The sequence below is a fragment of the Ostrinia furnacalis genome, unplaced genomic scaffold, assembly GCF_004193835.3.
Source record: "Ostrinia furnacalis isolate ACB-3 unplaced genomic scaffold, ASM419383v2 OfSCF1008, whole genome shotgun sequence".
NCBI classification, from domain to species: domain Eukaryota; kingdom Metazoa; phylum Arthropoda; class Insecta; order Lepidoptera; family Crambidae; genus Ostrinia; species Ostrinia furnacalis.
Window position 1 is genome coordinate 1 of NW_021131247.1, and position 144,179 is coordinate 144,179.

Consider the following 144,179-nt stretch of genomic DNA (forward strand, 5'->3'; position numbering starts at 1 on the left):
AATCTGTGATAATGGCTGCCAGCCAATTGCTGCCAATGGCCGTGAGTTTGGCGGAAAATAGCGCTCTTTAGAAATTGCTAGCAAAATGGCGATCGCCATGGCAACCGCCGAAACTTTAGAATGTTTTTGGCTAGGACACGTTTGCTAAACTTCAAAAGTAACGTTTTCCCATAAATTTTTTCAACAGTGACTGCACTTACCGCTAAATAGGACGCCATTTTACTTATAACTATTTTCCGCCAAACGCTTTGCCTTTTCTCTAGAAAGTTCTTACTCTTTTACACTCGTAGAAACTTATATCGCCACATCTCTTTTTCGCCCAGTCAGTGTCAAAATATGCACGTGGTTCGCTTTGTGTCACTAATGTCAAATTTGTCACTATCTCCTGCTCGTATTTCTCAGCAGCAGAATCGCATGTTTTTTTGCTAGTATTTTAGATTTTATTTATAAGTGAATTACATAAAAATGGAAGAAAACACACCTACAGTTAGCTTAGTATCATGTATGCATTTTGTTAGGCGAGGTGTGGCTAAAGCGGTTCCCGAAAAGGCAAGTTTTAACTAAAAGATTTACCATTTACAAAAATTTTATAAAAATGCCATGTATTCATCGTTTGTTACAGATTGAACTAACGGAAAAAGAATTAGAGAAAATAATCAAACAGACCGCAAATGATTTAAGGTACTAATAATTGTGATCGCTTTGCATGAGAGTTATGTTATAAAATTTGGTATAACCTGTAAACAAAACAAAGATGGGAAGTAGGTAGAATCAACAACTTTAGAGAATTGCCAGGGCTATGGTACAATTTTAATTCGGAACACTTGTCTCGTAGTATGTATTCTTTGAAGTCTTGAATTTCATATAAGTTAATTTCTAATTTACTTTAGAAGATAATACCCTTAATTTATATTCAAATCTAGAAAGCCAGCACTACAGGGTGACGTTTTAATATGTTCTTTTCTAAAGGTACTCTACTATCATCTTACGTTTTAATTAATATTTTCAGATTAACGGAAGCCGGAGACGATGTCAGCGACGAAGAAGGCGAAAGTTCTCGCGGGCCACCAGACCCGCCCGCTAATCCAAATGATGAATTTGACTTTGAGCACTATGACCAGGACGACACAAGTAAATTACTTAAGCCGAGTTGCACACCTAACTTCAACTGTAACTATAACTGGTGGTTTGTGTTTGGAGTTTGACAGACTTGATGTTTGTTAAAGTTAAAGTAAGATAGTGCAACTTACGGCCGAATACTGAAACGCCATTTAAATATTTGACGGCTTCTCAAATAGTTAAGCAGCTCCTAAACTTACATTTCGCATACTCAAAACAATATCTGAGCAGTTCTCAATTTTTAAGCACCTCTCAAATTAAGTTGCACTCAAACGCCACTTAAATGAATTTTCGCATACTGAAACGCCATTCAACGCTAAGCATTACTCAAACAACTGTCAAATCGTCTTAAGCAGCTGTTAAATTTGAGAGTGCTTGCGCGGTATCTTAAATCCTATTCTTACACCTAAATCGTCCTAAATAGTGGTAAATAATGTGTGTCATCGTTATCATTTCTGTCCAGCCTCGAGAAAATACCTAGATCTAATCGCTGGAACGCAATAAGGCTGAACGCTATTGTAAATATTATTACCTATAATGACATGCAATTCCGAGCGAGATTCCGCGTCTCTAAAGAAACGGTGTTGTTTCTGGATTCATAATTTGGAAGCTCTTTGAAACCCCTCACCAAACGCCATACAACCAGTGGACCAAATACTTATTATAACCCTACTGTTCTACGCAACGGGAAGTTATGAACGTGTACTAGGTGATATCTTCCACATTGAACAGCCAACTGTGCATCGTATAGTGCACAAAGTAACAACCAAAATAGCTGCTAAGAAATCGCTTTACATAAACATGCTTATTTCTGAGGAATATGGCTAAGAATTTGAGGACATCGCATAGTAGCATTTCCAAGAGTTGTTGATTTGTCAACTTGATGCTCTGTCAACAATGATAAATGTCAATTGAGGTTACGTTTCGGTCCACGATCGCCACTTAATAGATTTCAACAATAAAAAGTATCATATTTAAAATTATTTTTTTAATTAAATAAAAATGCAAGCATTATTATATTTATATGATAAAACGAAATTTATATACAATAGAAACTAAAAATAAACTGTTCTATGTTAAGTTGATTGAGTATATTTCCATAAAAGACAATACTTATCCAAACGATGCTGCGTGTAATGGATAAAAGACGTAAAGTTATCATTTGTGTAAATGAAAACATACTTTTTTTGGTAAATGTTGCCATTAAGTAAACATTTGAGAGCTGCTTAGCTGATCACGGCTTCAAATCCGTTGAGTAGCGTTTGAGAATACCATTTAAAATTGAAGGATACTTAAATTTAGGAGCCCGTCAGCTGAGTGACAGATTTGAGTAGTGTTTCAGTATTCGGCCGTTAGCCTTAGCAATTTTAGCCAGAATAGCACAAAGAAAATAAACTAAAGTCCGATTTTTAATTCGACGGAATTCTGACAGCTGTCATATTTTGACAATTCAGATGTAATCAGCCTTTTTTGCTTTGAATTATTAATAAATAATATGAAATGAAATTTCATCAAGTACAACTTACAAGAATGAACTATTGTTTGTTTTGTGAATTCAATGTACACTAATCATTATGTACATTTTAGAGATTAAATAGAAAAAAACGTGTTTTTAACACAGTAAAACAACATATATATAAGCAAAAATATGTATTGATCATCAATCATCATTATCGTCATCATAATCAACTTGGAGTATAAAATTGGCATCTTGTTAAATTGGTTATTTTATGAAGCTAAGATTTTATTAATAAAAGGATTTTCATAAAAAAAGTTTGTAACCCATGGATTATTGACCAGGGAGTCCAGTAATACAAAAATAATTTCCCAATTTTTTTTGTAACTTCAAAAATATGATAATAAAAATTCAAATAACCATTTTGAAATGATCAGTACATTTTTAAGCCCTAGTTTTTCAAGTGAAACCTTAAATTCAAGAAAGGATTATTTTTTAATTTGTGAAAATGCTCTCCATTCATAATGGGAATGTTTCAATGTTGGCAACACTTCTGAAATGTCAAAATTCCGTCGAATTAAAAATCAGAGTATACATACTTATTTTAATTATACATTCATGATATTTAGAGTGAATCTTTTGTACTAATTCAAATTACATTTTATTTTTCTAGGTAATCCAGTTGGTATTGGCTCAGTGGCAACATTACCCAATTTAGGTGACTTAAGTGAAAATGTTCAAATTAGGGTAAGTTTTTTAACATTCTTAAATATTATCTTGTTTGTAGACATACATTATTGTTATTTGTTATGTCCTAAACTCAGTGAATTTTATTTATTATAAAGAAAAATATTATAAAAATTACTCCTTATTTAATTAATTTATTTATTTTAATTCCTCAACAAACTATTCATCACAAAAGACGGTAGTAAACAAATTTCCATTTTTCATACAGACAGAAGGACCAGACAGTGATGAGGAGGATGACATCATCAAAGCCGACGATAACCTGCTTCTAGTTGGTCACGTTGAAAGCGATGCCAGCGTACTGGAAGTATACAGTAAGTACCTATTACTATTTATTTTATTTATTAGGCCCAGAACACACGGTGAAACACAATTGCAACGTTTGAAACCAATTTGAAATGGTCGAATCATGTACGGTCTCTCAACGGAATCTATGGCAGAAACTTAGATGCAACTCAAAAGTAACTAGAAGTTGCAGTGTCGTCAACTCAAAAGTAACTAGAAGTTGCAGTTTCGTTGCAATTGAGTTTCACCGTGTGTTCTGGGCCTTAGAGTTATAACTGCTTACAACTGATTAACTGACATTTCAATCCGGACGGATGCGCGAGCATGCGTCGGAAGACGGTCGGCTCCGAGCGTATTCCAGCGGATACACGCGCAGACGCTCGCTTTCCACCGCAATTTTGGCCGAACGGACACTGCTGCGCGCCGACTCGCGCCGTTCAATGTGAATCCTGCCTTATTCTGTACTTTTATCCATTGGACATAATATCTGATAATGTAATGTTTTATTTCAGTTTTCAACAAAGAGGAAGACTCGTTTTATGTCCACCACGACATCATTCTTCCATGGTTCCCGCTGTGCATCGAGTGGCTGAGCCATGACCCTTCAGACCCTAACCCAGGTGAGTAGGTACGACGAAGTTGTTGCATTTGAACGTAACTAGCACCCTCTAAGGATGTAGAGGCCGCGTACCGGAAAACGCAGCATGAGACGTCCACCTACAAGGTGGACCGACGACATTATAAAGGTAGCAGGAAGGCGCTGGACGCAGGCCGCTACCAACCGGGCAACATGGAAAGCATTAAGGGAGGCCTATGTTCAGCAGTGGACATCCTATGGCTGAAATGATGACAAGGACCACCATTTAAAAGAATGTGCTTCTGTTACACCTTGTATAACTTTTTTTAAATTATCTTTTGAAAGCCACAGCACACGTGCTACTTTTAGCATCGGCGATCGGCGATTTAGCCGTTTTTAGAAGCTGAATGCAGCGACCACACATTCCACACCATACATTTAAAAACGCCATCGCTTTGCGTGTCAACGTATGAAGTCGCGATATTGCGATACTGATTCGATGCAGTCGCAAAATCGTCGATGCTAAAAGTAGCATGTGTGCTGTGGCCATTAAAAGGGACATTCATTTGCCACTATTGAAGTATGGGCATGGGGCCACTCATTTATTATGTAAGACGTTTTTTCAAGTTATTTACAATTTTCAAATCATCATCATCATCATTTCACCTATATGACGTCCACTGCTGAACATAGGCCTCCCCCAATACTTTCCACGTCGATCGATTGGTAGCGGCCTGCGTCCATCGCTTCCCTGCTACCTTTACGATGTCGTCTCGTAATTTTCAAATACGTAAGACGATTTAGGGAAACCCTCCCCCCCGACACCCTGTTGGCCTGTTCTTATTTTTTCTTACAATAGGGGAGAGGGAAGGGGTTAAAAAGTAGCGAAAAACGTCTCACGTAATAAATGGCCCCTATGTAATCACTCCAATCTTTTTTTTTGTTTTACCAAAAAAGTTTTTATGTCGCAGGCAACCTCTGTGCCCTCGGGGGCATGGACCCAGTGATCCAGGTGTGGGACCTCGACATCGAGAACTGTTTGGAGCCGGCCTTCAAGCTCGGCAAGAAGCCCAACAAGAAGAAAAAGACTAAGCGCGTGGGACACAAGGACGCTGTGCTTGACCTGTCTTGGAATAGGAATTTTTCGTGAGTCACTCAAATATTTTAAAGAAGATGACGTCACATTGTTGTGTACAGTCGGTGGTACGTCAATCTGAAGTAAAATGACACTGTAAAGAAATTAAGTTCAAAATTATTTTTTTCTTTTTTGTATCAGACTACATTTTTGATGTAAAATAGGCCTATTGGCTACTACAATGGGACATAAGATTCCACTGTAGTTAATTAATGTGTTGTTGTTTGTACTCCTCAACAAGACAAAACAAAACCTCGACAAGTAACTCTAAACTATGCAGGCCGTTGTCAATAATGTGATATTAAATCTACTGTATAATAAATGGAACAAAATGTGTTGTTATTTATCTAGACATGTGCTGGCAAGCGGGTCTGCAGACAACACAGTGCTCCTCTGGGACCTGGACCAAGGGTCGCCGCACACAAAACTAAACTACTTCGAAGATAAGGTAAGTGTTTTTAACATTACATACAATATTAGCGTCGCTTATTGATCGACTGTACACGTCCCAATGAGATTAAGTGGGAGTAAGAAGAGAAAGTACCTAGATGCAAAGAGTGCAGTATTTATTTATAGCTGTGCAAATCCTAAGAGGAGGCTTTTATCCAGCAGTAGACGACTTGCAGCAAGGCTCTGGATTAGAGGCTACCTACCGAAAAGCAAACCTGCAAGGTGGAACGATGACCTCATAAAGGTAGCAGGAAGGCGCTACCGGTCAATATGAAAATCATTGGAGGAGGCCTATGCTCAGCAGTCGACGTCCTTCGGCTGAAATGATGATAGTGATGGGACGTTCTTTGGATAAAAGAGAACAGACATTTATTTCAAACTAGCTTTCCGCCCGTGGCTTAACCCGGGGTTTTCCCGGAAATTATTCGAATTTTTGTCGCCGTAAAAACCATCATTGTACTTAAACGAACACTTTTGGTCCTGGCGTTGTTGAGTTATGTGTTTACCAACACATTTTGCGATTCATTTTTATATTAAAGATTTTTTTTTTTTTGCTTCACCAGGTGCAATCGGTGTCGTTCCACCCTCTAGAAGCGCAGACGTTGTTGACGGGCGCGTGCGACGGGCGCGCGCGCGTCAGCGACTGCCGGACGCCGGACGCGCGCCGCGCCTGGCAGCTGCCGCCCGAGATCGAGCGCGCCGTGTGGGACACGCAGAACCCATTCTGCTTCGCCGTGAGTGCAGATTGAGTGTTTTTTGTTTGGTTCTTTCCATGGGGACAGTTGAAGGAACTAAGTGAAAAAATCTGACTTGCCCCTCTATTACACCGCGCGCGTCACCGACTGCCGGACCCCGGTCAAACGTCAAATCCTTCAGATTTTTATGATCTGTCATGTCATAATATGTCAATATCACCTCTCCTGTGTCGCTCCCATAACTTCAGACATTGACTCCAATTAAGCGGTAGACCTAGTATAGCTTTGCTTTTCTCCGACTTTATAATATCAACCTATAGTCAACTACTGGTGACGCGCGCGCTCTGGGACACGCGGAACACCGTTTGCCTCGCCGTGAGTACAGATTGTTTTTTTTTTTTTGGTTCTTTCCTTTTTGAAAAAGACAAAGCATAAACCAAGGTATATCAACGAATCACGGGTTCAACGTTCGACAGTATATTGACCACTGGGCGGTCGCGACGCGTCACATAAGTACACAGGTGCAATCGGTGTCGTTCCACCCTCTATAGTCTGGTCCGTGAGCACGTAGAATATTGTCAAATGACCCCAAGCTACCCATCCTTATCGCTCTCGCGTAATTATGTTGCTGTCGCGCTCGCACACTCACTGCGAGCGCCCGTCGCACAGTCGCGACGCAAAATTCTACGTGCTCACAGACCAGGCTTTAGAAGCGAAGACGTTGTTGACGGGCGCGTGCGACGGGCGCGCGCGCGTCAGCGACTGCCGGACGCCGGACGCGCGCCGCGCCTGGCAGCTGCCGCCCGAGATCGAGCGCGCCGTGTGGGACACGCAGAACCCATTCTGCTTCGCCGTGAGTGCAGATTGGGTGTTTTTTGTTTGGTTCTTTTCATGGGGACAGCTGAAGGAACTAAGTAAAAAAATCTGACTTGCCCCGCTATTACACCGCGCGCGTCACCGACTGCCGGACCCTGGTCAAACGTCAAATCCTTCAGATTTTTATGCTCTGTCATGTCATAATATGTCAATATCACCTCTCCTGTGTCGCTTCCATAACCTCAGGCATTGACTCCAATTAAGCGGTAGACCTAGTATAGCTTTGCTTTTCTCCGACTTTATAAAATCAACCTATAGCCAACTATCCCCGGAGAGAGACGATCTGGACGCGCAGAAACCTTTTGCCTCGCCGTAAGTACAGACTGTTTTTTTTGTTTGGTTTTTTCCTTTTTGAAAAAGGCAAAGGCATAAACTAAGGTATATCAACGAAACTCGGGTTCAACGTTCGACAGTATATTGACAACTGCGCGGTCGCAGCGCGTCACATAAGTACACAGGTGCGATCGGTGTCGTTCCACCCTCTATAGTCTGGTCTGTGAGCACGTAGAATTTTGTCCAATGACCCCAAGCTACCCATCCTTATCGCTCGCGCGTAATTATGTTGCTGTCGCGCTCGCACACTCACTGCGAGCGCCCGTCGCACAGTCGCGACACAAAATTCTACGTGCTCACAGACCAGGCTTTAGAAGCGCAGACGTTGTTGACGGGCGCGTGCGACGGGCGCGCGCGCGTCAGCGACTGCCGGACGCCGGACGCGCGCCGCGCCTGGCAGCTGCCGCCCGAGATCGAGCGCGCCGTGTGGGACACGCAGAACCCATTCTGCTTCGCCGTGAGTACATTTTGTTTGGTTCTTTCCATGGGGACAGCTGAAGGAACTAAGTGAAAAAAACTGACTTGCCCCCCTATTACACCGCGCGTCACAGACTGCCAGAGATTGAGCGCGCGGTGTGAGACACGTAAAACCCTTTCTGCTTCGCCGTAAGTTTATTATAGTCAAACGAGTCTGCATGCGCGTATATACCAGGATACCCCAGGATATTAGGCCACCGATTCGAAGATGATAGTTGATAGAGTAGTCTCGCTCCCCCCTAAAAACTAAAGGTACGCCAATGTGAGTCTGAAACGTCAAATGGCAAAAATTGGAACTAATAATCCAGTATTGATAATAGCGCCGTCTTTTCGATGACATATCTGGGACACTTCAATGTTGGACAACTGTACTTCAAAAGCGATTGAAAATAAAGCGCTTGGTTTGGGACACAGAACCTATTCTGCTTCGCCGTGAGTGCAGATTGAGTGTTTTTTGTTTGGTTCTTTCCATGGGGACAGCTGAAGGAACTAAGTGAAAAAATCTGACCTGCCCCCCTATTACACCGCGCGTCACCGACTGCCAGAGATTAAGCGCGCGGTGTGAGACACGCAGAACCCCTTCTGCTTCGCCGTGAGTATAGACTGTTTTTTTGTTTGGTGTTTTCCTTTTTGAAAAGGGCAAAGGCATTCGCCATACTGAACCCCTTCTGCTTCGCCGTGAGTATATTGTAGTCAGACGGGGGGTGGTCACGTATGAGCGATTGAAGATAAAGCGCATGGTTTGGGACACAGAACCTATTCTGCTTCGTCGTGAGTATAGAAACTAGCTTTAATTTTAATATCAACTACGCCTTCGCCGTGAGTACAGACTGTTTTTTTGTTTGGTTTTTTCCTTTTTGAAAATAGCAAAGGCATAAACTAAGGAATATCAACGAAACACTGGTTCAACGTTTGACAGTATATTGACAACTGGGCGGTCGCGGCGCGTCACATAAGTACACAGGTGCGATCGGTGTCGTTCCACCCTCTATAGTCTGGTCTGTGAGCACGTAGAATTTTGTCCAATGACCCCAAGCTACCCATCCTTATCGCTCGCGCGTAATTATGTTGCTGTCGCGCTCGCACACTCACTGCGAGCGCCCGTCGCACAGTCACGACGCAAAATTCTACGTGCTCACAGACCAGGCTTTAGAAGCGCAGACGTTGTTGACGGGCGCGCGCGCGTCTAGCGATGGGCGTTATTCGTTATCACTGGTTATTAAACGAGTGATTAGCCTGACCAGTGATCACTCGTTATCCAAAAACGCCTAAACTAGTTTTTTACTTAACGTCATACAACGTTAGAATCTCTTCGTTATTCAACACGATTGCTTCCACAACGCTCTAAAGGTAAGCTGAATTCACTCTTAAGCAAACAACATAAGGTAGATGTTTGGTTGACACAAAAAATAACGTGTTTCCCGCTTCGTTATGACAGTTTTGAGGACAACGTCGTACATTGACGATTCTTAAACATATTTTTTGTAACCTAAAGGAGTAAAGCGAGTAATGTATGGTGTCCAAATAATAAGGATCGCAACGAATCGAGTGCGTGTGCGAGTGAGAAAGCCATAGGACGTTAACATAAGTGTGGATGAAATAGGTATAATCTTCGTCGTACGTTAGATATTCAATGGAATTTGAGTCTTATTTTGAAGGTCATAAGTTCCTAAAGGCCTTGCAGCTAACCAAATACCTAACGTTATTATTATCACTCTTGCTTGAGCGTTGTGGAAATAACTTCGTTTAAAAAAAACTAGTTTTGAAAACGTTATTCGTGATTCGAAAGCCGTCGCGTTTCGTTATTTCAAAAACCCATAACGACACATCTTTACGCGCGTCACCGACTGCCGGACGCCGGACGCGCGCCGCGGCTGGCAGCTGCCGCCCGAGATCGAGCGCGCCGTGTGGGACACGCAGAACCCATTCTGCTTCGCCGTGAGTTTATTATAGTCAAACGATTCTGAAACGTCGAGTCAATGAGGGTTTGCGCGATTGAAAAATCCGCCAGATGGCGGGACGTGGATGTAGGGTCTGACTGCTGCGTGATTGGTGGATTTTGACATATCTGTCAATGTCATGACAAAAATAACCAATCATGCAGTATTTGGACCTCGCGTCCACGTATTGCCACCTGGCGGATTTTTCAATCGCGAAAACCCTCATTGGAACTAATAACCCAGTATAGTTGTCTAACATTGAACCATCCCAGCTATGACTGACAGGAGGATCCAAGAACCCCTTCTGCTTCGTCGTATGTTTAAACTGGTTTTAATTCTTCTTTTATTTTTTTGGGAACCACAGTTTCGCCAATGTCACGTGGGCAGCTTTGACAAAGTTACAGTATAAAATTTCGTCCGTTTGGGGCAGAAAAGTTCTCGAGTGGTCATTACAGACCCGAATCGGCAATGTGGGCATGCCTCACTCGGTGGACCAACTATCTAATAGAGATCATGGAAAGCACCGGGATACGGGCAACGCAGGACCAATCGTTGTAGGAATCCTTGGCCTTTGTTCAGAATTGAACGTACTTTGGCTGAAACAACAACGGTAATCTAACCATTGGTTTTTGTATTTCAGATGAGCAACAACCAAGGAAAAGTAGCGTACGTGGATTGTAGACAGGATGAGCCGCTATGGACCATAGATGCACACGAAAAAGAAATCACAGGTTCGTATCTTATCTAATCGATGTAATTCGAACATGTCTTTGTCCAAACTGTGGCGACACCGACGATACGCCACTACAAACTGTGTACTACACTCCGTCGCTCATACAAACCTGCATCGCGGTGACGGAGTTTTATATCCTGCCAAGTATATTTTATATAGACAAACCAAGACGGTGTAAACTGGACCTTGGTCCCCGAGCATAACACCCGCTCAGAAGGAAGCACTAACATCTAGCTTCCTTATTGTGGTTGAGCATCATATCCCACAAAACCGAAGACACAAATACCTACTTAAATTCTTTTACATTATGTGTTCCACCCAGGAATCAAACCTCTGATTACTCAAAATGGACCGTAAATAATAGTATTTTCATTCCCGTATTTTTTTTATTCTAGGTCTAATACTAAGCGACAAAGTTCCCGGCTTGATGGTCACTGTCAGCACAGATGGAAAAATGAAATCGTGGGACATAACTAGGTAAGCTTTCACTACGAATTTAATCCACCAGGCAGTTCATCGCATGACGTGCACGTGCCAAGATAGGGAAAGGAATCACTCTCATACATTGTCTTGTACCTCATTCATTTACTAGCTGTGCCCCGCGGTGTTACCCGCGGTAAAACGTAGCCTAAGTGTTAATCCAGGGTGTCAGCTAACTCCGTACCAAATTTTATTAAAATCGCTCAAGCCGTTTAGACGTGAAGAAATAATAAACATACACAGTCACAAACTTTCGCCTTTATAATATTAGTGTGAAGTGTGATTATGTCTAAAATGACAATCTTCAACATGTGCTCGTATTGTATTGCAGCGGCGCATGCGTGCAAGTGAGCGAGCGTTCGGGCCGCGTGGGGCAGGCGCTTTGTGCGGCCGCGTGTCCCGACGCGCCATTCTCTCTGGCAGTGGGCGGGGACAATAAGGAGTGCTTCATAGAGGTCGTCGACTTGTTGGCCAGCGACACAGGTACATACACTATCATAGTAACTATACTTACGTCACTTACGGGAAACAAATGCCCAGGCGCAGATCGACGCTATCTCTCAGCGACGCCTGCGTGCAAGCGTCCCGACGTGCCCTCTCTCTCGCGCTTCCTAGGCTGGTTTTAGTGTCACGCGGACCGTCCGGTGCGGACCCGCTCCGCACGGCCAATCTGTATGAACTTCTAGGGAGCGTTTTAGAGTAATGCGGTCCGGAGGAACCGCTCGCTCCCTAGCAGTTCATACAGATCGGCTGTGCGGAGCGATCCGCACTGACAGTCCGCGTGACACTAAAACAAGCCATAGAGGTGGTGGATCTGCTGGCCAGCGACACAGGTACTACCATAGCCGACGCTAAGAGACAGGTACACACTACCACAGAATAACTACACGGTCGCGGATCGACGCTATATGGCAACGGCGCGTGCGTACAAGTGCCCTACGTTGACGCGCCCTTCTCTAGCTGTGGGCGGGGACAATAAGGAGTACTTCATAGAGGTCGTCGACTTGTTGGCCAGCGACACAGGTACACACACTACCACAGTAACTATACTTACGGGAAACAAATGCCCAGGCGCAGATCGACGCTATATCGCAACGGCGCCTGCGTGCAAGCGTCCCGACGTGCCATACTACCATAGAATAAACTACACAATCGCGAATCGACGCTATGGCTGGTTTTAGTGTCACGAGGACTGTCAGTGCGGATCGCTCCGCACAGCCGATTTGTATGAACTGCTAGGTAGCGGAGCGGTTCCTCCGGACCGCATTACTCTAAAACGCTCCCTAGTAGTTCATACAGACTGGCCGTGCGGAGCGGGTCCGCACCGGACGGTCCGCGTGACACTAAAACCAGCCTATATCGCAACGGCGCGTGCGTACAAGTGCCCTACGTTGACGCGCCCTTCTCTAGCAGTGGGCGGGGACAATAAGGAGTGCTTCATAGAGGTCGTCGACTTGTTGGCCAGCGACACAGGTACACACCACAGAATAACTAATAACTGGGTTTACACCAGACGATCTACTGTGTTCCGATCTGGGATCAGGAAAAAGAGTCTCCCTCGATGTCCCATTAATGGAACACAATAATCTATGGGACCGCGAGAAAAAGGGGTCTAATCGTACAAGGCATTCAGACGTACGATAGCCAATATCAATATGGCGGCCTAGCCATGCGCGATTGAAAATCGTACCAAGACGAACCAAATCATTGAAGACATCTATAAATAAATAATCAAATCATACAATGTGATATGATCTCTTGATAGATAGATACAAGAATGACCTCATTAATAAGTCTAACGATAATTAAATATATCAATAATTATACTTACATTTCAATTAGATAAGTAATGATTAATTTTCTTTTACAGTTTCAAATCGCTTCGGGTCGCGGCCGCTGGTGTCTATAACGGTGGAATCAAACGATAACGCTATGGAAGCATAGAATATAATTTTACATTTATAAAATATATTACCCTGTTTACAAAATACTTGTTTTGATTTTTATTCAACACATTTTCTGAGGAAACAAATTCGATATTTTACTATACATTTTCCATATTAATTAGGTACTTTCATTATTATTTGACATGCATCCCATCACCAAAAAAAATACTACATCGTACCAATGGTGATATTCCTGGGCCATCCAAAGACCAATCTGGTCAGAAATAGCTTATCTATGGCTGATCCTCTATAATTTGGCTCGACTGTCGCTGAAAAAGAACAATAAACTGCTTCAGAGAACACTCTAAACTTTCATCTCAATACCAACTCAGTCAAGCCTTCACCAAAAATTTTGGCTTGTTTCACACGTACCACATTTTGCCGTCACTGTAGACCACATGTGTGATATGACCGAATATGTGTGACGGTGCAGTCGTGATAAAAAGTGGTCAAGCTGTGGTTACGCGTGAATAGGTGTCGCTGTGGCTTCACGTTCGGTCATGTCACTATCTATGTGGTACGTGTGAAACAAGCCTTATTCTTGTAAACATAAAAAAGGAACGTTTTTATCACTTTCCGGCAAATTATAATTTCGCTTTGAAGAAAGAGACAAAACTGTGTTGTAGTTAAAACTATATGTGTCGTTTTAGACTTTATTATATTTTTATTTTAACCGACTTCAACGGATTGAGGAATTCTTTTCTTCCTAAAATAAGACTTGAGACATTAGTGTCTACTTATTCGTTTGATATCTAATTCTACAATAAAACAACTTCGTAACAGTGAGATTGTATGTATTTGAAACATAACTTACATGTCTACATGTAACAAAATGAACAAAGCTGTAGTTAACATTAACCGACAACGAGCAGTGACACTAAAAGCGTTTAATACTGTTTTGTTCTGGCTATGTGAGAAGTAAAAGCAAACTGCTACGTAGCTATAAACATTAAAATTATCAGGGCAACACTGGTTAAAAGTGAACCCACCAATGATAAATGGGTTAAGATTATTTACCCACATTCTTTGGAAAGTGTGCGGTTAAAATGGAATAAATTCCCACACGGAAGTGGGTACCCAGTGTAAGCCCTTATCAAATGCTAGACACGTTAAACGAGCGTATTATAAAATAAATAAACTATATGATCGGATAACAATTTAAAACAAAGTATATTGCAAAATATTTGTGATATTCAAAACAAACTTCACAGCCTAATTCAAATAAAGTATAAAATATAATTCTATTTACATAACCTGATTCTCATTACTGTGCTATAAAACATTTAAAACTCTAGACCATGATTTTATTATCATTAATGAGCAATAACAATATAATTTTGATTAATGAATTTTAGTACGATTTTGAGTATATTTTTGACGTAATTATTAGTATATTTTTAAAATAATACATGATGATAATCTCAATTTTGATTCAATACTTCAACATATTAGTAAAGATTCTTAAATTTTACTTTATAGCTATTCAAAATGACATATATTTTCCACGTGTGCATGGGGCCTACCAGCTAATAATTAACCGAGTGCTTACGTAATGTAATTTACGTAAAACAATGGATTTTTATTATACATACGAGTAAATTGAGCTATATTATTGTATAACCTCGCAATAATTTACGTACTATACAAATTTAAGCTCTTTGCAAGCTGGTGTTCTATTCCATGGGTTTTTCTTTGCCATTAAAGTATTGTCTGCTACAATAAAAAACGTATCGAGCAAGCTTCTATAGAAGACTAATTTCAAGAAGTTGTTCATAAAATAATCACAAATTAATGTATAAATCATAGCGCGGAATACATAGATATTGAAAAGCGTTGAACGTATATAAGAAAATTAAAACGATATTAATAATGGTACGCGGCGAAATGTGTACGAAGTCTGCAAATCAATACAGACAAACCCGCATTCCACACCATGTCATCATCTGGTAACGAAACACACTTATCTGGTCCGGGTGACAGCTAAACTTATAAGCAAATGTAAATGCTACAGAGATAGTCAATTCTCTGATCAACGAGTTAAAATCTATTTTCATACGGGCATAAATCATTACTCTCACGAGCATGATGTTACAAAATCTCAAGAGATTTACGTTGTCTTAACTGTACGGAATTTGAACAATGTCATGCCAGTTATAACAAGGTGTAAAATGTAAAATGACCGTAAATTTTATAGGTTGCGTAACGAAAGTTGAGGCGAACACGTACTCACAGTGAATACACTGATGTAATATCTATTTGGATTCAGAACAGTACACAAGACGTCACCGCGACAAGCGTATACAGCCCCCCTAGACAAAACGCACTTTTTGATCGAATCGAAAATCGAATCCGTCAAAACTCCATACAAAAAAGGGGCTTTTCGACCACTTTTCGACTGCTTTGCGATTATAATTTGCACTTTGTCTAGACCCACAGATATAGTTCCAAAATACTGGACTGTCGATGACATTGACAGTGGGGCGCCACCGTCAATACCGGATCGCTGGTTCAGATTTTTGTCATGTTGGAAACCATATAGTTGAACGATGGTAGCGCCCCCCTGTCATTGAGTTTGGCGGGACAGTTCAGCGTGGATCATCTATACTAATCTTTGCTTGTGTTGATAATTGATCGTCTCAACTCTTGCTGCGCACCCTATAATTGTAAATACAATAAATATTAAATCATTGGTCCATCATTCCATCGCCCGAGCCAGATAAGCCACACCACCAACTCTGCTGGCAGAGTTCATAACCAAAAATAACTTTACTGTTCAGCCGGGAACTTGGTGACGGCGTCGTGGATCGCCTTGGCCATATAGACCACGTTGCCCGGATTCAGGCCACAGATGTTGATGCGGCCTGAGCGGAGCAGGTAGATGTGGTACTCCTGGATTAGGTGCTCGACTTGACGAGGGGTCAGGCCGGTGTAGGAGAATAGGCCGATCTGCTTTACTATGTGGTCCCAGTTGCCGGGCGTGCCTAGTCTGTGAAAGGAGTTGAGTGTGAAACGAATGGATAAGCGAATTTAATCCTTAATCCATAAAACACTGGGATCTATTTAGTCAGAGAGATGAATCTGGCGATAAAAATAGATGGATGAATGAGTAAATCTAATTTAGGATTATTTAGAACAGATCGAAAACTAAATTGATTGTTTGAAAACTTACTTGATAAGCTCCGCTCTCAAAGCTTCTCTCATCTGGATGACTCTTGAAGACATCACCTTAATGTGGTCCCTCCTGTAAATAAAAAAATGTATCATATATCTTTCGATTCAGCTAAATGACGTTCACTGCTGGAAAAAGAACTTGAAGGATTTTTATAACGACAATAATAAGAATCATAATATTTATTTATAAATATCAAAAAATTCGAAAAAAGAATACGCTTTAATCTAGCTAGTCTATGGCACTGCCCACTCGTCGACGTGCTGCTTGATGGCCAGCACGTTTTCGACACCAATCCCGCGCTTTTTATAATTTTTACGACCTTAATTTTGAAAAAAGAACTAACCATTCATCGAACAGCTGCTTGTTGGCCAGCACGTTGGCGACGACGGGCGCGTCGTGCGCCGGCGGGTTGGAGGACATTAGCCGGCGATTCAAATTGAAGTTTTAAAAAAGAACGTCGAAAGTTGCTAGATGGCCAGCACGTTTTCGACACGAAGCTCGCAACGTGCGCGTGCGCAGGCGGGTTAGAACGCGCCTTTTTTAATTCATGTGACCTATACCGAATTTAAAATTCAAATTTGAAAAAAGAATACAAGTCTATGAACTGACCACTCGTCGAACAGCTGCTTGTTGGCCAGCACGTTGGCGACGACGCGCGCGCCGTGCGCCGGCGGGTTGGAGTACATGCCGCGCACCACCCACGTCAGCTGCGACTTGATGGCGGGCGCCAGCGACGCGTCCGCACGAGCTCGTACCAACGTTAGTCGGTTAATTACGTGGAGCATCCACGAGTTGGCTATTAAACCAGTCTTGTCAACGTGAAGGTATCCCAACATTGGTGCCAATACTATTTTCTAGACGAGTGGCGTTGGAACAACGTTGGAGCCAACGTGTGGAGCCACCTAAGAATAGCGGGGTTACTCCGGAAAACGTTACCCCAAGTTTCGAATATTACCATCCCTGTCACGCAAAGCGAGATGCCAGCGTGAGTGACAGTGACTGATAGACCTAAAACTACGTAAACAACATTTCGGAGTAGCCCTCCAGTTTAGAACGCGATTCAAATTCAAATTTGAAAAAAGAACTAACCACTCGAACAGTTGCTTTATGGCCAGCACGTTTTCGACACCAATCCCGCGTTTTTTTTTTATTCTTAAGACCTAGAACGAAATTGAAATTTGAAAAAAGAACATGAACTGACCATTCATCGAACAGCTGCTTGTTGGCCAGCACGTTGGCGACGACGCGCGCGCCGTGCGCCGGCGGGTTGGAGTACATGCCGCGCACCACCCACGTCAGCTGCGACTTGATGGCGGGAACCAGCGACGCGTCCGACACCACCAGCGTCAGGTTGCCCACTCGCTCGTCTGCGGGAAGAGTGATCAATGAGAACAATGTTTATTAACGTTCATTCGTTACAGCCAAATGACGTCTACTGCTGGACAAAGGCCACCCCCAAGGATTTGGATTTGGATTTCGGGCCTGCGCTGCCCCCATCCAGGTACTTCCCGCGACCTTCACCAGATCGTCGGTCCACCAAGTGGGAGGCCTGCCCACGCTACGTCTTTCAGCCCGTGGTCGCCACTCGAGAACTTTCCTGCCCCAACGGCCATCGTCTCTACGAGCTATGTGCCCCGCCGGATGAGTGACTTATATGAATCAAACCAGAAAAATGTATTCAGAAAGCTAAGGTCCTATGCCAAAACTTCCGTGGAAACACAAAGCGGGTCGATATAGACACGCGGGCGCATGCACGAATTAACGGGGTTCCTAAATAAAAATCGAGAGAGTAACAGTTTAGTAATAACAAAACTTAATACAAATGTTTTCCTGTACAGTAAAAATGACAAGTTTAACTTTCCCCGGGACAAACTTGACCTTCACTGGTTTTTGTTGGCGGTCAAGCTGTAGGTCCCGGCTACACAGGAGTTGCAGCGGTGGGAATAGTACCGTTGCACAGTAAAAAACATGTTGCGTTAATTTATCTATCAAAAAAGGGTCTTAATTATGGTCTACTTTGACGCCCAGTACAAACTTAGGTAGTGCGGGAGATGGGGCGTTTAGGTGGATGTAGAGAAAGATAGCTGCCACGTAAGGCGCAACACATTGCTTTTAGAAGGTGGGTAATATGCTGGTAAATCTAATTCGAAGTAGAGGCATACATCCAAAGGGAAAAATAGACTCTATCCACTCACTGTAGAGCCCGAAGTTCTTCGCGTAAGACTGCGCGCAGATGAGCTCGAAGCCTCGCTTGACGAAGTAACGTACTGCCCAGGCGTCCTTGTCGAGGTCGCCTGATGCGAAGCCCTGGTACGCGCTGTCGAAGAACGGAAACAACTTGCGCTCCTGGGGATAGAATAGGTCAAATTAAGGTACCTATAAGATTTTATATGCAATTTTGGGTCTTCATCGGATATGTGCCCGGGATGATAGGAACCGGTTGGTGGTTCCGGTTGATCTCGAAAACCCGGGCCACGCGATGCAGGGAATATGTTTAAAACACCCACAAACCCGTGAAAGCACGTGGAAGCTGGCGGGGCGTTAGCCATTCTTTGGTTGGATGGCCACTCTCGGTACTCTGCTGATCAGCGAAACTAACTGAGCAGCAGCGAAGAGCAGACCGTAACGTAACCCACTATGTCGGGCCGGAGGTCCCATTCTACTAGAGCCATGAGAAGAAAACCTCTTTATAAACAACTAAAGGAACGAATTGGGGATCAGTATTATGTCAATTGACTAATGGTTTCGAACTTCAAACTCTCCCTATGTTCTTCTGATTAATTTTCTTGCTGGTCTAATGACTGTTTAGCTTTCCCCCGGGACAAACTTGACCTTCACTGATAGGGTTTTTATTGGCGGTCAAGCTGTAGATCCTGGCTACACAGGAGTTGCAGCGGTGGGAACGAGAGGTGGGAATAGTCCCGTTAATGGTTTCTAACCTCCATGACGTCAGCGATCTTCTCCCACTGCTCCTGCGTGGGGTCCATGCCAGTGGGATTGTGTGCGCACGCGTGTAGTATAATGACGCTGTTCTCTGGCGCATTCTTCAGGTCCTCAATCAGACCGTCAAAGTCCAACGAGCGGGTCTTGTCGTCCCAGTAACGGTAGGTACGAGGCTGCGTGAAGCCGGAGTTGATGAATACGAGGTGGTGGTTCTCTGGGGAGAAAAATGGCTTTTAGAAGTAGAAAAGTATGTAACATACTTAGGTTGGGTCTGTATAACCACTTGCTGATAGAGAAGGAACTTCAGACGACACTATAGGAACATCTTTTTGGATTGACATCTCGCCTGGCTGGAATTTCCTAGACGAAAGACGTTAAAACTTCCAAGTCTACTAGTTCATAAGGCATAGATATTTTTTAAGGTGCGCCGGTGGGGACGCACGATTACATAGTTTTGTATCTCAGATAACTAACAGAAACTTTATCTTTATTTAGTTGGAATTCTTTTTGTACATACCCCACGTAGGACTTGAGTAGTAGAAGGTGGTATACTTGAGGTGCTTGTTCAACAGTTCGGCGCCGACGCGCAAACTGCCCGTGCCGGATAGTGTTTGAACGCCAAACGCCTGCAAAAAATCCACATAATAGTACAAGTGAAGTAAAATAATGTGCACTTTAGAGAAGAACGTGGGAAACTTTTTTATTGGAATGAAAAGGGTAAAACGTCTGTAACATGTGATCTGATAAATGTTTACAATACGAGTCATTATGATGTCATCTTGGCATCATTTTACATCATTTTTGGTGGAATATTATTTAGGTGATAAAGAACTTACGCGACCGGCGGCGATGGCCGGGCTGTCTTCTCCTAGCAGCATGGACACTGATGACGCTGAGAACTGTTCCAATCCTGTAACAACGAAAGAAAATATTAACATAAGTATTTTGACCTTTCGTCGTTCAGTCAGCGCAAATATAGTGGCGGGATTTACCAGCAGGCTGAGTAGGCTGAAGACTAGGGCGGCAAATTTTAAGGGGTGGCAGATTTAGTTCATAAAGTTTTTTTTTCGACAGTGATCGTTTCAGCCAATTCCAGACCACTGCTGGACGTAACTTCGGTGTAATATCGTGACCTTGTCTCTATTATTAAAAAAAATAGACACTTCTAACGGTAGCTTCTGTAACAAAACATTGAAAAGCTATAATATTTTGTTGATTTTCCATTAGGTGTAGTATCAGATTTTCTTGATTCATTGATACGTATCCCTGATGCTAAGCTATTACGATTACGAAATATTGCTCTTACAGTGGTCATACATAATTATAATTTGTTATGAGCATGTGTTATCATCTGTTTTTGTTAGTGTTCTTTCTCATTGCTGTGTCTACTTCAATCATTACGTAGGTAATTAAAATTAAAATCAATACATAAATAGGTTATCACTTGCGGCTAGATATTTACGCAAGTAAAGGCCTACGTCACTTTTTTAACTCAGATAAACAAAACCACTTGCTCCCTGCGAAGTTTAATTATTATTTATTGTTTTATCAGTGGTAAGTAAACCACAGTGATAAAACAATAAATTAAAATTGTGCCTATAACATTCAAATTCAAATTGTATAATAAAATTGGGCGAAGTTTCTAAATTTAATAGAAACCATTATAAAATTTCATATAAGGGGACCAGTGGTGGTATTAATTCCTCAGTAAGATGACAATTGTAATGACAATGGATAAATCTAAACCTAAACACTGTGGCATCTCATGTAGGTAGTTATCTTAGCGATTCCCAAACAATAGAATGTTCTACCTATTATGTCTCGTTTTCAGCAGGTAAAGACATAATTATAATTACGTATGTAGGTAGAATAATTTGTACAGCATTATAAATCCATTTATCATTTGGCTGAAACGAACGAACGAACGAACAATTCTCATAACAATAAAAATACGAAGAAGCCGCAGTCATCATAATATTTGCGTTGTGTCGTGTGCTTTGAAGGATGGACTTTAAAAAATCTATGGTACAATCTAATAACCAATATAATCATGCATACGCAAGCACATCATACTCAATTTTATTCAAAAATCGCACCGATTACAATCAAGTAACATGCCAGTAAACTTGATGTGCCGATTACTGTATGCGTTATCATTCTTATAATTCACTATCATCAAAATTTACGTCGGACAAACAATAATTATCTTTGAACAAGGCTTAAGCCTTATCATTTTGTTGCTATAATATATTAATGCACTATAGTCCAGTCATTTCGTCCGAAAAAAAGGCAAATAAAAGAAAATGAATTTGCGCTTCTAATTTTTTAATATGTTGTAGGGGATACCTAGAAAAGCTTAACTTGAGATTGTCGACCAAGCTTTCCTAGGAGCTTTCGCCGCCATCTTGGAAAACGCTTAAAATTTGTTTTTCGGCAATAACTCGGCTATCCGATGAGATTCGAAAATTTTTGTAGGACACTTTTTGTAGCTTTCTTTGTGCTCTACAATAACGCCCGAACCATTTTTAGCGTATCATGCATCGTTATCGAGATATCGATCGATAAAGTCAAAAATTTTGGACACAATTTTTGTTTTTTTCTTTTTTTTTCAGGTCTAAATAAATATGAAAAATTCCGAAATAATTAAATAATTAATTAAAAAGTAAAATTTAATTACTTTTAATTACTTTTTTTTAAGTAACGGCAAAGCATTTGTATTAGTTGGTTCTTGTTTTGATCCCTTGTGAGAAACTTCTCCTGGCTAACTTTTGGAGTAGTTGTCTCATCGAATGTGAACTCCGGCGATTGGTTTTTTCTCGAACGTCGTACTCTTTCCGAAGTTTTCGTTCCAGCGAGTGTCATATCAGTCGGATAACCGTCGAATATGATTGCAACTTTTCCTTCGAAGTTATGTTGTACGTATCTGACGTTAATTATTTAATTATTCCGAAATAATTTGTGTCCAAAATTTTTGACTTTATCGATCGATATCTCGATAACGATGCATGATACGCTAAAAATGGTTCGGGCGTTATTGTAGAGCAGAAAGAAAGCTACAAAAAGTGTCCTACAAAAATTTTCGAGTCTCATCGGATAGCCGAGTTATTGCCAAAAAACAAATTTTACCCCCTTTTTCAACATGGCGGCGAAAGCTCCTAGGAAAGCTTGGTCGACAATCTCAAGTTAAGCTTTTCTAGGTATCCCCTACAACATATTAAAAAATTAGAAGCGCAAATTCATTTTCTTTTTTGAATGTACGTAATGACTGGACTACTAGTTGAGTTGACGCAAACATTTATTATTATGTCATTTGTACAGACACAGTGGCATCTTAGATTCTTCGAACTTCTCATTTATAAGTTCTTTTGATTAATTTCGTTGCGGGTCCAATGCCAGTTTAACTTTCCCTCGGGACAAACTTGACCTTCATTGGTTGGGTTTTTATTGGCGGTCAAGCTGTAGATCCTGGCTACACAGGAGTTGCAGCGGTGGGAAAGAGAGGTCGGAATAGTCCCATGAATCTTAGATATCGTTGTTGTATTTTGAAACCTAAATGAGTAGTCTGATGTTGTAGTTAAAGTATTGATCACCAATAAAAGTCTGTTTAATATTTGATAACTATTTCATACAGTGACTAATTGCTAACCTGTTGAACCTTGTACTTTGTTCATTTTTTGCTTTATTAATCTAAGATTTTTTGTAAATATTTATTCTTTTTACTCATACTTTTTAATATTTTTTCAACCATTTGAACTTGAGACAAGTTTAGTTACCTACTAGGGCATGAATATCGGAATCTCGGAATCTCGTAATATCGGAATCTCGGACTGCGAGATCCGATATTTCAATTCCGATATTGAGCGACCCAATATCGTAATATCGGAATCAGATAAACGTTTTAATTGAGATTTTAAACAAAGCGTTTAAACTCGCCACAACCTGACACAAAGCCCAAAGTACATGATTGGCAAAGACCAGTGATTTTCTCATGTCTCTCACCATCACTTTTTGTTCCACTGCAAATATTTTAATATTTATATATTATGGTTAATTTAACTTGTTCTAAATCAATTTTAGCATTTGCCATAGGTATTTGGTCAACAAAGAATGTCATCTTAACTCCCTTTCAAACATTAATTTTACTGGACTATGGACCGTCAGTTCTGCGTACTATGTGCCCTGCCCATTGCCACTTCAGCTTGCTAATCCGTCGAGCTATGTCAGCGACCTTAGTTAGTTTACGGAACTCCTCATTTCTGATTAGATCTCGTAAAGAAACACCAAGCTTATCCCTCTCCATAGCACGTTGTGCCCTATATTCAAAGGCCACGTTTTCGAGCCGTATATCATCACTGGTAACACACACTAATTGAAGACTTTCATCTTCGTATTCGACGATTTACCTCTGTCTCGAAATTGCATCTAACTACCTAGCTGATCGTTTGTCCAAGATAGACATACTTACTTGTCAACAATCTCGAGAATCGAGCTCCTAACCGAAACTGGTTATGGAGCAACATGGACATTCGACATAAGCTTCGTTTTTTCCATATTCATCCGAAGGCCTACCTGTTGGGAAACTCGATTAAGGTCTTCGAGCATTGTGATAAGGTCTTCCAACGGTTCTGTCTTAGTACGCAAAACAGACGGACGATGAGGCAGCAAGGTTCTGAAGTGGAGGCCACGTACCGGAAAGCGCAGCGTAGGACTCATAACCACATGGTGGACTGACGACCTCATAAAGGTAGCAGGAAGGCGCTGGATGCAGGCCTCCACCAACCGGCCATTGTGAAAATCAGCATCGGAGCCTGTGTTGATCGGATGATAATGGCTCGTGGTTTTGTGAGTTGTACATCGATAATCAAAAAGGAACAAATTACAAGCATATTCAAGTTTTTTACCTCTCTCTACAATTTTTGTAACACGTGATTTGAATGACTCTAAAATTCGTTCCGCCAACATAAAACAGGGTAATATAATGAAGGAGTAAAAGTTTGTTTGATACCTGTGATTTTACAAAAACACTTTAATTATTTGCTAGTCCATTTATAGGCTCTTTATCAGTAACCATTCATTATCAGGTGATCCGTCTGCTCGTTTGCCTCTTGTCACATAAAAAACCAAATGCAATGGATACCCATAACGTATAAATGGTTTTAAAATACTTCTTTTTTATGAAGTTCTGTTGTGTACCAAATTAAAGATTTTGATTAAAATCATTATTTTATCGTAAACAATCCAGAATTCTTACGAATATAATCAAATATTAATTTTATAGTACATGAACTCAATTCCGATATTAATATCGGAATTCCGATATTGAGATCTAATATCGGAATCCAATATCGGAATTGAAAACCTTCCGATATTACATGCCCTATTACCTACCACTAGGTAGGTAATAATTTAATCACAAAGTCAAGCACCTAAAATCAGTTATCAGTAGATCATGAAAATGTTTTTTTTTTAAGATACGATTAGCTACGATACGATTAGATTTATATATTAGATTCAGAACAAGACAGTCATGCTCTTTTACATCAGTTTCTTTTACAGACGACTTAAATATTCGAAGCACTGATTGATATCATACGGATCGTTTTTTTTATTATTTATGGGACCATATTAAGCAGTTTAAATTTCGCATTCGCAAAGTAGGATGTGGCATAGTGCCATTTTGTAGTAAAATGGCTACGGCATTTCCTAATTTATTTGCGCAATTAGCTAGTTACGTATTTGAGTAATTAAGACTCGCAAAAAACTTTAAATGTAGTGTACGCACAATGTGTCATACCATACATACAGGGTGTCCAAAAAAATTATGGTTAGGACTTAGCATTGTTAGCATGTTGTCACACTGCTGTATTGATACCGAAGTGTGGTGTGATATTACGATGATACGCTGAGAACCCAGTTTAAGACTGTCGAGCCCTTGAATCTTTAACCATTGGACCATAGAGACATGTTTTTCATTACGGCCAAGGTAAGGTAACAAACAAAGCAGCTAATCATCAATTACCATAGACTCGTAGAGATGGAACTGTGTTAATTTTAGCCCGCTGCTATATTCCTCTCGCTATTGTGTCGCATGCGACGGTTTCGTTATTTTGCAGGTAATTATCACCAAATACCTATCTGTTGCTAACGGATTCGCGAACAATAAGAATCAAATTCGGATTCAAATAAGTGGCGATCGCAGCACGATTGCCTCTCTTTTAGTACGCCGCATAATCCTCTTCAAGCGAATGCATTTGCTTGAAGTGGACAGTGCGAGACTTGCGCTACGATTTTGTCGAAGACGCAAATTAGAAATCAAAAAATCAAATCATTTTTTATTTGCAAACATGCAGTACCAATACCATTAATTATGAATAGGGCCGTGTCGGCATAAAATAGTTAATTATTTCATTATTGGTGAAGGCCTACCATCACAATAACATTGTGAATATAATCGAAAACGCGTGCATTTAACTACATTCGTTAAAAAAAGTTAATTGAAACAATATTTATCAGATGCAGCTGCATTAGCTATGTAAAATAAGTGCATTGAAATAGAAAGGCCATTGTTATTCAATAGATGTTACAGTGTACCATAGAGAAGGCAATTTTTATTGCTTGTTCTTATTAAATTATTAACTAGAGTACTGGCTTTGCATGCTAGTGTTTATGATACATATGTAGACCGTTAAATTAAGTTAAACATGTCTGCTTCACTGTATGCTGATGGAAAGTATGAATTTAAATTGAATCTATTTTCAAAACAGTGTAGCAGGTACAGAAAAATGTTGATTTAGATTATTTCTAAAAGATTATTAAAACAATTCGAAACTTGTACATACCAAGTACTGGCAAGTACTCGTGGAGGAGGGTGTCGTCAGCAGCCATTTGTTTCTCCATCTTCCGGACAACGGGAAGCACCCAGGGCTTGCCATTTTCATCTCTGTATGCTGGGAAATATAAAGAAGATTAGCATCATCATCTAAATCAACTGAGTGGGTTGGAGATAGGGACCCAGATTAACTATGCTTTTTCTAAGTTTGTGAAATTAGTTTACAGATGCGATTGCAGTCAAATACCTGCCTTGTTTAGCATAAAAAAAAAATATTTGTGGTTTTTTAAATGTATGCTTATTCTTACATACATACTTTTCGAATTTTCATTCTATTTTATTTGTACAAGTAAATTACACAAATAAATAAGAGACAGACTTTTCATTTACATACATTTAAATACAATAACAAAGTTACATAAGCATAAAACACTTTTTTGTGTTTACATCTTAATTGAAATATTCTACTGAAGTGACAAATATTGTAATAATGTTAAAAAATAAGTAAATAATATAGCAAAGTTTTGTTAACTTAAATTGAATATGAACCCTAAAAATACTAATAAATAATGCTTAATTTTCTTAGTTGTTCTGGTATCTGCTTTACCTGCACCAAATTAAATGGACAAAAAGTAAACTAGCCCAAAAAGTAACTTTTAAAAGTAATGAATGGGTGGCATATTAATTATTTTTGATATTTCATCATTTCTGAAAAAGTTTATTATTATTGATAACCTAGAACTGTAAGTATTTTTATAATGTAATTATATTGTACTATTTAGTTAAAAACGTACGTAATGCCCTTCAAATTTGTTGTTGTCTGTAAACAAGTTACATAACAGGAATATGTAATTATAGGTTATGATTACCTATATTTATATTATCTCGTAAACAAATTTTAAAGTTTCAAAGTTTCAGAAACTTACCCCCAACACCTAGATTAACTTTATTCTGGTATGTATCCTCTACAAAAAGTTTATTTAGCTGAAAAACTTCAATCGGCGGGCCTTGTTCAACCACTTGAAAACGGGAACCCATCTTTATAATTTACTGAACACACGACTACCCTGAACAAAGCGCGACTGCGAAATGCAATCAGTTATGTTAATTTCGCTGTAAAATGTTAATGATTTCTACTAAAACTCGGAGTTTATTTCATTGACCTTTCGTGTGTTATTCAATGTCACAAACTTCGAAAATGTCACATGTCACATTGACAGCTTAGCTCAGTTGACATAAAGTACAGTCATGTACAAAAATTCTTACGCCCTTTTTATTGCGCAAATGTTTAGGAGTCGTCGCCTAGAAAAAATACCAACCACAAAAATACCAAGTGTATTGAAGATTCAAAAGTAGTAATGAATATGATGTGTAAATTATAGAAGAAGATAAGACCCATTTTTCCATCAGTGTGGAGAGGATCGGAGACAAGAGAAATGTGTTTTCAACAACCAATCAGATTTCGTTATTTCCACATCTCCTCTCCGCTCAGCTTCGGTGAATATGGATTGAGCGGAGAGGAGAAGAGACGTGCCTGGTGAGCTTGGGTGGGGCGGCAGGGTATAATTTTGTTCTATAGGGGCGGCTGAGAGCGCAGCCCCATTCTCCGCTATTGTCTTCTGCCATAGAGTTATTAACCAACTCTATGTCTTCTGCCTTCTCCCCGCGTGCCTCGCACACCCAGCGAGTGTTTTGCCCTACACAATAAACAAAACCATGTAAACATTCAACATTTTTTGTAGGCAGTTTCGTTGAATGTGTTTTTGTTGATCATGTAGGGCATTTATGTACAATTTAATGCTGTTGAAACATTGTTAAACAAATAAAAAAAAAAAAAAAAAAAAACGCACTGGAGATCCGGCATACTTAAGGGAGTATTTTGAAAATAAATGATTGTTTTATTATAGTCTCATCATTTTACTAAAACAATAACAATAAACATAATTTCAACAACGTCATCACCGGCATTTCAACATTTGTATTGCGTGTAAACAGGATTTTTCAATCTACACGCTCTTGGATCTTCAGCACGAACTATTGTGTACGTCCACTTGTACTCTCTATTATCTCCATCAGCTTTTATGTAATTCATAACTCCCACAGTGGCCATGGCCATGCCAACAAGAGCTAAAGCAGATGCACCCATTATTTCCGGAATACACCAACAAGCTTTCTTAAATGTTCCAACCCATGTGTTGGGGAAAGGCAGTGGATGGCCAATAACTTTAGGTTCGGCCACCATAATTGGAAATATCAAGAAATAAACAAATTCAAATGATGAAAATCGTAAACTTTTAATACCTCCCAAACACTGATACGTGCTCTGTGCTGTGTCACTGTGTGTGACGATGACAGTGACGATTTGATGAATAAAAATTAATTATTAAGACCCTCGAAAAAGTTACCATGCAAAAATGTTATCTTTTCGAGTATAAGGTATAAGACACATATTTTTTTTGTACATTTTTCTAGCGCAATATCGCAATATCCTTAGTTTTAGCAGTTCAGTTTTAGGGTTAACCTAAGATTTATAACTTTCAATAACGATAAAATAACGAATACTATTCGATTTTAAATTACAACCTGTATAATAACGTATGTTCTTGCCTAGAAAAAATAAAAAGACATTATTTCGTTTGACGTACAGTTCTGTCATTTGTCAAAAAATCGACCCACTCGAAGCGCTGTTAAATTTTTAGGCGAAAATTAAAATTCTAGCCATCTGAGAAGATTTACACATAATAAATGGCTGCATTAGCGTCCAGAAAAACCTTGGGCCAGCTTCTCAAGCAAGGATATAATGAAATCCCCGAAGTCTTGGCCAGCACGGGTCTAGCACTTGTTGGGATCGGTATGGCAACAATAGGCTGCTACAATTATATCAAGAGCGATGGGGACAACAGAAGGTACAAGATGACCTACGTCGTGATGAGGCCGGATGACCCCAGAGTGAAGTTAATCAAAAAGGACTAAAATAACAATTTTGGCAAACTAGTTACTGGTAGTGTGTATTATGTAATACAGCTCGGTGTTGTCGTTATTACAGGCGTTTTTTATTTCACCCTTACATTTACCTAACCCAGGTCTTTTTACATGTCAGTGGTAAACTATCAAGTCAATAAACTGCACATCTTACAGATTATGAAGTTTTATTTTTATTTAAAACGTTCAGAATTAATAATATCAATATTTATTGATCAAAAAACAGTCTGTTTGTACATAGGGTTGCGAGGCGTCCGGCTTCAGCCGGACATGTTTGGCTTTTTAGGGACTTGTCCGGCCTGTCTGGCTTTTTATTTGGTTGCCGCGCCAGGCGAAAGTCGAGCCACAGAATCATATGAAGCGCACGCATCAGGATGTTGGTTAGCAACCGATGATGATAGTACTCACTCATGAGCTGACACTAATTCACTAATTGCACCCCCCGTCACAAGTCCGGCTTTTGTGATTTTGGACCTGGCAACCCTATTTGTACATAATAAATTCCAGTTTCATTGATCATAGTTTTAGTACTGAGCGGAATAATGATAGGTTGAAGAGGAAAGGAAGAAAGCAAACACAGGTTTGAAAAAAATAATAATTTTATTGTAAAAACTTAAAGTAACTTCCAACATAATTTCAACAAAAATGAATTGTTATTTCTTTTTCTTCTCTTTACTTGAACTCGCTTTAGATTTGCTAGTACTTGGTTTTTCTTTACTTGAACTTGGTTTATCTTTACTTGCAGGTTTATCCTCTTTTGCCTTCTTTTTCTGTAAAAAAACATGAATTCATATTGTCAAAAACCATAAAATATGCAAATCATTAATTTAATGAGTGTTAAAATCTCTAATAAAATAACAGGACTTGCCAAAATCACACAGTATACAGGTATTACAGCTGATAATTTCCTATTACTGAATTCATTTTGAAACAAACTTGACTATACCAAAAGGAAACCAATCAGAGGACAAAGTTAGATAACCATAACTTAACTTAGGCTGGGTTGCACCATCTTACTTTGACTGTAATAAACCTCAAAAATCTGTCAAACTCCATACAAAAATCACCGATTATTGTTATAGTTACAGTCAAAGTTTGGTGGTGCAACTCAGCCTTAGTCACTTGTGTCCAGCAAATAGTATCATTGACTGACTGATAATGGGACTATCCCCACCCACACTTGCAACTCATTTTGCATCCAAAGTCTGACTATAGTGTGGTCTGTTAGCACGTAGAATTTTGTCCAATGTCCCCAAGCTACCCATCCTTATCGCTCGCGCGTAATTATGTTGCTGTCGCGCTCGCACACTCACTGCGGATGCCCGTCGCACAGTCGCGACAGCAATATAATTACGCGCGAGCGATAAGGATGGGTAGCTTGGGGTCTTTGGACAAAATTCTACTTGCTCACAGACCGGGCTTTACCAATAATAAAAGTAACCAACCTTGATAAGCGCATCATTCTCCGGATCGCTGTCCTCTTCTTCGTCCTGCGCGGCGTCGTCGTCCACTTCGTCTTCGTTGTCGTTATCGTCTCGCCCGCGGCCCTTTTTGATGGTGCCCGGCGCATAAGGTAGCGCCGTGGCTGACTTGTTGTAGGTTCGCGTCATCGCTGCTTTTACCTGAAGGAAAAAAAAGATAATTATAGATCCTGAGGTAAAACTAATTTTTTTCATGTCCTGACTGATATAACATCATCCAGGTATTTGTAGTGGATAGGATGAAACTCAAAAACAGGGTGTAATTTTTAACAGATTTTAGTTGGTTCGATTCCCGGGTGTGGCAAGTAAATTTTTGGAAATCTTTGTATGCAGTTCTATTTCATTTCAATAATAAATCAAATCAAAATCAAATCAAATAATTTATTGTGCATAAATTTGGGTACATTACATTTGCAGTAGTTATTGCAATAATAAAGTTAGATCGCCAAATCCTACCATTACAGGTGTATACACATTTCTCTTAAAATAAAATTAAAAAACTATTCCTTATGCTCCATAAAATCTTTCAAACTATAGAAACAATGTTTCAATAACCACAATTTAGTGAGCCTCTTAAACGAACTTAAACTTAATTCATCATTTTTAAAGCGATCAGGTAATTTATTATAGATATCTATACACATAATATAGGCATTTCGTGACACTAAAGGAATTTTTCTTTGAGTAAAATTTTCTATAACAGTATTAAGAGTACTTTCCCTCCAGGTGCCATTACAAAATTCCACCCTGTATACCATGAAGCTAAGTATCACGTTCGAACTATTATTCTGTGGTATCACTAGGTTACAAAAAGGTGACTGAAATAGAAAGGAAATACAAAATCGAAATTATTTATGCTACAAAGCACCTTACCTTAGAATCAACCAACACCATAGGGTTCCTCTGTCCGGGCCACAGTGACAGTTCCGTCAAGGAGTCCAGGTCGTCCCTGAGCAGGTGGTAGGCCTCCAGAACGCCCAGGGCTTCGCCGATGCCCTCCGAGCGGTCCTTGATGAGCGGGGTCACGATCGCGTCGCGTAAGTGCGAGCTGTAGTCCAGGAAGATTGACGACTTCGAACCTGAAGTGCTGTGGAATGGGAGAAGAATATTAACGTAAGTATAAACTATAGCATTTTACACATATTTTATAGGTAAAATGTACGAAGTTCGGTTCGTGAACGGCCGAAACACCGTTTACGTAGTTTCGGGTATATCGGCCGTATAAGGTCGGCCGTTTGGTGTAGTGGTTCGAAACGGACTACTATTCCGGAGGTTGCGGGTTCGATTCCCGCACAGTACAAACATTTGTGTGCATGAACATATTTGTTTGTATTGGACTGGGTGTTTTCAATGTATAATATGTATGTACATATTTACAAAAAAAATAATTATTTAAGTATGTTTATATCCGTTGTCTAGTACCCATAGTACAAGCTTTGCTTAGTTTGGGACTAGAAGCGCAGTGTAAAATGTCTAAGGATATTTATTTATTTGTTATTTGTTATATCTGTTACCGTCGCTCATGCTCGCATCTGGCTTTGCGTAAGAGGGATAGCAACATTCGAAAGTTCGGATAACGTTTTTCGGAGTAACCCGCGGGTTATTATTATTACCTTAGAACATATCATAGAGTGGCTCGTTTTTCTGTCACAAGCTAGACTTTTTCTCTAGCTAGACTCATCTTTAGAAGTATTTCAGAATAATTTAATGAACGTATGAGCTTATTGATCAACTAAAATACTTGACGTAATCTCCACTCTCCCACCATCACTTGAGTGAGTAATTTATGTTTCGGTATATTTAAAACTCAATATTCCGGACTTGGACTGAGTAGTTTGAATGCCGCGACCGTAGCTGCTGATATTGTGTTGTAAAAACGCCCAGACCAAATACAAACGTAATGTTCATGCACATATGTTAGTATTGCGCGGGGATCCAACCGACCTCTGGACTATCCGGAACTACACCTAATGGCTATCAAATAGTGTGGCATACCGTATACCTGGTCGCCACTCAAGAACTTTCCTGCCCCAGCGGCCGTCAGCTCTACGAGCTATGTGCCCTGCTCACTGCCACTTGATTTTAGCGATTCTGCGGGATATGTCAGTTCGCGGGAGGCGCCTGGATGCGAGCGGCGCAGGACCGGTCTTTGTGGAAATCCTTGGGGGAGGCCTTTGTCCAGCAGTGGATGTTTTTCGGCTGAAATGAACGAACGAATCGTATACCTGAGCCTGGTGTGCGCGTGTATCTCCTGGCAGAGGCGCTGCATCTTGTTAGCGCGCGAGTTCTTGCCCAGCCAGCCCGGGAACTGTATCTGGCCGGCCACGTGGCCCGACAGCCAGTGACCAGGTATCACTGAGCTGTACATTGCCTGCGGAAGGTAAGGTATCATAGAACGAGGCTTACGCTCGTATTCACAAACGATGTTTGCTTAAATGAAGCAGCAAATCGAACGCACAACGTTGAATAGAGCTCTCTGATTGAAAGAAACAAAGATACATTTATTACAATGGACATCACACAAATACAGGCAATTACATAGACATGACAGTGGCACATAATAATGGAAGAAGAAAAAAATAAAAACAAGAGTAAACTGAGCAGTGCCACCCATTCACAAACAAGATGCCCACTGCAACGGGACCCCACTCAGCATATGCCGTGGCCCACGGTGACGAAGGCCACGGCGCTGGTTTTCAGTGTGCCCCATGCCGAGTGAGGGTCACGGACCATCGGTAAAATAAATAAAATAGTAAGCTGCATAAAATTGTTTAGATAAACATAAATAAATAGTAATATTAGTGCACAGATAAATAAAAAAGGCGGGAAATCGGTAAGGATGATAAGACTACGTTTATTAAGAATACTAATAAAAAGATAAAACTGTTTGTTAGATTGGTTCGTATGTCACTCTGTGCGTCCACGCGCTCTGTGAGACCTCGTAGTAATGTTTGTGAACGACGACATGATCGGATTTGGTTAGCTAGAAATATGACCCATGTCCCATAGAAACTTGATGAAACTTTACGGTAATATTATTTTAAACATCAGAATAGTTGCCAAAAGTCAAGTAAATCGGTTCTTCCATGGCAGATCCGCTTATTTATCGTCATCATCATCTTAGCCATAGGACGTCCATAAGCCTCCTCCAATGCTTTCCATGTTGCCCGGTTGGTAGCGGCCTGCGTCCTTCCTGCTACCTTTTTATTACGATTATTTGTCAATAACCTGTATAATATTAAGGTGTTTACTCACTTGCATAGGCAGGAGTCCCCAGGCCTGACTGCGCCGTATCCTGGCGTCCACCAGGTCGCCTAGACTGATGCTGTCCGCCGCTCTACTTACACGGTCTAATATCTCATTCCTAGGGAGTTCATTATTAATTAGAAGGGTGAAGTTCATTTTTAAGTACAAAAGAGCGCAGTTCAGTTTATTAATAAGTTAAACAAATTGTTGAAACCGTCAAAAACAACCTGCCTAGAGGCCGACAAAAAAGAAATCACAAGAAAAGAGTAGACACCAGACAATTTAATTAATATTATTGAAAATAAATAGTTAAGTGCTGTTGGATACTTTGTAGCGGCACGAATTAGACTCCTCGTAGATTACAGATATTTTGTCGGTCTTTAGTTTCGTCTGTTAATCATGAATGAAGGTACGCACATTACACCGATTTGGTATCGGTCGATTCCTAATAAGAATTAGATGCCGACCTCGGCCGACTAAAAGTCTACAGGGTGGAAACGATAAGTGATCTCACTCGATTATTTCTAAACTATACAAGATATCGAAAAACTGGTTACTGAACCTGAAAGTGCTTCACGAGCTCTTTCAAACGGTACCAATAATAGGTTACAGAATAAACCGGAACTATCCGAAAATTCAATGTTTCCAGCTTCCATACATTTGGTAAAGTTACGATTAAAAACTACAGAAGATATCGCAGAACTAGTTACTGATCCTAAAAGTGCTTCACGAGCTCTATCCAACAGTATTAATAGCTTACAGAATAAATTGGATCTATCCAAAAATTCAATGTTTCCATCTTCCATACATCTATCTCAGTCATGGCACTCATATCTTGATAATATTATAGCAAGTAAAGCTTAAAAGTAATGTTTTCCACAAATAATTTTAAATGAGATGCAAGTTACGAGTTCATTTAACTGACTTTTTAAGTTTATTATTTAACAAAAAATAAATTACACTTCAAATATTGTGTGGTTGACATATATTTAGCATGGAAGCTGGAAACATTGAATTTTAGGATAGTTCCAGTTTATCCTGTAACCTATTATTGGTACCGTTCGAAAGAGCTTATGAAGCACTTTCACGATCAGTAACCAGTTTTTCGATACCTTGTATAGTTTAGAAATAATCGAGTGAGATCACTTATCGTTTCCACCCTGTATAGTCTGCAGGTCTGCGCGGTCTCTAATACTTACTTCGGACAATGCGGCGCGACCTGCAGATAGTTCTCGTAGACAAACAGCGGCGCAAGGCTGTAGTCGTAGAAGAATAGGTCGCTTTTGTCGTTGATGCTCATCGTCTTGTGGTCTTCCGCCGAGAACACCTTGCGGATCGCCTCCCACGGGCCCTGCAAGGTTAGGGTCATAGAAATAGTTAACATGATGAAGAGACTTCAATAGGACCAACTGCATGACTGACGGCCGAATACTGAAACACTACTCAAATCTGTCACTCAGCTGACGGGCTCCTAAATTTAAGTATCCTTCAATTTTAAATGGTATTCTCAAACGCCACTCAACGGATTTGAAGCCGTGATCAGCTAAGCAGCTCTCAAATGTTTACCTACTGGCAACATTTACCAAAAAAAGTATGTTTTCATTTACACAAATGATAACTACGTTTTTTATCCATTACACGCAGCATCGTTTGGTTATGTATTGTCGTTTATGGAAATATACTCAATCAACTTAACATAGAACAGTTTATTTTTAGTTTCTATTATATATAAATCTAGTTTTATCATATAAAAAGATTAATGCTTGCATTTTTATTTAATTAAAATAATAATTTTAAAGGTGATACTTTTTATTGTTGAAATCTATTATGTGGCGATCGTGGACCGAAACGTAACCACAATTGACATTTATCATTGTTGACAGAGCATCAAATTGACAAATCAACAACACTCTTGGAAATGCTGCTATGCGATGTCCCCATAGGTATTCCTCAGAAATAGGCATGTTTATGTAAAGCGATTTCATAGCAGCTATTTTGGTTGTTACTTTGTGCACTAGTACGATGCATAGTTGGCTGTTCGATGTGGAAGATATCACCTAGTACACGTTCATAACTTCCCGTTGCGTAGAACCGTAGGGTTATAATAAGTATTTGGTCTACTGGTTGTATGGCGTTTGGTGAGGGGTTTCAAAGAGCTTCCAAATTATGAATCCAGAAACAACACCGTTTCTTTTGAGACGCGGAACCTCGCTCGGAATTGCATGTCATTATAATAATATTTTTCAATAGCGTTCAGCCTTATTGCGTTCGTGCGATTAGATCTAGGTATTTCCTCGAGGCTCGAAAGTAATGATAACGATGACACAGACATTATTTACCACTATTTAGGTCGATTTAGGTATAAGAATAGGATTTAAGATACCGCGCAAGCACTCTCAAATTTAACGGCTGCTCAAGACGATTTGACAGTTGTTTGAGTAATGCTTAGCGTTGAATGGCGTTTCAGTATTCGAAAATTCATTTAAGTGGCGTTTGAGTGCAACTTAATTTGAGAGGTGCTTAAAAATTGAGAACTGCTCAAATACTGTTTTGAGTATGCGAAATGTAAGTTTAGGAGCTGCTTAACTATTTGAGAAGCCGTCAAATATTTAAATGGCGTTTCAGTATTCGGCCGTGAATAAGAAAAAACATTTTAAAACACTGAAAAATATGAAGAAAAAATAATAGACTGATGCCGGCAAAATCAACACGGCCGCCACAAGCTGTCAACATCGACCCGTCCTTGTTGAAAGACCCTTTAGCAGAAGTCGTATGAAGCTCGTCTCGCCAACACGTCTAGCCAGCGTGGGAAGTGCTGTAGGCCAAATCTTCCCTTTTGCCTCTGAAAAATTAGAGTTGTGTGCCTGCAATGGAGACTAAACCTGATGAAAACAATTGCTCTACAGTTTGACATCTTTCCGGACACTAGTGGCGTCCTTCCTTAACTGGTTCCGGTCGGCCAACGACACGACAGCAGTATCTTTACAGCCAAATGGCGTCCACAGTTGAACAAAGGCCTCCCCAAGGATTTTCACAACGATCGGTCTTGCGCCGCCCGCATCCAGGCACTTCCCGCAACCTTCACCAGATCCTCGGTCTGCCTACCGGTAGCAGTATAAAGTATAACTACGCAACTCACCAGTTTAACATCTTTCCGGACGCTAGTGGCGTCCTTCCTGAGCTTGTCCGGTTCGCCGGACAGCAGGTGCAGCGTCTGCCGGACGTCCTGGTAGGCGGCTACTATCAGAGAAATGCTGCAATGTGTAACAACGCAACTCACCAGCTTAACATCTTTCCGGACGCTAGTGGCGTCCTTCCTGAGCTTGTCCGGGCCGGCCGGACAGCAGGTGCAGCGTCTGCCGGACGTCCTGGTAGGCGGCCACTATCAGACAATAAAGAGTATAATAACGCAACTCACCAGCTTGACATCTTTCCGGACGCTAGTGGCGTCCTTCCTGAGCTTGTCCGGGTCAGCCGGACAGCTGATGCAGCGTCTGCCGGACGTCCTGGTAGGCGGCTACTATCAGAGAAATGCTGCAATGTGTAACAACGCAACTCACCAGCTTAACATATTTCCGGACACTAGTGGCGTCGTTCCTGAGCTTGTCCGGATCGGCGTCAGTGTCGCCCGCCCACTTGGACAGCAGTTATACTAATCTACACACTTCTTCAACCAACACAAAGTATAACTACGCGACTCACCAGCTTGACATCTTTCCGGACACTAGTGGCGTCCTTCCTGAGCTTGTCCGGGTCGGCGTCCGGGTCGGCCGCCCACATGGACAGCAGGTGCAGCGTCTGCCGGACGTCCTGGTTGGCGGCCACTATCAGACAATAAAGAGTATAATAACGCAACTCACCAGCTTGACATCTTTCCGGACGCTAGTTGCATCCTTCCTGAGCTTGTCCGGGTCGGCGTCCGGGTCGGCCGCCCACATGGACAGCAGGTGCAGCGTCTGCCGGACGTCCTGGTTGGCGGCTACTATGAGTTGAGATAGCGCGTCCGGAGGAATCTTGAGGCCTTCTTTGAAGCAGATCGACATCATTGCTGACTGGAAAAGTAGACGATAAAGTGAATGCATTGTTTAAATAAAAAATAACCTTAAAGAGATTTTGCATCTTGTAGCTTGCCATACACATTAAGTAATAGTTTAATTTTGTTGAAGCTCTGCAATTTACTACTTTAGATCTTATTTGTTTGTTGTCCCAAATAAAGAGAAAAAAAAAAGAGAAATAAAAATTATAACAGCGTTGTTGTTCCGGCAGTTGCGGGTAAAATAGCCAGTTCCTCTATGGTTGAGGATTCCGGGTGAAACTCACTTCCACTTTGGATCGGATCGGAGTTGTGAATAAAATACAAATTGAATCTATCAACACTGTTCTTAGTAGTTCGTTCGTTCGTTTCAGCCGAAAGACGTCCACTGCTGGACAAAGGACTCCTCCAAGGATTTTCACAAAGACCGGTCCTGCGCCGCTCGCATCCAGGCACCTCCCGCGACCTTCACCAGGTCGTCGGTCCACCTGGGAGGCCTGCCCACGCTACGTCTTCCGGCTTGTGGTCGCCACTCAAGAACTTTCCTGCCTGTTCTTAAAGTTCGGTCGCCGAGCACGTAGAATTTCGTCCGATGACCCCAATCTACCCATCCTTATCGTTCCCACGTAATTATATTGCTGTCGCGACTGTGCGACGGGCGGCCGCAGTGAGTGTGCGAGCTTGGGGTAGCTTTCATTGTACGAAATTCTATGTGCTCGGCTACCGGACTTTAGTAGATAAGAGATGAAATGATCCTGAAATCTTATTTCTCTTCCTGTTTGCAAGTTACCTTTATCTGGTCGACCCGAGGCCTGGTGAAGCGCAGGTCGTAGCAGTAGTTGACCAGAGAGCGCATCTTCTGACTGTTGCGGTCGTTGCACATACATATTATGGGCACTGACGTCGCCTTTATCAAGCCTATCAGCTCTTGGAGGCCTCCTGTTGAGAGAATAAAATTTATTTTTTTACTTGAAATAATAATATGTATTGCTGGATTTGCTGGATATTTTCGATAGTCCTCATTTTAAGCTGGCTGTAAATTACCAACTAAGCCGCGAACGAATGACCAATAGGACATTTACTCGCAGTTCTGAAGGACACCACCGGGTTTTAGTGGGTAGACATCGCCGTCTTTTTGCAGGGAGAGTCCACAATAATCCACCAGCCGTCCCTATCGGCATTGGTATTCAACTTAATGCATTTCCCATCAGGAAAAAACTTTGTTTACAGCTGATTAGAAGTAGAAAGTAAACTAGCTTATGCCCACAGTTTCGCATCGAAAGACAACTTGTATTAAAATGTATTCACCGTCAACGTTTAGAGAACTAGACGTTATAACGTAACAAAACAGACTTTCTTTCAAAACTCACCTCTGTCCTCATTCCCCGCCATGCCATCAACTTCGTCCATTACCAAGACATGCTTTTTCGTGACAGCCTGCTTGCCTGTATCACCTGTAAGTAAAACAATCAAAATGTTCACTAGTTCTCTACCTTAATACACTCCAACTGCGGTGGCTACGGTAACTAATAATTTTATTTTCATTTTTTTTCTTTATTAGGAAAACATACAGCTTACATACTTGTAACACAGGTAGCATATAAAAATGAGTCTTTTATAAGCCTAGAAGTTTTCACTGCTAATTTAAAATTGAAATTATTAATTTTGTTAATTGATTCTCGACCTAAACACCAACAAATAACGTTCAAAGTACGTCCCCGCTATTTGTAACACAAGAAGCATATAAAAATGAGTGTTACATAAGTACAAGTTTTCACTGCTAATTTAAAATTGAAATTATTAATTTTGTTAATTGATTCTCGACCTAAATACCTATAAATAAGGTTCAAAGTACATAACTTCTGTTACTAACTAGGTAACCATGTTTTACCTTTACTGTATCCTGACAGTGAGGTGGTATTCAAGAGCTCAGTGATCTGTTCCTTGATAAGAGTCTTGCTTCTTGTATCTGAGGCGTTGAACTCTACCACGTCGAATCCCAGCTCCTTGCAAACTAGCGCCACCGTCGTAGTTTTGCCTTGAAACAACATTTAAAATATAGGAAATATGCATGTTTTTTTTTTCAGAAGAGCGGAGCGGTACGGAGCTGTGCAGTGTTTTATTTATAGCAATAGACTGCCAGCTGACAACTACGCATAGCTCACACATCTCTCGTCTCCGCACGACTCTGCTCTTCTCCGCTCCGCTTTGGTGGATATTTCCAATATTTCCAGGCTATTGCCTGCCAGTTTCGCCACACATCTCTTCTCTTTGGAACCGCTCCGCTTTGGAAACCGGGCCAAAGATGATTGCATGTGATTTTCATTTCATATGATTCTTATAACAACTTAGTTATTTTAAGGTTCAGAATCGCTTGTCAGTTTAGACTACACCAAAGAAACTTCTCACCAACACCAGGAGGTCCCGACAGCAGTGCTGCTTTGAAGTACCCTCCGTCGTCGTTTTTGGCCCACGGGCTGGGCTTAGGCAGCTTGGCCTTGCGATTCACATACCACTTCGTCAGCCAATTTGTTAACCTATGAAGAAAGGAAAAAATTAAAATACAGATAGTTTAAAAACGCGATTTAAAATTGCGCCGTGAGTTCTTAGAATAACCGCGCAAATAACCGCTCCCGTGAGTTTTGAAATAAAACCGCAATTCCACAACCGCCGCGGGCGCGGGTGAAAATCGCGCCGTGAGTTCTTAGCCTAAGGGTTCCGTTTTTTTGCCATTTGGCTAAGTAACTCTAAAAAATTACCATGATTTAAATATAGGCTGTATTTTTAAGGAATTATGGTTATTGTTTTGTGCTCAATAGTTGGCACTATTGGCAAGTAACAGAACCTTACTCCACAGTCGCGTCATCCTGGCAAATCCTATAGTCCTCCTACCGCTTCAGCGGTCACCAGTTGGCGCCACTAGCGAGTGTCAGGAACTTACTCTACAGTGGCGCCAACTGGTTAGTCCGAAAACGATAGGTCTCATTATTTTAATGAATCCGTCAAGAAATATAAATAATGACGTGTATATTTCTTTTCATTTTAGCTCTTATGTTGCATGTTTTATTGTGCTTGTTGCTTCAGCCAAATGACGTCCATTGCTGGACAAAGGCCTCCTCCAAGGTTTTCCACAATGCACTGTCCTGCGCTGCCCGCATCCAGGCTTTTCCCGCGACCTTTACCAGATCGTCGGTCCACCTAGTAGGAGGCCTGCCCTGCACGCTACGTCTTCCAGCCCGTAGTCGCCACTCGAGAACTTTTCTGCCCCAACGGCCATCGTCTCTACGAGCTATGTGCCCTGCCCACTGCTACTTGATTTTAGCAATTCTGCGATTTGTGCTTATGTGTGGGTAAGTACTTACTTCTTGACGTTGCTCGCATCTCCGTGTTGTCCGATGATTTGCTTCAAGTTCTGTGGCTTGTATTTGTCTACCCACATCATGTCGATAGAACTTGTAACACTCTTAGAAGAATCTGATTTTCCAGCTGGAAACATGTAAGACATATTTGAAAAAGAAAATGAATTAAAATAAGTTAAAGAAAGATTAAAGATGGGATAATTACTAACCACTTGCTAAATCAGTTGTTTTAGGTTTATCTAATTCTATTTTCTTCTCTTTTTTAACTTCATTTTCTTTTTTAATTTCTGTTTCAACTTTCTTCGGAATTTTAGATTTATTTTCTTTGCTTTCCGAACCATTTGTTTTTTCATGTTTCGACTTGTCTTCATCTTTTCGATGTGATGTTTTCGTTTTATTTGTGTCATTCATGTTCTTGTTAACACCATTGATTTCTTTTGATTCTTTTTTATCTTTACTTGATTTTCTACTTGGGCTCTTTTCCTTTTTTGTGTCTTTTTCTTTTGAGTGCTTGTTTGTTGAGTCCCTGATCATTTGTATAAATTCATCTTCGTTGATTATTTTGATTCCTAATTCTTGTGCTTTTGCCATTTTCGCGGGACCTGCCTCTTCGCCAGCTAACACATGAGTTACCTACAAAAAAAAAACTTTATTTACAGTTTAATATATCATCATTGTGATGAGCGTCTACGCCTAACTTTGATTGCATGGATAACTATACTATACTCGGCCCAAAGACTCATGGCAGGCGGTACCATAAGTAATTTTTGAAACAGAGATGCACACTCACCAATATTTCATTAATTATTACGTATTATAAATAACGATATGCCTGCCTGTGTGACGTCACCTATAACTAGTGTGAGTGAAAGAAAACGTTATATGCACTGTTTTATTATTACACCGCCTGTCACGAGTCTTTGCGCCGAGTATAACAATAAAATTAGCATTATATTATGTTCATACAACTTCATACACCAGACTGAGTGTAATATACAGGGTGTTAGGTAAATGGGTATATGAGCCGACACTAGCCCATGTTAACATGGGCATATAAATGGTATGGTGAAGTCAGAAAATTTATATTTTCATTTTAATTATTTTAATTTTCATACAAATCGGATTTTATAAAATTAATTTAGTATGACCATTTACCTAACACCCTGTATTTTGTTTTGTACAAAATAATTTGGCGACTTTTTAACATACCTTCTTGCTGATACCGCTTTTGATGCATCCACCATATTTGGTAATAGCGTCTGTAACTTCTTCCCTTTCAAAGGAGTCGAGAACTCCGGTTAACAAAAACGCGCAATTTTTCAAACAGTCTGGAGCGCCCTGAAAACATTTCAACAAAAACAACATACAATATAACAGTTATATTGGTTTTAACAGTATTTTTTATCTTAAATATTTAATAAATAATGTGTTCTAAGTTCTTATGCCAACAGTATTGGAGCCTTATTTGCTTTATAAAGTGGCCAAGGAAGTGTTTTTCATGGTTATTATATAATTATTCTTAATATGTAGTTTACCTCTGGGATTTCCTTGGCTCCCAAATGCTTGGGCCCCGATCTGTTCAAATACTTTTGGTATAATTGTGCAGAGTGAATTTTTCTTTCATGCCTTTCTTCATCAGTTAGCACTGAAAAAAACATGTGTTGCAATTATTTATTGAAATGAAGGTTCTATTAGAGGATAAGATAAGTGATGATGTAAATTATGATGTAAAAATGTATACATTAAACCACGAAAAATGATGATTAACAGAACAAATACCTGATTCATTAAGTGATTTATTAAACTTTTTCTTCTTAGTGCTTTCATGTCTGCTTTCATTAATTTCATCTTCAATGATAGTGGCATCATTATCATGTAAATCATTACTGTCTTCTTTTTTCACTTTAACCTCCTTGCTGCCATTTCTCTTATCATCTGTGACGCTATCATTCAGTTTCTTTTTCTTGACTGCTGCATCTACATTAGATTTTCCAGAATCATGATTAGTTTCATTTTCATTTTCAAGGAATTCTGCAAACTTTCTTTTCTTGTCATTCATTTTTGATATATTAGATTTTGGTTCATTTTTAAATTTTTTAGATCCATTTTTATCTTGGATATCGTTGTCATTAATTTTAAATGGCGATTTTTCCTTTTTGATATCATTTTTCTCAGGTTGTTTATCTTTAATTTTGAATGGAGATTTTTCTTTTTTGATTTCAGTTTTATCAAGTTGTTTTTCCTTAATTTTAAGTGGAGATTGTTCAATCTTTTGATCACTTTTTTCGTGTTCATCAGGTGCTTTGCTCGTTGTTGGTTCTTCTAGTTTTAACGCTGACTCTTCAATTTCATCTAGTTCCAGAAGACTCTTATCAAAGTCGTCATCCGAATGTATACCTGTTTCTGTATTCTTCTTCTCTTTCTTTTCAGATTTCTTGACAATTGGTTCTGTTCTTTTAATGGGTGCACTACCAAAGATGTCCACAGCTTTGACTTCTTTTAAAACGGGTTTCTTTGGACTTTTTGTTTTAGTTTTAGACGGACTTTTCTTTTTAGGGTCGTTAATTGGTTTCTTCTTCTTTGAATCAAATATTTCTTCTTCAGAATCACTCAGGACTCTCTTTTTACGTGATTCTTTTTTCTGTAATATTTAAGAATGCCTATTTAAACAATGTATGGTTAAATTAAATGATATTTTGAATATTGATGTGCCCAATTAATGAGGTTTTGTCTATTCACAAATTAAATTAATTTATAAAATAGTCTAATCAGTCTCAATTAAATACACAATATTGCCGGTGTAGAGGCTAAACTGACTATTTATTTTTTCTTAGTAACTCAGTATTTTTTTTTATCTAGTGGTGATGTAAAGCCAACTAGATGACACTTTGAAGTAATAATAGGTTTTGCCTAAAACTCTGCTTTAAACTTGAATGTTTTTATTCATATTTGACTAAATTAAACCAGGTAGAGCATGATAGCTATTACTTAGCACCACAAAAAATAAACAGAACATACCTTATTTTTAATTTGAACCTCAGGAGATTCTGGAATAACATCATCATCAAGCTCTTCTACCTTTGCTTTTGGAGCCTTTTTTGGTTGGAAAAATGATCTTATATCCTGAAATTATTAACATGTAATTATAAAACAAAATTATAACTAACAAATCATGAAAGCACTTGTGTATTTGATATAAATTCTAGAATGAAAACTATAAACACAAAACAAGCCTTTTGTTTCTATCTATGCATCCTATTGCATTGAAATGCAGACACTGAAATGCCATGTTTTTGTAATTAATTGAATGTGGTTGTCTTTAATACTTCTGATAAGATTAAGATAAACCTTTCAAGATAGTCTACTACCCTTTGATAAAATGAACGCGAACATAGTAAAATCAGTTGATAAACGATTGTTATTGTGAGTACACGTCTAACACTTACCCGAGACATTTTTATTTATTTAGTAAATGTACAGTTAAAACAACATAATCACAATCAATATCTTTAATACCAGTGCTCTTTTATCACCAAATTAATCAAGAAAACATAACCGCCAAATCAAAGCAAGAAACGCAGAAAATTCGCACAATTTTATATTTGACAGTGACAGTTGAAGTGATGCTGGTCATTCAATATCGATATTGTGGAAATTGAAGCAATGCAATGCTTCCTTTTCCTTCAGAAGCATCATCGTGCGATTTTGTGATGTTGTATTGTACCATTATTCATACATAATAAAATTGCATCATGCATGCAATTTTCATAACCTAAAATTCCTTTGTTCACTATAATCACAATATTATGCCAGTAAGTCAGTCAGAAGAAAAGTATTGTCGATATATCATCATCGATATTATAAATACTCATCAAGCCAAGCAAGATACTTAATTCGTAAATATCAAGTTGGATATCCAATGAATATTTATTTATTTATTTATTTATTTGAACACCAACAAGGTTACATTGAGGCTTCACAAAAGTAACTATAAAAAATATTGAAATTACGTTTTAAAAATCTACATTTAACCAAATCGATTGCTGGGATACAGAGTTCATCGACTGATTCACATCACTCCGCAATTATTATTGACTTGACATGAATGACAATGACATATAGCGCGCAACGTTTCAATACACGCAAAATTTATTTAAAAAATTAAAATGTAGGTTTCAGTGCAAAAGTCAAAAATATTGACTGTTTGTTTGTCATTCAGATTGTGGATTTAGATTAATTTTCGCTTTAATTTTAAAGGCAATTGAATAGAAATTCGATGTTATGTATTTTAGTTTTACTTGTACTTCTAAAACCATACGCTACAAGTACCAATGTGGGTACCACATTATTTTTCAACAGACGAACGAGAGCTGATTGTTGGCATGAAGATGATGTGGCTAAACTTCGGGCTCGGAAAATGTTTCAGCAAGTTATGCCGCCGCCAGTGACTCCAGATAAAATCAATGCTAGATACATTAAAGACACACTCAGGTATTATCGGGGAGCACTCCGAGCTACAGAAATGATCCACGACCATCACACGTCTGTACTACTGAAAGAAGCTCTCGCCGATGCTATTGGAGGGTATCTAAATAGTCAAATGCTTCCCACAGTAAGATTTGCATACTACGCTGGCTATGTTCCTTACCGAAGTGCACGAGAACTGCACGACTTCTTAGAAAATATAAAAACGTTTCTGAATACCAAAGGACTAGGATGGAAAGAGCCCGATAAAGTCCCACAGTGGTCAAATCTCACCGTAGTTAAGGTACTGATAGGTTCGGGCCGGCTTTTCGACCCGTGTTCATGTTTAGTCACAAAACGAGACTCCAGTGCGTGTATACATTTACCAGCACCTAAGCTGGATGATATTTACGAACCTTCAGCAGTTGCCTTGCCCTTCAAAGTGGGTGGACTAGTTAGTTTAGCTTCAGCGAATTCTGAAAATATTCTTCTCAAGTATTATACTACCGCCTCGAGATGCATTCTGAGGAGTTCTCCAGAGAACTGTCGGCATTCAGACTTTGTCAATTTCAATAACGAACTCTGGCATTGGATGAAAAGAGATGTCGCTCCGCATCTTGTAGACGACAAGCTTTACGGTGCTTACGGGGGGATCCTCAGAATAGCAGCGGCAGTTCAAAGCTACGGAAAGGGATTGTCGCGTCGTAATCTTTTCGAGTACCAAGACGCAGGAGTTTCGAAATGGCATCCCTGGCAAGCGCTCACTCAATCATACGTCTACATAAACGCGGATTGGACTCCAAAACTATACGTGGGGATGGTTGTACTAGCCGCTATAGCTATTTGCTTGTTGCAAATCTGTTACAACTACATGTTTGGAGACGCAAAGGGCTGTCACTGTACAGGACGATCTAAAAGCTTTTTTACGAAAGAAGTTGCTTACGCAAACGTCGACTCCAACTTCCCAGCCATGCTCCCAGCTCATGACACTTCAAAGTTTAGTGATAAGAATCGTCACAAACTATCCAGTGCCAAGACCAAGTCATCGGCTGCATCTATGAAGACTCAGAGAGTGTACGACTTGAACGACAACGCGGAGAAGTTAATGGAGGTGATCATAAGTGGCAATGAAGATACAGAATCTGAGTCCCCATATTTGTCTAAGCAGGAGGAGAGCGAGGAGGCGGATAATGTGATCAATTTAGCGCAGTCGAAGCGTTCGAAGAGTCCACCGGAGTTGCACACGCCTATCGCACAGTTGCGGTTGGAGAAACCACAGCTTGGGAGATCTGTGCCGATGTACTCTACGAGCACAGCTACACATTCGGAGGTGACTTACTGCCAGGAGCAACAAGTGAGCGAGTCCGCGTGGTCCGGATCTGGTAGTTCTTCGTCGGAGGACCACACTGCAACTTCTGATAGCTCTAAAACGAAGAGTAGGAAGACACGAGAGTCCCGCGACATCGCATGGGCGCGCCGAGTAGTGTCGAAACATATGGTCCACAGTAACACAAGATCCACGACTGGGACTGAATTCGATCTCAATTCGTTCACGACACCGCCATCGCGAAGGTAAGGGTTTCTTAAATTTTACTAAGAATTTCGTTTAGCGTTTTGTTATGTAAGATATTATTGTTATTTAAGAGCTGTTTAAAACTTTTAAGGATTATACTTGTATGTATGGATTATTTTCAAGTTTCATTGATTTTCTATTGGTTAGATTAAAACTTCGAAGTTATATTATCAGGGAACATTTCATTACGTAAAGAGAAACAAAAAATATTATAGGATCAACATTTATTTATCTATAATACCATATTTTCTAGTTACTTTACATTGGACATTACGTCAGAAAATTTTAACGCCTTTAAATACAATATACTTTCAATAAATACATATCACATACTTAACACATTTTGTACATCATTTAAATGTAAAACTAAACGAGTAAACTTATTAACCTATGTGTGGTATAATTATAAATATACATAATCTACTATATCTAATAATCAATCTGAAAATCACAGTAATATAATCAGTATACAGAATAGGGACATAAAGGAATTAACTAAAAAAATGAGTAGAAAAAATAAAGCCGACTTTATAGAAGTTTAATTTGATGAAATGAAAGATATGGCTGGTGCCTTAGTCTAAGGCTGGTGCATATTTATGCCATCCTTCGGACTCATACAAATATGAGTAACAGTAGCAATCTGGGTATACCCTCAACTTCATACTTAACGATCCGAACTGAACGTTATGACGGCCATCTAAAACAACCTAATAGAAAGGTACTTGAAATATAAATTAATACTATGATCATCTTCACGGACACTTTCTGGCTCAGTTTTGTTTGACCAACATATTTTGGTTACCAGAGAAATATTACCGTGCAACTTAACTTTTGACATATACCAGAAAACAAACCTTTCTTCTCCAGTTAAAACTATCTAATGGTCCAAAAACTTAGTCACAAGGAAAAAAAGATGACGCAAACTAAAATATCTTAACCTTTGATTGAAAAAGCAAAAATATACACAAATATAGACGTTTTGTGTGATGTCATAATAAACCCTAAATACGATAAGTATACATACTCTAAATACTTTTAAATATACAAAATACGTTTCGAGGTAAAGTGCACTTAACATGATTACAAAAAACTCTCCAAATAAATATTTAACGTAGTTATAATATTAATAACATTATTAATTTGTACGTAATGTCTGTTTTAACAAAAATAAATTATTTGCAAAATAAATTAACATTATGTTATCTGTGCTATTGATTCATTTAAAAATAATAAAGAAGAGATGTTTAAATATAGTATTTGAGATTTAGAGGAATGTAAAGTTTATTATTAATAGTAGCTCTATCCAAAGTGCAACATGCAATAAATTGAAGAGTTTTGTAATACTATAAAAGATTAAGATATTAGTACATAATTATGCTTTATAATTAAATTGGAGTTCTTTTTAATTAGTCAAATTCATAGTCTTTGCTGCCACGCAATTCATAAAAAGTGAACACATATCAATAGGTACATATTATTTTTCATTATCACCGATGTTATATCTTGGTCGCATCGAGATCAATAGTTACATACTGGTAGACCATCAAACATAATTTTATAATATTTTTTGAAATTGTAGTGCTTCCAAAGTTTATTTTTTATTTTTTTAAATTTATTGTTAGGAAAACAAACAAGCAGCAACAAGTTGTGGGATTCGTGTCGTTACAATACGATAAAATAAATCGCAGTCATTTAATTACGAACTGGAGACATAGTAAATATATAGACTATCCCTCTGTGTGTAGTATACTGTAGTGGTAGAAATACACCAGTAGGAAATTGACGTCAGTAAGTGTCGATAGAGTTGACTTTCATGATTTTTCCGACACATCCGTATTTCCTTGTTTAAAGGAATAAAAAGGTTTTAAAACTGGTATCTTGGCGTTGGTATTTAGGGACTTCATACCAACTTTGTCTATGGACGTAGCAATTGTGACACGACACACTTTTATTCTAAAATGTTGAGCTACATTTCAAGCTTTATTGCATTGATTTAAAGACCACTTGTGTGCTATAATTAATTTTCAGCATTCAAGATAAACATTACTATTTAATATTTATAGACTAAACTTAATTGCCTACCTTACCCGTCGCTAGCTGGGAGCGTATGTATCACATTGGAAAATGGATCTATTGGACCAGTCTGTATGGTTCATTCTCGTCCCACTTTTGTTAATGGCCTTTTGTGCCACATTGTGTAATGAACCTAAATGCGTTGATATTGAAGATCATTTCAGTATGTTCTTGTACTGGCGAGCGCTCCACTTTCTGTGCATGTGCTTGACGATGTATAGCGGCAGGCAGGAGACGAGGGTTATAGTGGTCACCTTCCACCAGAAGTCCCAGTGTCTTATGAAGTCAGCGTCTGCAACAAAAAGTGTTTCTTGGTCAATGTTTCATACCACTCTGGTTTCATTATCGTCATTATGGATGCTGCAGTCTGGTAAAAAATCGTTAAAGTTTTGGGAGGTAATTCCTAGAAAGCTGAAAAATGCTTTCTAGAAAGTACCAGGCCTGTTCATCTCCGCGAGTTTACATCGAAAACAAAACACGCACGATGGCCCACCTACAGGATACTATTCGACAAGGCCTCACATATTACGAGCGAACATTGACTCACGCACGCGTATTCTTGTGTATGATGGAAGTAAATAAAGAAAATGGTGCACTAAATACTGTGCAGTATTTAACTGCCTCAATAATAATAAAAACACAGAATGTACTTTTTTAAGTTGCCTCAGGACACTGAGAGGTAAATAAGTAGTTAATATTATTCATGATAATTCATGCTAAATCATGTATTTCCTCCGCCATTTTCCGCAGTTTGGCACCTCACGTCACATCATTTTACCGAAGTCAGCCCTATAGCTTCGGCGCAGTGCCGATTACTGACGTTTGTCAACAAAATGGTGCTTGACTCTTGAGACAGGCTAAATTACACCATATTGTTAATGACATTGAGCATACATTTTTTTAAATACCTTCGCGAAGTAAAACTTCTGTACGTAGTACTTATTATTATTCTGTGAAAGTACGCGTAGAGTGGAAGTGAATCGACCCACGCTGTATCAGTATGGAAGTATAACCCGATCGATCTCGCTGGAATTCGCCTCTCCCTCCCTCTCACTCGCACACCTCCCCGCGTTTGTCCCGTTCGTACCAGAGCATCGATATGACGTCACGGTGATAACTCGACTGGGTTTGTTTGTTTGTTGACTCACCGAAGTACGAAGTGAATATGAGCAGAGTGGCGGTATACATCAGCAAGCTGACCGCCTCGGCCGCCACCATGAGGCGGTGCCACGTGTTGACGGTCAGCGCCACCATGATCAGCTCCGTCAGGATCAGCGCCGTGTGCTGTATCAGTTTGGAAGTACTCACCGAAGTACGAAGTGAATATAAGCAGAGTGGCGGTGTACATCAGCAAGCTGACCGCCTCGGCCGCCACCATGAGGCGGTGCCACGTGTTGACGGTCAGCGCTACCATGATCAGCTCCGTCAGTATCAGCGCCGTGTAACTGATCTCTACGATGTGGATCAGCTGGTCCTCGAACAACACTAGCGCGCCGTACATTATCACTCCACCTGCACAACAAATACACGGAAATGAGAGTCACAAGGTGGACTGGCGACCATAAAGGCAGTAGGAAGGCGCTGGATGCAGGCCGCTTCCAATCGGCTATTGTGGAAATCATTGGGGAATGTTCAGCAGTGGACGTTTCATTGCTGAAATGATGATGATGATGGCTTCGTTTCAGTCAAATGACGTCCACTGCTGGACTAAGGCCTTCCCCAACGACCAGTCCTGCGCTGCCCGCATCCAGGCACTTCCCGCGACCTTCACCAGATTGTCAATACACTTAGCTAGTGTGAGGCCCGCCCGTCGTCTACATGTAGGCCCGTGGTTGCCACTCGAGAACTTTTCGCCAAATGGTGAAATCAAATACGATAGCCTTCATTATGCGTTTGAAGTTGGCACCTGTGCAATGATAGCATAGAACCACCTGTCTTGCTTTTAGAAAAACAGACGATATATTTTTTTAATTTACCTTGATAAATAGAGATGCCAGTCCATATGTAAAAAGTCTTGTACGATAGCTGCCTTCCTTTGGTCAGTTGTTTGTACAGCTGCGGGTGCCGTAGCGCCGTGGAACTTGGTATGTCCTTGTCTAATACCTGAAAAGAATACCATGAAGGAACTGATCTGACTTCTTCCCAAAATCTTAATAGTCACTGCCAATAAATAAAAGGGCATCTTAAAATCTCAATCTCATAAAATCAATCTCGACATAAAAATGTTATTTTTGTTAATTTCGTGCTTGGAATGTGCTTAATTAGGAGGTCAAAATGTTGTATTGGGCAAACTCCTAGAAGTTTTAGTTTATGTAGTAGACTAGCAATAAAAAAAAATGTGTTAAACTTACCAACGAGAATACTGGTAACAAAGTATAGACGGTCCCGTAGCCCACCATGAGGAAGCCGGGATACAGCGACACGGAAGAGAAGTAGAACACTACAGAGAACACAGCCTGCAGGAGAAGAAAAAAATCTATATTAAAATCCCAGATACAGAAGACCATTCTGGGAGGCCTTTCCCCCCCGTTATACTATACGCGCATGCTAATGGTGCGTCCACACTGGGCGAACGGGCTCGCGCGACACGCTGGTCATCCTGCTCACCCTGTTTTTGAGTGAGCTGGATGTCGAGTTTGCCGCGCGAGCCCGTTCGCCCAGTGTGGACGCACCATAATACCCTGCATGCATTACTCGCTCAGCCCGCTGTGCTATCTCACTCCGGTCAGCGAAGACATTGCGTCTGTCAATCACAGAAACTAAAGGGAGATGTCAAAAGGTAGCAGTAATGTGCCCAAAAACAGAACACAGTATAATCGAACGTTGAGTACCGATACCGCAGTGGATAATCAGCAAATTCAAATTAACACAATTCATTCAATCGCACGTCAATGCGTATGTAGTGCTGCGGTGCTGTACGTCCATTACTTGCAACCTGGTATGCCAACGAATAGTCGCACTCAGTGCATGACACACGCGACGTATTGTTTTTAATTTGATTACTTTGTGTGTGTGAATTTCTAATGCGACACTGGGCTTCGAACTCAGCGCATTAGTTTGCATTTCTCTAGACCTCTACACTATGCTGTAAATAAATACCTGCATGGTGGACACTATGAGCCCGCGGTGCACGATGAACAGGCACAGCGCGGCGGAGCGCATGGCGGCGCGCCGGCCGTGCACCAGCAGCAGGCGCGCCAGGCACGACACGCGCTACCTCACTGTGCGTCACTACAGCGAGCTGGCTGGTACCTGCATGGTGGACACTATGAGCCCGCGGTGCACGATGAACAGGCACAGCGCGGCGGAGCGCATGGCGGCGCGCCGGCCGTGCACCAGCAGCAGGCGCGCCAGGCACGACACGCGCTACCTCACTGTGCGTCACTACAGCGAGCTGGCTGGTACCTGCATGGTGGACACTATGAGCCCGCGGTGCACGATGAACAGGCACAGCGCGGCGGAGCGCATGGCGGCGCGCCGGCCGTGCACCAGCAGCAGGCGCGCCAGGCACGACACGCGCTACCTCACTGTGCGTCACTACAGCGAGCTGGCTGGTACCTGCATGGTGGACACTATGAGCCCGCGGTGCACGATGAACAGGCACAGCGCGGCGGAGCGCATGGCGGCGCGCCGGCCGTGCACCAGCAGCAGGCGCGCCAGGCACGACACGCGCTACCTCACTGTGCGTCACTACAGCGAGCTGGCTGGTACCTGCATGGTGGACACTATGAGCCCGCGGTGCACGATGAACAGGCACAGCGCGGCGGAGCGCATGGCGGCGCGCCGGCCGTGCACCAGCAGCAGGCGCGCCAGGCACGACACGCGCTACCTCACTGTGCGTCACTACAGCGAGCTGGCTGGTACCTGCATGGTGGACACTATGAGCCCGCGGTGCACGATGAACAGGCACAGCGCGGCGGAGCGCATGGCGGCGCGCCGGCCGTGCACCAGCAGCAGGCGCGCCAGGCACGACACGCGCTACCTCACTGTGCGTCACTACAGCGAGCTGGCTGGTACCTGCATGGTGGACACTATGAGCCCGCGGTGCACGATGAACAGGCACAGCGCGGCGGAGCGCATGGCGGCGCGCCGGCCGTGCACCAGCAGCAGGCGCGCCAGGCACGACACGCGCTACCTCACTGTGCGTCACTACAGCGAGCTGGCTGGTACCTGCATGGTGGACACTATGAGCCCGCGGTGCACGATGAACAGGCACAGCGCGGCGGAGCGCATGGCGGCGCGCCGGCCGTGCACCAGCAGCAGGCGCGCCAGGCACGACACGCGCTACCTCACTGTGCGTCACTACAGCGAGCTGGCTGGTACCTGCATGGTGGACACTATGAGCCCGCGGTGCACGATGAACAGGCACAGCGCGGCGGAGCGCATGGCGGCGCGCCGGCCGTGCACCAGCAGCAGGCGCGCCAGGCACGACAGCGCGCGCACGCTCACGTCGCCTGCTAACGACGCCGCGCGACCTTCCGCGCCTTCGATGCCCACGCCTGGGGGAAACAAAACAATACGGCAATGAGCCATACATTCATAAATCTAAAGCTAAGAACTCACGGCGCGATTTACACCCTGCTGCGGGCCCGCAACTGCCGCGGGCGCGAGTAAAAATCGCGACTCGCTAAGTCACTGGCACAAAATGGTCGCCCGCCGATCGATCGCAGAGCGCCGAGGCTGCAGTTACCGCAGCCCGCGCGATTCTACTAGTCGCCCGCCGGTGCCGCGGGACCCGCATACAACCGCGCACGCTGCGGGCGCAAACCGCGTCGTGAGTTGTGCATTATTTTTTACAGAAGTATCTGCATTCTACAGAAGCTGCGGGCCCGCAACCCCCGCGGACGCGGGTGAAAATCGCGCCATGAGGTCTTAGCCTAAGATGAACGCAAAAAGTCGTAAGCACGTAGCTCTCCCGAATCCTTAGATGCAAAACCATCCATCGACCTAGGTGACGCTTTTTGTTTTGAACACATTATGCGTCCAAGCACGTATGACGCTTTATTTCTTGACGCATACTGGACTTAGTCTACGCTGCACCGCGTTACGTACAACCACGCCGCTGCTGCGCACTGCTACGATTATGAATACGTTTGTCCTTTTCTAGTGCGCATCATGAAAAGAACTAACAGGTGCAGTAACTCACTCACTACGACCATCCTCCGTGCCCGTAGCAGCCGTGCTACGCGCGCCTTCTGCGTCGGCGAGTACCGCGCTACGACTATGCCGCTAAACGCTGTAGCACTGCTATATTACTACGATTGTCACTTCAGTACGCGTCATAATAAGAGCCAACAGCCGCAGTACTCACCCATATCGGCCTCCTGTATCATAGCGACGTCATTTCCTCCGTCTCCAACTGCTGCTACGACTAGCCCCCGCGCTCGTAGCAGCCGTGCTACGCGCGCTTTCTGTGTCGGCGAGCATCGCGCTACGACTACGCCGCTACAGCGCTGTAGCACTTCTACGAACTCTTCTTCGTATGAGCGGAGGCATTCCTGTTAGACAAATAAACATTAATCATGAGTAAGTTTTTCACTCAAGTGGGACTATGCTCGAAGTTTCCCTGCGTGATCGAACCAAAAATATGGAGATCCGCAGGAGAACCAAATTGACCGACAAAGCTCGTAGAGACGATTGCCGTTGGGGCAGAAAAGTTCTCGAGTAGCGATCACGGGTTGGAAGACGTAGCGTGGGCAGGACTCCTACTAGATGTGGCTACTCCATTGTGCTAAATAGTACTAGTGGCGCCCTCTTTGTCAATGTTCTGTTTTTGTTTTGTTTTGTTTAATGTTATTTTTTAATTTTTATTTATAATGTTGGTTGGAGAGGCTCCCGCTGAAAACCAGCGTCGGGGCTCGCGTGCATGCACGCGTGGCTCGATTAATGCTGAGCGGGCCTTTTTGGCACAAAATATGCGTGTATAGTTTTAAGTCCCTTTGTTCTGTTTTTTATTTTTTTCCTTTTTTGTGTCAAATAAAGTTTTTCTTATTCTTATTCTTAGATGGACCGAAGATCTAGTAAAAGTCGCGGGAAGAACCTAGATGTGGGCAGCGCAGGACCGTTCATTATGGAAAGCTTTGGGGGAGACCTTCGTCCAGCAGTGGACGTCATTTGGCTGAAACGAACGAACGATGTTTTTCACACAGATTTTTTACATAATATTTTTGTGCATGCCGTGAACTAATTTGTTCACTCAGGTAGGAGCGAGCGCGCGATATAGCTCTATCTCCTTCTCTCTTACCTCCAGCGTCTCCCCCTCTATGATCAGGTCCATATCGTCGGTATGCTGCGTGAGAGCCTGCAGTAAGGCGTACGCGTCACGCCGCGAGGTGCATGTGTTAGCTGTGAACCAGTTTGTTCGCTCAGGTGGAGCGAGCGCGGGATATAGCGCTGTCTCCCTTCCCCTTTTACTTTCAGCTTCTCCCCTCTATGATCATCTATGGTCTTTGAGCGGAACATAGTGATACTACCTAATGTAACATGTCACCATTTTACCTATGATTCACAATAAATGATTTTGTATTTGTATCAGGTCCACATCATTTGTGTGCGCGTGAGGGCCTGTAAGAACTAGTGGAACCCCTCGCTAAGATGGAGCGAGCGCGCGATATATCACTCCCTCCCTCCCTCTTACCTCCAGCGTCTCCCCCTCTATGATGAGGTCCATATCATCGGTGTGTTGCGTGAGGGCTTGCAGTAAGGCGTACGCGTCACGCCGAGAGGTGCAGGTGTTGGCTGTGAACCAGTTGGTCCCGCCACCCAGGTGGAGCGAGAGCGCGCGATTTAGCGCTGTCTCCCTCTTACCTCCAGCGTCTCTCCCTCTATGATCAGGTCCATATCATCCTGTGAACCAGTTGCTCCCGCTGCCCAGGTGGAGCGAGCGCGCGATATAGCGCTGTCTCCGTCTTACCTCCAGCTTCTCCCCCTCTATGATGAGGTCCATATCATCCGTGTGTTGCGTGAGAGCCTGCAGTAAGGCGTACGCGTCACGCCGCGAGGTGCAGGTGTTAGCTGTGAACCAGTTGGTCCCGCCACCTAGGTGGAGCGAGCGCAGGATATAGCGCTGTCTCCCTCCCTCTTACCTCCAGCGTCTCCCCCTCTATGATGAGGTATGTGTATACTTAAGTATTTGTCTTAAAAGTTTTGGATTTCGTACTCTTGAAAAAAAAACAGGGTCCAGAAAAAAAATAGTTTTTTTCAGGTTTTGTTTTTCAACGTTTTTTTCTCACACCAGAAACCGGTTTTTTTGCAACACTAGTTGAGCCCCTCGCTAAGGTGGAGCGAGCGCGCGATATATCACTCCCTCCCTCCCTCTTACCTCCAGCGTCTCCCCCTCTATGATCAGATCCATATCGTCGGTATGCTGCGTGAGAGCCTGCAGTAAGGCATACGCATCACGCCGCGAGGTGCAGGTGTTGGCTGTGAACCAGTTTGTTCGTCCAGGTGGAGCGAGCGTGCGATATAATGTTGTCTCCTTCCTCCTTACCTTCAGCTGCTCCCCTTCTATGATCAGTTCCATATCGTCTGTGAACCAGTTGCTTCTGCTGCCTAGGTGGGGCGAGCGCACGATATAGCGCTGTTTCTTTCGCTCTTACCTCCAGCGTCTCCCCCTCTATGATGAGGTCCATATCATCTATGTGCTGCGTAAACGCCCGCGAGAACTAGTGGAACCCCTCGCTAAGGTGGAGCGAGCGCGCGATATATCACTCCCTCCCTCCCTCTTACCTCCAGCGTCTCCCCCTCTATGATGAGGTCCATATCATCCGTGTGCTGCGTAAACGCCTGCGAGAACAAGTTGAGCCCTTCGCTAAGGTGGAGCGAGCGCTCGATATAGCGCTATCTCCCTCCTCCTTTTAGCTTCAGCTTCTCCACTCTATGATCAGGTCTATGTCATCTGTGTGCTGCGTAAACCCTTGCGAGAACTAGTGGAACCCCTCGCTAAGGTGGAGCGAGCGCGAGATATAACTCTGTCTTCTTCTCTTGCGCGTGAGAGGCGTACGCGTCACGCCGCCAGTTTGTCCCGCCTCCCAGGTGGAGCGAGCGCGCGATATAGCGCTATTGTCCCTCTTACCTCCAGCGTCTCCCCCTCTATGATGAGGTCCATATCATCCGTGTGTTGCGTGAGAGCCTGCAGTAAGGCGTACGCGTCACGCCGCGAGGTGCAGGTGTTGGCTATGAACCAGTTTGTTCTCTTAGGTGGGAGCGAACACGCGATATAGTACTGTTTCTGTCTAACCACCAGCGTCTCCCCTTCTATGATCAGTTCCATATCGTCCGTGAACCAGTTGCTCCCGCTGCCCAGGTGGAGTGAGCGCGCGATATAGCGCTGTCTCCCTCCCCCTCTTACCTTCAGATTCTCCCCTCTATGATGAGGTCCATATCATCTGTGTGCTGCGTAAACACTTTCGAGAACTAGTGGAACCCCTCGCTAAGGTGGAGCGAGCGCGCGATATATCACTCCCTCCCTCCCTCTTACCTCCAGCGTCTCCCCCTCTATGATGAGGTCCATATCATCTGTGTGCTGCGTAAACGCCTGCGAGAACTATTTGAGCCCTTCGCTAAGGTGGAGCGAGCGCGCGATATATCACTCCCTCCCTCCCTCTTACCTCTAACGTCTCCCCCTCTATGATCAGATCCATATCGTCGGTATGCTGCGTGAGAGCCTGCAGTAAGGCGTACGCGTCACGCCGCGAGGTGCAGGTGTTGGCTGTGAACCAGTTTGTTCGTCCAGGTGGAGCGAGCGTGCGATATAATGTTGTCTCCTTCCTCCTTACCTTCAGCTGCTCCCCTTCTATGATCAGTTCCATATCGTCTGTGAACCAGTTGCTTCTGCTGCCTAGGTGGGGCGAGCGCACGATATAGCGCTGTTTCTTTCGCTCTTACCTCCAGCGTCTCCCCCTCTATGATGAGGTCCATATCATCTATGTGCTGCGTAAACGCCCGCGAGAACTAGTGGAACCCCTCGCTAAGGTGGAGCGAGCGCGCGATATATCACTCCCTCCCTCCCTCTTACCTCCAGCGTCTCCCCCTCTATGATGAGGTCCATATCATCCGTGTGCTGCGTGAGAGTTGAGAGTTCACTCAGGTGGGAGCGAGCGCTAGATATAGCGCTGTCTCCCTCTTACCACCAGCGTCTCCCCTTCTATTATCAGTTCCATATCGTCTCCCGCTGCCCAGGTGGAGCGAGCGCGCGATATAGCGCTGTCTCCCTCCCCCTCTTACCTTCAGCGTCTCCCCCTCTATGATCAAGTCCATATCATCCATGTGCTGCGTGAGAGCCTACAAGAACTAGTTGAGCCCTTCGCTAAGGTGGAGCGAGCGCGCGATATATCACTCCCTCCCTCCCTCTTACCTCCAGCGTCTCCCCCTCTATGATCAGATCCATATCGTCGGTATGTTGCGTGAGAGCCTGCAGTAAGGCGTACGCGTCACGCCGCGAGGTGCAGGTGTTAGCTGTGAACCAGTTGGTCCCGCCACCCAGGTGGAGCGAGCGAGCGATGCATAGCGCCGTTTCTAGCTTGTCGCCTGTTAGCATCCATATCTGGAACAGAAATGTGGGATTTAGTATGCCCTTTTTCTTTGGAACTAAGACAGATGCGGGCGGCGCAAGATCGGTTGTTGAAAATCGATGTATGTATGGAGTTTGACAGATTTTTGACGTTTGTCACAGTTAAAGTTAGATGGTGCAACCCACCCTAAGAACTGTTAATAAAATACTATTTTCTTTACGGCCGTGTAAGTGTGCTCAAACGCGCGCCATTGGGTATCGTCCCTTAGTGTCTTCTGATTGGCTATGCTGTGACGCAGCAACCTGCGTGACGTCATACCTTGATGCCCGCGGTCCGCAGCATGGCGAGCGAGCGCGGCACGTGGTCGGCCAGCCGGTCCTCCACGCCGGTCAGCCCCAGCAGCGTCAGGCCGCAGTCAGCTTGCTGCTGCGGTGACGTCATACCTTGATGCCCGCGGTCCGCAGCATGGCGAGCGAGCGCGGCACGTGGTCGGCCAGCCGGTCCTCCACGCCGGTCAGCCCCAGCAGCGTCAGGCCGCAGTGCAGCTTGCTAAGAGCTGCGGCGGTGCGCTCGCTTCGATTCTGAACGCTGAGACGGGCTTCTTTGTACTCGCTCTGCGATAAAATTAGGATAATTAACGTATGAACTGTTGTATCGTGACTTTGTTAGTGTACATAATAAATAAATAAATATTTTTATTGGTGGTCATGAATTTCTTTTACTGAATCAATGTGCCCTGAGTGCCTGAGCAACTGCACGTAAGAGGACTTAATGAATGCTGCTGACAACGCCAATCCTGTAGCGGAATTTTGGGTTGACACTGTGTAGGTTTGTTGTCGACACGATAAGAAGACTGCATCAATTTGCCGCCGGCACTCGGCGCCACGCCCGGCCTACACTTGCCACGTGTCACGTGACATGTCACAAGCAGCGCACCTCAAACTCCAGGTACTCGTTCCTGGTGAGCGTCTTCTTGGCCACCACGAGCGTGCGCAGCCCCTCGGCCGCCAGCCGCCGGCACTCGGCGCAAAGCCACGCCGGCGCCAGTAGACGCGCCACGCCACGCCCGGCCTACACTAGCCACGTGTCATGTCACAAGTAGCGCACCTCAAACTCCAGGTACTCGTTCCTGGTGAGCGTCTTCTTGGCGACCACGAGCGTGCGCAGCCCCTCGGCCGCCAGCCGCCGGCACTCGGCGCCCAGCCACGCCGGCGCCAGTAGACGCGCCACGTCACGCCCGGCCTACACTAGCCACGTGTCATGTCACAAGTAGCGCACCTCAAACTCCAGGTACTCGTTCCTGGTGAGCGTCTTCTTGGCGACCACGAGCGTGCGCAGCCCCTCGGCCGCTAGCCGCCGGCACTCGGCGCCCAGCCACGCCGGCGCCAACAGACGCGCCAGAGCCACGTCCGCGCCCTTCACGTAGTATGTGATTACGTCCGTGTTCTCGTCCTAGTACAATAAAATGACAATTTATAGACTGCAAAAAGGTTGTTTATTTGTTTAAATCAGTGTTTTTCAACCTGTGGGTCGCGACCCCCTGGGGGGTCACAAAGCCTCTATAGGGGGGTCGCGAGAGGTCGTAAATACTACCTCAGTAAGAAAACCAGAGAAGTTTGAAAGTTAGATTTATCCGAAATCTAATTATGCAAATGCATAAATGTTGTATTAGATTGAAGAATTCGTTCCCTACAACATCTTTGTAAAAGGCATGAAAAAAACCGAACGGTCGGGGGGTCGCAAACATTTTTTTCATGCTAGGGGGTCGCGTCATGAAAAAGGTTGAAAAACACTGGTTTAAATCATCAAAAAGATTCACCAATACATTTTCCAGCCGTTATTCGTAGCTCGTAGAGCTGATGACCGCTGGGAGAAAAGTTCTCGAGTGGCAAAAACGAGCCAGAAAATGTAGTGTGGGCAGGCCCTCACTAGGTAGACCGACGATCTGATCAAGGTCGCGGGAGGTGCATGGATGCTGGCGGCATAGGACCGGTCGTTATGGAAATCCTTGGGGGAGGCAAACAAAGGTCCAGCGATGGACGTCTTTCGGCTGAAATGAACGATACTAGTCTATACAACTTTTTAACAAGCCACTTACTTGCACGATAATGCCCATCATCTTGCTTTCACTGGTGAAGGGGAATATCTGCAGGATGCTGAACTGCATGATCTCGTTAGCAGCACGGAGTTTCAGTGAAATGTTGTGGAGGTCCCTCCGGTATAGAGACACGCCCATCTGTAACACGGATAGTATTGATTTTGGGGCCCTAAATATTATTTATTATTATTATTTATTTATTAGGTACACCAACAAAGTCACATACATAATGCAGTTCATACATTTTAATATGGTTTGACACATGATACGTATATAACCTCAATTACAGGTATACACAGCATTTCTTTTTGCAATGTTAGGGTAATTATACACTAGTAAAAACAAAAATCAATTGAATAGAGTCTAGAGTTTAAGCACCGAACAATATAAAGGATTTAGTAATTGTTCATTTTGTTCGGTGCCTATGTCGTTCCGATTATTTATTTAAGACATCCAACAAGACAGACACAAGTATAAGCAGAGGGGTTTAAATACATATTTTTTCTAAGGACTAGGTGCTACCACAGCCTGGCACGACATGCAAAAGTGAACTTTTATTATTGCACTTATCATCAAGTCATGTAGTTTATTTCTAATGCAGGCGGAATATCTCGTCGGGGCTGGCGGCCTGGTAGTCGCACAGCTGCTGCCGCGACACAGGCACTGTGCAAGGGCCGGGCGCACAGGGCGACGCCGAGCACTCACCATGTCAGTCCACTTGACGAGCGCCACCTCGTCGGGGCTGGCGGCCTGGTAGTCGCACAGCTGCTGCCGCGACACAGGCACTGTGCAAGGGCCGGGCGCACAGGGCGACGCCGAGCACTCACCATGTCAGTCCACTTGACGAGCGCCACCTCGTCGGGGCTGGCGGCCTGGTAGTCGCACAGCTGCTGCCGCGACACAGGCACTGTGCAAGGGCCGGGCGCACAGGGCGACGCCGAGCACTCACCATGTCAGTCCACTTGACGAGCGCCACCTCGTCGGGGCTGGCGGCCTGGTAGTCGCACAGCTGCTGCTGCGGTACCGCGCCGCCACAGCTCTCCGACACCACAGAGCTTGCCATGTCTGACACAATAAATAGGCGGGTTTCAGAATCGCGCTGACTGCTCGCTGATCATTGGCGCTGACTTTTAATACATTTCGGCTCTAAGAGTAGGCGCACACCGTTGACTTTTCGTCGGCCGATAGTTTAGTCGGGCAGTTCATCAGTATGGGCATGTATGGGAGTGCGCACACTACGCCGATTCGATTTGGCCGATTCTTCATACAATTTAAAATCGGGCACAACTATCGGCCAACTAAAAATTAACGGTGTGCGCCTACTTTTAGCGCCGACGGTCAGCGTGCACGATTCTAAAACCAGCCTTAGGGATACGAAACTCAACAGAGGCAAAAATTGGTGTGATGAGCATTTTATAATGATGAGATGAGCTAAACAAAAAACAGATTCCCAAAAGTAACAATTAAAAAAAATGACAGAATTAAAAAAATATGTTCATTACTTCATCCACTCACCCGACTGCGAATCATCGACTTGTCTCTCTTCCACCTCATAAACCGGTGTAACGTTATGACATAGTGCTAACGCGATCACACACTGCCACACTTGTCGCGGCGTAGGCGCTAGGACTTCGCCCCCTTCGCCTGTGGGCGACGTTGGTAAGGAGGGCTCTTCGTTGGTTATGTATTGAGTGAGGAGAGCTTCCACCTAAAAAGGAAGGAAGCCTATATTGTTTTTTTTAAGATTATTAGTAACTAGCTTTCCGCCCGCGGCTTCGCCCGCGTGGAATTTTGTCTGTCACAGAAAAACTTTATCGCGCGCGTCCCTGTTTCAAAAACCGGGATAAAAACTATCCTATGTTCTTTCCCGGGACTCAAACTATCTCTATGCCAAATTTCATCAAAATCGGTTGCGAGGTTTAAGCGGGAAAGCGTAACAGACAGACAGACAGACAGACAGACAGACAGAGTTACTTTCGCATTTATAATATTAATATATAATATAGTTGGGAAGTTGGGATTTGTTATTACACAAAATACTAATAATCCCGTCAGCACTTCGTACTATGCTAAATATGCTTGTATCACGAGTTAGCTCACCACAATAGTCGAGCGGCGGCGGAGACCGAACCCGCGTTCCTCGGATCACGGGTCGGCCAGTCCGACCCCTTCACCGTTCGGCTATCGTGGCTTTGTAAGAATGCATGGTGCAAATTTCAAATTAGATCATAGTTGCAACGGAACATTAGTGTGAAACCGGTTCCAATCGTCGCTACAAAACTCGAAGTAACCGCGTACTTTCGTTGTAATGCAACAGCTTTTGGAAGTCGGCATAAATTAATAAATTGCCGTGAGAGAAAAACGGCAATGAAAAAGTTTGAGTACGAGGTAACTGTATGGTTATAGAAGATGTAGGTCTATCACATAAATTAACTTGGTATATTCCGCCTCTATCAACCAAATAGAATAGAATAGAATAGAATATTTTTTTATTTGAAAGAGAGACATACAAGCAGGAAAAACATACATACACAATGAAGGAGATACACAAATTAATGTACAGATAGCTGCTTGAGCCCCTCTGACAAAAAGGCACCCGCTCAGCATACATCAAGACCGCGCCAGTGCTTGTCTCGAAACTGATTTTCAGCGGGGGCCCTCTGTTGTCAGCAGGGGGGCGCAATGTACAGGAAAAGAAGAAGAAAAACATACAAGAGCAAACAAACAAAAAACACCATAACAACTAAATTTACATTAAAATTCAATTCCATTAAAATTAGATTTTAATTATTCAATTACATAACCAAAACATTTATTTAAAATTAAAATTAAAATTATTGACTTTCAAACACTCAAATTAAAAATTAATGATTACCTAATTAAATCAAACACATTTCAATATAATGAAAATTAAAATAAGAATTAAAATAATAATAAAAAGAAAAAAAAATACAAATTACAATAATTAAATTAAAAAACACCATTATTTACATGTGGCCATAACCATAAAGTCACAAGTTAGTTATGCAATGTCAATGCCAGTAAAAAGATTGAAANAATATAATGAAAATTAAAATAAGAATTAAAATAATAATAAAAAGAAAAAAAAATACAAATTACAATAATTAAATTAAAAAACACCATTATTTACATGTGGCCATAACCATAAAGTCACAAGTTAGTTATGCAATGTCAATGCCAGTAAAAAGATTGAAAGAGTAAAAAAAAAGAACTGTCAGTGGATCGACATGTGCACGACCTGTGAGAAATTGCCACGTAAATTATTAAATGTGAGCAGATTTATGAAATTTGCTTGAGAAATGAGTGCCAAATATTAAAACTATATTAGGAGCAATCCGATCCGCAGCACTACAATCGTAATACGTAACAGAAGGTGAGTGCCTAACATCCCGCATCGTAAATCAATCAACAATCATATACGTAATCATAAATCATGCATTATACAATTAAAATAAGGGAAATTAATAAGAAATTACCATCAATAACATTAACATTTAACATGAGCAAAGGATAACCTACAATAAATTTACAATTTCAGAACAAAAAAGAATACACTGAGTACCCACATACAAACAATAGCAAAAGAAATAAAATAAAATAAAATAAAAACCATGTCCAAAACTAACGGTGCCAAATAATTGAGGACCGCACACTAGGAGTTGGAGAAATTCAGATGTGGCTATTGGTGGAATATAATATGCACTTTATAGTCTTTATATTATTATCTCTACTAAATACAGGTAGAGTCATAAGGGCCAAAGAATTCAATGAATGAGACTATTATTCACTAACAGAAACAACGACATTAAATCTTTTCATTAAATGGCGTTCTTCTTATGTTAACTAACAGCAACCTATTGTTTTAGACATTTATTTACGTTCAGTTTTATTAGAAAGGTCTAACAAAACTTCAATTCAAAACAAACTACTGCTGTTGTAACGACAAACTTTGCTCATAGAACGAATGCTTGAGATAACAAATAAATAAACGTTTGCATTTATTGGCTAAATAATACAGAGAAATCTCATCAAAACATATTCGCGAGGAGAAAACTTGAATGAAGAATGTTCACTAATTTTGTTTTTTAGCTTTCTGTATTCTCTGTTAAAAATAAAAAATACACGTGAAAGAATTATTTCGATACGTCAATTAGTTTCCAAGATATTGAATTTTAAAAGTGCGGGCGGCGGCCGGCCCGCCATTTTATGCGCGTGACATCATATTACAACGACTGGCTCATATTTGTATGGGTGGAATCTTGCAAACTGAATTAAGACCCACTTCCAGGCAACCGATTAAGCTGAAATTTCGCAAACACATGTGATTTGGATGACCATGNGCTTCCTACGCGCATCCATCTTCAACATGTCTCCAGCATTGAGGAATGGCGTAACATGTGTACGAGGTGGAATCGTGAAACAAAACCTAGCGCAGGCATTTTGCACTCTTTGAATAAGTTTAGCTGATTTTGTCAAAATACATGGACCATAAACAGTATCGCAGTAGTTAAACTTGCTGAGAACCAGTGATTCGCAAAGAGCAATTCGAATCTTCTCACTTAAATATGGTCTTAGTTTGTATAGAAGTTTCAAACGGTAAAAACTACTTCTAGCACAATCAATGATGTGGTTTTCAAATTTCAAATGGCAATCCATGGCCAATCCCAGATTTTTCACTTTATCAACTCTAACAATAGGCTGACCCACAATATTTAAAGTAGTATCATCAAATCTGGCAATGTTCTTGGGAGTACCCATTACAATGAATTGGGATTTTTTAGGATTAAGAGTTAGACAATTCAGTAAGCACCAAGTATTTATGTTATTTAGATCTTGGTTAATTTTATTGACAGCATTCACTTGGTCGGCAGGGGCAAACGGCAGATACAGTTGCAAGTCATCAGCATATAAGTGATATTGACAATTCTTTATGCTATGTACGATGTCAGCACTGTACAAAATGTACAGAATTGGGCCCAAAATAGAACCTTGGGGCACACCACGAGAGACTGTACTCAGCTGCGAGCGCAATAGAGTGCCATCAGTCTGTTTCAGCTCAACATATTGACTACGCTGAGTTAAATAGCTATGAAACCATTTAACGGATCTGCTATCGAAACCATAGTATTTTAGTTTGGATGAGAGAAGAGATGTATTGATTGAGTCAAATGCCCGAGAGAAATCAAGCAATGTCAAAATTGTAACCATGCCACGGTCCTGTCCAGCCAGTATGTTGTCAACCACGTCTGCCAGTGCAGTGGCCGTTCCATAACCCTTCCGAAACCCAGACTGACATTGTGGAAGTATATCACAGTCCTCAAGGTATCGAGTGACTTGGTCGCACACTATCCTCTCAAGAATTTTAGAAAGGCATGGCAGGATGCTAATAGGCCTTAGTTCCTCCACCGAGTTAGGATGGCTTGTTTTAGGAATAGGTCTCACAATCGATATTTTCCAATTCTCAGGGAATGTGCTGTCTAGTATAGACTGGTTGACCATCGCAGTTATGGCTTTAAGGGAGTAGGGTAAGGTTAGCCGGAGCATGTCCAAAGATAGGCCATCATGCCCCCGGGCATTCGACTTCAATCCTCTGATGGTCTTAAGAACCATCTCCTCACTGACTGTGTGTAGAGAAAAAGTAGCTGCATTGTTATGCCTGTGAAACTCAAAGTAGGTCAGTTGAGAAATTGATACTTTATCCTCACCTGGCACTTTTTGAAAATGTGCATTGATAAGATCAGGATTGTTAAACATAGAGGGAATATCAGGTATGTTCCCATTATCTGGCAGTACCGTGCGTTTCAAGTTCCTCCAAAGTTTTTTTGGGTTACTTAGGTTATTGTTGACATGTGCATTGAAGAAACAAGACTTCTCGCGTTCAATGGCCCCCAGAACCAGATGTCTCATTGTTTTGTAACTGTCCCTGAGGCTAGCAGTTTTCAACTTCCTATATCGCTTGCTATAAGCATCCCTAACACGAATCATCTTTTTGATAGTGTCTGTTATCCATGGATGTGGTGGGTGTCTGAATTTGCGCGACCTCACAGGGGCATGGAGATCCATCATACCAATGACACAACCGGTAAAAGATGTTACAAGCTCATTTACATTACTTAGACGTAAGAGGTTGCTCCAATCAATCAAACTGAGGTCTCGCTCAAGGTGCTCCAATACAATATCCTTGTAAGGCCTATAGGTGACCCAAAGAGGCCTCGCTTTCTCCTTTTTCATTTTGAACTCGGCCAGAAGTAATGCGTGACTACCCAGGTCTGGGGAGTGTCTCACAACAACCCGGTGTGCCCGCAAGTCCGTACAGATTAAGTCAATTAGTGTGCTGCTGTGATCTGTAAAATGGGTTGGCTCAGTTATCAACTGATTGAGGTTCAGGCCGCGTATACACTGCTCGAGATCTCTACTCCTGCCACTAGTAGTATCAAGCAGGTTAATGTTGAAGTCTCCCATAATTATAAGCCCGTCCGCCCCAGCGAAACAAGCAACAGATTCTGTCAGTGCCTCAAGGAACACGTCAGGATCAAGCCAAGGAGGTCTATAGGCCGTGCCGATGACTATAACCTTACTCAGTAGACGCACGGAGATCCACATCTGCTCCACCAATATTGCAGAGCAAGGATGGGTACACACCTTTACATTTAGACCTTTCCGTATGTAGAACCCTACACCACCTCCCCGGCCACCCCTTATGTGATCTGGTCTAGGGACGTGCCTTAGTCTATAGCCGGCCAGTTTAGGTGCCCTGTCCTCCTCGCCAGTCCTCAGCCATGTCTCATTAATGGCTATTATGTCAGGAGACAAGTCATCCACCGCCACAATCAGCTCCTCATGCTTAGTGCTCAAAGACCCAGCATTAAAAAAACCCACCAATAAATTATCTAACCCCAGGCCTGTGAGAAATGCGAGTTATATAAAAACCAGATAATGTTAGAGGTGCAATGATTATTAAACATGTCAAAGAATATTATCATTAGTGCATTCATATTAATAAATTGTAATAAATTCGATTTGTGAGAAATTGATAAGATCATAATGTAATAATAATTGTAAACCAATAAAATAGAGTCAATGTCAATGTATTGATAGCAATGTAATGGCAGCAATAATAATAACAAAATTATACAGTTAATATAGAACCAACAGCTGTGTTCAATTGAGTTAATGCTCTGACTACCTGACAAACAAATCCACTTCATTACACAGGTGAGCAGATATACAGGAATTTGATATACTTTATAAAAAAATTGACAAAAATTAATTAATATTATGTGTACATTGCAGAGAGCCGCTAGTCATTGTGCTGCGAGGCCGAACACCCTACCAATGTCGTCCATCGAACGCAGCTGAAAGACCTGGGAACCGTCACCTCTGCGCGCGAAGATGCGTCCCCTCCTCGTCCAGGAGTACTTCCACTGGAGGCGACGGCACTCCTCGCGCACCCTGTGGAAGAGCTGACGGTTGGAGCGCGTCAGGCGCTCATTCACGAAGACCCGACGCCCGCCCTCCGCCGCGACGCCACGCCGCACGCGCGCCGCCTGCAGCAGCTCGTCGCGCAGCTGGCGGCGCGCCAGGCGGACCACGACGCGGCGCGGCCTGGCGCCGCCCGACTCGCCCGGCGGCGCGCCCACTCGCTCCGCGAACACCACGTCGCGCCCCTCCATGGACACGCCGAAGCGGCTGGCGAGCGCGAGGACACTGTGGAGGACGGTTTCCCCCTTCTCCTCCGGGAGGTGACCGATTTCGAGGTCAGAGATTAGTGCCTCCTGGTCCCGCTCGTTGAGCTCCAGTTTGAGCTCAGCTATGGTCCTCTCCATCCGCTGGACGGTTTCCGACCCGGGCCCCGGGCCGGCCTGCGCCTGTTGCCGGTCCGCAGCGTCCAGCCTCTGCTCGATGTCCACCAGGCGCCCGTCGACAGTGTCCGCCCTCTACTCGATCTTCACGACTCTGCCGGTCAGCTCGGATATCTCCGACTTCATCGTGTCAATCTGCGCTCTCAAACATCTAAATTCGTCGTGCATCTCTTCGCGAAGTTGCCGAATCTCCATGACGAGGGCCTGTACATCGGACACCTCCAGCGTCATGTTGTGCGCAGTATCATCAAGGCTCCGCCGCGCGCCCCACTCCAGCATGGAGGCGTCGAGGCTGCCAGGGCTAAAGGTGGTGGCAACCCTGCGCATCGTGACGCCTTCCGCAGCGGCCCTGACTGGCGTGTCAGAGTTGTCCCTCTTCGGCTGCCTGCTTACACAAGTCACACATCTCCACGCGGCCCTCCGCTCATCAACTAGGGTACCGTGGAACCGCTCCTCTGTAATACCAGCGCATTGCAGATCGAAGTATTCCTTACAGAGGCAGCACATCAGCCATCTACGCCTGTCTTCAATTTTCTTGAAGCAACCGCCACACACTTTCCTAGTTTTAGGCATATTTGGCGAGTATTGAAAACGTAAGCAAACAAAACAAAAACAACTATGTTTTGATGTATCTTCAATTTATCTGACTCACATGGCTTCACCCACGTATTATTCATTGTAAATCGTCTTTAGTACTTAATATTGGATATTGGATATAAATAACTACGGTAGATAAGCTTTCTATTTCAGAAATAGACGAACGAGTATTCTCAATCGGACCGTTCAACGGATTATCTCCAACAAACGTATTTACAATCAGACCAATTATTATTTGTATATATAATATACAAATTAATAAGTAGATACTTATACTATTAAAACCGTAACATACTCATACGAAGGGTAATTCTGTACTGTACACAGTACATTAGTAATCGATTACTAATGTTACAATAAAAACTTCACATTTAGGCCCATTAAAAATATATATTATTTGTAAAATATTTTTCTTATTTACCTATTTGTTATCAAAGTATTCGATTTATACATAACGAACTTGTTAACAGATTCTTTACTGCACTAGTAGTAGTATGCAGTACAATACATAATAAAGTACCTAATACGTACTTTGTTATTTGCTAAAAAAAATACACGCGAATTTCGACTCTAATTTTTATTTTCTATGAGTACAAAGTCACGTTATCGCCTGTTATATTTATACCACAAAAAGGGCAGGGAATGATCGTGTATTGAAATTGATTCAAAGGTTAATGGTAAAAAAGGTCAAATATTACCAACATAATCCGATTCTTTGTAATATTAACCTCACAATCACAATATTGACCAATGAAATGAAACGACGTTTAATTACGTCTGAAAGCTGTCTAGACGGATAAATTGAAACATTCCATAGTAATTGCTACTTTTATAGGTACGTAAGTTCTTACATAGTTCTAATGCCCGTATTCACAAACGATGCTTGCTTAGTGAAGCAGCAAATCGAACGCACAGCGTTGGATAGAACTCTGTGATTGCTCGTGTGCATCACCCTGTGCGTTCAACTTCTATCAATGCTTGGGACTGAATGGAATTTTCAGCTTAGTTCTTGGAATTGAATTTTCCTTATTCTCGTTTCACTTTATTCAATATCAAAAATGTGAATATCCCAACAAATTCCCTGAAACTACGTGTTCCGTGGCTACATTATGTTGACAATACGCCGCCAGGTGGCGCTAGGTGCGTGATGGCGGGGAAACGTGACGTTTTACTGAGCTGCACGATTGACGTGACACGTACTACGTGCGTTATCACGGTCACAGTGTATGAACTAAAACTTTGTATGTTTGACTTTTTTGAACTTTTATACTTTTGACAAGATACCTCACGTTGAAAATGGCATAAAATGTGTCGTTTTTTTGTGTGACATTAATTTTTAATTTAGCGTTCGTTTCATACTTCGTCTTTTAGTAAATGCTGTAAAAATGATAGATTTAACATGCATAACATTACATGTCGTCTTTGTGTAGGTACTAATCGTCAGATGTAGTAACCATAATAATATGGTATATCTAAGTATCTAGATGTTTTCATGTTACATTACATCATGTAATTTTTGGATTCAAGTCACATACGGTAGACGTCGTATTCAGGTAACATGCTGTAGCGTGTTACATTAAAGTGACATATGCGTCACATTTGCCATTATATTTCTTATGAAACATGCCGTAGATTCGGGTTACTTTACAACTTTGGCTCAAATAACTGGCAACCAACTAAAAAATAACCGTCAGTAACTCTAACTTTGCTCTGTCGAATTATGTCGTTTATCGACATTGCAATGAAGAGCTGGGTTAAATCCGTTTTTGTTTTGGGCCAAAGTTGCTAGAGCTCAAGCTACCCAAGCAAATAATTATACGGTGCTTTAAATGTCATATAATATGGTACTTGTGACATATATGGTATTTGTGGCATATATGGTACTAGTGACATATATGGTACATAATAAGTGACGTACCTCGGCGCAGCGCGAGGCAGGGCCGTGTAGACCGGCCACTCGTTGTACATGAGCGGGTCGCGGTACGAGCTGACCTCGTTCATGATCTCCGGAGCCCTGGCTTGCCTCTTCGAGAACCTGCAGACAAAAAGACATTCTATTAACACGTGAAAAGGAGTATTTTGGACAAACCTAAAACTGTGTGGTTTTGGTGAAGTAGAATAAACCGCTCTCACTCTTCAAGAGGACATCGTAAAGGAGAACTGAGGGACAAATGTAAACACGTGTGTAAATTGGTCACACTTCCTTAATATTTCGTGGTAATTATTCACGTTTGTGACGAGTTTACTTTAAATATATTTACAAAAGTGTGAAGACTTCGAAGTAAAATTCTACTTCCAATTTTATTATTCTCAAAGTTCTTACGTTCTCCAATTTCTAATATAAGTTACAACACGCTCGTTGAACACTTTGAAGTACCTACTTACCTAAGTAATAAAAATGTTAATATACAGGATGTCTTTGAAATCATTGGCATCCTTTTAAAATAAAATCATGATGACTCTACATTACAAGTACATTCCCCAAATATGAGACAAATCCAATAAGCTAAAATTTAAATATTTAAAATTGTACAGACGACAGCACATCAAGCATCTTATTTCGATGTATTAAGTGTTATTTTGCAACAAAATGTATAGACTGGTGTGTTTAAGAGCAATACAAATACATAGTAAAAATAATGACAAAAAATCTTATTGGATTTGTCTCATATTTGGGGAATGCTATGTATCATGAGTAGAGTCTTACATTAAAAGGATGCCAACGATTCCAAAGTCACCCTGTAGTGGTAAACACTAGTATGTATCAGTAAAGGTATAATAATTTTGTGAAACAAAATTAAAACGCGTGTGGGTGGCTTAAACCTTATAGTTATGATGATTTAATTTAAACAAGCCAATTCGTTGTCAGACCGAGCTTAAAGACCCTCATTAATAACCTTCCTTCGGCAGTCGGGTAAAAAGCCTGAGCTTCCATTAACATAATTTATACAAGCTAGTGTTGTATTACGTCGATAGAATAAACTTATCGATACTTTGAAGTTTGCTTTTAAGTGGGCTTTGGTGACTGCGAGTTCAAAATTAATGAGTCTTCATTTTAATAACATAACAATTTTGCATCGGAAGTTCGGGAACTAATTTAAAAGATTTTATTGCTAACAAAATTGAGCGGAAAAGCTGGGTGGGTTTTTTTGTTGTCCTGATGACACTGCATATTATTTTTGCATTTACTCTGTATAGTTTAAATATATACAGCACAAAATATTTTTTTTTCACAACAGAGATTCAATGACTTTCGAAGTATCGATAAAACAACAACGCCCGTCACTAACTCTGATACAAGGCATGCACTAATATGGATAATGAGTGTGCAAATTTGACCCTATCCCAACCCTTTTAGTATTATTGTTTACTGAGGGCTGACATTGTGGGTGTTGTTGTTTAATAATAGAGCTAAAAGTTATGACTTTAATATAACAGCATTGTATTGTTTTAAAATGTTAAGCCCGTATTTATTATTGGTTGAAATAGGTTGTATTGTTAAAGTTGGGTTCGAATATTCAATCCACATTATCATGATTAAGTATCAACTCAAAATTAAATGTAATACATAATGTTTTTAAAACATTTTCGGCCGTTTGGTGTAGTGGTTCGAATCGGACTACTATTCCGGAGGTTGCGGGTTCGATTCCCGCACAGTACAAACATTTGTGTGCATGAACATAGGTATTTGTTTGTATTGGACTGGGTGTTTTCTATGTATAATATGTATGTATTTACAAAAAAAAAGTATATAAGTATGTTTATATCCGTTGTCTAGTACCCATAGTACAAGCTTTGCTTAGTTTGGGACTAGAAGCGCAGTGTAAAATGTCCAAGGATATTTATTTATTTATTATTTATTATTTTAAGACAAGTTTTCCATCTTACAACAATCATGGCTATTAATTGTTATAAATATTTCTGGTGATTGTAATAGCTAATAATGCCATTTTGCTACAAAAATATAAGTTAGTGTAAGTGTATGTTCATCACTTGAATTACAACACGTTGGGCGCCAAAATAAAATTGGCGCCCAACATGGAGCACAAAAAGCACATTCATTGCAACTTAACCTTACTGGAATCTCGTGTGTCTTCACAACCAATATTAACACAACTAGATTAGTCATTCAACTGGCAACTTTAATTAAACTTTTAAGCAAGGTCGCACGTTTATGCAAAAGAAACTACGGTTGACCTTTCCTTAATAAGAAAACAGTCCATTTATCACGGGAAAGAAAAGCGAAAAATCAGCCATTGATATTCCGGAGGCGTTCCTTCAAGTAATTATGCAAATAGATATCTTCTGGATGATATTTTATCCCATCGCTTAGAGCCTCACGGAATCCCAATGATCCCGAATATTGGACATTTTTGGAAACGTTCACGAGTTTAGAAAACGGTATGCTTATGGAATTAACAAGATGGCGATTTTTTAGGTAATTTGTTTTTGTTGTATTTTTTAATTTCTCTGATATTTTTCGTTATTCTAAATTATTTAAAAAAGCCGTTTTGGGCTTCTAAGGTTAAACTTAGTTTCAAGCCGATTATTCCCTTACTTTCTGTAAATGTGCTATTACGAATGTTATTAAGCTATTCCCAAAACAGTAAAACAACCTCTGACAGCTAAGTGTCACTCCGTGAGGTTGCGTGCCTGACGCGACCTTAGGGTCATGTCACCTGTTCGCGTCCACCAAACTTTTCATCCACCGACGAATTACTCTTTGGCCCTTTATTTACTTACTTTAAGGGGCTATGTTGCATATATTGCCATCATGATTAATTTTGATAATTAATTCCTTATCATGAAGTCAAAAAGGTGGTGGTGGGTAGTGGTCTCGAAAACCTAACTTTTCAAAAACTGTTAGGAGACTTAACTTGTAAACCTAAATAATAAATAGTGAAGGCTTACGATTTTCTTAGCGTGTCCGTATGGTTATTTTCCACTGTTTCATACACTCATCCATTGTTTGGACCCGAATATTGTGGTGGACGCAAACAGGTGACATGACCCTATTACCATCGCCCTCGCGTGCCAGCCTTAATGGGTTCACTGTCGGACTGCGACAGATTACATTTCAAATCAACATACGTGACAAGCCATACAGGGTGTTGGTACGAATTCGGACCGTCTTGCGCATAATTTGACATGATTCGGACGATTTCAGACCAGGATTTAGGCGTCAATAATGTAAAATAATATTAAAGCGGAAATACGCAGATTATAACTGGTAACTAAAAGTCTTTTAGGATGAGTTGCACCACCTAACTTTAACCGTAACCGGTGCTTTTTATATGGAGTTTGATAGACTTTTGACGTTTGTGAAAGTTAAAATAAGATGGAGCAATCCAGCCTTATACAATTTAGACCAAGATTTGGCACTTATGAACCTCAGAAGAAATAATTAAAATAGCATAGCACTTAAGGGGCTCTTTAATGTCTCCCTATCTTTTGGGCCCTGCGACCAACTTCAAGACAAGTGCTAAGAAAAGACGCCTGAACAAATTCAGCATGCGAGTACACTTGCATACCGTTACCCTTACGCCTTGTCCCAGCTACGAGTGGCGTAGCTACAGGCGCTACGAATACTACGCTGTAGCTACGGAGTAACGTTTTTGTAGCAACTATTTACTTATTAATGAACTAGCAACCCGCCCCGGCTTCGCATGGGTGTTAAGTATACATATAATCTTGCTCTTGAATCACTCTATCTATTAAAAAAAACCGTATCAAAATCCGTTGCGTAGTTTTAAAGATCTAAGTATACATAGGGACAGACAGCGGAAAGCGACTGTTTTATACTATGTAGTGATTAATACGTAAAATTCGAACAGAGTTACTTGTTTAAGTAGAGATTTATTCCGTACCTCTGTGACAAAGAGTCAACATAATTAATAGCGTAATATATTACACGTTCCTATTACTTGTAGAACGACGTGTATTAGCTGTGATTTATAAATCGAGTGACAAATAAAGTCAGCCTTCACTAGCTAAAGCAGAACAATTTTCGCACAAATCTTGACTTAAGCTTAATGCTTTTAGTCGGCGAAGCTTTTGAATCAATACCAGCTTAGCTCGTAAATTATAGCTCAGTTCTAGCCAAATGTCTGTAAAATACTCGTACAACTGCTATTTACACAAGGAAATTAAGAGTCAATAGTATAATGTAAGCTAGAGCAAATATTAAACTCTAAGGCTGGGTTGCACCATCTTACTNTATCTTACTTTAACTTCGACAAACGTCAAAAATCTGTCAAACTCAATACAAAAAGCACCGGTTACCGATAACGGTACCACCTATCATTGACCGTAGCTTTATAGCAACTCAGGCTAAGTATAAAATTATACAATAACGAAGTAAATACTGGTTACTAGCCGTTTTACCCCCTTAGGGGTTGAATTTTTCAAAATCCCGTCTTAGTGAGCACCTACGTTTTAAAAGGACCCCATGGAAAATTTGAGACTCCTAGCACTTGTAGTTTCTGAGATTTCGTGATGAATGAGTGAGTCAGTCAGTCAATCATTGACCTTTCGCTTTTATAAATATAGATGAATTAGTCCATAAAAATACTATTATGAGTAAACTTAATTAGAAGTGACTCAGAAATTGGAGGCGTAATAATTATGTGCCAAAAGTTCATAAGTAGGTACGCGTAAGTGCCAAAATAGTAGTCAAAATTGAATAAATATTTTTGCTTTGATTTGATTTATGCTAGACGTCAGTGCATTTCTCATCTTATAAAGGTTAATTCTCTCTTGAATGCATTAACCAAATCATTCTCAAAGCAAAGCTCGCTTAAAGCTTAACTACTTGAAGACGTATTGAAAGACTTCCAAAGCTGCGGTGACTTTCAAATTACATTCTACTTGGAAGTTCGCTAGTTATTCAAAAGTTTGCAGCTGCACTAACACAATGTATTATGTAGTTTCAGTAAGCTTACTTGTTGTTTGTGTGTTAAGATTTAAATGAAGAGGCAAATAATGCTTAAGCTTCGTCTCAAAACAAATGGAAATAAAATGATAAGCTATTTATTATTATGTACAATTGTACATGCGTACGGTTTCATGGTTTATTTATAAATACTGTAATACAGCTTCAGATTACAAAAAAATAGAATTAATATCCAATATCCATAAGTGACATGGAGGAAAATTCTATAAAACCGACTCGAAAAACATGCACTAAAAAGTAAAAAAAAAAAAATTATTTTTCTGTTTATTAGGACGAATTAATATACCATGATTGATACTTTTGGAGTCGGTGCCAATATTATGAAACATATAATAATAATAATATAATTTGCCGGCTTCTTTCCAACATAGAAAAATATAAATTGTATAGTTTCTTGCTCGTTTTACAATGGCGTGTATTCCTTTACCAAAGAATACGACCTCCCGCTTTCAATTCAGCCACCATCAGCTCTTTAAGAAGAAAAATGGTAGAGATAAATACATTTTAGTGTGGTGTCTTTACCTATTTATCTTTAACTACCTACAGACAGAAAATGTAAACACCCACATCGCTCCAAGTGAATAAATACTACATTATTTTCCTCTGTTTCAGTTCCATGAAAATGCTATCAATCAGCCTGTCTGTCTACACATGTCCCCCCATGTCCCCCCATGTCCCCCCTAACTAGGGGGGAGGGGGTCGATTAGAAGCAGGTGCGACGCCCAGCTTGTGATAGTAAATAATCGTACTTGCTTTGATCGGAATTTACTATGAACAAAGTTATTTGTTTACTAACAATCAAAGGTGCATTAACCAAATGAGTTACGGATTAATTACTCCGAGCACGGACTTTGTTAGTGAACGATGAATTTTTATTTCAAGTAATGATTTGACTGAAAGCCTCGAAGATCGACCTTTAAAGTCTTTTATTAGAGAATGCGTAAAGTCTAAACGATTTTAATCGATAAATAATTTTGTTGAACACCATATTTCCGACTTGCTCTCATCCCGCTCGTGCAGGAGATAAGGAAGACATTACGCAAGGAACCATAAAAGGAAGCAAGAGGCAATTAAGGAGACTAGGAGACAAGGTAGCAAGAAGACTAGGTCGGAGGAGACAAAGCGCAAAGATAATATATAATAAGAAGACAAGGAGAAATGAGACGTGCAGGAAACCAGGAAATAGGGAAACAAGGAGTCGCGCAGGAGCCAATTAAATAGGGAGATAAGTAAACAAGCTCGTAGAACGGACAGGCGTTCACGCAGAAAACAGGGAAAGAGAAAGACAGAGGAAGACTTGCCTAAATAGCTAGATTTAGCTTAGCTACAGTTTCATTGAAAGCGGGAGACAGCTATACCTCCACATGGCATTGAGCTAATCGAAAGTAGACAAGATAGCAAGGAGACTAGGTTTCAAGAAGACAAGGTCTCAGGAGACAAGGAGAAATGAGACAAGGAGTCGCGCAGGAAAGGAAAGAGGGAAATGACATATGAAAGAGGGAGACAGCCATACCTCCACATGGCCTTGAGCTGGTCGCACGTGGGCTCATCGGGCTTGCCCACGTCGCGGTCGCGCACGCTCCCCGGCCGCGGAGACAGCAGCGGCTTCTGCTCGAAGCGCTGCGCTAGCACATGGTGCGTGAGGCAGGTGACGAGGACAGGCAATAGTTGTGCAAGAGTCAGAGAAATAAGGAAGAGAAACAAAGACCGCAAGGAAACAAGGTCACAGGAAATTAAGAGATAAAGCGTGACAAGGAGAAATAAGACAAGGAGTCACGCAGGAAATAGGAAGACAAGGAGTCGCGCAGGAGACAGGGAAACAGGGAAATAAGTAGACAAGCTGGTAGTCCCGCCCGCTCACGCAGAAAACAGTGTAAGAGGGAGACAATCATACCTCCACATGGCCTTGAGCTGGTCGCACGTGGGCTCGTCAGGCTTGCCCACGTCACGGTCGCGCACGCGCGCCGGCCGCGGAGACAGCAGCGGCTCCTGCTCGATGAGCTACGCCAGCATAATATTATGCTGACGTATCCTCACGCACCATATTATGGTGCATGAGGCAGGTGACGAGGACAGGCAATAGTTGTGCAAGAGTCAGAGAAATAAGGAAGAGAAACAAAGACCGCAAGGAAACAAGGTCGCAGGAAATTAAGAGATAAGGGGTGACAAGGAGAAACAAGACAAGGAGTCACGCAGGAAATAGGGAGACAAGGAGTCGCGCAGGAGACAGGGAAAGAGAGAAATAAGTAGACAAGCTGGTAGTCCCGCCCGCTCACGCAGAAAACAGTGTAAGAGGAAGTCAGTTTCATTGAAAGAGGGAGACAGCATACCTCCACATGGCCTTGAGCTGGTCGCACGTGGGCTCATCAGGCTTGCCCACGTCGCGGTCCCGCACGCGCGCCGGCCGCGGAGACAACAGCGGCTCCTGCTCTATGCGATGCGCCAGCACAAGGGAGTCGAGGCATAGTCGCGCAGGAGACAGGGGAGCAATGAGACAAGAGACAAGGAGACGAGACCGCAAGTAGACAAGGTAGCAAGGAGACTAGGTCGCAGGAGACAAAGAAATAAGGTGTCAAGGAGAAGTGAGACAAGGAGTCGCGCAAGAGACAAGGAAAAGGGGAGATAAGTAGATAAGCTGGTAGTTACGCAGAAAACAGGGAAAGAGGAAGACAGAGATATTAAAAGACCGCCTTACCTCCACATGGCCTTGAGCTGGTCGCACGTGGGCTCATCAGGCTTGCCCACGTCGCGGTCGCGCACGCTTCCCGGCCGCGGAGACAGCAGCGGCTCCTGCTCAATGCGCTGCGCCAGCACATGGTGCGTGAGGCAGGCGACAAGGACAGGCAATAGTTGTGCAAGAGTCAGAGAAATAAGGAGCAACGACCGCAAGGAAACAAGGTCGCAGGAAATTAAGAGATAAAGCGTGACAAGGAGAAATAAGACAAGGAGTCACGCAGGAAATAGGAAGACAAGGAGTCGCGCAGGAGACAGGGAAAGAGAGAAATAAGTAGACAAGCTGGTAGTCCCGCCCGCTCACGCAGAAAACAGTGTAAGAGGAAGTCAATTTCATTGAAAGAGGGAGACAGCATACCTCCACATGGCCTTGAGCTGGTCGCACGTGGGCTCGTCAGGCTTGCCCACGTCGCGGTCGCGCACGCGCGCCGGCCGCGGAGACAGCAGCGGCTCCTGCTCTATGCGCTGCGCCAGCACTGCGCCCGCGCACGCTAGCACGCTCCATGCGCGCCACACCGACCACATCCTGGGGACAAACGAGGAATCTATTTAAATAAAAGCGATAGGTCACTGACTGACTCACTCGTCACGAAATCTCAGAAACTGTAACACCTACAAACTTGAAATTTGGCAGGTAGGTAGACATCAGCTAAGAACGGATTGAACTCAGAGGGTAAAACGAGATCCACGCGTAAGCAGTCGCGGGCGGCTGCTAGTAGTTTATAATAGGAATGGACAGAACAGAAAAACATGATACTAGTAGAAATGGTAACTTTTTCTAGTGATTGCAACGTTCAAAATTTTTCTATTTCTTTCAGTCATATACAGATTTTTTTGGCTTTATATTATTTCATTCTAGAGGGGTATTTCTCTAAATTCTCTACCTCAGTCTTTTTATAATATTTAAGTACTTATTTGCTATCTTTTCAGCCTTGTAGAGGCCCTCTTGATTTGCACTATACCTTATGTTTGTTTCCTGAATAAAGAAAAGAAATACTTGTGCCTATTCGTCCCGTGGGTATCGTAATAGGCGAGGGAGAAACATGCTATCAGGCCTCCTCAGCCCATCTGGCCAACGTTGGGAATGTAGACCAAATCCTCCATTTGCCTCTAGTAAATTAGAGAGAGTCGTGATCCTGAGTGGAAACTTAATGACCTGTGGGTCTAGACAAAGTGCAAATTATAATCGCAAACCAGTCGAAAAGTGGTCGAAAAGCCCCTTTTTTGTATGGAGTTTTGACGGATTCGATTTTCGATTCGATCAAAAAGTGCGTTTTGTCTAGGGGGGCTGAGGTGGAGGTGGTTGTTTAAAGCAATCGTAATCATTTGACAGTTCATAACGTACGATAAAGTCAGTTAAACAAAGCGTTTGACAGAATAATCGTATGTCATGAACTGTCAAATGATAACGATTGCTTTACACAATTCCACCTCTGATGATAAACTCTTTCTTCTTTCTATGCTATACGTGTGAATGATGTGTCATGCGTACTTGTCATGACGATTTATTTATAAGTACCTACTTATTTACATACATACAGATAAATTAGAAACTGAGTCTGCGAAACCTTTCAACCAACCCTTTTAAGCATTGAGGGATGAAAACCACTTGAGTACCACACCCTACTTGAAGCGTGTTTAAACCAGCTCCAAAATATCAAGAAATTTTATACCCATACCTATTTTGTGTCTTCATATTTGAATTTACAAAGTGACTGGAGAATTTAATAATGTCACACTCTCCTTGAAGTAATTTATTGTCGTGGTTCACTTTATTCAAACCTCGTGTTTAGTTTGGAAGAGAATAAAACGTTATTGTGCACGTACAAATTCGCTCCTAAGAATAAAATTCAGACTTATAAATGTGTAGTGTTGCTTAAAATGTTCATCGATATTTCAAAGTAGGTAGTAAGAAAAGGACTGAAATGTGTTCACTATCATTAATTTTGTATAAGAACAATTCAACACCATAAAAGTCTGTGATAAAAGTAAACTAATGATTTTAAGGTGTTAGGTAGGTGTATGTACTTAGATTCAGACTACTTATACCTAAGAGGAGAAAAAAGCTTTTGTTAAAAACACTTTTAAGAGGTTGAAAAGGGATGGCCACATTTATTAAGATTACATGAGGAAGCTCCTCATTTCTCAAGCAGGGTTATGAAAATTTATCCATGCTTGCAAAATAAGGGCCCCATAGACCTTTTGAGATTTTCATTAATTTTGTGTTGTCGTTCTTGGCTAGTAACAAATTTTGGACTCAAAATATCAACCCTCCCCCAACACTAAACCAATACTTCTATAAATCCAAATCGAAAGATAACTGGTAGTTCATAACTGAACGTATTATCCCTCGGGACGCTTTTATATTCATGTCGTAACTTGTTCAACATATTGCGGCGTTCCAACATGTTGGATAGTAGTTCTGACGCAATATAGCTGATATGTCTGACCGTGGACATTTCATGTAGAAAGTTGGTATAGCTTTTGTGACGTTTCAAAGACAATGAGGAAGTTTGTTATTATGAAATGACAGTTTATGTAGTAGGTATCTTTCATTAGATATTTTTTCTATCAGGATATTTTATCTTTCATTAGATATTTTTTTTGTATCAGGATCTTCCGAATTTAGACTACCTACCCAGGCCCAGATCAGATGATGATGATCGGTGGTGCCCAGTTATGATGAAAAATAATTAATCACTTGTCTCGCCCTCTTTGAAAGTTTCATTTTGGTGATAAATAGTCCCTACCTAGCAATAACCTTTTTCTGGGATCCATCTGTCCATCTATACCAAAAACTTTATAATAATTTTACTATAGTTCCATAAAGTGTGGGCAAATACAACTAAACAGTGCAAAATAATTTGAAATGTGGCACCCACACCTTTACCAAAACGCAATGAAAGTCATTAAATCACATGTAATTGATCACTCATCATCAGTCATTATACTTATCATTATCATTTTACTCCACACTGGATATAATTTGCAAACCACACAAAGCCAAAATTGAAAATTCGCCTATATCGTAATAAATACTGAGTCGCTCGTATCTATTGAGAGATATACCAATTATGGGGGATTTTTAGTGCCTGTTTGGCATGCCAATATGGCTATACGTTTAATTTACGAGCGTCATAATATCGTGCCATCATAATTGAATATTAAAGTGTCCATTTTAGGAAAATCCAAGCCCTTGTCGTATGATTTAATTAACGTAGGAAATATTGAAGTAAAGCTTATAGCTGTTTATAAACTTTAAGCTACAATATTTAAGCTGAATTTAAACGTTTTTAATGTGTCATCGTTGTGTAGCATACCATACATCATACCATGCCAGACACACCTGTCCAGTCTTAAAGAAAGAAAGAAAAGACTCAATGGCGCCGCTATTATTGATTTTACCAAATATAAGTATTTGAATGTACCTATGGTTCATGTATATTGTCACTTGTGTATTTTCTAGGTTGAGTGGTCTGTTAGACGCAAATAGTTTGGTGGACGCAAACAGGCAATATTACCCTAGTCTCTTGAGTTCTAGAACATTGAATGTCAAACAAATGTAACATCGCAGTTTGTATTTGTGACTTGCATCTAGCCCCCATCTAAATAGTAGAAGCTCATTTGGTTCAGTGAATATTTGCGATGTTGGAAATTTCTTGTTTAATGTTCTAATGAAGTAAATAAGGGCCCTGAAATGTTTGATATCTGTATAATAGGGACTTTTGAACGTCAAAATATTTAATGGGTAGCTTTTAGGCTCTTTGCATGCCTCCTTGTCTTTTGAGAGTAGCGTTATTTAGACATAATACCGTATGAATAAGTTCGTTATGAGTACCAATTTGTATGGCATTAGGAATTCAATAAAGAAATACATTCTGCAGGTAGGTATTTCCATTAAAATAAAGTCTCTCAACCGTTTAAAAATATATTGCAGCCGATAACGCGAATCTATCAAACTAAATGGACAGATAGAGGTCTGAAAATCCAATTTGGCAAAACTCGAGCACGTAAAGCCCAATAACAATGACGTGATTGAGTGCTCTTGCCGTGATGGTAAAAACGCCCTTATTGGATGCGCTACGTGTGCCGAGTGTCCTAGAGATGTCTAAATTGGGTCGCTAGATGGCACTTGTAATTACGAGCTTACATTATTTGGATAACAGATGGCACTATCGCTTGATTTTTTTTTTCAATTTGAGTTCGTCGTACGCGTGGATTCCGTTTTGCCCCCTTAGGAGTTGAATTTTGCAAAATCCCGTCATAGCGAGCGAGCACCTACGTTCTAAAAGGAACCCCCATGCAAAATTTGAGACTCCTAGCACTTGTAATTTCTAAGTTTACGTCATGAGTGAGTCAGTCAATCAGACCTTTCGCTTTTATAGATATAGATTAGAAATACCATACATGTTTTCTTAGTAATGTCATCCTATTTATTGTGCTTTTCGTGAAATCCGCTAATTGCGGAGTTTACTTTAATTTCCTCTCTTTGGTTTCCCTAAACTAAGTTTAAACATCCTGCATAACAAACTACCCACACCTCCTAAAATAGTCGTGTACATCAAGGGTTACAAACTGACAGCACACACCAATGTTTGAACAGTCCAGCTAACGCGTTTGAATTGCAAAGTAGCGCTGCTGAACTTCAGCGAATCAAACATGGATGTGTGTATTAACTAGCTAAAAATAGCACTGCTATAGCACAGCATAACATGGTCAGTGCCTGAGTTATGAAAACGGCACGAGAGGTGTTTTTTTAGGGGAAAATGTCAACGAGACCACAAGTTTGTACTATCCAATCGCTTTAAGTTTGCCGCTGGCGATATGACGTCACTCGAAGTAAACAAACTATATTATTGATAAAAATTGTGTATTTGCGTAAAATAACATTCGCCGGTTCGTCGGACATCCCCTTGTATTCGGATACTTTTCAGTTTTATCCGAAAACCGGCCAAATTACCCTACTTCTTAGAATCCGTCATCAATAAGACAGTATTACTTTGTCTAGACTAGATACATAGACAGAATTTAATAACAAGTCCTCCAAACATACGTCCTCAAATTCTAATACGATTTTATAAGCTCATTCGGATTCTGCCCGAGATCCGGATCGAATTTGATACCGGATCAATACGCTCGCCCTTAACCATCTCGGCTGGATATTTGTGGCTTATGTCATTTTGAGATACGGGCTAAAGGACGCGGCTTGACTGCAAGCGGAGATGGTAGAGCTAAGACTTTTTGTAACGCCCAAGCGCGATCAATCTATATCACTGTCTGTACTGTTGAAGTTCAAAGAATAAGTTTAAAGACGAAATGCATTAAGGTCCCACATAAAGTCTTCAAAAGCTCATAAGCCACCACTTAGGTACACATTGAATCATAATATAGCCACTTTTTGCAATATGGCTAACATTCCAAGACTACTAGATAGAAGATAGTAGTAGTATCTACTATCTTCACCACCAGCACCTAAGTGCTTGATTTGGATCGATGAACCCACTTAAGCGTGTTAATACCTCTAAAAATAAATATAATTAAGCTATGTGTGACACAATATATTATTATCAAGAGACTTTTCAATTCAGTCTACTAACACTGCTGTACAGTGTACATGTAATTTATTATCCTGTAAAGACTATTGTCAAGCGACAAAGTAAATAATCTTCTCGCTCACATACAAGCCCCGTCTTTTAGTCCTTCGAGCGTCTGTCTCCACAGTAATATATGACATCATTTCGCCGCGATATCTACTCGAGTGTACACCTTAGCATTCATCACATACGTTATTTGTGACTAAAGATATATTGGGTTTTAAATGTACGAGGGACGGCTTTAATAAAAGTTTTCTGGTATCTTGTCTTGTTGTATGTGTATTGTGCCAAGGGGCGATTGAGCGTACTATGCTCGGAGTAAAATCAAGTGGCAGTGGGCGAGGTACATAGCCCGTAGAGCTGATGGCCGCTGAGGCAGAAAAGTTCTTGAGTGGCGACCACGAGCCGGAAGACCTAGCGTGGTCATGCCTCCCACTAGGTGGACCGACGATCTGGTGAAGGTCGCGGGAGGTGCCTGGATGCGAGGGGCGCATGAACGGTCTTTGTGGAAATCCTTTGTCCAGCAGTGGACGTCTTTCGGCTGAAACGAAAGCAAGAAAGAATTTGCATTGTAATGGATCGATTTTGTCACAAATTATGGTTTGATAGAGTGAGAGACCTTTCTATACCTAGTTTGGAACATTTTGTCGATGGAAACCAACGATGTGGTCTAAGATTTCATCAAAATAGCAAATAATAGTAGTAGCGAGAAGACAGATTCTGGAAAAGTATTTCTAAAAAAATGCTACGTTCCTATGAAAGGGATGTCAACTGTGAAAGGCTAGAGACCTTCTCCAAGTCTTTACATATAAAATATTTTTTAGGGTTCCATAGTCCTGACAAGGAACCCTTAATTCAAAATAACCCCTTTTTAAATGGCACTACTTAGCTTCACTTCCCGTCGTATCGTCATCCGTTCATGAAATGTCAAGAATCCGGGTGGTAACCACAACATAGTAATATGTACATAGTTTAAGTACGACTATATTTGAAATGACTGAACTACACGGTCTAACTTTACTCGTTAAAAGCAGGATCTCCATAGGGTTAAAGCTATGCTCACGGTCATTATACGACTCTCCCATTGTCATAAAGGCTAACGCGACAACTATGTTTGAATCCTCCCCAAGACTTCATGTATACAGGGTGATTTTTGTATCAGTATCCAAATTTTCAGGATCGACTCAGAATCAGTAACTTAATTGGTTTACGTAAAGAAAACAAAACTTTTTTCTCCATATTTAATTATCTTCATCCGCTGCGCGCGGTTTTCAAAATGACTCACGTGGAAAATTTGCTTCGTTCATGGAAAAAATTAAGATATGTATGTATACGTAAGTTTAAAACTTAAGATATGGGCACCCGCGAATTAGACTTTCAATATTTTTTTTTGCGAAAAATACCACGATTAATAATAATTTCGATAAAGTTGTATCGTTAAATTGTTCTAAAGAGCTTATTAAAAGATTTGGATACTGATAACAAAGTCACCCTGTATGATAATGTATACCTAGATATTGAACAGTCAACAGTTGTACATTTTCGATGCAAAATCGCAACTATTAGAAAGCGGCCGCCCGCGACTTCGTACGCGTGGATCCTGTTTTACCCTATTAGGGGTGGAGTTTCGTAAAATCCGTTCTTAGTGAGCACCTAAGTTCTAAAAGGAACGCTCATGCAAAATTTGAGACTCCTAGCACTTATAATTTCTAAGATTTCGCGATGTCAGTAAATCAGTGACCTTTCGCTTTTATAGATAAAGAAGATTCGTACATTAGCACCTAATTTTAGTAGGTAATTAGATATTTAGTATGAATGTCGATTAAAAACATTAGCAGTTGTGAACCTCTGACACCAGAGTTGTAACAACCATTTTAAGATTCATTCAAAAAGATTTATTTTACTGTATTCTACTCGTAATAAAACATGAATTTTTAAAAGCAATATTATGAGACCTAGTTATCAATCCACAATTAAACCAAAAGAGCCTTTTTATTGTTTTATTTCCAGACACCACGAGCCTCACCTCATTGTCTCTCGATTGTAAGCTGGAAGAATGAAAGTTTCCCGGCTTTATCGCAATATCCGGTTCGCGCTCCGGATGCCCGGGTACGACCGGATTATGCAATAAATGGGCGCAGAAGGCTCGGTCGGCATTAAGGTGCTGAAAACGTTCATACATCTTCTATACTTAATAAAAGTAAATAAGTACATGTAGTGGAGGATATGAGTGCGAAACGGAACGTAAGGATGTGTGAAAGAGAAGGAAGAGTGTGTGAGTGCGAGGTACGACGACGTGTAAACGAACGACGATTGTTTTGAATTACTATTTTTATTATTTTCTATCTCGGGCAAATAAATACGTGGGAATTAGAACCGCATTTCAATTCCTACATACATGCGAAAGTACAGTGGAGACCGGGTACCGGAAAACGCAGCGTGGGACGTCCACCCACAAGGTGGACCGACGACATCATAAAGGTAGCAGGAAGGCGCTGGACGCAGGCCGCTACCAACCGGGCAACATGGAAAGCATTGGGGGTGGCCTATGTTTAGCAGTAGACGTCCTATGGCTGAGATGATGATGATGACATGCGAAAGGAACTTACACGTATTCACAAACGATTATTGCTTAAGTGAAGCAGCAACGCTATGCGAAGTCGATCGCACAGTGTCGAATAGAGCTCTGTGATTGGTTCGCGTGTGTCACTCCGCCACTCAAGTATTGTCTATGAATAGGTTTTTGGGACCGTGTCCACGCGCACTGTGAGGCCTCAGAGTAATGTTTGTGAATGCTCAGAGTAATGGTGTATGTATAATTTGATAGCAAAAGTAATGTTGAAGACACTGTGACAGTCAATCGATTTCTATAACTTACTATATTTATGTAATATTGGTCTCAAGGTTACCTTTTTATAAACCCAAAAACCTACCCAAATTTTATGCCCAAACTCCCCAGCCATTTTCCAGCCGACGGCTTTTATACAGGCCAAGTCTTAAAAGAAACATTACACGGTCATTTGGAGGCACTTGTTAGCAAAATACTCTCATAATGTGGGCGGATGAAAGCACTCGATAAAATTGAAGGCTGCTAAGATTGTGTTTTTGTAAATTTTTGTTTTAGTTACCTATTTTTAGACTTCAAAGGCAAGAAGCCTGTAGAAGTTTAGACGTAATGTTTACGTACATAAATTATAATATTGCAGACAAAACTGACTATACCTATAGTAAATAAAAAGTCCAACAACGATAAGCGATTCAAATTCAAATAGTTTATTCAGTACATAGGCCCTTTCCAGGGCACACGTCCCAAATATGGCTTGCCTTACCACCACTTCGGGACAACATACGGTGCTGAGAAGAAGTGGCGGAAGAAACTCAGTCACCTTTGTTGACGTCTTTCAGACAAATTGGAAAGAGGACAAACTACAACATCTTTGTATCTAAATTCATTAGACATTAAATATGTCTCAAAAAGTTTCCTTTAATAGGCAGGTCGATATCCCTACTGTGCACATAAGTACCAACACATCTTTAATCTTAATTGGGGGAGGCCTTTGTCCAGCAGTGGGCAAGGCTGAAACGAAGGAACTTCTTTAATCGTTCCGTTTTTCAAAACTTGGACGGCACCCTAAAATACACCACCATCGCCTAAAAAACTGAACGATTCAAAAAGTTTTCATTCATTGAATCCCTAATTATCGACGCCATTAATTTCGCACAATCATGATTATGATCGGAATATAAACCATACAATACCTATTGTCCTTTATATAGATCGAACAATATGCGCTCGAACAAAAGACGGCGTGGGATGCGTTCGGACAGATTATCGCAAATAGTTTATATTGGTGCATTGTCCGTATTTAACTAATGCTGTTTTCATAACGGTAATTGAAAATGGATTTGGAATGAATTTTCAACTGTGATTCGTTCAAACTGAGCGCAGTAAATATTGAACTTGAAAGGATTCAATACTTAATACTCAAATCCTAATATTATAAATGCAAAAGTTTGTATGGATGTCTGGATGTCAACATGTTTGTTACTCTTTCACGCAAAAACTACTGAACGGATTTTGATGAAACTTTACGGTATTATTGTTTATAACCCAGAATAACATATAGGCTATAATTTATGACGCTCTGTGACAAAATAAACTTCACGCGGGTGAAGCCGCAAGGGCTTACTTTCACCTTGACGTCACGAGACTCTTCTTTTGAAGTTCGCGCTGTGTCTCTTTAAATTTTCATTAGTTTGAAAAAGTGAAAAATACGTGATTTTTACAGTAGCGGCAACTACGGGACTATTCCCACCTCTCGTTCCCACCACTGCAACTCCTGTGTAGCCAGGATCTACAGCTTGACCGCCATAAAAACCCAACCAATGAAGCTCAAGTTTGTCCCGGGGGAAAGTTAAACTGTCATTGGACCGCAACGAAATTAATCAGAAGAACATAGGAGGAGTTCGAAATTAAGGTTCGACTTCCCTCCATTGCAAAGCGACAACTAGTGAGCTCTAAGTGTGCGTGCTGTTTATGTGGACAGTAGGCTTTCGTTCGTACGTTCGTGACAGCCAAATGACGTCGACTGCTGGACAAAGGCCTCCCCCAAGATTTTCCACAATGAACGGGCCTGCGCTGCCCGCATCCAGGTTCTTCCTGCGACCTTTACCAGAACGTCGGTCCACCTAGTACTTGCCTGCCCACGTTAAGTCTTCCAGCCCGTGGTCGCCACTCGAGAACTTTTCTGCCCCAACGGCCATCGTCTCTACGAGCTACGTGCCCCGCCCACTGCCACTTGATTTTAGCTATGACTATGTCGGGGCACAATAGGCTTTCATCATCATCATCAACAGCCCTTTACAGTCCACTGCTGGACTATGAGCCTCCTCCACTATAGTGGAGGGATTTGCCATAATCCCCACGCTTGGCAGGCGGGTTGGAGATCGCAGTTTAAATGATTGATGTTTTTCAGAGAGCGCTGCTGCCCGTTCTCTGTTTGATATGTAGTCTATTAGTACAGTAGGCTTTACTCCTCTCCTTAAAGGGTATTGGCTTGAAGGGTCGTTGACCAAATAAAGTTTACGAGAGCATACAGCTGATAGACATTGTCACGGGAACAAAGAGTCGCACGTGGGTATATTGATAGAGACCGCAAATAGAATTCATTGCTTCTAAAGAGATAATAATAGAGTTGTTAACCGCTGGAATGTCCAGGAAAATTGAATAGTTTCCACTGTTTATTTTGTATTTGTTTGGAATTTGTATTCTATCAAATTATATGCGGTGTAGTACTTCTGTGGTTAGTCTCTCCAGTAAAGCTAAATTATTTTTAGGCTTGTGTTAGGATCGGGTTCCCGACAATAGCGACTCTGCCCAAAACTGAAATACTAATGCCCCTGGTGATGTAACCATCGGCAACAGTGTTAACTATCCATTGCCTGTAATGTCGTCTCGTTCTATCGCAAAGAATCGCCATTTGATGAGAGCTAGAGCAAAAACGGAAATGGATAGTTAAAAGTGTAGCCGTGTGTATTACATAAATTATATCTATAGGTAATATTGAAAAATGAAATTAATTTGTCAGTTTTAACTTCGCAGTTTCAATACAAGAGTTACGAACTTGCTATCACAATTTCACAATGTGTTGTACCTAAACAACGACAAGTAATACTTGACTACTACACATTGAAAAAGAAATACCTACATTTTTTCATTCCTAGAAAATTCCTCGCACAATATTACTATTAGCAGCCGAATATTGTGTCTTCAATAAACTATATTCACATTTTGCCCCAAAATAACGTCTGCAGAAGCCCGAGAAAATCACTATTCAACCGTTATTATTCCAAGTATAGGTTGTATGAGTCTGGCACCTTGACCGTTTAGGCCAAGTCGTTGAACTTCTACAATAGTCTGTTTTCTAATATAATGTAAAGCAATGAGGGTATTACTACAGAATAATATTAAGTACTGTATTACTCGTAATTACATAGGTGTAGCGCTTAAACTGAGTTAATGTCTGAGGTATGGAAGTGGTCTTATTTTTGTCAAAGATTTTTAACAGTCACAAAAGTACCCAAGTATGAACAAAAAAGTTACACGCGGGATGAACACTGATTTTAAAATGACGTTTTCTAACTAAGGCTGGGTTGCAACATCTTACTTTAATTTTGAAAAACGTCAAAAAACTGTCAAACTCCATATAAAAAGCACCAGTTAATGTTAAAGTTACGGTCAAAATAATTTGATGCAACTCAGCCTAAATGTCAAATTAAACTAGTGATCAACGCGAGTTTAACTTTTTGTATTAAGGGCGAAAGAGTTTAATATTACGGAACCCGTTGTTTCCAAGTCGGACCTATTGTTAACCAGTTTTTTCTTTTACTTCGCAACCAAGTTCGCTTCCAATTCCAAGGAAAAACTGGGGCAATAGTTCCCGGCGTTTTTCCTGAAGATTGTACATTTCTTAGATATATAGTCGCGTGTTTGAAAAAGCTTTCTTTTCTTATTCTTCACTTTGATAACTAATTTTAGGTTCTAAGAGTTTTAACTTTTACTCAAGTAGAACATTAACTATGCCGTGAAACCTAGTGTGGGCTTAAAGTACCTAATTATTTTTATTTCAAAGGGTCTGAAAGTTAAAAATAATTAAGTTTGAAAAAGCTCTTTGAGATATTCCTTGCTGAGTCTTTTAAAATCAACTAGAAGCCGTTTAAGAGGTATTACAGTCCCTTAGACCTTACAGCGATATAAATTTTAATACTAGCTTTCCGCCCGCGGCTTCGCCCGCGTGGAATTTTGTCAGTCACAGAAAAACTATATCGCGCGCGTCTCTGTTTCAAAAACCGGGATAAAAACTATCCTATGTCCTTTCCCGGGACTGAAACTATCTCTATGCCAAATTTCATCTAAATCGGTTCAGTGGTTTAGGCGTGAAAGCAAGACAGACAGCTATGACAAGGTATGTAAAATCAATATAATTATGTGCGATGTTTCTAGAGCTAAGGTATTCCTTCGGTAAGTGAACCTTTGGAGGTACTAGAATAGTCCTCTGTGGTTGAGAATTCCGGATGAGATTCATCGCTTTCCATCAGGCTTTCTCGTCGCTACATATTTATAAAACAAAGGCGCTTTCCTGTCTGTCTGTCCCCATGTATGCTTAGATCTTTAAAACTACGCAACGGATTTTGATCCGGTTTTTTTGATTGATAGAGTGATTCAAGAGGAAGGTTTTTAAGTATAATCTATGCGAAGTAGGGGCGGGTCACTATCTATACTAATAATTATAAATGCGAAAGTAACTCTGTCTGTCTGTCTCTCTTTCACGCCTAAACCACTGAACCGATTTGATGAAATTTGGCATAGAGGACTCAAAGTCCCGGGAAAGGACATAGGATAGTTTTTATTCCGGTTTTTGAAACAGGCACGCGCGCGATATAGTTTTTCTGTGACAGACAAAATTACACGCGGGCGAAGCCGCGGGCGGAAAGCTAGTTGTGAATAAAAAAAGAACCAAACTCAAAAAACAATAGTTTAGAATGTCAAGACCCATCCACTGGACCTTAAAGTGATTGTTCCCGTTTATTCTAGCCAACAAGGTCGTAGCATGAGGGTAGTTGATAAAGCTATCATAGACCGCCCGCGCATTAACATGCAAATGGAGGTACGTGTGCTCGCATGACAGGGCTTGTGTACTGTGTAGGCGACGGCATGTCAAGCGAAACATTGTGTCTATCCGGCTGTGATAGGTACCATTTTCAACCGACTTCAAAAAAGGAGGAGGTTCTCAATTCGACCCGTATGTTTTTTTTGTTTTTTTTTAATAAAAAAACCGTACAAGTGCGAGTCAGACTCGTGCACTGAGGATTCCGTACAGTTCCTGACATAAAACACCGAAATATTTTGTTATTGACATAAAAGTTTTCGAGCAAAAAACGTCAAAACGTTTGTTGGAGAACCCCACTTAAATATTTCTTTTATTGTGTTTTTAGCGGCAACAGAAATTCAGTACTAGAGTAAGAAAACAGTTTCATCAGAGACCTAACAAAATACGTAGAAATTAAATGTATGTAAGTTAAACGTGGCCTCTCACTATAGGCCTTATACAGAAGCTCAAAGTTGCACAGCGTGCTATGGAGAGGGCTATGCTTGGTGTTTCTTTGCGAGATCGAATCAGAAATGAGGAGATCCGTAAACGAACCAAAGTCGCTGACATAGCCCGACGGATTAGCAAGCTGAAGTGGCAATGGGCAGGGCACATAGTACGCAGAAATGACGGCCGATGGGGCAGAAAGGTTCTGGAATGGAGGCCGCGTACCGGAAAACGCAGCGTGGGACGTCCACCTACAAGGTGGACCGACGACATCGTAAAGGTAGCAGGGAAGCGCTGGACGCAGGCCGCTACCAATCGATATACATGGAAAGCATTGGGGGAGGCCTATGTTCAGCAGTGGACGTCCTGTGGCTGAAATGATGATGATGATGATGAAGTTAAATGTATTTTATCATTTCAATAATGAATAGGATTAAGAAATTCTAACATTAGGTACAACACAAATAATTTTTTTGATTTCATTTTATTTTATAAGTTTTCTTTAAACACAATTTTGTTTATTTCGACTTGTTGTTATTCTTTAACACATAGCGCTTTAGTCCTGTTTGCAGAATGTCAGAAGTCATTCTACCCTCACCTACGCAGTTTGTCCGGTGATTAAGCAAATTTCCCGTGACGTGTGCACATTAGTATGATCCGGGTACCCGGGTGGGGACGGTAATTCCTGGTATTTCATGCATTACGTTCGTAAAAGCTCGCTGTTTTGTAAATGAAATTATGCCCAGATTTATTTGTACAATAATTTTTGTTGGATTACAGAACTTTACTTATTCAATTAATTTTTTAATCACGGAGTTTCACACCCGTATTCACAAACTTTACTTGAGGTCTCACTGTGCGCGCACAGGGTCACACACGAACCAATCACAGAGCTCTATTCAACGATGTGCGTTCGATTTGCTACTTCACTTAAGCAAGCATCGTTTGTGAATACGAGCTTCAATTTGATTTAGTTACTATGAGCTTCTTCCTTCTTGTCGTGTCGACAACAAACCTATACAGTGTCAGCCCAAAACTCCGCTACAAGAGTGGCGTTGTCGGTAGCATTCATTAAATCTTCCTGCGTGCAGCTTACATTGAAGGGTTAATGTCATACTGGATGCGGTCTGCGGTCAGGGCAAAGTGACCGCAAACTGCATCCAGAGTGAGAAGTTTTTAAAAGTACTCGAAAAAAATCTATGTCGAATTTAGTTCTTGAAAGTAGCCGTTAGGTGCGCTGTACAATCTGTTATACATTTTTTACGCAGTCGCTAGCGAGTAATTTTAATGTAAACTCATGGTAAAGCTAAACGTATTGGGCACCTGAATCTCATAGTCATATAATAATATCTTGCATAATACATTGTCTTGTAACAAGGAAAATGAAATACCTTATAATCTTTAGACCCTAAGCGAATTCCTCAAGAACATTCCTCTAAAATTGTCTTCCACGTTACCTCACCACGTTATAACATGTTTTCCTTAAGCTATACTATATTAAATAATTTTGCTCTTTGAATGGGCACCTGAGGAATTGCAACTTTTAGTAAGTATGTATTGGATCAAAAGTATATTTCGGTAAACCATAAACCTAAAGGTACATTTACACATACTTATAAAATGTCATGCTTATTAGCATGCTTAAAACAAGCGTGCTCGAACAACTCTCAATGACTAGATAACAATAAAAATTTTCAATAGTGGCATGCTTTCGCGCAAGTAATGAGCATAATTTATGTAACTGTACCATATATTAATATGTACTGTAATTCTTCTAGAAAAGTAGATATTTAACGTCATTTCGAATCACATCAAACTCAATTTTCCAGTCCGGTTCCTATGAATGAAGGCCCAATGAAATACGAATTCATAAGTCATTTTCTAAAAGGTTTTTTAGCGATGTAAATGTATTTTTATTTTGAAAATCCTTCAATTTTGTGGGCTGTTTTGAGGGATTTTCAAGCTAGACTGGTTTGGGGATATTTGGTTACCGTGCCACTGGTCCGTCCAAGGTCCCAAGCCATTAAGCGAAATTAGTAGAGACACCTAAAATGTAGGTATGTAGAAATGTTTCTACATTTCCACATACATTTTAGGTATCTCTGGGAGGGAAAAACTTGTACAGAATTCAGTTGCTCTAAATTAAAAAGTAACGTAGGTAATTTTCCTGAAAAATATACAACTATGTTACAAGTAAAACAAGTAATAAACAAAAGGTAACATAATTCGGTTTTATATGTAGAATGCACATTTTCAGGCTTCGTGAATCATTTTTAAACCCTACACCAGTACCTTTTGCCTTTCTGTGCCTTCAGATTGTTCGAGAAAAATTAATAATGATTGTGTATTTGGAAAATACCCTTTCGCTTCATCAGTCAAAACAACTATCATAGCTATAGCAACCAGTGCAGTGTTAGACGTTTTTAAGCCGCAAAACAAGTGTAAATACATGTAAAATTTTAACCATCTTAAATTAAAATACAGCTCCATTACACTGTTGTACCGAGATACACTGACGTCACAGCTTACTGTGACGCAACTTCTTCCCATTTTCTTATCTTGCGGCTTTAACCTGGCTATACACTGGAGTGCAGGGAACTGAATTCAGCCCAAAATCAATGTTTTTCTTTAACAGGCACATTATATGGAGTCCAGCCTTTAAAAATACTATTTATTAATATTAGTATAACGTTAACAAATATTTAACATTTGATCTAACGTTAAGATTTAAAATTACGCCGGGTCACGCTTTCCGTATCGTTCGACTTCACCCTGCTCAATCCTACTTGCTATAATAATCTTCAGATAAATTATTATTTTTATTACAATTTCAATTTCTTGACGTCTCAGTTTGAAGCTAATAATAGATTATAACTGGGAAATAGGGGTTTCTATAACTCTTTTGGTAAATATTATAATTAAGGCACTTTGGACACATTTTCATTCAATCTTAACAAAAGTATTTGAATGTGATAATGTAAAATTTTCCAGAATTTTCCTGCTCGCTCGCTTGTATCATATTTGTAACACCTCGAATGTGTGGCCGCCTTAACAAATCAGATGGATGCGACGTTCTGGGTATTTTTAACCCAGTCCTCGTTATAAGGAGTGCTACGCCCTGCCGTTTTCACGGATTGCTGAGTACGAGGATGTCCAAGGGAGAAAAGATAATCTTTTGGAGAAATTCCATTTTCTGTGCGTTTTCTGGCACATGCTCTGTGAAACTAAAAATCGACTACTTATTCAAGACACTTTGCTGAACTATTGCTGAAAATCTGTGTTCTGCTCTTCTCGGAGCATTGATTTACTCTGGACTCTTTGCTTTGTGCATCGTTGTGGTAAACTTTAATGCAGGCAACATGGTTGGTTATATTTTTAAACATTGCTCTCAATTTTTGTTATTTGTTCATTATTGTAAGTTAAAAAAAAGAATATTTTCGCTTCTCCATCATTACATACCTATTGCTTATTAATTATGATTTTATAATACCTATCCTACCTACAATTTCCGTAAACTTCCACTCCTTTCGTATTGCTCACAAAATTCTATGAAAGATTTGTCATTCAAAAATGTTTAAACTAAAAAATGTGTTTCACAAAACGACAAAATGAGAATATTTTTGTTTAATATTATTATTACATAAGTAAATAAATACGCCCACAGTTTCTGCTTTGCACCGAAATGATCTTTTTCACGACACCCTCGCAAAGTTCGCTCGTATAAAAAGTTACGGCTGGAAGGGTTCTATTCTTTGGAGGCGTTTTGTTTTAATTGTAAAGTACATGCATGGAAGATTCACGTGTTATCTGAAGGATATTTCTTTTACCTTTTGTTACAAAGCTTTGTTCTCTTATGGAGGTGTTGGCAAACTCGTATAAATTTTAATGTCCTTATTTGAACAAGTATAAGAAACTTTGGGTGTTGAAAGAAAGGATAAGTCGATGTAAATGGATGGATGGATTTATCATCATCATCATCTCAGCCATAGGACGTCCACTGCTAAACATAGGCCTCCCCCAATGCTTTCCATGTTGCCCCGTTGGTAGCGGCCTGTGTCCAGCGCCTTCCTGCTACCTTGGATGGATGGATTGTTGTTCCCATATTTTATTAATCCTATCCTTTCATTTTGCATTTCCTACGTATTATTATAAATGTGAAAGTTTGTGAAGATGGGTGTATTGACTTTTGTTACTCTTTTACGCAAAATCTATTGAACAGATTTTGTTGAAACTTTACATGATTGATTATTTTTTATACATTAGAATAACATATTGTAAGCTCAATATCACTATTGATAGGTACCGATATATGTAGTTAGGCCAAAATGCAACGATAAGTATCGAATAGGTCTTTCTGTGACAAACTGAATTTCACGCGCCCATAAGTTTCGCTAGAAACAGTCGTAAATTCAGATCTCTACATTATTATTTCATGTATTTCAGAGAATTAATTATTTTATTTCTAAACGAGATAATATTGTTGCTGAATTCATCAGTTGTTTGAGTTTATCTCATCGAATTGCGAATGGAAAAGTAGAAGCTTTATTTATTTACAGACAACATCGTCATTAATTCGATAAAGCTCTGTGCACACTTGAATACAACGTAAAATCCTATTTTTGGTACCTACTATTTAGATGAATGCTTCGATCGTTCGTTCGTGTCAGCCATATGACCTCCACTGCTGGACAAAGGCCTCCCCCAAGGTTTTCCAAAACGACCGGTCCCGTGCTGCTCGCATTCAGGTGCTTCCCGCGACTTTCACCAGATCGTCGGTTCAACTAGTGGGAGGCCTGCCCACACTACGTCTTCCGGCCCTTTTCCTGCTCACTCTTCTACCCCAACGGATTAGAAAACAAAAAGCTCTGTATAAAGCTCTAAAGCTGATCCGCCATTGCCAATGGGTCAAGGTCGAACCGTTTTAACATTGCACAACTTTGTAAATACTTCCAATCTACCCTTCATACTTACAAACTGTAAAGTTCTGAGAGTTAAAAGGTACAAAGTAAAAGTTAAACGGCAGAAAGTAAACGTTCTCTAGTTTCATTGAGATCCGCTCAAGCTAGTACATCAAACTACATACTTTTGTTGCAAAGTTACTCCTTTTACAATGGCATAAGATGCCATATAAGCAAAAGAAAATTCGCTCTTAGATCAATAAGTATACAAATTCTGAAAAAAAACACTCATGCCACACCACATTACTAAATGACTGAAAGAATAGAAATATTTATTTGTCTATCTGCTTCTTTTTTTGGAAAATTTGAACTTCAGTCTCCTGTGAAAAATTACTACATTTTAGCCGTCGAATCAATTCTTTTCATTTGAGCACCTAACAAACACATCCTGTATTCAATTTTCACTGGATCAGTTGTTAACAGCATTGTCGTGTTCCAGCTGTTAGAGGTAAGATAACCAGTTCCTCTATGGTTGAGGATTCCGGGTGTAGCTCGCTTCCACCTTCGGCCTGATCATCACTTTTCATCAGGTAAGATGGAGGCTAGACCTATCATACTGCTAATTTGTGTGTACTCTGTCGCCCGTATTCACAAACATTACTATGAGGTCTCACAGTGCGCGTGGACGCGCAGGGTGACACACGAACCAATCACAGAGCTCTATTCAACTCTGTACGTTCGATTTGCTGCTTCACTTAAGCAAGCATCGTTTATGAATACGGGCGTGTGTCATTTGGTGAAGTGATGACCGTTTTGTGTAGTGTTACACGTACCTACCTACCTCGTTGTAAATAAAATGAAACTCTAAGGCATCTACAATGTACAACGGCCTTAACTTGCATCGAGATAGGATCGATTTAATTACTTTCTGTTTGAAAGAGTCGCATCTAGAAGCTGATTACTTTAGCCCTTGCATTTAAATTCCAAAGTTCTAAGCTTCGTTTCTTTTATTATCTTTTTCCAATGAAAACTACCTTGTAAATGTTAACTGTTTGGAAATATCTCGCGTGACTTGAATAAGTATTATGGTCTTAACGCGATCGCCGAGAAAGGTTTTATTTGGTTATTTAAAAAAAGAAACTTTATTCAACGGAAGTAAAGTTTTGTATCAAATGTCAATTAAGTATTTGTAGTGAGTGAGCTTTAGGATATACTTGCTACGTAAAAAATGAAATCAAAATAATAAATAAATACATTTATTCAGTTTTGAAGAGTATTTCGGCACTTTTGAACTACTAGACTTTTTTCTGTTACAATTTTGTTAAAGTCATCAACAGTTTACTTATCTTTATTTTTATGGTTGATTCCGTCTTAGATCATAATGTAATTCCTAATTTCCGGTACTTTTCCTTTATAACTCAGTGAAATGGCCTTGAGCGTCAGAGAAAAATGGGTCACGGGCTATTTGCCCGGCCAGGAAAATTTAGCATTTTTTATTGGCCAATCTAGCCTAAAAAAGCATCAGTGAAAAAATAAATAGAAGGCACTTCCGTTTTTTTAATAACAACAGGTCCTTTTTTGAAACCATCAAGGTAAACATAAGGCCCGGTTTCCATCGAGGCGGAACAAAGCGGAGAAGTGTTTTAATGTGGCCACATCTACGATACGTCACTAGAAACTAGTGTACCAACAGATGGCGCTGTTACAACTTCACTATGAAATACTTCACCGCGCGTACAATCCTGCATCGCGGTGTCGGAGTTTTCTGTAGACAAACCAAGATGGTGTAATTTGGACCTTGGTTCCCGAGCACAACACCCGCTCGGAGTACTAACACCTTAGCTTCCTTATGGTGGTTGAGCGTCATATCTTACATCAATAACCAAATCAGATTTCATTATTTCCACAACTCTCCTCTCCGCTCTGCTCCGCTATGCTCCGCTCCGCTCCGCTTTGGTGAAAACCGTGCCTAAATCATTGTATGTTACTTATCTGTTTATTATTTTCTAATTTTATGAGTAGATAGGTACTGTGTATCCTTACTTTCATGGGCAAACAACTTATTTCACCTAAAATCTCTTAAACCTAAAAATGTAAGTCGCTTTCCACTGTCTGTTGTATCCTTATGTATGCTTATAGATCTTTAAAACTAATACGCAACGAATTTTGATGCGTTTTTTTAATACTTATTAATCTCACTATCTACTTAGATACCTCTTGAATCACTCTATCTGAGTAGATAAGAGAAAGGTTTAAAAATACTTAGAACCCGTGCGAAACCAGGGCGGGTCGATAAAGATATAAATTCTAAAAATCTGTCTTCAGATGTAAATTAGATACTTAAAGTAACTCATAAAATCCAATAAAATTAATGATCAAACACGATTTTACTTGGAACGGATAAAATTAACTTAAATTCCCTGTGAGATTTAACGCCGACGTGTCGCTAACGGTGTCAGACATTTTCCTCGTTGAAGATTTTCCAATATACCATTGGATCCCAAAGTGGGTTGCGCGCCCCCAAGGGGAGGCGCAAAGACCTTTAGCGCTCCTGCACACGACGCCGCCACCGCGCCGCCGCCGCGTCGACGCCACGCCTCTACACTGTTCATACGGGCCGAGTAAAGCCCGCAGCCGCGCCGCCGCCGAGCCGCCACCGCGCCGCCACCGCGCCGCCACCGCGCCGCCACCGCGCCGTCAAAGCATAATTTCGTCGTGTGCAGGAGCGCTTAAAAGGGGGGCGCGGGCCATGAGAGAATGCATTCCAGACTGCTTGATACGACCAATAAATACCTAATCTTGACTGGAGGAGGGGGGGGCATTTTTTTATGGTCGAAAGGGGGCGCCACTCAAATAAGTTTGGGAACCAATGCAATATACAGACAGTATATCAGACTTACAATTTTGTTCCAAAATCGTCCTTATTGCAACTGTTTAAGGGACAATATTAAGCTCTATGTGCTGTCGTCTGTACAATATACATTAGCTCGCGATTTGACACTTTCGAGTGTTCTAATAAGGATGTAATAAGAAATATCGATTACTAATATTTAGGACCATTTACGATAGGAGAGTTATACAATCAATAAGTAAAATATGTATGGGTAGTAACTGTTTAATTTCATTAAGTAAATAATATTCAAAAATATGATAGACTTCCAAATCCAATTGTTTACTTGAAAAATTAGTAACAAACTTACCGCAAGCACATTATTAGGCTGTGTTGTCTACGAACATATTAAAATAGACATTATTCCTTGAAGCATAAGTATAAAGAAACGTTCCAATCGAAATCATACGAATTTAATATTTGTGAAAGTGTTGTGAGTCAAACTTTAAAAACACGTCTTCAGAAAAGCTTCCCAAGCCAAAAAGACCACCTTAAGTCTGAAAACATCGATACACACGGATCATCCCTACGTCGATATGATTTGAGATATAACTTGAAATATTCCCGAACACAGGTGTGTGACGAAATTGGAGTGTTCAAGGAAACGGCCTTATTGATGGCGCATTTCAGTCACCTCGCTTTATTAAAATTGTTAATTTAATTCGTTTTAGAAACTTACTGGAAACGTTTTAATTATTCATTACGCTTTTTATTGACTCTAAATTAACTTTATCTTCGCGATTATGTGATAAGTTATACGTAATTTGAAATCCAATTCAAATTAGTAGTCTGTATGTATAGCTTCAATCTATGATTTTACCCGCGTGGGTTTCAAACTGATTGATCCAAACTTTCGGTTCCATACTTACATAAGTGTGCTTACCTTGAGTTAGGTGTGCACGCTAGCGACGGCGTAAAAAAATGACATTATATGTATGACATATTGTGCAGCGCCCCTAGCGGCTACTTTCAAGAAAAATCTTCATAGATTTTTTTGACGTACTCGCTAACGAGCACACCTAACGTAAACTCATGCTAAGCACACAGAAGTATCACTACAGTGAAGTAAACATAAGAAACCGCAAAATAAACCCCAATAAATGTTTTTTATAAACCAGCAAAAGTCTAGAGATAGGTAATTATGTTTACTAGAATACCAAGCTCTCATACGACGTGACCTCTTTTCTGCGACTGGAAAAAAATTAAAATTACAAAAAAGGCAGACTGTAGTTACAAATGTTCGCAAACAGTAATTAGAGGCAGTGCCATCTGGGTTAAATCGTGTTTTGATTGAAGTTACAACGTGAGTTTAAAATGAACAAAGTTATTATAACTGGATAATCTCCAGTACAGTTTTTTGGAATTGTGTAAAGAATTTAGAAGGAAAGTGTAAAAATAATTAATTTGTAAAAGGGAGAGGCTTGAGAGAATGTTAGAGCGCTGCTTAGCTGAAAAAGTGGCTTGTGCACATAGTCATATTTTTAAAAGAACTAGCTTTCCGCCCGCGGATTCCCCCGCGTAAAATATGTTGTTTTATTCAAAAACCAGGATAAAAACTGTCCTATGTCCTTTCCCAGGACTCAAACTACACCAAATTTCATCAAAATCGGTTTAAAAAGAATTCTGTGGTTTAGGCGTGAAAGCGACACAGTCAGACAGACTTTTGCATTACTAGTAGGGGCTACAATTTATAATGATATTTCTTTAAAAATAATTTGAAGCTGCGGACACGCCACTTAAATACTAGTTTAATATCCTTCTAGTTACTCTAACTTTATGTAATTACTGCACCAACTTCGTTAAGGCGTCGACACCAAAGTTAAGAGGTTCTTATCTTAAAAATTCGGCACTTAAGAACCATTGGATCCGTTTACCGTGGACCACTTGTTGCGACCAATTACGCCAACCACTAAGCCGGGGTAGCCTGGCCTCCCCCCTAGAATGGGGAGCTTGAGTTGATTTTGAGGAAACTGGACTTATATTTCAAGTTTAACGTGCAATTTAGATGTTAATAACTGTGGATTATTATTGATGCATTGACGTAAGGCCGCAATATCTTATTTATTTTAAGGTCTCTACTTCAAAAGTTCTAACGAACAAGGCAGATAGGAATAACTTAACCTCTCCTTCTTCTTTTTATCGTCTCGACAACAAACCTACGCAGTGTCAGCCCAAAACTTAACCTCTAGTTTACTATTGGCTCACAACAATTTGTTGTAACATTCAGGATGTGCGTACAATGAACGCAAGTGAAATAGGTAGGTACAAACGGCAGCACATCGGACTATACAATGTGTTACAAACTCAACCCTATTAATCTATACTAATCTATACTTCTATACTATCTATATCTATACTATAATATTATAAATGCGAAAGTAACTCTGTCTGTCTGTCTGTCTCTCTTTCACGCTTAAACCACTGAACCGATTTTGATGAAATTTGGCATAGAGATAGTTTGAGTCCCGGGAAAGGACATAGGATATTTTTTATCCCGGTTTTTAAAACAGGGACGCGCGCGATAAAGTTTTTCTGTGACAGACAAAATTCCACGCGGGCGAAGCCGCGGTCTGAAAGCTAGTACCTACTAGATAAGGCCCTAAGTGTTTAACTTGATGTGCTACCGTCTGTACATTGATTCTTATCCTAAAAGTAGAGTTGTTGATACTGTCATCTAGTTATGAATATGAAGCCCCTTTTTCCAGAACTCAACCTCATTACCTAGTTTTTTCTGCTAGCATGAATAAAGGAAACGTCTAAAGCCGAATACATCGACAAGATTTGCGTATTTGACCCCCAAAGCGCCGTCCACCGCAGGGGTCTAGCGTCCCTGGTCAGTTCGGGGAATTAATTTGGGGCAAAATCCATTAGCAGGGGCATTTAAGTGGGGACACACGCTTGCTGACAGCTGAGATGCCCGCTCACTCGGATAAATTATGGATTTCGACTCCAAGATAATAGAACACCAAGTCAACCGGGATGGAAACGTATATCTTCCATTTTGGGCCTAAAGGACGTAGGATTGTAACATATGGGTAGATATGTGTAAAGACTATTCCCACCGCTGCAAATCTTGTGTAGTTACGATAGCTTGACCGCTAATAAAACCCAAGCAAGGAAGGCCAAGGTTAAGCTCAGTTTAAGTACGTTGCAAACTTATACTTCAACTAGCGGCCGCCCGCGACTTCGTACGCGTGGATACCGTTTTACCCCGTTACGGGTGGAATTTCGTTAAATCCTTTGTTAGCGGATGTTTACGTCATACCTGCATGCCAAATTTCAGCCCGATCCGTCCAGTGGTTTGGGCTGTGCATTGATAGATCACTCTGTCAGCCAGTCAGTCAGACACCTTTGAATTGTATATATATTTAGATTTATTTAGATCATCTTATAGACCATAATTGTCATTAGACCCCATGTAGATTAAGCTTCTAACTCTACATGCCCAAACTCTACAAGTCCTAACTAAACAAACTCTACACCTTTGTCAAAAAATTTGGCACGGCAAAAACCAAGTTATAAGGGTTCAAAAAATAACGAAGCGCTTCCCGATCCTGATCTATCTATTTAACTAAGTACCTAACCGACTCTCGTAGTGCAAGATAGTTCGCTTTGAATCTAACCATTGTCCGATTATTTTGTAATGACTTTCCTTCCCACTCTTTGCGGACAAAATGGAATCCCTCACTATTATCTATTCCATTGAAGTGTAATAAAAGTAGGGCTTTAGTTTTCCTTACAAAGGTTGGCCGAGCAACCAATTATTCGCCCGCCCACGGAAGGGTTATACATATTCTTATTTTATACGGGCAGTGAGTAATAGTGCTAGAATATGCCAAAGACGTTTATTCTTTGTTGAATGATTGTGGGTCGTTTTTCATAGTCTTGCCCACAGATGTACCGCATTAATTCGGAACTAACGAATTGGTAGTTGTTTCGAGTAGTAGTCTACCGTACGAATTCTAGTGTAAAAGCTCCTTTTAACACTAGTTTAAGCTTACTGTGGATTAACTTTAGAAAGTAAATAGTAGCCATATTATAAGTAGATGAGCAACATTGAGCAGAGATGTACAAAAATATTTCATCAAAACTTCTAATCCAATGACATTTGCAATTTTGTCAGCAATAGATCGCTTCCTAGCGAAATGACCCCTAAATTGTGTTACTTCAATTTTGTATATCTTTGACTAATGCAATAGTATCTTTAAGTGCCTTTATTTAAATGATGATTGTGGGAGTCAACGTTTTACCAAATCTATGTTCCAGTTTCTATTTCCAATACAATTTCCAAATGGAAGTGACGGATACAGGCCCGAATTTTAATGGGACATCTGCATATTCCCGAAATACCCAGATTCTCACCCGGCTATTTTGGGACGGACAATAGATCCGGAGAGTGAACCCGACGTGGGTCCCTCAAGACATCTATGTACGCACTAATCTAATCATATTCGTATAGACCGCGTGGGTAGACGTCAGAATAGCAATCCATTGTTGACATAGAAAGGTGAATCACTTTTGCCTGAGATTAGGGACCTGTCGATCTGTCCTAGAAACGAAGTTACTTGACATATTGACATTATAATGGTGTTGCAATTCACGAAGGCGAGTGAGCTTTAAGATAGCGTCACAGACGCAGCGTCTTTAGCTTTGGTCTTAAAGGTAGCCTTTCGAAGCGAGTTAGTGACGCGGCGTTGGTGGCACAAGACCAAGCTAAAGACGCTGCGTCTGTGACGCTTAGTTCGAAAGGCTACCTTAAGCATCACAGACGCAGCGTTTTTAGCTTTAGTGACGCGACGTTGGTGGCACAAGACCAAAGCTAAAGACACTGCGTCTGTGACGCTTAGTTCGAAAGGCTACCTTTACATGTGTGGTGGCTCGCTACTGTTCGTTTTTCAAAAGTTTTGACAGACATTACACTATCGTCATGTGCATGTACACGTACCTACACACACAAGTAAAGCTCACTCGCCTTCGTGAGTTGCCATAGTCGTAGGATCCATGCAAATTTTATATCTGTCCGTCGTTTGTGCCCGTTCTATTCACATAGCAACTGAAATGAACTTAGACCTTGATCTTTAGAGATAAACTTTCCATGAACAATTGTCAAAACACAATACGAAAAGGTAAAAAACCTTTTTAAGACAAAAGAATAACAACTGTCAGTCACCTTCTCTCACACTTCATCTACTCCAGTTTCAAAGAACTTTTCTTTCAAAGCAAAGCTAAAGTAATCGCAATTCAAAGTTGTCTCAAAACAAGATTCAAAGTTGTCGTTGAACTTTAAACCAACAGGAGTTGGACAGATGATTTATTTTGCTTTAATGAAAACAACTCGGCGAAGGCAGGAATTTAATGAAAACTAGCGCGAATGCACAGTTTGTCAGTGAAGAGGTATCGTTGGCGTACATTTAAATTAAACTTTAAAGCTTTGCTATCATTTTCAGTTAATATACGCTTTCATTTCCATTTGTATATGCGAAACTCTAAAGAAACTAGTATTTTCGTAAATTGAAGACTTCTATTTCACTGCTGGACAAAGGCCATCCCCAAGAATTGCCACAACGACCGGTCTTACCGCAGCCTTCACCAGATCGTCGGTCTACCTAGTGGGAGGCCTGCCCACACTACGTCTTTTGGCTCGTGAAGACTTATTATGATTACTATAGGCACTTTTCGCCAATCAATCAATAATGTTACAATATTATATATAATTTAGTTTTTAGAAGATGAGCCTTAAAAAAAGCATCATTTAAAATCTAGAACTGATTTATACAACAGTATTGTAAATAAATGCCTGCCATTAAAAATAAGACTCATAACAAACATGTAGCAGCCAATGTATGTAATGTTGTTGGTATACCTCATAAATAAATAAAATAAAATATTATTATTAAGCCAAATTACTTTTAAAAAATTCAAGAAAATTGTTAAAATGTCACTGCTAGCTCGAAATCAATTTCANAAATTGCACTGCAATTCCACTGTACCTCACTGTTAATACCTTAATGCTTTGGAAAAATTTCATTAAGAGGTAAGCTCCTAAGAACTGTATAAATAAGTCAAATACTTCTTATAGCTGTCCCTGGAAATTATTTAATAAAGTCGTTTAATTTAACACGCAAAGAAACCTCCGCTTAAACATTTTATAATATCTTTTAAGAAGTTACTTATAAAGAGATTTTAGGGTTCCGTACATGGGGGAAAAACGGAACCCAGACATTGCTGTCTGTCTGTCATCAGGCTGTATCTCATAAAAACTGATAGACAGTTTTTTTCATAGATGATGTCGCCAACCAATACTAAAAACACAATAAAATTGTATACAACGTGTCCCAAAATTCAAGGATAAGCCGGCGCCGCAGGAAGGGAGCTCCCATACAACAAACGTGATTTCTCGAAAACCTTTTTCAGGAACAATCTATTTACACCTACAAGTTTGTACGGAACCTTTGGCGCCTGTTTTTCGATGGCTATGTTTTATTTTGCTCTTAATCTTGGAGATTATTTTGCATTTTTTTATCTGTGCTTACTTTCCCACAGAGTTGAAAAAAAATACGAATTAATTTTCAGTATTAAGCTTTTTTACTTGAGTTTCATTAATTTTCCGTGGTAAGCTTTATGTTATTTTCCTTAATAGAGGAAACGGATTTGTAATTACTCTCAGCCTTAAAAGAGAAAGAAAACCTGTAATAATTTTAATCTACTATATAAAAATAAGTCGGATTTTCCTCCCTGACGCTATAACTCCAGAACGCACGAACCGATTTCCACGGTTTTGCATTCGTTGGAAAGGTCTCGGGCTCCGTGAGGTTGATAGCAAAGAAAATTCAGGAAAAGGGGGTAAAACAGGATCCACGCGTACGAAGTCGCGGGCGGCCGCTAGTACTTACTAAAAGGTGACTCGACAAGGTGATCGAACTTTTTGCCAGATGCTTACAAAGCTTTTAAAAAGCGTCTTTGACTGAAATACCTTAAAAGGATTTCAATTTAATCAAAATTGAAGATCGACAGATTTATTTAATTTAGTGTCTTCATTAATTAATTGACAGCTGATTACTCGGCGCAAAGACTCATGGCAGGCGGTGTAATAATGAAACAGTGTAGGTATATCACGTTTTCTCTCGCACTCACTCACACTGGTTATGAGTGACGTCACACAGAGGCAGGCATAGCGTTGTTAATAATACGTAATAATTAATAAAATATTGGGGTCATAAGTAATTTATCTCTGTTTCAAAAATTACTTATGACCCCGCCTGTCACGAGTCTGCGTCGAGTATAGTGACTGTCAGTTTGAATACGCCCGAGGTCGCGGATTCGATCCCCACACAGTACAAACATTTGATGCATAGATTCTATCTAGAATTTAGCATAACATACTTTGCTTAGGATAGGTATAAGTAATATCATCATCATCATCATCATTTCAGCCATAGGACATAGGGTTCACTGCTGAACATAAGCCTCCCCCAAAGACCTGCATTTCACCCGGTTGGTAGCGTTGGGCATTCAGTTCCTTCCCACTACCTTTATGAGGTCGTCGGTTCACCATAAGTAATATCAATTTATGTCACGGCTATTTTTTATCTGTTAATGACAAAATGATCTTTTAGTTCTCAAAATAACGGAGCGAAATACTTTTAGGGACACCTACGCAAATATTTGTTATTTTTTCCTGCGTGGGAAGACAACGCCATACAAATTATACCTAATTTGTTTCTGTTACCAGCACTTTGATATAGGTCCAGCATATAAATAAACCCAAACAAAAATAACACAGAAAGATATAAAAGATAACCAGTGACAGGCATTTATAGTATTAATTCAAACTTTCAAAGTAACATTTGATTGTTTGTCAATCGTACGTATACAGGATGATTTTGTAATCAGCATCCAAATTTTTTAATAAGCTTTATAGAACAATTTAGCAATACAACTTTATCCTAATTATTTTTAATCATGGTTTTTTTACGCGAAAAAAATATTGAAAATCTAATTCGCGGGTGCCTCTTATCTTAAATATCTTAATTTTAAAAGGTTAAGGCTTATTTTTGCGTACCATTATGTCTATTAAGCTTTGTAGTTAACTGTGTGTACGTATTTTTCAATAAACAAAGCAAATCCACGTGTGCCAATTTTTAAACCGCGCGCAGTGGATAAAAATAATTAATATGAAAAAAAAAAGTTTTCTTTACGTAAATCAATAAATTAAGTTACTGATTCTGACTCGTCGCTCCTAAAAATTTGGATACTGACTGCAAAGTCACCCTGTATAAAATCGTAAAGTATAGTTTAGACATTATTAACAGCAGAGGGCGCTATGGTCTGCCACCCACGGATTATAAATAACATTGTTAGTTACAATCAATGGCTGGCAACACCAAAGCGAGCTAAATTGGGGGCTAAATTAATAAAGAGTAGCTCGTTCAAACTTTGCTCATAACGCTCGGGCGCTCGTTATTTGTGCGCTCAATTCTGCGATTTAGAGCTGCCTAAAGTTATTGGAGCCATGTCTGATGAGTGATTAAAAGGAATGGTTATATTTCTGACCTTGTCATTTATTACATTTATTAGTACTTTATCATACTATAGTTTTAAAATACATTAAAAAAAGTTATCGTCAACTCATACTCTATGAATCGTGAATGTTATAAGTAAATATCAATATCATATTTATTTTTGCATTCATAGATTCATCTAGCTATTACTGTTTGAAATTTGATTGAATTTCAGTATTCAAACTAATTAGAAGCCTTAACTTTTTCTATGGTGAGAGACATATGAGTATTTTTACAGACCGTTTCTTCTTCGTGACCTCCTTATTTAAAAAAATTACACAATTTGAAGTGACCATTAACGTGGAAAAAGTTTCAGTCAAAATCTTTATTACACTTTCGAAGAAAATGTCCAAGAATTTTTAATCTCTTAAGACCTTTTAAAAGATTTTTCAATTAATTTTGTTCGTCTAAACATTCTTGTAAGACGCCCACGTTGAGCGCCAACGAGAAATTGGCGCCCAACGTGTGGGTGTCCTTAAAATGCATTATTGATTCATTTCATATTTATAAAACGTATTTTATTAATATTTTAAATATAAACGTTTCAATTACCAAGCTTAAATGAATTCATTGCAAAAGCAGAAATAAATCAGCTTTTCGATAACAGGAATTATTAATTGTGAAACCAATCTGTTGAGCTTGTTTCAAATATTCCAAGAGAAGTATTATATTAACTGGTATTGCAACCAGTGGGTAGTTGCGTAGGCTGTGATTACCGAACTTTTGAAGTGGAAGGATAAGCACTACGATATTGATATTTATTTATAACATTGACGATTCACTTCAGCTATAAGTATTTGTAACAGTAAAACTCGAAATCCTTTCAATGAAAATATCAAAACAAATCTTAAAAGGTTCTTCTTAAAAACGTTACAATCTTTCTTGTGTATTTAAATTATTCTCATGAACTTTATCCGTAAATAATAAAAGCCGAACAGCACTTTAATTTATGCGCCCGTCTATATTTGTGGGTAATTTAACTTTGTTCTTCAGAGGCACGTAATCTGTTGGTCCAATTAAACCTTATAAAACGCTTACAGAAACTCATAAACTCATAACCCACACATTAAAAACTTTTTAATAAAGGAAAACTACTTTAAATGATGTTATAGCTCTAGCACTTAACTCAGCCAGTGCCTGAGGTATGAGCGGCACGGGAGGGTGTTTTTGTTACGTCAAATGTCATCGAGACTTCGGATTTATTATGCTCTATCACGTCTTAAATGTCAAAATTATCCCTCCCATGCCGCTCCCATACCTCAGGCACTGAGTTAAGTGCTAAAGCCCGGTCCGTGAGCACGTAGAATTTTGTCCAATGACCCCTAGCTACCCATCCTTATCGCTCGCGCGTAATTATATTGCTGTCGCGACTGTGCGACTGGCACCCGCAGTGAGTGTGCGAGCACGATAGCAACATAATTACGCGCGAGCGATAAGGATGGTTAGCTTGGGGTCATTGGACAAAATTCTACGTGCTCACGGACCAGACTATAGACCATTATTATTCAGATTCCTTTGGTTGAAACATAGTCTGTGACCGTTGTGGCTAAACGCAAACCGCGAAAGCCAAGAAAAAAAAAACATAGTCTGTGGCAGTTCAATATGACAGTTGCCAGTAGCGCCATCTGTATTGTGTTTCTCTAAGAGTAGGCGCACACCGTTGATTTTTAGTTGGCCGATAGTTGTACCCGATTTTAAATTGTATAAAGAATCGGCCAAATCGAATCGGCGTAGTGTGCGCACTCCCATACATGCCCATACTGATCAACTGCCCGACTAAACTATCGGCCGACGAAAAATCAACGGTGTGCGCCTACTCTAAACCTACGTTACTACGTTCATTGATACGCGTAGGTGGGCCTAGGAAATGGTATATCGATGTATCTTCATTGTTTTACATTGCCTGACAGGGTTGAGTAAAAGGCTAGTTTTATAAATAACCGTGAAAACTTTTTACGTATTTTGGGACCCATTCGTGTTAGATATTTTTAGAATGTTATTTAGAATAGAATAGGTACACTAACGTAGTAAAGGATATTCGTGTCAAGTCTGATGAATGGCGCCAAAAATAGGATTCGCTGCGATAGACACCTGCCTGAACAAAAAGCTTATTTTTAGAAAGTGACTCAACATTTTCTGTAGTTCAAGGTGGTGAAACACGCAGGTGCAAAGCTGAAAATTTATTTTGACAAGATGACAGCATAATTAGCCCTTCAAGGGCTGATTTTTCAATCGTCAGCTATCTTTTATCTTAAGAATAAACTTGTCATTTTGACATCATCTCCTACTGAAACTGTCAATGTGCCAAATTTATTCTTCAGAGAGCTGAGTTTGTTTGTTTTTTTTAAAGGTGACTGACATAGTGATCTATCAACGCACAACCCAAACCACTGGACGGATCAGGCTAAAAGACATGCAGGTAGATGTTATGACTACAGGCACAGATTTTACGAAACTCTACCCCTAAGGGGGTAAAACGGGATCCACGCGTACGAAGTCGCGGGCGGCCGCTAATTAAAATATACTTGTTAAAATTAATAAAATAATAAAGGTTAAAGCAACATAAAAATGTATTTGTTAAAATTCGTGGAATGAACACGACTTCCAGCTTAACGAAACCGTTCGTTCAAATTTTTAAAACGGGGATTCCCGCAGCCGATTGAAAACTCAAAGTCGGATTACGAATATCTGCGTTGTACAGGCAGGACCAATACATTTACAATTTGTACCTTATTGCGTCGAAATAAAGTCAGAAATGCGGTATAGGAAGCCTGCCACGTTTCACAGAAATGGAGAGAATAACGTGCGTGGGTAGATGTTATACATTTTGAATTCGGTATTGTGGAGATTTGAGTTTTCAATGTTGGAATTATTTTCACAACGCATTGACTGCTTTATTTTAATTAATGGCTTACATTACAACAACCGCAAAGCGAAATTTAATATAGCCTAATTTCCTTTAATTTTTGGTAAGCTTTACCCCCGTATTCACAAACGATGCTTGCTTAAGTGAAGCAGCAAATCGAACGCACAGCGTTGAATAAAATTAGCTAGTTGAAAATAATACTTAGGTAAGTAAAAGGGAGTAATTAATTCAATTTATTCAAATAGAGTTGAACATTGCAGAATCTAAGTAGATCTATATTTCTTCTGGCAACTAACTTCTGCTTCCAGGACCTAATGCCCTTGAATAAACCTTATAGGTCTAGACATAGATACGTAATTAGCAATTAACAGTTACAATCAAACCACGGCACCACCAGTCCATTAGCGTAACACCACGTCGGTTCGCTGTTTTACAATACAGTAGGTACGCACAATCGTGCAAAAAAGTGCTATTTACAATTGCTTTCAAGTTTATAGGCATTTTATTCATCATCATTATTATCTCAACCATAGGACGTCCACTGCTGAACATAGGCCTCGTCGTTACCAATATTAATCAAGGGTTATAGAGTTACTTTCGTTATTAGAGTCAAGTTTATCACTGCACTGCACTGCACATACGTTCAATTCATGCTGTCTACGTAGACAGTGACAGTAAACTTCAGGAATTTTATATTAATTTATTATTTGTAAAAAAGGATATACTCCTTCCACAGCTGTTACGGCTCCATTCCAGCATTAATCCTACTTACGCCGATGAGAAATTAATACAGATTTACCTTCTCAGCAGTTGCAAATGACTTCGCCTGGAACGGCAGGAAACTTAAGCAGTTATATCGATCCTGGACCATGGGGTCCTACTTCAAAAACCTCTTCAATATCTAAAGATCCATCTGTCTCTCTCACTCGTCCTTTGATAAAAAGAGATGGTATAGTTTAGCTGTAGAACAGATCCAAATTTTGCGCTAAGCAAATTGATCGTGGCATAACTTCAAAGTTTAGCTGTTGAGGCAGAATATTATTTGGAATTCCAGTAGGAAACGTTATGGCAGATTTATTAATAGTAACATGATTTGTTTAATTAAATAAAGCCTTCGTCGGAGAGGGAAATAACTTTTTGACTGTAAAGATGGCGACGTTTTCCTGTTTTCTTTGTTCCAAAAGCTTTAAGGGATTAACGTTATGACGGGGCAGGTGTATATTTACATTTGCTTTTATCTTTAAATCTTTAGATAGGTTAGTCTTACCACTAGCTAAAGTTTCCTCGTAAGTTTTAGGCACCTGTTTGTCAAAACTACAACAGAAAGTCACAGCAACCTTTGTTGTTGCGTTATATTATGTCAAATACATATCAGTTTCCTTCACAGAATTATTATTTTCCAGTCAGTATTTTAACGGAAACCCAGCTGTTGTGCGTCTAATTTAATTCTTAAATTCTCTTCAAATAATTGAGTTGATTCAGGAATAGCCAGCAGCTGTTTCTACTTTATCCTTTAAATATTGAATTCTCATTTTCTTACATATTAAGCCTTAAGCCCAACTGAGTCAATTCTTGAACATTTCGCCTTGATTAGACCCCCTAAGTAATTTTAGTTAAAATCCACCTACACCACACCTACTTAGTACCTTTAAATATTTTTTTTAAATTTTTCAATGACCCTCTTCGACTTCTTTTCAGCGCATTCACTAAAATACCTTTTATTAAAATTTAATAGCACTTTCATTTTAAGTTTCATTTACGAAATTCTAAGCGCTTTTGTGCACCACTGTACTTGAATCGTAATTCAAACGTATTACAAAGGCGACCGCACTAATGGTTTTCAGTAATGCGTGTATACAATACATACTATGTTTATATCTTGTTTTATAGAACTACAAATTAAGCTGCATAGACTTTGAAAGTTTTAGTAAGTTATTATTTAGCAATTTATTTTTAGTAAGTAGTTAAATTGCCCAATTGTCAGTTTCTTTGTGGGATAAATGTCAAAATGACAATTTTATTCTTGAGCTAAAAGATATCCGGCAGTTGAAAATCAGCCATAAGTTCAATTAAACTTAAAAAAAACTTCTATAAATAGACGATAATAACATTCCACACTACATCATAGCAGCTCTTTTGCAACTTTGTTAAACTTTAAAAAGTATAAAAAAGTTTTGACGGTTTAGCTGAGATGGGCAACAGTACTCCCCTGGGTAACCCCAAGTCACGAAGGGCTTCATCCAACCCCTTTTCCCTTATTTTCCTCATGAGGGGAACACACCTTTCCCAACAAATCAATCGAAATTTAATAGGTCATGGCTTCACAATAACATTTTATTCCTTGACTTCTTTCAAAAAGAATTGATTTGAAGATCAGCTGGCTTTGGCATCTGTGTGGAGTACAGTATTTCAAGATAAACTGTATGGTTTCGTAGCGTGTAGGTACGTATTAAGGCAACCTGCCTTTTCACTACCAATATATTTGACCACAATTATACCTGATTACCTAAATGTAGATGCAGTCTAAGCTGGATATATGTATGTCATATCTAATCAGTGAATCTATTCACTCTTGACTTAATGAAGCCCAGGTCATTGTATCCAAAAAAGAGTTCAATAGTAACCAGTTTCAGTCCCTAGCTAGCTATTTGCATAAATAAATTATGTACAGTTATGTACCTACTCTGCTCTATAATTATTACAATCTCATTTCACATTCCAATGAATAATTATTATTATTAATAACAGCATATTGATGTTCCATTCCAAATACAAACACGCCAATGTAATTAATTTGCATTGGAGCCATCTACTGTCACCAGAGAAATTGTATTCATAAGGCACAAGGCAATCACACTGCTTTGATATTTATTAAAACCTAATACATGTAGATAACCAAATATTTCTATACCATAACTCTATTGTTTATTAGAATGTAGCCTTTTTCAGGGGACATATACCTACATACACGACATTCGTCCAAGTACACGACCCAATATAGCCTGCCATACCACTACCTACCTCCTAGCTACTTAGAAGGGGGTATTAACACCTTATTTCTATATTGGTATTGACCAATGGAGTCCTGAAATAGAGTTTTGTCACTAAATATACTAAGACATTTTCCCATTATTTCGATAAAGTTTTAAAAGTCGTCTGACTATAAAAATTATTATATATGCTATGTAACAAAAACTTGTGATTTTATCTGTCAAGTATCTCTTCTACCCACAATCTCTAAAATACTTTATTATTATAAGGTTCAAAACAAGTAAAAAAGCTCTTATCTATGCCTGTTTTGGATCAAATTTTGTGTGTTAAAATATTAAGACCGAGTGCCCATTTGTAAAGAAATCATAACCCTTGACCTTTCAAGCCCCTCTTGTCTAGTCTTAGCCTATCTATCATCTATAGGTAGTTCAACAATCTACTAATTCTACTAATTACCTCTCGGCACTAAATCGGGCACAAAGTACATTACACGCCTAATAGCAACTTAGCACAATTAATAAACGAAAATCAAATTTCCCCTAAATTGCCCTAAACAGGCTCTCATTCAATAAGGATCCTTCTTCCGTTGCATTAAGACATAATTAACATTATTACGTCAACCCAAGGCGCGGGCGGCGCTATATTTAGAGTTCTGGCTACAGATGTTAACGGAAAAAACATAAAGATGATTTTGGTAAGTTCTGTTCCCGGTATTCTTTAGAACAGCCATTAATCGTATTTACTTTCCTTATAGGAACTATGTCAAAATAATGTCAGATGGTATATAAATAGAATACTTAGAAAGTTTGTATGTTTTGGGTTTGTTTTGCCAGCCACAAGGATTTTGTTTTGTCACAGAAATTATACAATATGATTAAAAACACTTTATCTTACCAAAAGCATAATAAATATAAAAATGTTCATAAACTTCACATGAGAAAAACTTTTCAAGTACCTACTAATTTGTAACAAGAGCTAAGAGCTTTCCTACTACAAAAAAAACAAGTACCTACTAAGTAGTTAACTCATGTAAAAATGGAACAACCAGACAGACAGAATACTTAGAAGTTCCGTTCATTCACGTTATATTTGAACTGAAATTAGATTTACTGTGAAGATATTACAATTTTCCAAGAACATGATAGCATGTGGGCAGATGAAGGCACATCAAGCAGAACTACAGAATTTACAGTATACAATGTATAATTGGCAGAATATACATATAATTTTGTAACAAAATATCGTCACAAAAGTCACCTCAACTTAAGACTCTAGTTCGAACCCAGCCGCCGACTATTGTGGTGACACAAGCATATTTAGCTTACCTCAAGTAACTATCAGCAATAGAAATCACTAAAATTATTTATGAAAAAAAAAGAAAAACGGGACTATTCCCACCTCTCGTTCCCACCGCTGCAACTCCTGTGCAGCCAGGATCTACAGCTTGACCGATAATAAAATCCCAATCAGTAAAGGTCAAGTTTATCCCGGGGGAATATGGCACTTTTTGATCGAATCGAAAATCGAATCCGTCAAAACTCCATACAAAAAGGGGCTTTTCGACTACTTTTCGACTGGTTTGCGATTATAATTTGCACTTTGTCTAGACCCAGGTTATACTGACATTGGACCCGCAACGCAATTGATCAGAAAAACATAGAAGGAAGAGTTCGGAGTTAAGGTAAGAAAAAAGTAAAAGAAAAATGTATTTTACTTCTTCGCTTCAGTCGTGCACCAAGCTTGAGAGACACTCCAGATGGTGATGAGATAGCGAAAAACTGCCAAGAGTTGTTTGGTTGCTTAAAGCAAACGCTCAGCTATTTTTAACTGCGAAAGCTCTCACTTATGACATACTTAGAACATGTTACGGACTTGTTTTGGAAACAGAAGTTGTGTACTATTGAACTTCTTTATTAGTTCGTAAATGACTTTGTGAGAGTTTACGTAGGGCGTCAATCTAAGCAGTGTGATGTGCTGTCTTTCTTTCAATGCTAACTTTGAAGATATATGCAAGAATAGAATGGACTAAATAACTTTAACTTGTCTTATGAATTTAAGACAAAAACAGTGCAAAAGAAGATGAACAAGTGCTTTTGCCATTTTGCCAGAGAAGACTTCAGCTCAGCATTCATCGAGAGAGTCTTTTGAGAATTGATAATGATGTAGATGAACTATCTAGAGGCCTTAGAAACTATTAAAGAGTACTTACAGAATTATTGTCAAATCTTTAAGCAAAATAAATGAAATTCAAACGCTAATAAAATACGGGTTTACCCTTAGGCTCAAGGAGCCTTAACATTATCTCATAATCTTTTTAACACTATTACAGTATTAAGACCGCACGCATAAGTACTGAAGCATCTCCAAATTATGCCATCTCCTTTCTCAAAACGACGTCATTCCGAAGCATCGGTCAATCGGTCAACAAAGTAACACAAAATTAAACTCACCAAGACCGTTGCGGTTATTTCAAATGTGTCCTGAAGTGGAAAATCGAAATAGGATGGGGCCTGATGTATGTATTTACTCGGAAACTGTGGCTTATGCATAATACATCAGGGGAGGTTGATCCGGCTGGCTTTTATCGGACTTTTACCAAACTATTGCGTACCGAAATAACTCTAGCTCGTGCAAATAGCAATCAGGTGGATTGTTAATGTAACTCTGAACATTTATTTGTAAAAATACGTCTCAATTTTGGCATAAATGTCCTTAAAGTACGTTAAACTGTTATTTTACCTGCAATTACATTAATCAGAAGAACATAAAAGGAGTTTTAAATTAAGGGTGCGTGTAAGGCAATCAAGGTGTGCATTTAAACTTTTGATAAATCATTAAATCTCGGTGGACCGACGATCTAATGAAGGTCGCGAGAAGCACCTAGATGCGGGCAGGCCCAGGACTGCTCTAAAGAAATCCTTAGAGGATGCCTTTGTACAGCAATGGACGTTATTTGATTGAATCGAATCTTTACGAATACGCATGCAAGTATAAACAAAACAACTAATCCTTATAGTCTCACAACTCGTCGCTTGCCTCTCTAACGTAACTGACATTTTGCAAAATTTTCAGGCGATTAGACAGATCGATTCGTCTTGCAAAATTGATTAAGATGGTGTAGATAACTCAGTTTAGAAAAAAAATGTCAGTTGGAGAGGCAAGCGACGAACTTATGTAAGGCTTTTGAGAAGTTTATATTATGTATCGTGATAATAACTAAACAAGTTCCAACACCGTAATTATTCGCTCGAAAGTACCGCCATTGCAAATAATGTACTAACTACCCAACATTTGGTAATTGAAACTGAAACTTCAGCTCCACAATTTGAGTTACACGACGAACGAACTTAAACTTAATTCTAATTTATAGCTGGTCACATTTGGAGTTGTAATTATACCCAAGGTTGTTGGAATAGAATAGCATAGAATAGTGTTGAGAGGGAGGTAACTAACGCCCGTATTTACAAACATTACTATGAGGTCTCACAGTGCGCGTGGACGCACAAGGTGACATACGAACCAATCACAGAGCTCTATTCAACGTTGTGCGTTCAATTTGCTGTTTTACTTAAGCAAGCATCGTTTGACAAAACGGGCGTAAGTTTGAAAAACGAACAGTAGCGAGCCACCACACAATGTAAAGCCACAGTAGATAAATCAAACAGTACGGAAGCTTCATACAAACGCTCGAAATCAGACTCACGCACACAGACGCACGCTTTACACGAGCTCTAAGCGAACCTCGCAGTCCATCCGTCGCGGGTGTCGCGCGCGTTGTGTTTTTAATTTAATAATAATTGTATTGCATGCGCTGTCCGCTGTATTTTTAAAAACATGCCACGAGTGTATTGCGTTTAATGAAAGGTGAAAATAGTTTGATATTACTTTTTAAATAAAATGCTTAATTAATTACGTAATTACGCTTCTTAACAATTTATCTGTTCTATTTGATAAGTAATTTGATTCGATTTTGATTTGCTAGTTTATATGTAACTTCTTATACCTAACTAACAAAAAATAAAGACATCGTATTATGTTGAATAGTTGAACGTTTTTTTTATTACCTTACACATTTTTTTTGAAAACTAAGTACTGTTAATGGAGAAAAATCTAAAACGTTAAAAACGGTATTGTTATAAGCCAATGAGCTGAATGTCTAGTCACTCTAAAAACTTCAGACAAAGGGACGCGCGCGGACGACTCCGCGCGACAACCCTCACACTCAATTGAAGTGTAGGTATTTAACTCGCCGAAAGGGCCTAGTTTCCGTACTGCTTTAGCTCATATATATACTGTGCTAGTATCAAAGATTATTCTATTCTACATTTTTGAGAACTGATGAACACAAAATAAAGTAAACTATTAAAAGTATAAAAAAATGTTTACAATTTTGTTCCAGGTCATGTTGATGAACCGTGAATGGAGCGAATGGCGGGAGAGCCGCGTGGTACTGCAGGAGACACCAACCGCCGCTTCTGTGTTCCCGCATTTTTTGAAGTAATTCACTATTAAAAAAATTTCCACACTAAGGCGATTATCACACTACACCGCGCTCCGCCGCGGTACGCGGGACGACAGATTTAATTATTGTATGCAAGTACCTCAGTTTGTATAGAAAACACGCGCGGCACAACACACTGACAACGCGTCTGCGCGCGGGATTCGTTATTACATTTACATTTAGGCGACTTTAGCAGCGCGACAAACCCGCTACAGACGCGCTGCCGATAATTTCATACTTTAAGACAGCGAATTCTTGCCTTCACATTATTAAAACGCCGCTGCCGCGCTGCTGTCGCGCTTCTAACGCCTAAAGGTAGTCTTTCGAACTAAGCGTCACAGACGCAGCGTCTTTAGCTTTGATCTTCGAGGTAGTCTTTCGAACTAAGCGTCACAGACGCAGCGTCTTTAGCTTTGGTCTTAAAGGTAGCCTTTCGAAGCGAGTTAGTGACGCGGCGTTGGTGGCACAAGACCAAACCTAAAGACGGTGCGTCTGTGACGCTTAGTTCGAAAGGCTACCTTTAATGTGAAGGCGTCTAATGCTCGTTTTCACCATCAATCCCTAATTTTAAGTGACCCCTATGATATTGATAACACATACTTATAATAGGAATTTTGTTTTCATAGGGGTGACAAGATTACGGGTTCTAATCCCATCTGAGACAGTCAATTTCAAGTTCCAAATCATGGTTATGTTAAGAAATATGCCAATTTATATTTGGTCTTTTCAGGTACTTTTACACTGGACAAATTCGGATATCCCATCAGACTGTGCTTCCCGTATTATCGCTGGCTGATAAATACAATGTTAAGGTACATTTATTTAACCATTNCTAAGCGACGAGCGGAGGGGGAACACAATATGGTCAAGAACCCTTTTGTGGCATTCCCAAAAGTCTCGCTTGAATGACCCTGGAGAACATCTATTAAAACAAATCCTTTAAGGCATGGTCAGACACGCCAGGATTAACTCATTCCAAAGCTCTCATAAAAGCCTATGACCGAAAATGCTCTAAGCAGATTATAGGACTGAGTAGGATCAAAATGCGCATCTTAGTTCGAGCCCTCACTGGACACTGCAGCTTAAACAAGCACTCGTCCACTATGGGACTGTCCGAATCAAGAACGCGCAGGATGTGCCAAGAGGCAGATGAAACGCCACCACATATTCTCACGGCTGCGGACCTTCGATGCGCAAGCGGAGCTTACACCTAGGCAAACACATCCTAAGCCCACAAGATGTAAAACATATCGCCCCCCAAAAGATACTGCAATTCCTAATGGATGCAGGACTCAAAGACGAACTGTAAGGAAGATAGCGCCGATCACAATAGATCGGTGCCGGTCGTAGTGATACTAGGACTTTATTGAACTAGAATAGTCGCTCAACTCAATAAAAAAAATCTGCGTTCGAAACACAAATTAGCACAGTATAGGAGAGGAATAAATTGCAAATAGTTGGTACAGTATCAGTATCGGCGCGCCGACAGCTATTCGTCGGCGGCGGCGGCGTGAAAAAATTCGCGGCGGCGGCGGCGCGCCGGCGTGGCGCCCACCTCTAGTCCGAACGCAAGAAGTGGCGAAATCGTGATGCTTCATCGAGAGTCGTTAAAACGCGCGATTCTGATGCTAAAAGTGGCATGTCTGGAGTGCCCCTAAACTCTGATGTTCGAAGTTGTTGTAGCGAGCCGTCAAATGACTATCGGAGATATTATATTGGTAGAACATTTAATGGTTTTTTGATTTGATAAATTATGTTATTTTAATAATGGTCGTAGTATTGGAGCACTTTGTTTTGTGGTCGTAGTATTTAGCATTGAATACTGTTTGTCTTGTGGGATGTTGATGTATTTACAGTAGATTTAGGCTTATTTGCACTCGATTGTTATGTTTTATTTATTATTTTTGACTTAATTACTTTTTAATTTCTTACTAATGAGCTATTTTGATTCTCTTTATTGCATCCTATTATTTGACTTTAAATGTACTGATATGATTTTTTTCTTGTTCTTTAGTACTTTATAGAATCTTGTTATAAATTCTGTTTTAACCTTCACCGTAACATTGTCATGTAAATATCTTTATGAAAGTTAGATACCGATCTGTATCCTGTTGTGTATGCATTTTGAACAATAGTTATTTTCCTTTTTTATCAGTTTTTCATGTTATTTGGTTGTTTTCTGAAGAATGGTAGACTTGGAGTATAAATGTTTGAACTATAAGCTTTCGGTGTATTTGCTGCGTTATAAAATATTTTTTCCTACATCTGTATACTAAACTAAAGGGCTTCTCATTTGCGGTTTTCTTTTTTTATCTATAAAGTGACTGATATAACAGTATAAAAGTATTCCTTGTACAGAAAGTAAAGTAAAAGTATGGAATCAAGCAGCGATTTGCAGTTCAAAAGTCAAAATAAAAATCTTAAAAAAATATCATTGCATTTCGGTCAGTAAGTAGTCGGTGTGATACTCGCTTTGGTTAAGTTAAGCCGGTTAAAAATATAGCTGAGAGACATAAAAATCCAAATCTGAAATCCCCGTAATCAAATTTTAATAAACTCGCATTTGAGGAGCCATTTCAAAGTATATTTCATAAATGCAATTCTTGAAAGCAGTTCGCTCTAAATCGCCTGTTATTAAATTCTCTAAAAACAAAATTTATGGCCTCCGACAGAGTTGTACAGTTCATAGGATATCAGACTGCATTTTTGTTGAAATATAAAAACTATCACATAAGATAGTGTTTGGCTTGATGTGCTGTCATTCGTAAGCTTAGTAAGCTTCTGACATGCGTAATGACATTGCGTAGATGCGCTCTATTGCGTTTTAGACGCATTTTTTTTTCATTTTCATTATTAATCAATTCTTATGTAATTAATTCCATTAGAAAGCCAATTATAGAGCATTCTTATCTTTACAGCAATCGATCCTAATGGATTTCACCATTTTCTGCTCTACCTTAACATGAGAGAGCGAGACAAATAGCGCTGATAGGGCGTTCAACGAAATGCTTTCAAGAATTGACCTTATCAAGTTAACGACCGTATTCACAAACATTACCATGAGATCTCAAAGTGCGCGTAGACGCACAGGGTGACACACGAACCAATCACAGAACTGTTCAACGCTGTGCGTTCGATTTGCTGCTTCACTCAAGCAAGCATCGTTTGTGAATACGGGTGTAAGTCTTCTGAACGAACAACATTTTTACAGTAGTATAATATGGGCAACAATGTTTTGGTACAACTTGTCAAAACATCAGCATTTTCCCTATCCAACGTAGATTGCCGCTATACTGACACAATATTGCTGTCATATTGGCGAAAAATGTTGCTCGTACACCCCTTTAAATGTCTTAAGCGTCACTGTCCACAGTGGCGTGGCATACTAGACGCGTACGCGACATTGTATGCCTATAAAGAAATGTAACTCTGTCGACGGAGCGGCAGCGTCGCGTAAGCGACATTTTCTACAGGCGTACACCAAACGTACAAAGACGCGTACACAGTACGCTACCCTGCCGTGGACAGCAAGGCTTAACTCAATATCTCTCGTTCTCAGTGGAAATGGTGGGCACAATGCCCGGCATGAACTCGTACCTGCTACAAAACCTGAACCAGATACTGGCGTCTGGCATGGGAGGGCCTCTAGCGGGCATGCTGGGACAGTTCGCGCAACTACCACCCTGGGGGCAACCCAAGGCGGCTGGCATGTGGCAGCCTGACAAGGTAACGTGTACTTTATGTTCTAACTGTTAAGATTCAGTATTGTGAGCCAGATATTAGCGTCCGGCATGGGCGGGCATGCTGGGACAGTTTGCGCAGCTACCCCCATGGGGGCAACCCAAGGCGGCTGGCATGTGGCAGCCTGACAAGGTAACGTGTACTTTGTGTTCTAACTGTTAAGGTTCAGTATTGTGAACCAGATATTTGCGTCCGGCATGGGCGGGCCTTTCAAAACAGGCATGCTGGGACAGTTTGCGCGGCTACCACCTGGGGCAGCTCAAGGCGGGCCAACACTTTGTATCTTAGGCCCGCCATACATGGACAGCTTGAGCAGTTAGCCAGTGATCAACATACACGGACCGCTCTTGCAGTTATTGTCAATTGAAATTTCACGGTACTGTCAACCGCCCGAAGCAGTTACAACTGCTCGAGAGGTTCCGTGTATGTTGAATAGGTACTGTAAGTACGTGTAGAATAGAGATATTTCGATTAATTATATGTATTTTATTAAAATAATGTTCTTTTTTAGATGCCCGGAGACGAAGAAGAAGTGGATGATGAAGAGATGGGGGTCGCTGAAACATACGCAGATTATATGCCTCCAAAATGTAAGATATGCCTCTAATACATAAATCGGCGTAAACAAAGAAAAACATAAATAATAACCTTTTTCGTGTTAATAAGTAAAACATAAGTATATTTTGAACATTGACTTTTTGACGTTCTATTGTGTTGAGCTGTGGTCTCCTATAAAAGCCGTAGACCGCGTACAGCATCATGTTATAGGCCTCGTTACAATGACGTCGGCGTATGGATGTTAATAGGAACGTTTGACGCTGACGTCGTTCGCCGCGTATAGCGTCTAATAGGAGACCGTAGCCTAACATAAAAAACAGTGTTTCAACGATCAAGTTCTGTCTTTATTGCATGTCTTACTGCCTAAATTGTGCATATTTATTTCTTTCCTTGTCTTGTGTGATGTACAATAAAGTGTGTTCTATCTTACAGTAAAACTCGGCCGCAAGCACCCCGACCCAGTGGTCGAGACGGCGTCCCTCTCCTCCGTGGAGCCTGTGGACGTGACGTACAAGCTCAGCCTGCCGGACGAGACCATCCGCAACGGGCTGCTGTCGGCGCTGCAGCTGGAGGCCGTGGTCTACGCCTCGCAGGCGCACGAGCACAAGCTGCCCGACGGCTCCCGGGCCGGGTTCCTTATCGGTGAGGGTTGCTGATGCCACAGGAATGATGTGTACGCGGAGTAATTGAGACAGCCTCCCCTTTTAGTCGTGACAGCCTCCCTCTAGTTGTGACAGCCTTCCTCTGTAGTTAAGACAGCCTACCTTTAGTTGAGACAGCCTCCCTTTAGTTGAGACAGCCTCCTCTCTAGTCGAGACAGCCTCCCTCTAGTTGAGAGAGCCTTTCCCTCTAGTTGAGAGAGCCATCACTCTATTGAGACAGCCTCCCCTTTAGTTGAGACAGCCTCCTCTCTAGCTGAGACAGACTTCTCTAGTTGAGACAGCCTCCTCTCTAGTTGAGACAGCCTCCCTCTATAGTCGAGACAGCCTCCTCTCTAGTTGAGATAGCCTCCCTCTAGTCGAGACGGCGTCCCTCCTCCGTGGAGCCTGTGGACGTGACGTACAAGCTCAGCCTGCCGGACGAGACCATCCGCAACGGGCTGCTGTCGGCGCTGCAGCTGGAGGCCGTGGTCTACGCCTCGCAGGCGCACGAGCACAAGCTGCCCGACGGCTCCCGGGCCGGGTTCCTTATCGGTGAGGATATCAGGCCTTGACATGCACAGTCAGCGTCAAATGTTGGTGACACCCAAAGTAGCCAAAAAGTTCGCAATGCGTCTTTGTTACAGTTGGAATAAGGTTGTGTTATCAACTTTTTGCCCACATTGAGTGTCACGAACTATTTGACGCTTACTGTACTCGGATTGTACCCAGTTCTCTTAGTCCAAGGAGCCTTGGAATGTGGCATATGACACAGACGAGCAGAATCAACGAGCAAAACGGGCGTATAGCTCTGTTCTCACTGTCACCAGTCCTGCGTCGGAGAAGAAAGAGTATTTGCAGTTTTAATGTACCAATAGACTACCGCAGAATTTTGTCTTGCTTTCCGCGCTATGGTGGGCTTGCATACCCTGGCCATAGAACTTCGCGGTTATACGTGCCTCATTAACATGGCTACAATGTTTGTGAAGCTTGCACCACCTAAAGCCCGGTCTGTGAGCACGTAGAATTTTGTCCAATGACCCCAAGCAACGGTGGGTAGCTTGGGGTCATTGGACAAAATTCTACGTGCTTGCAGACCAGACTATAAAAGATAGACGGATACAAAGGATGACGTGTCTCAAAATAGTCTATTGTATCTTTGTAAGTATTCATAGTTTTGGCATTATAAGCCCATCCCATGAATACTTTATTATTTTATTTATATTTCATTAGGTGTTTCATTTCATCAGGTGAGATGCAGGCCAAAAGCTTCCTCGTTGTAGTAGATAAAAAAATAACCAACTAAAATGTTGTCCACAGGTGACGGTGCCGGCGTGGGAAAAGGCCGCACGATCGCGGGCATCATCTTCGAGAACTACCTGAAGGGCCGCAAGCGCGCCATCTGGGTCTCAGTGTCTAACGATCTGAAGTATGACGCGGAGAGGGATCTGAGGGACATCGGCGCGGGGAAGATTGAGGTTCACCCGTTGAACAAGGTATAATAGACATTTTGGACAGCAAATCATCATCATTTTAGCCATAGGACGTCCACTGATGAACATAGGCCCCAACGATTTCCACAATGGCCGGTTGGTGGCGGCCTGCATTCAGCGCCTTCCTGCTACCTTTATGAGGTCGTTGGTCTTTCCGGTACCTAGCCTCCAGTCCGTGGACGTGGACAATAAGCAGTTATATGTCATACTCGTCTTCAGCTAAGCTATGATTGTATCAAGTGGATTTCTTTTTCAGTTGATTTCATGGGGCTAAGGGAGAAAAATGAGACCATCAGGCCTCCCCAACCTGTCTGGCCAGGGTGGGGAGTATAGGCTAAATCCTTTCTTGTTTCTGGTATATCAGAGAGGGTTATCCTCTTGCACTATAGACTAAATAACCTGATAATTATTATTGCAGATATTTTTCTTGTTCTTCCTGAAAAATATCTGGTCATTTGTACACACAGCAACAAGAGATAGGCTCAAACTTGGGGATTTTAAAAAACATAAAAAAATCGTATCTGAAATGGTGATACTTTTACTAAAGTATTTTTTTATAGATGGTCATCATTAGCCTAGGCGCAGACCACCGATTTTTAGTTGGCCGATAGTTGGATCTGGCTGTTAATCAATATGGAGAGACGAAAGTGTGCACATTACACCGATTTGGTATCGGCCGATTCTTCATACAAATTAAAATCTAGGCCCAACTATCGGCCAACTAAAAAGCGCCTAGGCTTTGTCTATCGTCTCCTCAAGTTTATCACGCTCTTTTTTGAACACCCTGAATACCATATTAGCATCTGTACTAAACAGTATCTCCTCTCCCGCAGTTCAAATACGCCAAGATCTCATCAGCGGTCAACGGCAATGTCAAAAAGGGCGTGGTCTTCTGCACATATTCCGCGCTCATCGGCGAGACGCAGTCCACAAGCAACAAGTACCGGACGCGACTCAAGCAGTTACTGCAGTGGTGTGGCGAGGACTTCGACGGACTTGTATCCTTTTACACACACGACAATTTACTTGAATTTGAATTTAATGGCATTGGTGTAAAGTCCAAATTCGAAAGGGGGCCAGTAATTGGTCGCAACTAATTCCTGAAATAGTTTATTTGATTTCACATAAATAGTCATTCAGTCAATTGAATTTAAAAATGCACTGTAAAATAACTTACTTTAGTGACGTCAGTCGTTGATATAATTTTTCAATGTTGCGACTTGTATAAATTAGAGAAACATACAGCGTGTATCTGACGTGTAAAAAAAATGAACTGAGCACAAATGGACGGCGGCTTCTCAAACGAGCCGCCGGCGACGTGGCGGTGTTTGTTTGAAGCGCGCCGAAAGACGGCGAGCACGCGCGCTGTGGATTCGGGTAAAGCCGCGTTTACTATTACAACGCGGTTACTATGAGTCGAGAAAAGTGAGGATTATTTGATAAAAAAATAAGCCTACTATTTTTTTTTCTTGATTCGGAATCAGAATCTGTAACTGAATTCCCTCTTTAATTTTTTTACACGCCGTCAGATACACGCTGTATAAAGATTATTTTATACATAGTTGCCGGGAAACTTTTATGTTAAAATAACGATCTATCGTGGCTTACAGTAAATTAAGAAAATTCGTTTATATTAGGTTTCATAAATATGGTCCTTCGAGCCGGATAACACACATTGTTGTCAGCTTAAGGCGATTAGAGTCCTCAATGACCTTGAGCGTTTGACCTTCACGCTTCGCACAACACTCGCGCACCCCGCACGAAAACTCCGATTTGACACCGATCAAAATTACACGGGCATAGGTAGGTACAGAAAAGAAGCTCTTTCTTCATACATTACNCGTGATAATAACTAAACAAGTTCCAACACCGTAATTATTCGCTCGAAAGTACCGCCATTGCAAATAATGTACTAACTACCCAACATTTGGTAATTGAAACTGAAACTTCAGCTCCACAATTTGAGTTATACAACGAACCAACTAAAATTAATTCTAATTTACAGCTGGTCACATTTGGAGTTGTAATTATACCCAAGGTTGTTGGAATAGAATAGCATAGAATAGTGTTAAGAGGGAGGTAACTAACGCCCGTATTTACAAACATTACTATGAGGTCTCACAGTGCGCGTGGACGCACAGGGTGACATACGAACCAATCACAGAGCTCTATTCAACGCTGTGCGTTCGATTTGCTGTTTTACTTAAGCAAGCATCGTTTGACAAAACGGGCGTAAGTTTGAAAAACGAACAGTAGCGAGCCACCACACAATGTAAAGCTCACTCCCAATCAGTCATGATTTAAAAGTAATTTATGAAAACAGTTTATGAAACCTAAACTTTCAGCTTATAATTTACCGCACGTGCCACCACTATGTAAATAACAGAATATATAGAACCATGTCACAGTACATTGCCCGGCATTATCAACTAACCGCTGCAGTGTTCTCAGATAATTTACTTCGATAAAGTTCTGTCTCGCGTGTGGACTGTACAATAGACACTATCACGGTGTTCCGTTTCACTTGACCTTTGTCTGACGTGAACTCACTCGTGTTTAAACTTGGAACAGGCAAAGATCATAAAGGATATGCAGCTTTTGTTGTGTCTTTAGTATCCTTATTCTATGTGTTTTAAGCTGGGAAGAAACCCATAAATATCATGGAAACAATTCTCTATTGATTTCATAAAAATTGAATAACTTACATTTCAGTATTTTTACTCGTTAGTGGGTATTTATTCTGTAGTTTTAACTTTGGGCTTTTCTAGGGATTTAATTTTATTTATTATTTCAGCCGTAACAAGTATTTTGTTATCTGTAACCTTACAGAAGTATTTTTATAAATAAAGTATNTAAAGTATCCTAATTGACACTTAAGAAATGATCCCTTCTTCTTCTTTTATTTTGGCAACGAAAATATTTTAGGAAATAAATATTTAATAATACGTATAAGTGTCCCTATGTATGTAGTGTATAGTAGAGCGACCGCTATATGAGTGCAATTATATTTTTTATGCATTACAAGGCAGGTATTTGACCACAATCGCAACTGGTGTTAAGTGGGATGCAGTCTAGGATGGTACATATCTGCCCTGTAAGTGCCTATTCGCTCTTGCCTTGAAAAGGCCCGGATTATATTGCAAACAAACACTACAGTACACAAGGCGCCACAGTATTTACCTACGTTTGTACAATTTAAACCAAAGCTTCTAACTGAGCAAAACTTTACCAAGTTCCAAACCTCTCAAACTCAGTGCACGTCAGAGCTCTACCACAGAGCGAATATCCTATTACCCACAGACTACGTTCCATTACACGTACCTTCCATTATTCGAGTAACGGAAATCCTGTAGACACGAAAGTAGTTTTAAGGGTTAAATGCAATTAATGGGCACACTATTTACCTAGAATTTTTCATCTAGATTCTTCATCGTTCTAAATTCGATGATTAACGAGATTACTTTTATTATTCATCCTCCATGATCATTGTTAGGAGCTATAAGTAGCCAGTATAAATTATACCACCTACGGCCTTTTATTCGAATTCAAATCAAATCATTACTTACTATTTAATACTTTTTATTTACTACAGAGATAATAGTGTAATTGACAAGGATATTTGACAAAGATGTCGCCTCATGTTATACATTACTAGCGGCAGCCCGCGATTTTGTACGCTTGAACCCCGTTTTACCCCCTAAGGGGTTGAATTTTGCAAAATCCCGTCTTAGTGAGGACCTACGTTCTAAAAGGAACCCCCATGCAAAATTTGAGACTCCAAGCACTTGTAGTTTTTGAACACGTCGCGTACATAGGTACGAAAATCTAGTGTCAATCAAATTAAAACTATATCTAAATGCAAGCAACTTCAACTTATAATTATTTTGCATTCCCCGTCTAAAATATTTAACCTCTGATGGTAAATTGTTTCTTAACAGCAGCAATAAATTAACAGGAATATTCAAGGCGTTTTACGACAGGCAGTGAAAATGTTTTGTAACGAATTTGAATTGAATGCTTTATATTATTTCATGACTTCTACCAGTTGTTTTAATATTTAAAATAACTGATAAAGCTTTAATTCTTGGTATTTAGATGAAGAACGAATGATATTTTTCAAGTTACGTAATTCTTTTTTCGCCCCTTTTAAGTGACATTTCGTCAAAAGGTGTGTGTCCTTTTTTGAGTCCAATCTAAACCTGTATCAAATTAATGAGAAGTGTGAAAACTTATGAAACAATATTATACGGAGCTGTATTTTTAACTTATTCCATTTTAATAGAAATACCTACTACCTACTCATTAAAAATTCCGATCTACTAGTTTATTAACGTTCCATTTTCCATCAACTCGTACCATTATCCATTAAATAATGTGTCATCAAGTACATTAACAAGACTAAAGGCAGATAATTCACTTTACAGCGCATCAGCGATGCATTCGATCGCAAATGGCTTCCAAGCCAGATTAATTTCGTTAATGTTCGGCCAAACCAACGCGTGCAATCCGTATGCGCGATGGCGATGACGATCAGTGGCCTAATTCACATATTTTGACACAGTCAAAATCTCGTTGACGTTTAGAAGTCGCCCTATTGAAAAACAGTCCTAAATCCGTATTCACGTGTCATGTCACGATGGAACGATTACTCGATAAGATCGCAACTTAGCGATTTTCCATTTGACGTTTAATCACTTGAACCAAACTTCAAAATAGGTAATAGGTGAATACCGCGGAGGCAACGATTGAATACGCATAAAAACGAAATCGAAACAATATCTTGATTTGATTTGATTTGATTTGATTTATCGGACTATTAACACGTGATTAAGAAAAATGACTCCAGCGATCAAATCGCTTGCATGTTGTTGAAGTTTTGTTGCGTAAATTAGGCTACTGATGTCGTGTATGAATTTGTAGCGCTAAGTTCACATCAACGCGTCCTATCATTGGTCGCGGCGATCTATGCACGAGCAGTGTTCGCCATCGCCATCGCCGACGCGAGCTGCACGCGTTGGTTTGGCCGAAGCTTTACACTAGCAGCGCTTCTATTGGAAAATAATCCACTTTGGCACCCTCGCCAGCGTTTTGGAATAGCTCCATCGGAATTCGACATTCCCGATGTCACAAAAATGCATCCATGATACAAGAAACAAAAAAATATCTGCCAGCTTTTGCAACGTCACAAAATTCCTCTGTGAAAAACGAATTCTTCGTAGTTACATGTTTTCGACGTTCGTCAATGGAACGAAAAAAAGCCTGTTGCAGTTCTATAAATTGCAACAAAATTCTGTAAAAGTCATTTTAAAGGACTCTACAAACACCAAGCCTGGCGATTTGATGTCGGCGACTTTATTTCAAAAGAATCATGTCGACGACGTCTTGTACTCTCTATGACCTTTTTTGATGATTTGATTTGTAGACACTACTTTTAGACAAAGACTGAAAATTGCAAGTAAAAGTGAAACGCGTAAATCCAATATAGCATGACGATACGATCCATAGTCCAGTTAAACTACATTGTACCTCCTTTATAACACTTCCACGCACCATTCGAAAAACACAACAACCCTTATGAAGTCCCATAAAACATAATAACATAGCGAACACCATCCTTGAGTTGGCAAAGGTGAAAATATAAGCGAAAAGCCAACAGTTTATTTGCATCTTTCACTTTCCTTTTGCGTTGCAAACCCTTTAGTGGCACCTTTATTTAGCATTTAGTGCTGCAAAAAATGCACTGTCGATAAAAGACTTGTATTTTTACCAAAAGGGTTAATTCCTGAAAAAAATGTCAACCTTTTCCAGTTTTTGGTATAAACATTTTTAATGATAAAACAGGTACGAAAAACGTGTAGTTAAAAGGCTACGATGAAAAATATAGTTAAGGCAAAACCAATGGTAACTTATGCACAATACTATACCTACTTTGGTATTGCATGTAAGAGTAGGCGCACACCGTTGATTTTTAGTTGGCCGATAGTTGTGCCCGATTTTAAATTGTATGAAGAATCAGCCAAATCGAATCGGCGTAGTGTGCGCACGCTCTCCCATACATGCCCAATGCCCATACTGATCAACTGCCCGACTAAACTATCGGCCGACGAAAAATCAACGGTGTGCGCCTACTCTAAAGCGTAATTAGTAAAATTGACACAATATGAAAATCTATATTCTGACCTTATAAACAAAATAACATTCGCGGCAGTTTAAGGTTTGTGTTCGCTTCGCTACATTTTATAAATAATTAATTAATTCGTTTCATATTTTTATAAACTGTTATTTATTCATTTTGAACACATGAAACGATGACCAAATTTAATCCGTGACGAATGTCACTTTGTCTAAATCCACTCAGCTCTACATTCAAACTATCGACAGTTATGCAACACTAGCAATTTTAATAACGACCTAGGAACCTTTTTGTGTTTTGGGCGAAAGAAGAACGTCGTTATCTCCAAGGGTGTATTAAGTTCTTTGAAGGGATGTTTAGACTCTTTGTAAGGTTATATAAGGGTGTTAGAGAAAATTGCTTGTGGATGATGTAATTTTAAAGGACAAAGAGTAATAAGCAGCTATTCTGTAAAGTGTCAGTATTACGTTACGTTTAATTAAAATAGTACATTTGACCCATACATTTGTGGTTCGCATACCGGACCGCACTATACGCCACCTCAGTAGTGTTGGATATGCTTAGGGCTTACTTTAAATTACAACAATGTTAATATTTTGCTATGCCTGAGATTTATTATGGCAAATAAGCTACGGGTTATTAAATGTCATGTGCTTTAGATAAAAAAGTGGTTCAAAATTAATGGGTCTGAAAAAATAGCCAAATCGAAGTACGTTCGTTTGTTCGTCCACTGTTGGACAAAGACCTATCACGGATTTCTACAACGACCGGTCCTGCACTGCCCGCATCCAGGTGTTTCCCGCGACCTTTACTAAGGCTGGTTTAGTGTCACGCAGACTGTCAGTGCGGATCGCTCCGCACAGCCGATCTGTATGAACTGCTAGGGAGCGGAGCGGTTCCTCCGGACCGCATTACCACAGAATAAGTAATAGTACAGGTACAGAAGGATTACTCCGCAAGACGATTTAAATAAATGCGAGTCTTGCTACGACGCGATACAGTGGAATTCAGCTCGCACAGCACTACGTACCTACAATTTTATTCACCTACAAGTTTTGTCTCTTTCTATCGCGTGCCTCTGAACTCTTCTTATGCTGTTAGGGTTGCTGTCTAGTAGTGTCTAGTAAAAAAATAATTAATCTACTTATTTGTTATGAGGTACGTATGTAGGTAAGTACGCATTCATTATGGAAAACCTTGGGAGAGGCCTTTGCCCAGCAGTGGACGTCATTTATTTTGGCTGAAACGAACGAACGCATTCTGAGCAGTAGTCATGGTAGGTTAGGTTCCTATACTATCCTAAGAATTATTGATTACCTACATGGTCAACATACCTTTCAGCATCTTTGGGAAGCGAAAAAAAAGATAAATCCGGTAGATTTCTTTTCGAATTTAAACACCCGAACGCCGCACAATAATATTTCTTTCTCTTTATGTCCATTTTTAAATAATACTTCGATCATAGAATTAGTTACTACAACGCACGCCAGCGTCCTGACGGGCGCGCGCGTGACACTCGACTGATATAATACCCGCCGGCGGGGCGCTTCGCTGTAGGTAATTATCGGATGTACCGCGCGGAGTGAGCCAGGCCTGGCATTACTCTAAAACGCCTCCCTAGAAGTTCATACAGATTGGCCGTACGGAGCGAGTCCGCACCGGTCGGTCCGCGTGACACTAAAACCAGCCTAATTCGTCTAAAATACTGGGAGGTCTTTCTACACTACGTAACTATGTGACTACGTTTTCAAATCGGAGATTATTTTATGTTAAAAATAATGATCACTATTTTAAAAACATCCACCGTTTCACATCACTTATAAATGTATGTAAGGTGCTCCAAAACCTCTCTAATAAAACGATAAAGTCCCTCAGTGTCGAAAATCGTCTATATCCACTAAATTGCCACATTATGACGGCTAAAATGCAAGACCCTCATCAGATTCCGTCGTTGATTTATTTCGGCCGAATTTTCTCTTATAATTAAGCTCATTTTCTGTTTAGCAAAGTATTTTTCGTTTACTTAGGATAATAACGGTGGTCTTAATAATTCATTTCGGACGTTTTATGACGTGTTTCTACAGCGGACAGTTTGGTATGGCCTCGGGATCGGCGTTTGTTTTATTTTAATCTTATGGCGCGCGTGACTTTTATTCATATACATTCATAAATGATTATTTAAGGTAAAGTTTTCTTCTGAACGCGTCGTAAAGTGAACTTAGTATGAAAATGGTTGCACGAAACTTATTTTGAAAATTGTCAAGTTATCGTTTAATTCGAAGGTTGAGTATCGATTTTTTTTAATTTAATTATCTCCATCATTACAACTACATAGTTGTAGAAGGAGCAATAACTCTAGCATGAACAACTTTCGTCTTCGAATCGTTTGCGTATGATAACATTCGAACTCGAAAGTTTTTTGTGCTAGCCGTACAAGATCTCGCGCTTTTTCTATCACTGCCATTGGTAAATTCTTGAGATCATCGGTCCATTGAGTTAGGTCTAAATGACCCTGAGATTTATTTTTATAGATTGTCGAGTTTTGGATAGACAGAAATCATTAATAGAAGGTAGGAATTTTAATCGATGTGATAAATCCAATAGTTAAATAATTTGGCAAAATCTCATGTCAAAGAAATGTTCACGTTAATTAGCCGAAATAATTACAAGAAGAGACACAATACCTATGAAGGCCTGAAAGCAAAGCCGCGGGAAATACTAGTGCGAAACCAAAAATATTTATAAACGTATTACACTTTGTTCACAACACACCGCCTCGAATAGGGTTGCCAACTATACTGTTTTGAACAGTAGTATACTTTTTTTCACTAAATTATACTTTTTACATCATTACTCATAGCCATAAACACCCTGTATTTATTTATTCAGAACACTAAATGTATTTAAACCAAGAAATAAATAAAATACTGTTAATTTTTCTAAAATACTGTTCAATATTCTTCATAGACCTGAATATACTTTATTTCTAGTAAAAAGAGTTGGCAACCCTGGCCTCGAAGGCTGCTTATAATGAATTTACAAAGTAATATTTATTTTCCTTTGACACAAACCACCCACGCAATTTTCTTGACATCTTTGCTTTATTTGTCTCGAAGAAACGGTATGAAATGGAATACGAGTATAGAAAAGATATTTTCGTTACGTTGGATACAGTCGAAGAGAATTTTTTTGGTAAAATATCGCTTAAAATAAGCGTTTTAATATAACCTTAATATCCCTGAAACCTGTCAATACAAGATTAGCTCTACAGGGTGGAATTTTGAAATGCCACCTGGAGGAAAAGTACTCTTAATACTGTAGATAGAAAATTTTACTCAAAGAAAACATTCCTTTATTTTTGAAAAGAAATAGAACTGCATTCAAAGATTTCCAAAAATTTGCTTGCCACACCCGGGAATCGAACCAACTAAAATCTGTTAAAATTACACCCTGTATTTTATTGCATCGATCGTTAGGGTTAAGTAAGGATGAAATCTCTCTAACAAATTTAACAAATTAAATTAAAGGAAAAGCATGAAATCTTAAATTATTTTAATTATTTACAGAAAATTGTGTGCTATGCGTGGTGAATTTTAAAAAAAATTTCGAAAACTTTGAATGCAGTTCTCTTTCATTTTAAAAATGCAGGAATGTTTTCTTTGAGTAAAATTTTCTATGTACAGTAATAAGAGTACTTTCCCTCCAGGTGGAAAATTCCACCCTGTATAGCATTTTTATATTTATTTATTTATTTATAATATTAATCTGCTTGAAGGCTTACAGAAAGTCCAACGCGCCAACAAGTTATACAATACAGATAATTTACTTGACTTTATATGACTATAGCTCTTAACTCGGGACGTCAAACGTCAGCGAGACTGCAAAATATGTGCTTTAGATTTTGTATGTTCTGTCACGTCATAATACCTATGTCAATGTCACCCCTCCCGTGCCCCTCCCTTACCTCAGGCACTGGCTGAGTTAAGCGCTAAACCTATAGTAAAAACAAGGAGCCATAATGTGAATGTAGAGTTTTACAAATATCTTAACATTAAGGCGTTTCATCGTTTTACATTAACTTTAACAAACGTCAAAAGTCTGTAAAACTCCATACAAAACACCGGTTATTGTTTTAGTTACTGTCAAAGTAAGATGGTGCAACCCAGCCTAAGTATGTATTACCTATGTAAAATAATTTCACGATACTAATTCAATGTTTCAGAAGTAAAGGGCAGGTAGAGATTAAAATTAAGGCTACCAAATGGTTCTAAAAATCCTAAATAAATGTGAAACGAGATAATAGTCTTACAAAAGTAAAAGTGCTTTTTAAAAGCGTACTTGCTGAAATAAATGATTAATATGAGTTTTTTTTACATCTTGAAGTACTACTGAAGACCTAAATTACCTATTAGTTCTCTAAACAGATGGCAATAATTAACCACTCGACAATCTATAAAAATAATTAACTAATGTTAATTATTGCCAAGACTCAATATTAATTATCGGTTTATCATTGATCATTAATTAGTTCTAATTAAGTACGAGAGGTCAACTAAGGGTCAAGTTAGAAAATTGAGTGACTTTAATTCGAAAAGAAGTTTTAGGAAAAACTAAGTTGGTGAATATTGCTAAGTTCAAATTTCAATTAAAGTTGCTTTGGAGCTATTTTATAGACTTAGCGTAACACTTCAAGCACTGTAGCATGTTATTTAGTTTTAATTAGTGCTACTTTACAACAAAAAAATCTATCATTATACAAGGTGTCATTATGTCTTTGAATGCAGTTCTCTTACTTTTGAAAAATAAAAGAATGTTTTCTTTCAGTAAAATTTTCCCTCCAGGTGGCATTACAAAATTACATCCTGTATAGTCAACAGCACATCAGCAAACCACATTTTTGTTGCAAAATAACAACTAATTACACTGACACAACTACCGTAGTGTGACTTAATGTGCTTTTGTCTTAACAATAGAATGCTCACGTCAGCTGCACAGCTTTCAGCGTTTGGCTATTGCGTTAACACAATTCTATTCGCCCTTTAGTGCGCAGGAGGCTAATTTTGAATGGATTTAGGCCCCATTGTTGACTGGGGCAGCGCTCACGTACCCCGTGGTGTATTTACATAATACTACAATGCCTCCAGTGATGAGCTGTTGACAGTGATATTTTTAGATAAAGGAAGGGCCAGGGTTTATAAATTGTTAAAGTCATAGGTCACGGTCAATCATAGATTTGTATACAGGTACGTTCGATCGTTTCAATCAAATGACGTCCACTGTTGAACAAAGGCCTCCTCCCCCAAAAATTTCCACAACGACTGATCCTGCGCTCCAGATACTTTCCACGACCTTCACCAAATCGTCGGTCCACCTAATGGGAGGGCTGCCCAAACCACATCTTCCGGCCCGTGGTCGGCACTCGAGAACTTTTCTGCACCAACGGCCATCAACTCTACGAGCTATGTGCCTCAACCACGTTCTTAATACCTACCTATCAACAACTTTTATCTGAATTACACACCCTTTATAATAAGTATAAGTGTTTGTAATGAACCAAGTACAAGTATCGCAAAAATAAGGTCAGATTTTTCGATAAAGTGACATTTCAAATGTCAAACTGCTGATTCGGTTTAAATATCGGTTAGTTTAAAGGGTGTAAGCGTAATGAAAATCGGGATCGGCTGAATCGGGTACAAACTCGATTAAAATACTTACAAATCGAACGAGTGTGAAGCAAAGCCGATTAAGGCTGTAATTAAACATGACGGCTCGCTCGCTCAGCTCCGCTTTTTAAAGTGTGTGAATTATTTTCACAAGTTCGTCTCGTTTTTGGTTATAATAGCTTCTTCCTCACATTTTGGGGTAAAGTAGGTAGATCTTCTTTTTACGATCCTGTAGGATTTTTTATAATCATTGAACTCTCTTTAGATAACGTTTAAAACAAACGTTACTTTGACGTGTTATAGTTACAAAACAAATTACCTAAACAGGGAGTCTATCTTCTTCTTGATATAAAAACCGATTAGCGCTAAAAGCTTTAAGGATGTTTTTGTTATTTATACATTAACATTTAACCATTTAACTGAGCTTTGAATGTTAAAATCTCGTTTTATTAAATCTTCTGAAAATCTTTGTTCTTTGTTCGGGGCGTTAAAAATATTTTATAGGGGCAATTCCCAACACTTGCTTTCAGACACCGTAATGAAACCATTACCCTACCCTACAGACTTAATAGGTTATGTGACCATTCTACGGCTATTAGGCTGTGTTTACACTAAAAATTTGCAATGCAAACTAGAGATCTAGCGTAGGCGTTAAATGAAACAAAAAAATAATTTTTAAAGTTTTTTGACACAACTTCTTTTCGAGCAATTTAGGTTTTTAAGCAAGGTTTGATATTGCTGTAGAAAAGTTTGGATGTAATAAACATTTTAAAGAAACATATACAATCAGTCTGTTATGATTATTTAAATAAACCAAAACTAAGGAATCGTTATATTTTTCGCCATTGTTAAAGATGTGTGGATATAAAAAAAAAACAGACTCTGCTAATCGTTTCCAGTGTTTGCTGAGCGAGGCTTGACAAAAGTAAACATAAAGACAGCATTTTCCTTAAGCACCTCTTAGCTACGCAGCAGGCTTTGATGGGTACACAGCCTTACAAGACTATTATAAGATACGCCCACCCAAGGCTCGGTACCATAGACTATTATCATAGACTTTTATGAGGTCGTCATTACGGTTTTAAAGATGGCGCTGACGAAAATTCTGAAAATATAACCTAAGAGGATCGCAAGTCAACAATTTTAAGCGCTGACCTACTTTGTGTTTTTAAGTGTGACTTTTTAAGGCACCTTTAGTATTTTTCCTTTTTTGTAATAAACCAATGTCGTGGAATAAAAACTTTAAAAGTAATTTTAAGAACATTTGAGCCTGTTTTTAAACGTCACATAAGTTTTTTCGTCGCTTAAAAGTTTAAGAGCACTTTTGAAAAGCCTTTTTGCAGAAATTAAACATTACTTTTAAGTTTACCAACAGGTTTTGACAAATTGATGTAAGAAATGACATCGTACTCTGGGCTAATAAGAAAAAAAATGTTCAGCGGGACAGTCCATCCCAAAAAAAAAGAAAATGTTCAATGAAAGTCACAACGAATAAATATAATATTAGTCACCGAGTGTTTATTACTAATGTAGGTATGCCGGTAATTTATTCAGTTTTTTCGTTCTTCTATAAAATTCATTAAGGGTACCTAAATAAATGATAAAAAGTCTCGCAGTTTAATGAAATTAATAAAAAAAAACCCACACAAGAATAGATTCCTGTAGGCGTAAATATTCTTTTCTTGTACTAATCGGATTATCGGAGAAAATTAACATGATCCGTTGTTAATTGATTCAAGAAATTTCCATTCACTATAATTAGGTCGAAGGCTGTAACGGCACGATTAGATGCCAGATGGAAAGTGGATGAAGTTTAATGTACTTAGGTACATGGGAATAATGTTTAAACAAAAACATTTACCTACTGATTTCTTCAGTATAATATATAATATAATATTTCTTTATTGCACAAAACTTTTACAATGGTAGTAACACAATTTAAATATAAATATAAATAGTGCATTGCTGAAGGAGACACAGAGTAAATATACAGAGGTTTCCAAACTAGGCCAAGCCTGTATCTTGGAAAACCAATAAAATTAAGTGTGTAACTTGCAGAGAAAAGGAAAACCAGTACAACAATGCAATTTCTGGTGCAAAAGAAACATCATGAGTAGCCTAAAAACATCAATTTATCAGGTTTTCTGTACTTAAATAATCCAGCGAGAGTAACCACTTGCTTAGGGCTATCTTTGCTTCCGAAATCAATCAGCCATTTGTGAAAACAGATATACGTATACTATTATGATTTCACCTATCTATATTTATGAAAGCGAAAGGTCACTGATTGACTGACTCACTCATCACGAAATCTCAGAAACTACAAGTGCTATGAGTCTCCAAATTTTGCATGGGGGTTCCTTTTAAAAGGTGCTCACTAAGAAAGGATTTTACGATACTCCACCCCTAAGGGGGTAAAACGGGATCAATGCGTATTATCGGCGGCCACTAGTATACAAATAAACATGAATACCTACTATACAAAAAATCTTCAATTTCACAAAACCTCTCAGTATAGATTAGCATGGGCAGTACCTTCATCAATCCACCCTACATAGGGCACGTGGGTAAAACAAGATAACGTATCATCGACCGACTTGGGTTAATCCTAGATTAGGGATTAGAAGCGCGGTGAAACCCGCCGCTAAATATAGTACCTACGTCACGATAACGTGACGTCTTTCATTCATCCCATTCGTTCAATAAATAACCAGTAAGGCTGGTTTTAGTGTCACGCGGACTGTCAGTGCGGATCGCTCCGCACAGCCGATCTGTATGAACTGCTTAGGAGCGGAGCGGTTCCTCCGGACCGCATTACTCTAAAACGCTCCCTAGAAGTTCATACAGATTGGCCGTGCGAAGCGGGTCCGCACCGGACGGTCCGCGTGACACTAAAACCAGCCTAATACAATGCTTGGTTGGTACTATTTTAGTACATTTTTTCACAACGTGTTCTATTTGATTTGTCGCTAAAATGAGTCTTCCAGCTATTTGGCCCACTTTAAGCTTGGTACGGCCAGGTCACTGGATTGAATTTTTAAATATTTTTTCATCCAGTAACTGGGCCCACATTCAATGTTTTAGTAATAAATTAAACACCAAATCAACAAAAATCTACTCTAGAATCTTAGAGAGGACCCAGTAGCTGGGGAAAAAAAATTAGTCCATTAATTTGACTCGTGGACTAAGAATAACTAAAAGTGGGCCAAGTCGCTGGAAGACTTGCTAAAATGGCGCTATACGAATATTCTTATTGTTATACGAAATCTATGTCAAAATTAGGTGAGTGCAACCCAACAATGTTACTATGACTGCCAATTTCAGGGTCGGTAATTAGAACCATGGTATCCACTAGACTTTTATGGTGAACCCACTCTGTTGTTAACACCCTAGTTAACGGGACTATTAAGCCTTAATTTGTGCAATACAAAACTACTAGGGCCTTTTTTGGGATGGACTGTCCCGCTTAAGCGCACAGTGACTTCGCTTCATTTTACGCCCGTTTCCCATATTCAATGCTTGTCCAAATCCGGATTTCAACTGTCAAATTTTCGATGCGTTTACACTTTAATATTGTCTAAATAGTCTTATAAAAATATGAAATCATATAAAATATGATACATCGAAAACCGCAGATATTTTGACTAAAACATATTGAAATTTGACAGTTGACAGACGAATTTGGATTAGGATTAGGATTGAATATAGAAAACCAGCATTCAAGTAAGTACCTATCTCAAGAATCATCCTAACACGATGTGGACGCATCCTTATCTCGGGTAGCGAACAGGCCCGCCCAAGCGCGCCTGATTACTGGCAGACGATGTTGCCAACTGTGTAATTGGGCTCAGATAGATAGAGCCTTCATTACTCACTAAAATAGATATGGAGGCGGGTTAATGGCAACACTACGCAAGTTGAGATTAGTGGAGCCGCTAGACACATTTGTGGTTTAAGACTTGGCGGCTTAATACTAAATTTGGAGTTAGAGTTTCGAAGAAGATTAAATTTTATCGATAACATGTTAATAACAATAAGTTTAATAAGACCTAGATGGATAAGTCTTCATACAAATGATTCGTCTAAAGTGACAATGTCATCTTATTATTAGAAAAGTTGAAGAATGCGTTTGTTTGGTTGAACGCGCTAATCTCGGGAACTACTTGGTCCGATTTGAAAAAATATGTTTGTGTTGGATAGCCGATTTATCGAGGAAAACTACACAAGTACGCTACTCGTAGACATACAGGGTGGAAACGATTAGTGATCTCACTTTTTAAACTATACAAGATATCGAAGAACTGGTTACTGATCCTGAAAGTGCTTTACGAGCTCTATCAAACGGTATCAATAATAAGTTACAGAATAATCTGGATCTATCCGAAATTTCAATGTTCTTTAATTTTCTTAGAGTTGCTATCCGTCTACTAAATGATCACATAATTCTATAAATAAACAGCAAACACGTGGCTGTAATTTTGACACAATATTTTCAACTTTTTAAAAACAATAAGAGTTCTGAAGGCTGTCGAAAAGTGGGGAAAACACCCTTCAGATTTCAGGGGTGATTAGGAAAGTTAATACAGGAAATTGTTTACATTTTGGTTTTTTAACTTAAGTTTAATTAGTTTTATGACCGTTCAACGTTGATGCACTAAAAAACCACTGTTTTTAATCCATACTTACTTATACATTTTGCTGCGTGAGATATTTATTATTATTATACATAGTTTTCAACTCAATGTATTGATAAATAAATAAATAAATAAATCTTTGGACAATTTCACACAGCGCTAGCTAGCCCCAAAGTAAGCAACTTAATGCTTGTGTTATGGGTGCTAGCTTAACGGATATACTACTTATATACTTTTTGAAACTTATATAGATGAAAGCACATCAAGCTAAACAGTGGCATTTTATCTCCATGTAACACAGGCTTTATTGCAAAAAAATGTATAGTTTATTGTGCAATCGACTGACGTTCACATTCCTCGGATATCATGTGGCACTCCTTTACCAGTGTGATACAGATCTTTACCAAACAGGTACACAAAACGATACCGAACCAATACCGTAAGCCAGAGGAAAATTCTTAATACGAATTTAATACCCGATTTCTTCCATCCTTTAAATATTTGCGATCGCTCTAGAAATATCCAAAAATATCGGCACGTTCGATTTTCCATGGCTTTCCTATGACCTTCCAGAACTTTCCTGAACGATCGACAAAATTCCATAACTTGAAAAAGTTGTTATTTTATTACCTTATTGGGATTCTTCTTTCGTAACAATACGAAACAAGGCAAGGCATTGGTAATAAACAATAAACATCGAGATCTATATTTAATTTTGTAACAGCACAAAGAAAATCCTTATTTAAGTTACCTACTTATAATAAAAAAATAACCATGTAAAGTAGTAGATCTAACCACGCTGTAGCGTGTCAAGCCAAGTTTAGTCATATTACTTATTTAAATAGGAAAAACGCCATCAAATGGTAATAAAAAAATTACACATTGCATATTATCCCAACTATCCCAACTTCCCAACTTATATAATATTATAAATGCGAAAGTAACTCTGTCTGTCTGTCTGTCTGTCTGTCTGTCTGTCTGTCTGTCTGTTACGCTTTCCCGCTTAAACCTCGCAACCGATTTTGATGAAATTTGGCATAGAGATAGTTTGAGTCCCGGGAAAGAACATAGGATAGTTTTTATCCCGGTTTTTGAAACAGGGACGCGCGCGATAACGTTTTTCTGTGACAGACAAAATTCCACGCGGGCGAAGCCGCGGGCGGAAAGCTAGTGTCACATAAATCACCAAAACATATCTTTTATGAGTTATCAAGTAAATTCTAAACATCGTGATATACGAGTACGTATGATGAATGAACGACTTCGAGATCTAGGTACTAAAGTCATCTGTCATTAACATAAAATTATAATAAAAATAAACTTTTTTAAAAACAAGCTTTTATTCTGAATCTCGAAAGTTTGTATCGCGCATGGAATTTATTCCTCTTTTTCTCTGTTTGCGCTACAAGCTTTCGAGATTCAGAATAAAAGCTTGTTTTTAAAAAAGTTTATTTTTATTATAATTTTATTTTACACTTTTTAGTTATATCTTAATCTCAGTACCCTGAACATTATCTAACACTAAAGTGCTCGAAAAGACAAATCCAACGAACCCAAATTCGATGAGTTTCCGCCGTTTTTTTTAGGAGTTCCTATGGCCACCTCCCGACTCCATCATCAGACCAGCTCAATGGTACCATAATATTGCANTTAGCATGTTATTTAGTTTTAATTAGTGCTACTTTACAACAAAAAAAATCTGTCATTATACAGGGTGTCGTTAAATATTTGAATGCAGTTCTC

General features: G+C 40.1%; 7 protein-coding genes and 1 long non-coding RNA gene across 11 annotated transcripts; 5 read left to right on the forward strand and 3 right to left on the reverse strand.

Moving 5' to 3' along the window:
- The first annotated feature begins 371 nt into the window (after nucleotides 1–371).
- nclb (PWP1 homolog no child left behind) lies at nucleotides 372–13,291 on the forward strand. Of its 2 annotated transcripts, XM_028301894.1 has the most exons (14): nucleotides 372–549; nucleotides 623–681; nucleotides 1,010–1,131; nucleotides 3,249–3,322; nucleotides 3,531–3,636; nucleotides 4,120–4,227; nucleotides 5,156–5,330; nucleotides 5,671–5,767; nucleotides 6,333–6,458; nucleotides 10,044–10,088; nucleotides 10,731–10,821; nucleotides 11,219–11,300; nucleotides 11,635–11,786; nucleotides 13,174–13,291. In XM_028301894.1, exons 1-14 carry the CDS (start codon nucleotides 466–468, stop codon nucleotides 13,245–13,247), a joined length of 1,395 nt encoding a protein of 464 aa, XP_028157695.1. In that variant the 5' UTR covers nucleotides 372–465; the 3' UTR covers nucleotides 13,248–13,291. The 2 variants fall into 2 exon arrangements, with proteins under 2 accessions (XP_028157695.1, XP_028157694.1); XM_028301893.1 differs by lacking the exon at nucleotides 10,044–10,088 and having other exon boundaries at nucleotides 6,333–6,503.
- A 28-nt stretch (nucleotides 13,292–13,319) lies between these two features.
- Nucleotides 13,320–27,392, reverse strand: Got1 (Glutamate oxaloacetate transaminase 1). 2 transcript variants are annotated; one of them, XM_028301895.1, is made up of 10 exons: nucleotides 27,120–27,392; nucleotides 26,204–26,311; nucleotides 20,201–20,274; nucleotides 19,882–19,990; nucleotides 19,361–19,578; nucleotides 18,617–18,767; nucleotides 17,623–17,788; nucleotides 16,419–16,490; nucleotides 16,020–16,235; nucleotides 13,320–13,518 (listed from the first exon to the last, which is right to left on the reverse strand). In XM_028301895.1, exons 1-10 carry the CDS (start codon nucleotides 27,229–27,231, stop codon nucleotides 13,497–13,499), a joined length of 1,248 nt encoding a protein of 415 aa, XP_028157696.1. In that variant the 5' UTR covers nucleotides 27,232–27,392; the 3' UTR covers nucleotides 13,320–13,496. The 2 variants fall into 2 exon arrangements, 1 of the variants encoding a protein (XP_028157696.1); XR_003655744.1 differs by lacking the exon at nucleotides 13,320–13,518 and adding an exon at nucleotides 14,027–15,553 and having other exon boundaries at nucleotides 15,851–16,235.
- A 1,440-nt stretch (nucleotides 27,393–28,832) lies between these two features.
- Nucleotides 28,833–29,332, forward strand: NdufA3 (NADH:ubiquinone oxidoreductase subunit A3). Its single transcript, XM_028301904.1, has one exon. The coding sequence runs from the start codon at nucleotides 28,939–28,941 to the stop codon at nucleotides 29,164–29,166; it is 228 nt and encodes a 75-aa protein (XP_028157705.1). The 5' UTR covers nucleotides 28,833–28,938; the 3' UTR covers nucleotides 29,167–29,332.
- Nucleotides 29,333–29,786: 454 nt separating this feature from the next.
- Nucleotides 29,787–44,918, reverse strand: Gnf1 (germ line transcription factor 1). Of its 2 annotated transcripts, XM_028301901.1 has the most exons (19): nucleotides 44,741–44,918; nucleotides 44,313–44,417; nucleotides 43,074–43,935; nucleotides 42,830–42,939; nucleotides 42,504–42,632; nucleotides 41,504–41,927; nucleotides 41,298–41,421; nucleotides 40,345–40,472; nucleotides 39,827–39,973; nucleotides 39,306–39,389; nucleotides 38,726–38,874; nucleotides 37,871–37,954; nucleotides 37,605–37,712; nucleotides 35,102–35,253; nucleotides 33,912–34,020; nucleotides 32,882–33,027; nucleotides 31,530–31,743; nucleotides 30,621–30,797; nucleotides 29,787–29,945 (listed from the first exon to the last, which is right to left on the reverse strand). In XM_028301901.1, the coding sequence occupies exons 1-19, from the start codon at nucleotides 44,747–44,749 to the stop codon at nucleotides 29,829–29,831; spliced, it is 3,378 nt and encodes a 1,125-aa protein (XP_028157702.1). In that variant the 5' UTR covers nucleotides 44,750–44,918; the 3' UTR covers nucleotides 29,787–29,828. The 2 variants fall into 2 exon arrangements, with proteins under 2 accessions (XP_028157702.1, XP_028157701.1); XM_028301900.1 differs by lacking the exon at nucleotides 37,605–37,712 and having other exon boundaries at nucleotides 37,763–37,954; nucleotides 44,741–44,917.
- A 609-nt stretch (nucleotides 44,919–45,527) lies between these two features.
- Nucleotides 45,528–48,231, forward strand: LOC114350926 (uncharacterized). Its single transcript, XM_028301892.1, has one exon. It carries the CDS (start codon nucleotides 45,571–45,573, stop codon nucleotides 47,332–47,334), a length of 1,764 nt encoding a protein of 587 aa, XP_028157693.1. The 5' UTR covers nucleotides 45,528–45,570; the 3' UTR covers nucleotides 47,335–48,231.
- Nucleotides 48,232–49,495: 1,264 nt separating this feature from the next.
- Nucleotides 49,496–62,077, reverse strand: LOC114350940 (probable phospholipid-transporting ATPase IIB). The gene is made up of 13 exons (XM_028301905.1): nucleotides 61,991–62,077; nucleotides 61,842–61,958; nucleotides 61,015–61,152; nucleotides 60,195–60,368; nucleotides 60,024–60,158; nucleotides 59,360–59,530; nucleotides 58,760–58,948; nucleotides 54,716–54,902; nucleotides 53,728–53,903; nucleotides 51,756–51,860; nucleotides 51,381–51,507; nucleotides 50,713–50,916; nucleotides 49,496–49,696 (listed from the first exon to the last, which is right to left on the reverse strand). The coding sequence occupies exons 1-13, from the start codon at nucleotides 62,075–62,077 to the stop codon at nucleotides 49,560–49,562; spliced, it is 1,947 nt and encodes a 648-aa protein (XP_028157706.1). The 3' UTR covers nucleotides 49,496–49,559.
- A 2,039-nt stretch (nucleotides 62,078–64,116) lies between these two features.
- On the forward strand, nucleotides 64,117–64,623 carry LOC114350928 (uncharacterized). The gene is made up of 2 exons (XR_003655743.1): nucleotides 64,117–64,408; nucleotides 64,574–64,623. It is a non-coding gene; the product is annotated as an uncharacterized LOC114350928 (long non-coding RNA).
- Nucleotides 64,624–123,110: 58,487 nt separating this feature from the next.
- Nucleotides 123,111–127,103, forward strand: LOC114350931 (protein strawberry notch-like). Its single transcript, XM_028301897.1, has 5 exons — nucleotides 123,111–123,302; nucleotides 123,829–123,907; nucleotides 124,308–124,517; nucleotides 125,834–126,009; nucleotides 126,840–127,103. The coding sequence occupies exons 1-5, from the start codon at nucleotides 123,141–123,143 to the stop codon at nucleotides 127,101–127,103; spliced, it is 891 nt and encodes a 296-aa protein (XP_028157698.1). The 5' UTR covers nucleotides 123,111–123,140.
- Nucleotides 127,104–144,179: the final 17,076 nt, after the last annotated feature.

Coding starts and splice junctions, on each gene's coding strand:
- nclb (XM_028301893.1), top strand. CDS start 466: ATGGAAGAAAACACACCTACAGTTAGCTTAGTATCATGTATGCATTTT. Junction 1,132..3,248: donor CTATGACCAGGACGACACAA/GTAAATTACTTA, acceptor TTATTTTTCTAG/GTAATCCAGTTGGTATTGGC. Junction 4,228..5,155: donor CCCTTCAGACCCTAACCCAG/GTGAGTAGGTAC, acceptor TTTATGTCGCAG/GCAACCTCTGTGCCCTCGGG.
- Got1 (XM_028301895.1), bottom strand. CDS start 27,231: ATGGGTTCCCGTTTTCAAGTGGTTGAACAAGGCCCGCCGATTGAAGTT. Junction 18,768..19,360: donor AGATCGCTGACGTCATGGAG/GTTAGAAACCAT, acceptor TTCTATCCCCAG/GAGCGCAAGTTGTTTCCGTT. Junction 16,491..17,622: donor AAGCAGCTGTTCGATGAATG/GTCAGTTCATGT, acceptor TTTTATTTACAG/GAGGGACCACATTAAGGTGA.
- NdufA3 (XM_028301904.1), top strand. CDS start 28,939: ATGGCTGCATTAGCGTCCAGAAAAACCTTGGGCCAGCTTCTCAAGCAA.
- Gnf1 (XM_028301901.1), bottom strand. Junction 41,928..42,503: donor AAAGCGGTATCAGCAAGAAG/GTATGTTAAAAA, acceptor TTTTTTTTGTAG/GTAACTCATGTGTTAGCTGG. Junction 33,028..33,911: donor GGGGACTCCTGCCTATGCAA/GTGAGTAAACAC, acceptor TACCTTCCGCAG/GCAATGTACAGCTCAGTGAT.
- LOC114350926 (XM_028301892.1), top strand. CDS start 45,571: ATGTTATGTATTTTAGTTTTACTTGTACTTCTAAAACCATACGCTACA.
- LOC114350940 (XM_028301905.1), bottom strand. CDS start 62,077: ATGGCAAGCTCTGTGGTGTCGGAGAGCTGTGGCGGCGCGGTACCGCAG. Junction 61,959..61,990: donor AGGCCGCCAGCCCCGACGAG/GTGGCGCTCGTC, acceptor TGACATGGTGAG/TGCTCGGCGTCGCCCTGTGC. Junction 51,861..53,727: donor TCATAGTGTCCACCATGCAG/GTACCAGCCAGC, acceptor CTTCTCCTGCAG/GCTGTGTTCTCTGTAGTGTT.
- LOC114350931 (XM_028301897.1), top strand. CDS start 123,141: ATGGTGGGCACAATGCCCGGCATGAACTCGTACCTGCTACAAAACCTG. Junction 123,303..123,828: donor GCATGTGGCAGCCTGACAAG/GTAACGTGTACT, acceptor GTTCTTTTTTAG/ATGCCCGGAGACGAAGAAGA. Junction 124,518..125,833: donor CCGGGCCGGGTTCCTTATCG/GTGAGGGTTGCT, acceptor TGTTGTCCACAG/GTGACGGTGCCGGCGTGGGA.